Below are 144,179 nucleotides of genomic sequence, written 5' to 3'. Positions count from 1 at the left end.
CCACAGTCTATGAAAAATTTCAACTGTAAAAATATGACAGAAACTATGATGAAAAAATATGCTTAAAATATTACTTACATTTTCTTCTTCTTTGTTTTATTTTTTTCATTGTCACTTAGAAATTTTTAAAAAATCTTTAGAGATCTAGTTCAGTTCAGCAAACTCATACTGAATACCTACTGTGTGCCAAATGCTGAACTAAGGGGTGGGTTACAAAAATGACAACAATACAACTCTCGTCTTCTTTCTTGCAACATTTATTTCTCTTTTATTACCCAGCTCATGAACAGCCTGAACTGTTTCTAGATAACTGGGATATATCATTGTTCACAACCAATACCCTCCATGGCTGGCAAAAAAATAAATATCTGCCCATGTGGAACTTACATTCTAATGATGGGTGGCATAAAGTACACATACTTAAATAATTTATACAATATTGAAATTCTAGAGAGAGATATGCAAAATGGAAAATAAGGAGCCCGGTGGAAGAGATAAAAGTGAAGTGTGTGGGAGTGGGCGTGGTACGGGGATTGCGCATTTACATAGGTTGGTGAAAGCAGCATCTATTCAGAAATTTGCATTCAAGCCAACGCTGGAAAGAGGTGAAAAGGCGTAGCCTGCAGTTCCTGGGGGAAGATTATGCAGGTAGAGGAACAGCCGGTGCACAGGCCCTAACAAGGCAATATAGTTGGTGTGTGCTATAAACTAAATGCTTGTGTTCCCCTAAAATTCATGTGGTACAACCGAGACTTCAAGGCAATGGTATTAACAGATGGGGCCTTGGGGGTCGGAGGAGATCACGAGGGCTCTCTGCCCTCTCGAGTGGAAGTCATGCCTGTTTAAGAGACCCCAGAGAGCTCTCTTGCCCCTTCTGCCACGTGAGGGCCCAGGAGAAGGTCCCTTCTATGAACCAGGAAGCCAGCTCTCACCAGACACCAAATCTGCTAGTGCCTTGATCTTGGACTTCCCAGCCCCAGAGCTATGAGAAATGAAAATTCTCTTTAAGCTTCCCAATCTATTCTTTATAGCTACCCTAATGAACTGAGACAGGATGCTTGATGAGCAGCGACCAGCCCAGTGTGGCCAGAGCAGGTGAGCAAGGGGAGAGTTAGGAGGAGGTAAGTCAGAAAGGAGTGGAGCAGGAGGGCAGCTCACGGGGGTCTGTTCGGAATGGAGCTTTTCCTCTGCGTGGGATACAGAGCCACTGAAGGGTTTGGAACTACAGGGTGACATAGACCTTACATTTTTTTTAATCCTTACCGAAGGATATTTTTCTATTTTATCTTCAGATAGAGTGGGAGAGGGAGAGAGAGGGAGAGAGAGAGAAACATTGACGTGAGAGGGACACATCGACTGGTTGCCTCCCACACAACCCCAACCAGGGCCAGGGACGAACGGCAACCAAGGTACATGCCCTTGGCCAGAATTGAACCTGAGACTCATTGGTCTGTGGGCCGATGCTCTACTGCTAAGCCAAACTGGCCAGGGCTAGACCTTACATTTTTTAAAATATCACTTTAGTTGCTGTGTTGAGAATATGATATATGGAGTCAAAGATAAGAGCAGAGAGACCAGATGGAAAAATATCATGGGAAGAAATAATGGTGGTTTAGGTTAAGGATGTTTAGGCTAAGATGTTGGAATAAAGATGTCTGAATTCTTTCCTACTCCATTGGATTTTAGAACAACATATTGGAAAATCAGCTTGGTCAATGCTTAATGGATCAATGTCAATACTTCAAATTATATTCAGCTTTTGTGAACAGATTTGTATGTGCAAAGGTTCTAGGTTTTTGCCTTCCTTTTGCCCATTACCTATCACAGTAATTATTTTTTCCTTCAGTGCTTAGTTAATACTGTTGTTTCTTTGACATATTACTACCACTTTTTTCTAGTTTGATTCCCAATTTTCCTTCCCTGTGAAGCCTCTCTTATTCCTCTGGATATATAATTCCCTCAGTAATTATATTCCAATTTGTGCCGTGTTATTTCAGTTTGCTGTTGTGCTTCTGTGGTGGTGGTCATTGATTCATTTGATTTCCAGTTTGGTTCTTCATACAATGCAAGCAATCAGGAAACATTTATAGACACAGCAATCCCTTTACCCTCTCAGATCATTAGGATATCAGTAAAGGTGAAAATAGGTATCACCCTAATCATCAACTTTTAAGAGACATGCTTAATCAATGACAGGATGGTCTTCATGCAGAGTTGGTCTCCGAATCTCATGCTACGTGAGCAGAGGAAAAAAATGTCCTGAACCATGAGCTCCGGCAGTAAAGGGATGTGTTCATTTATTTATTTTTTGATATGTGAAAAGCCAGAATCAGGGACTGCAAAAGGGAAAGTTATATGGTTGTAAATCTTTCAAAGATTAGCCTTCTACCTGACAGAGACATTTTCCCCTCTCATCAGGCAATAAACATAAAGATGGTTTAGTTTCTGTTTGTTTTATGGTTTCAAAATCCTGACAAAGAAGTTATAAGGGCAAGTTAACTTATTAAAATGCTTCAAGCCCTTTGAAGAAAAGATATTTTTATTAGAATATGTTCAAGGCATTCTTTCTGTCTGCAGTCTTTTCTCTCATAAAAAATATTCTCTTTCAAATAGACCTAAACTACTGAATGTGTTTTCACTTACAGGACTTCATCTCTTTGTATACGCAAGGGCCCATCTGAAGTAATAACCTCTTTGTTAAAACTTTATCTCTTCAAAAAGTAATAAAACCAAGAAATTTTAACAAGCCAAATGCACAATATGCTATAATATATGAATTAATCTCATTATTGATTCACGATGTCTTGAACCATTCCCCCTTTGCCCTTCATCGTATCTCAGTATGCACAGGATGTAATCACCTTCTCCAAAAGTGTGTGCATGTGTGTTGTAGCCAAAGTCTAAACTGCGGACAATTAGCTGGTCCACTCCTCTGCCAAGACTCGAAATAAATCTTTGTTTCAGATATTGGAAAGACAGAAACACCCCTTGTCCTCAACATGTGATTCCTTAAATAGCACCCCAGTGGCCTGAGAGAGTCAACGAACTTCTTTAAGCCTAATTTAGTCCCAGAATATGACCTAGGTGCTGGAGAGAATAGAACACATTATCTGATGCTCAGATTGCTCAACTGTACTCTAGAGAATCAAAACATTACAAAGCATATGGTATGAATATTGTCCTGGGGAAGGCACATTGTTCCACTTTGGAATTTAAAACAAGCAATGCAGAAATTATTAACTAACTCAGACCCTTACTTCCAAATCATAAGACTTTATAAAATTTTAGAACGCTGTATGGTAGATGACGTATTCTAAGGGTTTGCTGTGTTTCACATCAGGGTCGGTTATTCTACAAAGAAAAATATCTTCGTAATCACTGCCCAGAGAGACCATTAAAAAACACCCACAACTTTTAGCTTTGTCTTTTCCCCGTTCTAACTGTGGCAGTGTTCAGTAACAAAGACTCCGAGCTGCTGGCTGATGCTGAAGTTAAGTGTGTATGACAGAATGGCCAGCACTGATGGATGGCTCTGGACCGGCTGTGCTGACAAAACACTGGAATATTTGCAATGGTTGGTTATCAGTGAAAATGGGCATTACCTGATTTGGCATTTGAACACTTTGCATAACGTGAAGTGATGGTCAGCACTGAACCCTGAAGACACGATGCTAGCAGGGTTAATATTTGGTAGAATCTGTCTGTCTACTGTGGTGACATATTATTTACTGAATCCAAGAAATAGACCTTTTGATAAAAACCTGAGTGGGGAATACTAGCAGTGATCTAGATTCTTATTGGTTTCTAGTACATTTTACGAGATCTTATAGTATGAAAACTTCTCAAAATGTTCTCATATCCATCATTTATTTTTCTGCCAAACCACTATAAATTTATAATTTGAAGTCCATTGGCCCTCTTAGGCATTATTATTTTTCTCAGTCTGTCTATAAATACATTGATGATTTTACATGCTAGTTTTATCTGGTATATTTTTATATATTTATTTATATTCAACATACTTAAACATAAACTAGATTTACAGCTCTTTACATAAAAATCACAAGAATACTTACATAGTGAATAAAGCCAAGCATCAAAGAAACAGGACAAAAAAGTATTTCCAAAATCATGCTGAAGTTATTATAATTAAAAGTAAATATAACTGTGGGGTTCCAAGTGGCCCAAGCAAAAAAAGGAAGATATTATGGAAACCAGACCTCTTTTTATCTTGAAGCAAGCATATCAATTTATCAGAAACCAACCCCCCCCCAAAAAAAACCCCACTTTTTCTTGTTCGACAGTCCTGAAAGTAAAACTTCCAAGTTTCTTTTTCTTTTAAAACAAGAACAATGGAATGAAATGTTTCTCAATGCTCACTATGGAAGTTTTTACAGAAACTACAATGATGTTCATCACCTGATTGTTTCTCTTATTTGACCTTAAGGAGATAAGAACACAATGATAAACCAGAATTCTGTCAAGGAAAAAAAAAAAAAAGACTTAGTTATGCAGCATTTTGGCAACCTGACTGAAAATGAGACTCAAATATCACTGTTATGCTAAGAAAGAAAATAAACCAAAGGACTATTGAAAGGTCATTCATAATTATATTGAAAATATAAGCTATCTTTATTTGCAAGACATTTTTAGCAGCTTCAATGGTTTTTTCTAGTTATTGAAGAAGTATTAAATAATAATAAAATATAATAAATAAATAAATTATATATATAGAAATATTGTATTATGTGAGTCCCTATTAATATATAGAAAAAAATGTATGTTTTCAAAACTCTGATTAAGGTTGTCCACCTAGAGCAACTATGGAGGGGTACAAACTAGAAACCCTGCCACTGGAGTATGACAATGAGTTTCGGGACATCACACTGACATGCTTTCAGGAGCATCATTTCTAAAGTATAGGAAGAGATAACTTTAGTCAGAAGTAGTAAGAATACTCAAGGTCACCTTTATTTTTATAATCTATAATGTGGGGATCGAATATACAAATGAAAAGAAGTTGGATAGACAATTAAATGTCTTAGAATAAGTGTGCATTCTAATATTTATATTGAATAGTAGAAAATTGTCATTTTTTGCAGATCAAAAGAAATAGAATATTAGCAATTACAAGTGGTTCTATGATAGATTTTATTTCCTCAACCATATATACTGGGAACCACACATATATATAAAGTAGAATTATTTTATGTAGTATACTCTTTAAAATATCATATATAGTTATAAGAAAATTAGTTATAATTTTATCAAGTAACTAATTTTTATTTTATTTTATTATTAGTATTTTAAAATATGTTTTATTGACTTTTTCAGAGAAGAAGGAAGGGAGAGAGAGGTGGAATCATCGATGTGAGAGAGAAACATCGATTGGCTGCCTCCTGCACGCCCCCTCCTGGGGACTGAGCCTGCAACCTGGGCAAGTGCTCTGACCGGGAATCAAACCAGGACCTCTCAGTCCATGGGATGACTCTCAATCCACTGAGCACATGGGCTGGGCTCAAGTAATAGATTTTTAGAAACAAAGATTTTTCTTTTGTCCACATAATTTAATAATACACTTCACCACTGCTGGGTTGATACTTTGCTGCTCGAGAAAAAGTAGACAAAAAAAAAAGAAAAATAGATTGCAAAACCCAGGCTGATCGATTACACTTACAAAACCTTTAGGGATAGAGATAAAAAAAAAAAAATCAATCAATCAAATGAACTTGTCTGAAAAAGAGTATTTTTTATCATAGAACTAAACTCTATTTTTGGATCTTATTTTAAAAAGAAAGCTAGTATTGTACAAGTTGCATGCTACAAAGTAACATTTTCCAAATAGGTGCTCTGAATAACAAGGCGTGTTATAAGAAATTGCTCTGTGTTTAAGTGTGAGAAAAGGCAGGTTAAAGAAAGTTAATCAGATGATTTACTGAAGTATTCTTTTATGTCTTTTATATGATAATATACTTTGTAACTATTCTGGAAATGGTCATACTATTCAGAATTTGCCACACATATTTGATTAAGAAATATTTTCTTAATTGAGTACATGTGTTTCTTAGGTTACAGTTAGAGAACGTCTATCATGGAGTCAACACAAGAAACCCAACTTCTCAATGAAAAACAATATCATTGAAATAATATTTAACAGGAAGGGCATTACATAACCTAGGAACAGAATAAAACTTTGTTTTAAGACTTATGTGCTGGTCAAAGATAGCTGTCTGAATAAACCAACTTAAATTCAAAGTTACTGACAGAATGTCCTTTGGTTGTGATATCTGAAACATACAAATCATTTTAGTCTAGATTAACAATCTAACTTTCTGACAAATATACACATATTTGAGAGAAATACATTTCTAAAAAATATTTTATTTCTCTATGAAATTTTAACAAATTACCCCCACATATATTGAAATTTTATAAATAGGCTGTAATTTGGTTCCATTATTTGATTTGAGGGTTTGGATGCAGAGCAAGATACTTACAATTAGTATCTAAGTCCCCATGCTCAATGTCTAAAATGGTATCCCCTGTATTAATTCTGCCTTATAATGAAGATATGAACTTATACAAATTGTTATTGTTATGGGCAAAAATGAAAGAATAACTTTTTTTAAAAATTACATACAGTTTAAACCTAACCCAACTACTTCATCTGAGATTAATATTAGAAAAAAATATGTTTAACTCATTGAAAGGTGGTAAACCAGAAAAATATAGGTTTGTAGGTGGGTAGGTAGGTAGACTAACAGACAAATGTGGAATAAATTAACTAGTCTAAAAAGTCACACATCATTAGATTCTTAGATCCAAGTTACTTTTCAGGCTCTAAAATAAGTGTAATTTTTCTTTACAAACCTTTTTTTTTTTTCTCCCCTAGATAAACATAGGGATGCATTGAAATCCTATCCATATCAGGATTCCTTTGACTTCCATTCTTATCAGATATTTGGAAGTAAAAGGCAGTGAAGAATTAGCAGTCGGTCACCTACCAAAAGTGCTCATTTGAGTCTCAGTGGTTCAGACAATCTTTCCCATCTTTGTCTCCTGATGGCCATCATTTCTTTGTTCTTATCTGGGAGTTCCAGTTTCCATCCTGGGATGCTGGACATGATGATGCCTCACAACAGAGCCTTTAGCATCCTGTTTACTTGCCTTTCAGGTCCCGCTGGCCAGGAAACCTGTTTTCCCACAGCCCGTCAGCCATAGGATCCAATCCATTGCCAGGCCCAGGGTTTTAAAACTCCAGCCTGGGCCCAGGGATGGACTTTAGACTGTGTAAACATAAAGCTGTGTTTACATGGAACTTGGTAATTGCATTAACCTTGCTTATTGTAATATCAGGAATATACACTGAAAAATTGCAGGTAAAACAAGAAAAATAAAAATAAATGAATTTACTTTATGATTCCTCTTTAAAAATAATGACCAATAAAATGTTAGTAGGAGTAGCTTTAGTGGTAGCTATAAGAAGAAACATTTTAAAATAATGAGGTCCTTTATCCCCTTGGACAAACAATTATTCAGGTACCACCTATATCTTAATGCAATGTTTTCCATTTAAAATAACTAATCATTAATAAAGTAAATAAATGAAGCCTTGGCTCCTTGTTTCCCAAACATTCATTTAATATTTAAAATAATGATTTCAATTATTATCTGGTATAAACATTCTTTTAAATGACTTTAAAGATTAATAAAAAAGACGTTTTCACCTTGTTCTTTTCTCATACTGAAGGATAATTCAAGAAGGTAAAAGTTCTGGATTTTATGTTTCAGAACAGTGTTACAAGATGTTGGACATTCAGCCTCAAACTTAATGTTATATCTCATTTAAATAGCCAGCAGGCAATGCGGTTGATGTGTTTCACTGTTTCCTTATGAAATGTTTCAACTCCAGCAATCTGATGAAATGCATCTCAGATTTCTTAGGAAAATAAGACCCGCTTTATATAAGCGCATTTCACGTAATAAATTAAAACAGAAAATATTTATATATAAAAAATAATTCACATTCTTTATATGTGGTAATTGATTAGAAATTAAATGTCTATAATCATTTAAATTCAAAACATACCAGCATTAAGATACAAGGGAAACTATTTTTCAATAAGCTTTCTAAAGAATTTTTCCAGGTGTCCAGAAATCTGAGATAAAATATTTGATAGGAATATATATACATTTGAAAGAAAATACGAAAATCAGTCTTTGCGTTACTGCTTAGTTATAGAAATTTCCAATTAAAATATATAAGTTGCAGCTTTTCCATCTGGCTCTTGGAGGCTTGAAAGAGACCTGCTTTTTTCCTGACTCAGCATGGAATGTCCTCTCTTTCTCTACCCACCAAATTACTACATCTCTTTCAAGGCCCTTTTCAAAAGCTCTTTTCCATGGAGCTTTCCCCACAGAACAAGTCAGAATTAATTACTTCTTCCTATGGGCTCTCAAAGCACTTTGAACCTCTAAATGGCAATTACTTTATTCTGCCTTGCACTATTTACATGTTTAAATATGTCTGCCTCACCAGACTTTAGGCTCCTTGAAGACATCTTAATCAACTCTTTTTTTTTTTCTCATCTCACTGATTTATTCCATCCGAGTGTTTTTCAAACTCGGAAAGTGGTTACCAGTTCCAGAATGGGTGCCCAATAACTTTGGGTTAAAAAGAACTAAATTGAAGCCCTGGCCAGTTTGGCTCAGCGGTTAGAGTATCAGCCTGCAGTCCAGAAAGACCGGGGTTCGGTTCCCACTGAGGGCGAGTACCTGGGTTGCAGTTTGTCCCCGTGCGGGTGGCAGCCACTCAATGTGTCCCTTTCACCTCGATGTTTCTCTCTCTGTCTTTTCCTCCCACTTTATCTGAACAAAAAATGGAAAAATGTCCTCGGGTGAGGATAAAAAATAAATAAAAAAAAAAACAAAAGAACTAGATTGAAATTATTGTCTTCTTATGGTGTCTTCTGGTCAAATTCTGACTATAATCATGGCTTTCCATGTTGAACCTTTTGTACCTATGACTTCATACCTAGGTACGAAGTCGGCAATGTTAAAAATGTATGTATGTGGTATTTTCCAACATTCCTTTGGACTCCTAAATGCACCTTTAATATGTCTTACCTTTAGAATGTCTAAAAATGTCACTTGGATAACTATCTTTCCTCTGTGCTTTGCTAAGATTAACCTTTTGAGTCATATAAATCAAAAATTCAAGGAAAGAGAAAAAGCTGAAATGGATGTTATCTTTGTCCTTTTACTTTGTGAAATTTTAAACTTGAATGCTCTATGTGGTGGTGTTCTAAACTTTTAGCCAAAGTGTTTCTCTCCACAGAGGTAACAGCAAACACTGTCCACTTTCAGTCCTTTAATTAAAGTCCTTTAATTTGGGGACTGGCAATTTTTCAGTTAGAAAAATATGGATATAGAGTTTTAAAAATGCTTCCAAGGAGTACAAATAGTGAGAATCAGTGTTGAAAATGGACACAAAATTTTCACTTCTAATCAATGTCCTGTCACTACACCATGTTATCATACAAATGATTACTTTAAGCATATATGTAAAACACCTAAATTAAACCTCATTGTAGGGCTGGGTAAATAAAGTAGGCATGGTCTCTAGCTTAGCCTATTATTCTTCTTCCACATATTTTAATATTGTATTTGTTTATCTCTTCATAGTGTTTACTTAGTTAATAATCATTGCGAGAGAATGAATATCTCTTTTCAAATTACAGACAGAAGTGTGGGCTCAGAAGCTTAGTGTCAAAAATAATCTTTTTTTCCTTCTATTCCAGGGAACTTTCCTTTTTTGTCAAACTTAGTAACAGGAAAAGAAATGTCAGAGACAGGGATGGGTGCAATTTAGAAGCATATTAGAATAATTTCAAATTGTCTGTGATTGGATTAGGTATAGATTACTTTGGCATGTGCTGTTATTTATTTTTAAATGCTCCTTATTTATGAAAAATTACACAAAACAAACACACAACCTGCTGTGATGCTTAGGTTTTAATATCTTTATCTCTTATATTAAGTGCATACATAGAACTTTTGCCTCCAAACTTTATTTTTTACCATGTACTGAACTGAGTTTAAATAAAATAACAGCATATTTTAAAAACCAAATAGTAATGTTATGCTACTTATTTTATTGTTGTTACTATTTAAAATGAGTGTTCACACTTTGACACATAATCCAAATTTTACTGTGATATTGCAACAGAAGTTACCAATGGAAAGATCTGTAAAATACAACTGTAGTGAAATAAAAGATCTGTAAAATACAACCAGAGTAAAATGCAAGGGGCGCAAAGCAATGTTGTGTAACTATGCACATTCAGGTCTGGACATACACTTCCAAAATATCAGTTGTTGCAATCTGTAGCAACTAAGTAATAATAAATCCAAACAATGATATACTAGTAGGATAAATAGAAGAAATATAAAGTGCTATTTACTTTAAATATTCAGTTTCATCAATCATGTTTAGGAGAAAATCAAAATTTAAAGAAAATGAAAGTTTAGTATACATTTAAATATATATACATATAGATAGCCGCTTACAGGCTAAATGTGACAACTTCTTCATAGCCAAAAATTATACTTGTGTCTAAATCATTAAAATTGTATAAATAAGGAATGAAGGAGGGTCTCTGTTCACTCTAGAGAAGTACTATTACTCATATTTGTAGTTTAGAAACAACTTTGCTGGCAGTATACGATCTCCTGGAATGCTTGTATAGGTTCACCAGTGAAATAAAATGTAAGAGCTACTTCACAAGCTAGTATGGGCAGATGCTCTAAGAACTTGTGTAAATGATTAGAGTGAATTTCCTCTTGCATATACAGGAAACATATGCTTTTGTGAAGTCTCATTTTTAGATCAAAAGGAAAGAGAAAAACCTAGAGAAAATTTGTTGTTTTTTTTAAGTTGTGCTCATCTGATTCCTATCTTTGGTTACCCTTAAATGCCCCTTTCCCAGTACACTTGGAACAACTAAACACCTACACTATAAAATCAGGCACCAGAATATAAGTGTCCTGAAAAAACAAACAAACAATCAAACAAACAAAAAAAAAAACCCAAAGAATAAGAAGGAATAAGAATGGGGTGCTATTTGTCATTGTTGTTTTAAAAAAATAAAAATAAAATGTGTTTATATGTAGTTAAATTAAACTTTTTATAGTAAGACAAAGGTGTATTGAACCAAACTTAATTACTTAAATTATAACAAAAATGAGAGTTCAAAATTGAAATATTAGGGTTGTAATACTCTCTGAATGATTTTAAAAGTAAAAACATTATACACATTTAGTCCATGATACTCATAAATTATGTATAAACATCTTCTTTATAAAAAAAGTCACATTATTATAATTACTAAGAATACAATTTAGTTAACCATCTACAATGTCTGATGATAGGTACAAGGTAAGATACAAAGAGAATTCTTGATACAAAGAGGGTTCAGATATGCACCTTTTCTTCTGAGAGCTTACAGTTAACAGAATTATCCCTTAGTTGTAATAAATTCCACATCCCCAAACAAAACTAAATTCTGTAAATTCAAACAATAAGTCAGATAAAAAGCTCTATATTCACAACAGATTCTTCTTATTAGCAATCAACATAAATATACAAACCTCTGTGAACTGACAGAACACAGTGCTGATAAGTAAAATGTGGGTGAGTGTAAGACACTTGTGAAAAATTACCTGACTGTATTTCAAAGTGGATCAATTGTATGTTTACTGTGGCTGTAAAATTTTCCAAAAGTTGAGCCCTCTCTTTTGTAATCTTCTCCACAGTGAGGTTTTAAACTAAATTTGAGAAGTACATAATACTCAAAATAAAAAATATTCTGCGTCTTGACCAATTCTTATATTTTGGCAAACTTTAGTTGTAGTATAAAATTCAATGGAAATCATGCTGACAAATTATTCAGATACCCTAGAAAGGCAATGTACAGACTGAAACTCAAAGCTTCTATCATCTTCCATAAATTTGTTGTTGTTGTTGTTAATCTTCACCAGAGGATATTTTGTCCATTGGCTTTTAAAGAAAGAGGGAGGGAGGAAGGGAGGGGTGAGGGGTGAAGGAATAGAGGGAGAGAAGCTGATGTGAGAGAGACACATCGATTGGTTGCCTCCCACATGTGCCCCATTCCTCCCTCTTTGCTCCCCTGCACGCAGCCCTGCCCACCCTCAGCATTGACCCACTGTTGTCTGTGTAACAAAAACTTTAGTTAATGTTTATAGAGAAATCCAGATAAGTTGAATAACTAACGGTATTGAAAAGATTTATTCACTTTTCTTTTAAAAGTACTGTATGTTTTGAGACTCCGGTCAAGATGGTGGGTAGGTAACCGTGGTACCGCGTCCTCCCATAACCACATCAGAGTTACAACTAAACTACAGAGCAACCATCATTCAGAACCGCCTGAAATCGAGCTGAATGGCAGTCCTACAACTACGGAATTAAAGCAGCAGCCGCATCCAGATGGTAGGAGGGCGGAGGGGACAGGCTGGGCCCACACCCACGTGTGGCGGATAAAAATCAGGAGGACACCTCAGCTGGGAAAGTCTTTCCTGAGGACTGAGGGGTCCCCGTCCCACACCAGGTGCCCCGCTCAGGGTTCCAGTGCCAGGAAGAGAATCCCCATCACTTCTGGCTGGAAAAACCAGCGAGAACTGAGGCTCAGGGAGGCTGAAGCGGCTGGAGCCCCAGGCAGCTCCTTAAAGGGCCCGCGCACGGACTTATCGGACTCTCTCCCTCTAAGCTTGGAGGGGAGGCAGCTCGAGGGGCACCAGAGACATACAGGGAAGAACTGAGCTGTTTGGCACTGGAGCGAGGGCTGGAGAGGGGGCTTTCTCTGGGACAGACGTGCAGTCAGAGGCCTTTGTTCCTTTGGTGAGCCCTTCCCGGGGGGCGGCAGACAGAAGCCATATCTGGGACTCCAGCAACCTGGCTCACACTGGTAGCCCCGCCCTGCTGACTCCCTGAGGCCCCGCCCCACCCAACTTTCAGGCCCACCCAAGCTGTTGGCAGTTGCTTAACCATAGGATTGGCCTGTCTTGGATCCTGCTTCAGGTTTTCCTAAATTCTTTCAAGCAAGCAGCATCTGGTCTCAGCTAGCCGAATACTGCTCGTTAAGTAATACACAGAAACAAACACAGAGAGGCAGCCAAAATGAGGAGACAAAGAAACAGATCCCAAATGAAAGAACAGAACAAAACCCCAGGAAAAGAACTAAGCGAAATGGAGATAAGCAACCTAACAGATGCTGAGTTCAAAACACTGCTTATAAGGATGCTCAATGGATTTAGTGAGAACCTCAGCAAACTTAGTGAGGGCCTCAAGAGCATAAAATAGGACCAGTCAGAAATGAAGGATGCACAATCAGAAATGAAGGAGGCACTAATTGAAATAAAGAATAATTTACACAGATTCAATAGTACAGTAGGTAAAGCCAAGAAGCAAACCATTGATTTGGAATATAAGGAATGAAAAACACCCAATCAGAAGTGCAGAAAGAAAAAAGAATCCAAAAAAATGAGGATAGTGTAAGGAGCCTGTGGGACGACTTCAAGCGTGCCAACATTTGCACCTTGGGGATGCCAGAAGGAGAAGAGAGAGAACAAGAAATTGAAAACTTATTTGAAACAATAATGGCAGAAAACTTTCCTAACTTGGTGAAGAAAACAGACATACAAGTCCAGGAACCACAGAGAGTCCCAAACAAGATGAACCCCAAGAGGCCCACACCAAGACACATCATCATCAAAATGCAAAAGGTTCAAGACAAAGAGAGAATCATACAAGCAGCGAGAGAAAAGCAGTTAGTTACCTACAAGGGAGTTCCCGTAAGACTGTCAGCTGATTTCTCAAAAGAAATTTTGCAGGCCAGAAGGGAGTGGCAAGAAATATTCAGAGTGATGAAAAGCAAGAACCTACAACCAAGATTACTCTATCCTGCAAAGCTGTCATTTAGAATCGATGGCCATATAAAGACTTTCCCAGACAAGGAAAAGCTAAAGGAGTTCATCGCCACCAAACCATTATTATATGAAAGGTTGAAGGGTCTTCTTGAAGAAAAAGATAAAAAATATGAACAAACAAAATGGCAATGAATATATATCTATCAACAATTGAATCTACAAACAAAATGAACGAGCAGAACAGAAATATTCTCATAGATACAGAAAACATTTTGTTGGTTGCCAGATGGGAGGGGGTTTGGGGGAATGGGTGAAAAAGGTGAAGGGATTAAGAAGTACAAATTCGTTGCTAGATTGACAAACCTCAAAGGGAAGGGGGGTTGGGGGTGGGAAGAAATAAACCAAAAAACTTCTATGCATAACCAATGGACACAGACAACAGTGTGGGAAAAGGCAGGAGGGGGATGGGAGTGGGGAGGAGGGGGTCAATGGGGGAAAAATGAGGAACATCTGTAATACATTCAACAATAAAGATAAAAAATAAAAATACAAAAGAAAAAAGTATAAATGTTTCATATACATATATCTTTATGCAAATACACAGTATACAATCAATACATTTTTGTTGAATTGAAAATTCAGCAAAATTTTCATTTATGTGATTCAGAAATTTTTTATAATAATATCCACTTTAAAAGTTTTTAAAAATCATTGGTAAATTTAATTTGACTTTGTGGGAAGTTTCTTTGTGCAAAGTTCTCTGTTCAAAAAAAAAAAAAAAAAAAAAATTAGCATACTTAGCAGAAGTATAGAGTCCCTAATAGAAATGTTGCTCCTAAGCCATTACCTTTTATCTTGAAGTCTCGATGCCCATCTCCCACTTTCTTTTATGTCTTTGAGAAATAACCAATGTTTTGCAATTGGGTTTTTTTATTGCTAAACCCAAGTTAGTCTCAGCCTGAGGTTCAAGTTCGTAGAGATGGGCAGATTTAATATATTTGTCACCACCTGATATTGCTTAACTTCAGATAAAAGTGATGGTTGGTATGTCTGTGAATTGAGGACAAACCTCGAGTTATTTTGAAACAGCAGTCAAGAACATCGAAGTGTTGTTCATTTTTGGTCTAAGTTGCACTACATCTTGCTAGGTTCATATTAATTAATTTAAACAATTGCCTCTTTATCTACAACTTATCCAGTTATGATTTTAGTCACTGTCCTGGTGTGTTATTTCTTTTATTATGTTTTGTTAAATAAGCAGAATGTGGTAATTTCTGTATCATTCTTTTATTTCTGCTGGATAACTTAGAAAGGTGAATATCTAGAGTTTGTTTTAGGTAAAAGAATCTGCTGCTGCCTCTAAGTAAAAGCATTTTAAAAGTTGTCAAATCCCCTAAATAGATAGTTTTTGAAGATCAAATAAGCCAGGGTTAATTTCGCACGTATTAAGCGAGATGTCCTGGGTTTGCATTTAAAAATGAATTTGCAACTGTCTTTTACCTCTATTTCCTAATTCATTTTTAGGGCTTTAAAGATCTGTTGCAACAGGACTCTTGTTACATTTAATAAGTGCCATGTTGATTGGCGTTCTCTAAGTAGGCTTTTCAGTTTGCCTGTGGGGAAATTTAATATAAAAACATTCAACATTCTTTTATTAGTGTTTTTTACTATTCCCAGTCCCATCAGACCTTTGGTGCAAGCAGTGTATTATTGAAAAGCTTATCTGTAAGAAGTGAGCCAAGGGGAAATTCAGCCTTTATTAATATTGACATCATGTTCCCACACAATGGCTGTCTAAAGAAACTTTTCAATTGGATTTAAACTGCTTTGATGCAATATAAATGGAAACAACTGAATGCATGGTTTAACCTGGAATAGTGAATGATGCTGTATCCTACACTTCCAATCATGAAGTTGGAGTTTAGAAGCATTTCAGGGCCATAATTTAGTATTTTTCGATTTATAATGGTTAGTGGAATGTTAAGTTATGTTAATTTGGTAGGTTCTTGAACACATATCATTTTTGAGGAGTTCTTTTCTCCTTCCCATGATCAGTTTAAAGAAAAAAAGACAACTAATGTATTTTCAAGATCTAAGTGATATTTAAGGACCAGTATAAGACTTATGAAAGGCAATCAGTAAAGCTTAAGAATATAGTATGCTAGGATTATTATTTTTGTATTTATTTATATAGAACAATGACGTCCAGGAAAGCTCAGGGAATTTAAAGGCAATTCAGACCAACATTTTGCAAATAATTAGTCCTGGGTATTCCACTTTATTTTACCTTAACAGGTAAAAGGCCAATAAGGTAGTCTTTGTAGAAATTTATAGTGCTAATCTAAATTATCCAAGTGAAAAAGTATATTTAGGAGAAATACATATTTGCCAGTTCACAGAATTGGGCCATGGTGCAGCAGAACTAGTAGCACAACCAGTAAACCAGGACTTGAATAAAAGGCAACCAGGTCTTCAAAATCAGGAAAAGTTGTTGAAATTGTGCTCAGAACCCTAAATGTAATTTATTGCCGAGTAAATCCTTGACTCACTGAGGACTATCACTTCTCTGGTTAAACAGTCCAAATCTGACATCTAAAACATTTCTGTAAAGTCACCATTTTCCTGGAAATGCTTTAATTTCGAAGAGTCAAGAGCTATATTTATCTTTTGAAGAGTAGTCTTTTTAAAAATATGGTTATAAAACAGATTGATTTAGAGGAGCATTATAATTAGCTGCTGAATGTGTTGGAAGGATAGATTATTCCGCATGAATCACAGAGCTCACTTTAAGTGTCATTCCCCATTCTAAACTGCCAGCTTAATTTCTTCTCATTTTTCACCACAAGGAGCCTTTTTTTTTTCTATTATGCCAATAATAAGGTGTCATTGTCACAAAATAGGCATATCTTTGTGAAATAATAAATGGTAACCTGTTTTATTTTAATTTTTAAAATAGCTGAGTCATGATTACTTGACAATAATTTAGAAAATAATCTCATTTTTAAATGTACGTCCAGATTTAGTTGCTTTAGGAGATTGTGGCAAACATTTTTAAGCTAATGGAGAAAAACCCTTGACAAAGAATAACATAAATGATGATAAGTATGGTTGATCAAATAATGTCTTTGAGAATGTCAGGTTATATAAAGAACAACTGTAAAAATACTGGTGGTCAATATTCAGCAAAAAGTTTAAGATGGTATACATAAGTTAAGATAGGTTAATTTAAAAGATAATTAAATATAACAATATATTTTAAAAATAATTATAGAGCCCGGGTGGTAAGGCTTAGAGGTTGAGCATCCACCCATGCACCAAGAGGTCGCCGGTTTGATTCCCAGTCAGGACACATGCCCAGGTTGTGGGCCAAAACCCCAGTTGGGGGCATACAGGAGGCAGCCAGTCGATGTTCTCTCTCATTGATGTTTCCATCTTTCTCTCCTTCTCTCTTCCTCTCTCTCTAAAATCAATAAAGAAAAAGATATTTAAGAAGTAATAATTACAGAAATTAATGTTTGATAATAAATATTAAAATATTGCCAATCTTTGAAGCCCATTTAAAATCTGTCAGTTAGAAGTAATAGTATCACACCGGGTGAATTTCATTGAAGAACATGCCTTATTACACTGTCTTAGAACAAGTACTAAGGATTGTGTAAGAATGGCAGCACTGTATAACCTTGGTGTCCATCACAAGTATAAGATAAATAATAATAAATTTTGAAAATGTCCTACACTTCTAACATATATCATTGGGCTAGATGCATATAGAATGTTTAGTAAACACAATCAATTTAATACTGAAATATAAATAACACATAAACGTTGTTGTGCTTTAGGAATCCTTACTTTCTTCTCTTTTCTTTTCTAGATTTGAAAAAAAAGTTTCCTGATGTTCATTATATTGAAATAAATAATAGAAAATAAAATGACTTGTTGCTAATATGATGAGATTCTAGAACCTAGACAGGCCTTACTTACTGTTGTCATAGGATCACGCTGGGTTCGACTTTGGTGTTGCTGTCAAAGAACAGGTGAGTTTAAGTAGAGAAGTGAAGGGAGGAAGAGGGCAGAGGGAATTCTGCAAACACAGAAACACAAGCTCCTGTTAAGTTGTTCAAATGCAGGTACGGACTGCTGGAGGAAAAGCCTTAGCTTTCCTTCAAGGGCTCTTTAGGGACTTGGCATGACAGATTGCTGCACCCCACTTGAGAATTTCTGATTCAGTGGGTTGGGTTGCCTCTAAGAATCTTCCTTTCTTGCAAGTCTCTGATACCGCTGATGTTGCTGGTCAAAGAAACACAGTCTGAGAACTACTGAATGAAAGAATGGGTTTGGTATACATGATGCTATTTTCACCCTTGTCCGAAGATGGGGAACATCTTTATCAGTGATTACTAAGAATAATCATGTTACTATAATGCTAATGTTTTTCTTTCCTTGAAGCAATATATCACATTGAAAGAAGAATACAATCACTAGATATAACCTACTACATGCAAATATTCTCAGGATAATATACCTCTAAATGGAAAACCTTACATAAAAATGAAATAGACAGTGTTTACATATAAAGTATATGGGCCGTACAGGTGCGTAGATGTAGGCATATTTTCAGTTCAGCCCTGGAGCTCTACCCTCATTCAATAGTCAAAATGAAAATACTTTGTTCTCCAATTATTTGTAAGACCTTATGCCACCACAGAGAAATATCTCCAATTGTAGTAAAAGCCCGGTTAATTAATCTTCATTGAAACAATTCCTTAAATGAACTGACGTTCAGTCTTCCCCGCACAGAGAAGCTTGGTGCTGCTGGCCCAGGGCACACTCACAACCACAGGTGAGTTCCCAGAGCTCCCAGTCCCTTTCCGCTCCTGCCAGGTGAGCGGGGTGCTCACTCGGGGCCAGTTGTGTGTCCGTGAACATTGTTTGCCAGTTATATTTATTATTGTAATAATGTGATTTAGTAAGATATTGCATGAAGATTTTTTGCATAAGTAAAAAGTTAGATGATAAAAATAAGTCATTAAAATTCTATCAATTTGGCCCAGCCGGTGTGGCTCAGTGGTTGAGCATTGACCCATGCACCAAAAGGTCGCTGGTTCGATTCCCAGTCAGGGCACATGCCCAGGTTGCGGGCCAAATCCCCAGTGAGGGGCATGCAGGAGGCGGCCAATCAATGTTCTCTCTCATTGATGTTTCCATCTCTCTCTCCTTCTCTCTTCCTCTCTCTCTAAAATCAATAAAGAAAAAAAAATTTAATTGCATCAGTTTAGTTGGATATGAGACAGCTACAAAAATTCAGAAAATAATAAATATCTAAAAGGTTTTTGTTTTTGTTTTTGTAATCATACTGCTTTGTAAAGGATTTTAAGTTGTGGCTTCACTATAAGAAAATCAATATATGAAATAATAGAAAATCATGCATTATGAGATAGGTTTATGAAAGAAGAATTATGTTGAATTCTACTGGGATAGATCTATTCTTACACAGTATTTGCCCTACATTAAAAGATTTTAAAAATAAATATACACTTGGATTTAAGTTTTTTTAAAAAAAGATCTACATGCATATTCTTTATCATCATTATTCTTTAATTAAGTTATACTGCAAATATTGCTAATTGTCTAGCTAAGTAAGTTTTCACCTTCTTTCATAGTAATAGAATTGCAACTCTCGTATCTCTGTAGGAACACATTTCTTAGTTTGCCCTAACCCCTTACAGTTAGTTGTGGCCATGTGACTAAATTATGCCATGACACATGAGAAATAATGGTGCCTGCCAATTCCAAACCTGATCCTTAAAACATCACAGTGTCACCCGGGCCAGTATGGTTCAGCGTTTAAAGCGTCGGCCTGTGGTTCGGAGAGACCCGGGTTCGGTTCCCGCTCAGGGCACATACCTTGGTTGCAATTTGTCCCCAGCCCTGGTTGGGTCTTGTGGGAGGCAGCCACTCGATGTGTCTCTTTCACGTCAATGTTTCTCTCTCTCTTTCTCTTCCTCTCTCTCCCTCCCACTCTATCTGAACCAAAAATGTCCTCAGGTGAGAATAAAAAAACAAAACAACAATAACAACAAAAAAATCACATTGTGGTAAGACTGTCAACGGTTTGTGACTATGTCCTTGCTCTCATATTTTTACCTATCACACGAGCAAGGATGCAGATGAGACACAGCTTTCACAGAAATTAAAAATGCACCTTAGGAAACAACAAAAAAACTGAGGAGCATAAGTTTCTGATGCACTTATGAAGCTAGGAAGCCTTGCAAATTATTTTAAAAAATCACACTTCTTAGTTCTTTAAGCAACTGATGTTAGATTTTGTTTTTGTTGTTCCAGGAACTTAACTTGTTACCTGAATAAATATCCCTCCTTTTTTATTATTAAATCATTAAATACTGTTTCTGAGTGCCACAGAGAAGAGAATTTATACTATACAAGTAGAACTCTACAAAGGTGGCCTCTAATTTTTTTTTATCCTCACCCAAGAACATTTTTTCCATTTTTTGTTCAGATAGAGTGGGAGGGAGAGAGAGGAAGAGAGAGAGAGAGAAACATCGATGTGAAAAGGACACATCGAGTGGCTGCCACCTGCACGACCAACCAGGGCTGGGGACAAATTACAATCGAGGTCCGCGCCCTTAGTGGGAACCGAACCCAGGTCTCTCTGGACCGCAGGCCGACGCTCTAACCGCTGAGCCAAACCGGCCAGGGCGGTGGCCTCTAATTTTAACTGTATGAGAATTATATTAGAATTTTTATTTCTTATTTTTATTAAACTTTTACAGAACACAAAGAACCCCTCTCTTAACATAAAATAATTTAAAATATTAAACAGTAACATATATATGTAGAAACTGAAAGAATCAACAAAAAAATTCTGCTGGCACTAATAAGTGATTATAGCAAGATTGCAAGATGCAGAGTTAATAATACAAAAGTCATTTGCTCTCCTCTATACTAACAATGAACAAGTGGAATTTGAAATTTAAAAAAATTACATTACTGATGCCATTTATATCATAATCCCCTATAATTAATAATTCGGGTATAAATGTAAAAAAATATTTAAAAGACCTATATGAGGAAAACTTCAAATCTCAGATGAATAAATTCAAAGAACTAAATAGAGAGATATTTTATGCTCATGTATAGGAAGACTCAATTTGGTCAAGACATTAGTTCTTCCCAACTTGATCTATAGATTCAATGCAATCCCAATAAAAATCTGGGCCTTATTTATGGATATTAACAAACTGATTCTAAAGAGTATATGGAGAGGCAAAAGACTCAGAATAGCCAAAATAAAATCAAAGGAGAAGAACAAAGTTGGAAGACTGATGCTACATGACTTCAAGACTTAGTATAAAACTATAGTGATAAAAACAGTGTGGTATTGATGAAAGAAGAGACAAATAGATCTATGGAACAGAATAGAGATCACAGAAACATACCTATATAATTCTAATCAACTGACTTTTGACAAAGAAGCAAAAAATAAAAAATAAAATGGAGAAAAAATTATCTCTCAACAAATGGTGCTGGGACAATTGGACAGTTGTGTGCAAATACACACACACACACACACATATGCAAATCTTACACCATTCACATAACTAACTCAAAATGGATCACAGACCTAATGTAAAATGCAAACCTATAAAATTACTAGAAGATAACATGGGAGAAAACCTAACTGACTTTGAGTATGGCTATAACTTTTTTAGATACAACACCAAAGGCACAATGCATGAAAGAAATAACTGATAAGCTGAACTTTATTAAAATTGAAAACTTGCCTGGCCGGCATGGTTCAGTGGTTGAGCGTCAGCCCAGGCACTGCGGGAGGTCACTGGTTCAATTCCCAGTTGGGGCACATGCCTGGGTTGTGGGCCTAGTTCCTGGTGGGGGACATGTAGGAGGTGGCCGATCCATGTTCTCTCTCATTGATGTTTCTATCTCTCTCCCTCTCCCTTCACCTCTCTCTCTAACATCAATAAAGAAAAAATAAATTAAAAAAAAAAGAAAGATGTTCCACATCATATGTCATCAGGGAAATGTGAATTAAAATAAGATAACACTGTACACCTATCAGAATGGCCAGTATATGGAACACTGAAAACACCAAATTCTGGCAAAGATGTGTAGTAACAGAAACTCATTTATTGCTGGTGGGAATGCAAAATAGATTCCAGTCACTTTGGAAGACAGTTTGGTGGTTTCTTACAAACTAAACATACTCTTACCATATGATTCAACAATCATTCTCTTTTATATTTACCCAAAGGAGTTGAAAACTTATAACCACACAAACACCTGCATGTGGATGTTTGTATTAATTTACAGAAATTTGTTTATAATTGCTAAAACTTGGAAGACACCAAGACGTCCTTCAGTGGGTAATGGATGAATAAGCTGTGGTGCACCCTGGCAACGGAATATGATTCAGTGTTAAAAAGAAATGAGCTATCGAGCCATAAAAAGACATGGAAGAGCCTTAATTGCATATTATTGTGTGAAACACCAATCTGAAAAGATCACACACTGCATGATTCCAGGTATATGACATTCTCAAAAAGGCAAAACAGTGAAGAGAGCTGAAGAGCAGTGGCCAGTGGTTGGGAGAAGGGATGAATAGGTGGAGCACAGAGCATTTTTAGGGCAGTGAAAATACTCTGTGTGATACTATACTATAGTGAAGCATATATGTTCATATATTTATCCAAACCCATATAATATACAACAACAAGAGTGGACTCTGAGTACTTTGGGTGATTATGATATGCCAATGTAGGTGTATCCTTAGTAAAAAAAAGTACCTTTAAAGAAAATTATATAAATATATATCATCAAAAACAAGTGAAGTGAAAATGGTAGTGTAATATTTGGAAATATATCTATTTTATTTAGGTATAATTATCATCTGTCATAAAATTAATGCAAAAATATATGTTTGTAATTTAAAATAGTAGAGATAGAACCCATTAAAGTTGTTAATTGTTTCCTAGAATTTTAAAATGATGCTTGGACAAAGCTATTTTATGTAGTATTGCATAGTTCAAATGGGTAATACAGAAACTTCTATAGTGTGGTTAACTGCATTTATAGAATTTATGTAGGTGGACTTTTTGCTAGTATTTCTAGTGAGACTCTTATGGTCTGTTCAAGTGGTTGTTAAAAATATAAGAAGAAGAATGGTAGGTGGCTGTTATATATGAAAGACTACAAAATTAACATTGTGAATTTCTCCCCTGATTCCTAAACCCAACGCAACTTCTTTAAACTTATATACTCTCACAAGAACATGTATTTGAGTATCTGTTTACCAGTGTTATTATTTTTATTTTTTATATTGTTGTGTTTGTAGTTTAGGAAGGGCTGAATTTTATAATTGGGTTAACTGGGGTTTGGGATAAAAACCTATAAGGGCCCTGGCTAGTCTGCTAAGTGGTTAGAGCATCAGCCCATGGACCAAAGAGTCATGGGTTCGATTCCCGTCAAGGGCATGTACCTCAATTGTGGTTTGGTCCCCAGCCCTGGTTGAGGCTGTGCATGAGGCAGCCAATCAATGTGTCTCTCCCACATTGATGTTTCTCTCTCTCTCTCCCTTCCTGTCTCTCTAAATAAAATAAAATAAATTTTTTTTTAAAAAAAAGGAAAAAGGCTTCTTATGATTTATGACTTTGGGTGAAAAAATAAAAAGGCAAGCATCACAGAGAGATGGACAGAATGGTCAATTAAGAAAAAAAAATATATTTCTGGAGGCAGGCCAAGTTTACAAAATGTAAAAGTTTCCATCCTACTTAGGCTGCAAAAGCTAAAATTTGATCTACAGAATGGAGAAAAGATGACTCTTTTCCCAAACAACCCCAATTATTATTGATAAAACTGAGGGAAAAAAGTTTAAATGTTTCTAAACTTTTTCTACTAGGTTTCTTTTATATCCTATAACTATCAAGTTGTACCATATATGTATTATTAATATATGTGTGTATATTTAATCAATTAACTATACATAAATATATAGTTTAAGTGTGTGTGTGTGTGTGTGTGTGTGTGTGTGTATGTGTGTATCTCCACATTGGAGTAGATAGCAGTATTTACAAATAATTTTTAAAGGAAGTATAGTATAAAGTTAAGAACATTTATCTAAGTGTCCAGAGACCTGGGTTCCCATTAATATTCCATCACTGAATTCACTTACTGACTTGACAGGTAAAATGCTTCACCTCTTTGGATTCAAATTTCTAGTTCTGTAAAAGACCAGATCTGTATAGATTACTTCCTGATTATTACATTTTGGTTTTGGTAGAATGGTCATAGCACAGGCTATTTTGTTCTCCACTTGAAATTTACTATCACTTGTAGTCTTAAGACAATGTCAGGGGTGTTGAGAAAGTAAAAAAAAAAAAAAAAAAAAAAGTTTCCTTTACTTTACCCAAAAGACAGTATGTTTTCTCTGAATTTAGAAAACAAAGGGATAAACCACAGATAACAGAATGACGTGATAAGAATGCCATGTAAGAATTTTGGTGATCTCTTTTCTGTCTGCCTTTATGGTCTTTTGCTATTTTGTGGGGAGAAGACTGAATGCTTTCTATTCATTGATGACTTGGGTTAGTAACTTTAAAGAGCTGTTTAATTTAATCTTAAAAGAAACTAATGAGCCCTGGTCGGTTTGGCTCAGCGGCTGGAGTGCTGGCCCATAGACCAGAGAGTCTCGGGTTTGGTTCCCGCTAAGATCATGTACCTCAGTTGCAGTTTGTCCCTAGCCCTGGTTGGGGTCGTGTGGGTGGCAGCCACTCGATGTGTCTCTCTCACATTGATGTTTCTCTCTCTTCCTTCCTCTCTCCCTCCCGCTCTATCTGAAGACAAATGCAAAAATGTTTTTGGGAGAGGATAAAAAAAACAAAAAACTAATGAGTGAGGTATTATCCCAAATGAGAAAATTGAGATCAGTGGTTTCGGAATGGATAAAATATTTTAAAACTTTGAATAATAGAAACAATTTATCTGAGCTGCCATGAGATTTTGTTAATTTTTTGTTTTAAGCAATCTAGCAACCAACAGTTCAATATTTGGGGGGAAGGTAAAAACTTCATAATTTTCTTTTGAGCAATGTTATCTCCTTCATTGGACACTTTACAGTGAAGCTTTATTAAAGTGCCCATCTTCAGGTTTGCTTCTTAATAAGGTAGTAACTGCACCTGGACTCTGGAATAGGACCTTATCAGATGAACATTGAAAATGCTTGATGATCCCTCAAGCAAGTGTGATATGCTGTCTTCTGGAATTCCTGCTACCAAGGCTTCTGGGTATTTTCAGCTTTTAAATTTATACTCCCTTTTTATTCTGTGATTTTTCCCTATATCCTTCCCCAAAATTTTAATTTTTGCTTACATTAACCAGAATTGGTTCCTATTGCTTGCAACCAAAGTACCCGAGCAGCAGTCGGGATTGGCCTTGGAGTCAAGGAGCATAACGGAATGGAGTGAGATGGTCCTCGGGGTCAACGGGCCTGTGCTCTGATCCTGGCTGTCACTACCAGCTGTGTGGCCTCAAGGAAGCAACTGGTCTACCTAAGCCTCAATGTCTTCATCTGGAAATGAAAATAAAAACCCGCAACTTTCTAAGATCACATCTCTGCTCAAGTGAAATAACGTATTTAAAGCATCTGTTCTGATATTTGACAGAATGAACTTAAATGTTATTATTAGAAGCACAAGAGAGAGGAAATTCATTTTCCTATTCTGCTTCTCTGTAACTTGATTTCAGACTTGAGCAATTTGCTGTTGCTAAAGAGAATGTGGCTAACCTGGCTGTGTATTTTCCTGCTAACCTGGCTGTGTATTTCTTCAGCCAATCTGGTCTTTCATTGACCTAGATCAGCCCCCCACAAAATCATTTTGTCTTCCAAAGACTGCAGGTTCGTGAAGGAGACTTTACTGCTAATTTTAATTTTTACATTTGATTTTGTTTTTAATGCAATTTTATTTTTTTAAGGCATTGCCAGTAAGTCATATCTTCTAGTTATCCAAAGCCCACTAGCAAATTAGCAAGTGGAAAGAATTTCCAAATCTAAAGATCTCTCAGCTCCCTCCTTATATTAACTCTTTAATTCTAGATATAAAATCAGTTCTTTATCTTATAAAATATCACCTCCTCTGTCCTTTTTCTACATTCTCAGTCATTTTTCTTTCTCCCAAATCTTTATTTATTTATTTTTATCCTCACCCTAGGACATTTTTCTATTTTTTGTTCAGATAGAGTGGGGGGGGGAGGGGGAGAAACGTCAACATGAAAGGGACACATTGAGTGGCTGCCACCCGCATGATCCAACCAGGGCCGGGAACAAACTGCAACTGAGGTACGCACCCTCAGCAGGAACCGAACCTGGGTCTCTCTGGACCTCAGGCTGATGCTCTAACCACTGAGCGAAACCAGCCAGGGCTTTATTTATTTTTTTACATTTTATTTTTTCAGTTACAGTTTATGGTCAGATTGTATTACTTTTAGGTGTACAGCATAGTGGTTAGACAGTCTCATACTTTACAATGTGATCCTCCCAATATTTTCAGTACCCACCTGGCATCATACATAGTTATTGCAATATTATTGGCTGTCTTCCCTGTGCTGTACTTCACATCCCATGACTACTTTGAAACCACCCATCTATACTTCTTAATCCCTTCAGCTCTTTCTCAATGGCCTCAAACTCCCTCCCTTCTGGCAACGATCAGTCTGTTCTCTGTGTCTATGAGTCTGTCTCAATTATTTTGATTTGGGGAATGAATTCGGGAAATTTTCTTTAAGGGACTAAGATACTCTTAATGGATTATGAGATTTTGAATAGTAGATGTTATTCTATGGCAGGAAAAAAAATAAATCCTTAACTTCAGGCCTTTTTGATTATAATTCTAATATTTTCTTTGAATATTGTGGGAGACTGTTTTTGTTCAGAGTTACATATTTTTTATTGTTCCATAAACATATGAAATACTGCGTAGCTGTGTTGGTCTTCCCTATGAGTTTTTATTTATGATGCAACTATATCTGTGTTCGAATGGCCTATGTGAAGGAGAAAAGAAGTCCACAGAAAGGCACGAAAGGAGAGAAATGTGAAGAAGTGGTATCTTCTTGTTTAAGCTTATACTGAAATTTTTATCAGTGCACTGGATGATTGACACTTTCTGTAAGTTATTACATCATACCTTAGCCACTTTTACTCCAGAGTAAACATTCCAATTCTGTTTACCCATTAGTTAACCCTTCAATCATCTGTAATTTTCTTTAAGTTTGTGGATCTCTAAGATCTAAAATGAGTATTCCTTAGTTATCATTACTTTTAATATGTCTTCTGTTTTCTGTTATGAAAGAGCATAATAGAAGTGATGTGAAATTGTGATCACGCATCTCAAAGTTTAATATGTTTATAATAATCAACTCTGTTAAATATCATACTATGTAAAATATTGAATGGTTACTTTACTTGAGTTTATATTAGCATAAAAACAAGAATAAAGGGCATTTGCAAAAAAAAAAGTTTGATTTGAAAATTTTTAGTAATGATTACAATAAGAAAACTGTGAGTTTATAAATCAGATTGGTCAATAAAGCAATGGACACAGTACTGACTGCAAAGGAAATATGTTAAACAATGCAGCCAATGTAGAGAAAAGACACATGAAAAGAAAGGAAAGCACTGAAGCTATTACACATACAACACACCCAGCTGGGAGTCTAGCTGCTCAAGGAAGCTGCTGGTTCTTGGTCTTTGAGAGATCCTAACTAGAATACAAGCTACAAATATAATAGAAAACATTAAAAAAACTAGTATTAGTCCTAGTTCTTATTTATTTATTTATTTATTTATTTATTTATTTATTTATTGTCTCTTTAAATGTTCACAAAGATGGAGTTTCAGAAACGTGGCTAAGTAAGCAATATATATATATATTTTTTATAACTACTAACGTTTGATAGCAATTATATTTTATCAAAATTTCCAATATTCCATCACATATTTATCCCTACTTTCAGAATATGCATACTTACTAATAGCTTATAAACTGTATGCTACATTTTAAAGCTGTTATATGTGAGTCAAATGGTGTGCACTTAAGGATACAGTTATATATTACTTCAAAAGCAGATTTTTCTTCCATTTTGGCTGTCACTACATACTTCTCTAAAGATTTTTGCACTAGATGAGCCTTCACAGGATTAGAAATCATAGCATACTAGAATAAGTGCTATAGAAATTATATCCATGGTATAATATTTTGCATGGTGATAATCACCTATAGCCTGAGAGCATATAAATATGATTAATTTATATACTTATTTTAAAGATCCCAAATAAATATGTGCCCATATATTTTTTTATTTATGGTGTTTCAAATTACTCCTTTACAGGTTTATAGAACTAATGTGACCTTCCCAAGGTTTTTGCTAGCAAAAAAGAAAGATCCAAAAAGATTTAAAATAACACCAAAGAAATTAAAACTAATCCAAAGAAAATTAAAACAAAACCAAAAATGTAATAATTCTTATTTTTATGCAATTGTCTGCCTATTTGAAGTAAATTATGTTTCGCTCCAACTTTAAGTGGATTATTGCTTTCACTCTCCATTTCACTGTTTGTGAACCTTATTTTTCAAGGTTGATCAGTATGCAAGACATTGTGTTCTCTGATTGATCAGTATGCAGGGTTGTATTACTCCAGAGACCATTTGGGCATTTTCACTATTCCTGCGGATTAACCTGCGGAGTATGCATTTTGGAGGGCAGGTACTGAGGGAGGAAACAAAAGTGACTTAATGGTCTGGCACTGTGGAAGTTTGATAAACTCCCTGAGTGGAGGTCAAACCATCTTATGAAATCACTTACCATGTGAAGATGATCCTAAATTCTTTGGAAGATAAATGTACTCCATTGTCAGAGTAGAGCAATAAAACTAATTTTAAAAAGGTAGTGGTGTTCATTTTTCGTTTTTGAATTAGAAGATCATACTAATATTTATTCAGATATATTGATTTTAGAATGGTCATAGCTGTTCAGTGTTTGTGTGGTATATTTAGGACTGGAAGTATATGGGTAGCTACTGTGTTATATTCTAGTTTAGACATTTTGTTTTAAGTAGTGAACATCTTTCTTCAAGAGATCTCTGTCCTGGCACTGCCTACTGGTTTTCTCCCTATGACACGAGATGGCATATGAGGTTTTCTGCAGAATATCCAGGGCTCTTTCAAGCATAGTTTAAATATCCTCTGCTGTAAAAGGAAGAAAAGAAGCAAGGAAGTCTTCTTATTTTTCAAAAACTCAGTGCACCGTCTAAAAATTAAGTGAAAGCTAAGTACTCTAAATTTAAGGTTGAATCTTACTTAAGAATCTTGGAAAATTCTTGAATTTCTACTTATTCTTTGGACTAGTTTGCAACTTTGAAATTGGATTATCTCAAGAAAATAGATGAATCGGGGGGCAAGAGACAGGAAAAAATTTTGAAGTTTACGTTCTATTACATTGTATACGAATGAATTGTAATAAGCTAATACAGAAATTACAACTGTGACCTTGGCCTGCATGACTCAGTTGGCTGAGTACTGTCCCATGTATCAAAAGGTCCCCAATTTGCTTCCCATTTAAGGTACATACTCAGATTTCAGGTTGATCCCCGATGAGGCAACCAATGTGATACATCTCACATCGATGTTTCTTTCTCTCTCTCTCCCCTGCTCTTTCTGTCTCTCTAAAATCAATGAAAGCATATTTTTTAAAAAGTGCAACTGTGGAATCTTACAAAAAAGCAATTGTATTCAAGTTGCTCTATGAAGAAATCTAGAGGAGCATGTAGAAGTGAATATTAAAAGCCTTGTAAGTTGGCATTGTGAAAAAAATATACAAAATAGAGGGACTAACATCAAAATATTGATTTGATTGAAATGTATTTAGTCAACAATTTCCAAGCCCTTGCAGCTGGAGCTCCCAGTTGTAGAACAGCATGGGATAAACATAACATCTTTTTTATCTCCACCACATGAGGTCCAGAGTAGTACCTGTGCAAAAATGAAATCACATTAATTGTAATTATGACAAAAATTATTTATCTTACTCCAGCTTCTATCTCTACTGCGGAAAAATTTCAAAAGCAAATATGTTACATAAGACAGACTAACACATTAACCCACCACTAGCATCCACTGATGCACTAACATTTTGTCTTATTAATAAGCATCACAAATGCTAGATGATGTAAGAGTCTGTGATGAAGCACACTACTATGGAAGACAGGAAAGATGTTGAAAGTGGTTCTAGATAAACACTATAGGAAATTTTCTATTACAGAAAATTTGACATTTTGTCTGACTTTGCCTCCCCTGGATAAACGCTAAGATTAAAATTACTTCTGCTCAGCTGCTGTGGCTCCGTGGTTGAGCATCCACCCATGCACCAAGAGGTAGCTGGTTTGATTCCCAGTCAGGGCACATGCCCAGGCTGTGGGTCAGATCCCCATGGGGGGGCATACAGGAGGCAGCCAATTGATGTTCTCTCTCATTGATGTTTCTACCTCTCCCTCCCTCTCCCTTCCTTTCTCTCTAAATATCAATAAAGAAAAAAAATTACGTCAGGTTCTTTTTGTTTAATAGAAAGAGTTGATCAAGTTATTTTAAATGATAGAGGTGCTTATTGTCTAGATACATTTTGAATAAAGAATTAAGGCTTTTAGCCAAGTAGATCTTGTGGAGGAAAAAAGAAAGGAAAACAAAACCTCCAGGAAAATTAACCAAGCAGACCTCAGTGACAATTGAAACCACAGTCGAGTTGTGTTTTGCTGATAAAAGAGTTGTGTAGTTTTAGGGTATCTTTCTAAAACCCACGGGTCCTTCTGGAATCCTAGCAGCCAGGAGACCACGACCAGCCAGTGCCTGCTGGCAGCGGGATTCGGTGGCCCCTCCTTCCTGCCTTTCTCCCCGCAGTCCCCTCTGCTCTGGCCTCAGTGTCTCTGCCTACTGTCCATTCTGCTTCCCTATGTGTTTGTCTCACCTGTGACTGCCACTCCTCACTGAGGTTCGTTTACGTAATAGTTGCTATTGGTATATCCTTTCAACTCTCCTTCCCATCCCTAGTGCCTTGATTCTTTGCCTTTCCAAAGTCCTATCCCCTAAAGCAGAATATTCATTCCTTTCTGGGTACAGCCATCCATAATAGGTGACCACATAACCAGAGCCATCGCCCTTAGACCACGTTTTGGCCAGGCAGATAACGTAACTAGCAAAATTGTGGTAAAACTGTTGGGAGGCCAAATGTTTAGTTTTTCAAGTACTATTTTGACTTAATTTCTTTAAAGTAGGCATGAATCTTAAATGTTAAAATCATGGTCCCAGAGAGCTGACACGTGTGCCTGACAACACTTAAAATCATAATTGGATTAGCGGGTCCTACAGAGTGGGGGAGTTTACTTTTAATCCCAGATACAATTTTCTTGCCCATTACAAAGCTTAGACTGACTTGCGGCTTCAGCTCCAACATGTAAAAAACTTGGAACTCATCACTTTCATCTTTGCAAGGAGAAACTGGACAAACGGGAACTTAAGAACTGCTTTTTGATCCTTCAAAGTGCTGAGATTGTGGGGAGAACTGCCATATCTAGAGAGACAGGTGTGTCTGGAAAGATAGCAACCGAGATCAGCTGATCTGCAGCAGGAGCTGCAGGGGCCACAGACTGGTGGGAACACCTACGGTGATTTTGACCAAAAATAAATTCAGACTGACTGTACAATTTTTCTCATTGCTGTGGAAAAGAGAGCGGCAGTCCAATGGAATGAAGTTCTTCCAGCAAAGGCTCACGAAGAGAGAATTTCTTCTCGGGGTAACAGGCAGAACAGGTGAGCATTGGAACTGACAGTATTGCCCAAACCTGTACAGTATTATTTTAGTGCTGTAGTAGCTAAAGCTACAGAAATACACCAAATAAATAATAGTCCAACCTAAAATGGAATTTTTGAATAATTGCAGTCAAGGAGAATAAAAGTATTTAAAAATGGATAGAAACAGCAAAAGATGGAAACAAAGATTGTCCAGAAGTCTAAATAAAACCTGGAAGAATGTAAGGTAAAAACATGGAGTTATTGTTTTCATAGGTATAAAACTATGGTAACTTCTTCTTTTTTTTTTTTTTTTTTGTGGTACATGCCCCTAACAGGAACCGAACCCAGAACTCCCTGGTCCACAGGCCAACGCTCAATCACTGAGCCAAACTGGCCAGGGCAACTATGGTAACCTCTTAATGAGACTAGATTAGACTAGATTAGAAGTAAAAATCCTATTGTGCATTATTTAACACAGGTTATGTGAACTAGTTAAATATTGGTGAATTTATATGGCTTTTAATATTTAGTATAAGGTCAGTCACTTTAAATTTGAGTAAACTTAATTGACTTAGCTAGGCATTACATTATAGAATAATTTTTTTAGGCTTTGCTACAAATATATTTGTTAATTCACAAAGTTTACTTTTAGATTTCCTCATGTGTTAGGCACTGCTTGAGACGTTGAAGAAAAAGGAGGAGTAAAGCCCAGTCTTCAAGGATCTCATAGGCTATGGAGGATCGTTAATATTACAGTTGTTTTGGTTATAAGTGAAAAAGCAAAAACAAAACAAAACAAAAACCATAGGCCAAAGCTACTTAAAGAAAAGGAATTCTGGATTAAAGCAATGTCACAAAGACTAAGGAGTTGATGAGTGTTTCTTCAGGTGGGATTCATCCTTGGCCTTCACATGAGGTTTTCCTGGTAGTTCCATGTTCTCTTAGAGGTCATGGTCCTCCTAAACATCACACCCTCTCACCAGCAAGCCACCAGAGAAAGTGAGTTAAAGTCCCATAATTCCCAGGAAAAATTCAAAGGTTTTCTTCATTTAATCAATCCATGAGCCATCATCACTTTCAAGGGCATGCCATGTGCAGGTGCCTTGGATTTGGGTTTCTTGGTCATCTTTGTAGAAGAAGGTGGGATAAGCTTATTCTTATGAGGAAATGGGATAAGTCGATTGTCTCAAGCTGATCAAAACCATTCCCTAGAGTTAGGGTGTGATAAATGCCACTATAAACTTTTGACAAGGAATTCAGGGTCTGGTTAGGAAGGGAAAAGGTAGAAGAATTCTGTTATTCATAAACAGAAGCTCATTCCAGAAATGGCAACAGAAGATTACAAACATAATTTATTCAGTGCTGTGGTAAATATGTGAAGTAGGAATACAGAGATTATACCACAACATAAAGTCCATAAGTGACAAACCACGGCCAACATCATACTCACTAGGAAAAAACTAAAAGCATTAACCTTAAGATCAGGAAAAAGACAGGGATGTCTGCTTTCACCATTCTTATTCAACATAGTGCTGGAAGTCCTATCCACAGCAATGAGACAATAAGAAGAAATAGAAGGCATCCAAACTGGAAATGAAGATGTAAAACATCACTGGGGATTTTTACTGAACATTCAAAGAATAATTAACACCCATTCTCCTCAAACTATTGCAAAAAATTTAAGAATAATGAAGACTTCCAAACTCATTTTATGAGGCCAGCATGATTCTAATTCCAAAAACAGATAAAGACGTTACAAAGAAAGAAAACTACAGGCCAATATACCTAATGAACATAGATCCCAAAATCCTTAACAAAATATTAGCAAATTGGATCCAGCAATATATTAAAAAAAGTATTCTACCCAGCCAGTGTGGCTCAGTGGTTGAGCACTGACCCATGCACCAAGAGGTCACCAGTTCAATTCCCAGTCAGGGAATATGCCCAGGTTGTGGGCCCAATTCAATGCTCTCTTTCATCGATATTTCTATCTCTCTCTCATTCTCCCTTCCTCTCTCTCTAAAACCAATAAAGAAAAAAAATTTTGAAAAAAAAATGATTCACCGTGACCAAGTGGGATTCATCCCAGGAATGCAAGGCTGGTACAATATTCACAAATCAATAAATGTGATACACCACATAAACAAAATGAAATCCAGCACAATTTCTGATAAAAACACTTAGCAATGTGGGAGTAGAGGGACCACATCTCAATATAATAAAGGCCATATATGAAAACCCTACAGCCAACATCACACTCAATGGGCAAAAACTAAAAGTAGTTCCCTTAAGAACAGGAACAAGATAGAGATGCTCACTTTCACCACTCTAATTTAAAATAGTTCTGGAAGTCTTAGCCACAGCAATTAGACACAAAGAAAAAATAAAAGGGATCCAAATTGGAAAGGAGGAAGTTAAACTATCATTATTTGCAGATAACATGATATTGCACATAGAAAAACTCTAAAGACCCATAAAAAATCTACTAGACTTAATAAATGAATTTGGCAAAGTAGCAGGATACAAAATTAACATCAAGAAATAGACAGAATTCTTATACACCAATAATGAACTCACAGAAGGAGAAACTAAAAAAAATAAAAATAAAAAATTCCATTTACCATTGCAGCAAAAATACTAAGATGCATAGGATAAAACTTAACCAAAGAAGTAAAGTGCCTATTCTCAGAAAACTACAGGACACTGAAAAGAAAAAAATATATATATAGAGGAAGATATAAAAACATGGAAGCATATACCTTATTCATAGATTGGAAGAATTAACATCATTAAAATGTCCATACTATGCAAAGCAATCTATAGATTCAATGTAATCCCCATGGAAATATCAATGACATAATTTACAGAACTAGAACAAATACTACTCCAGATATTTACATGGAACCAAAAAAAGACCCTGAATGGCCATAGAAATCTTGAAAAAGAAGGACAAAGTAGAAGAGATCACAATACCAGATATCAGTTTATACTACAAAGCCATTGTAATCAAAATAGCCTAGTGCTGGCATAAGAACAGGAAGATAGAGCAATGGAACAGAACAGAGAACCAAGAAATTGACTGACGTCATTATGCTCAATTAATATTTAACAATGGTGGCAAGAGCATATAATGAAGTAGACAGTCTCTTTAATAAATGATGTTGGGAAAATTGAACAGCTAGACCACCAACTTACGCCATACAAAGGAATAAACTTAAAATAAATAAAATACTTAAATGTGACTTGTGAATTCGTAAAAATCCTAAAAGAAAATGTAGGCAACAAAATTTCAGACATTACACACAGCAAATTTTTTACTAATACAATGCCTAAGGCAAAAGAATCAAAGAAAAAATTAATAAATGGGACTCCATCAAACTAAAAAGCTTCTGCACATCAAAAGAAACAAGCATCAAAATAGAAAGGCAACACACTATATATGGGAGAGCATAATTGCCAATGATACATCAGATAAGGGGTTGATCTCCAATATATGTACAGTACTCATACAACTCAAAAAAAGGAAGACAAAGAATCCAATTTAAAAATGGGCAGAGGATCTAAATAGATACCTCTCCAAATAAGACATACAAATGGCCAAGAGACATATGAAAAAATGCTCAACATCACTAATTATCAGAGAGATGCAAATAAAAACGACTGTGAGGTATCACCTCACACTTATCAGAATGGCTGCCCTCAACAAATTATCACACAACAAGTGCTGGCGAGGGTGTGGAGAAAAGAGGACTCTAGCACACTGCCAGTGGGAATACAGACTGATGCTGCCAGTATGGAAAACAATATGATGTTTCCTAAAAAAATTAAAAATGGATCTGCCATTTGACCCAGTGATCCACTTCAAGGAATATATTCTAAGAAGCCTGAAACACCAATCAGGAAGAATATATGTACCTCTATGTTCACAGAAGCACTATTTATAATTGCTAAGATATGGAAACAGCCCAAGTGTCCTTTAATAGATGAATGGATAAAAAAGCGGTAGTACATATACACAATGGAGTACTATGCAGCTATAAGGAAAAAAGATCTCTTATCCTTTGAGATGACATGGAGGTACCTGGAGAGTATTATGCTAAGCAAAATAAGCCAATCAGAGAAAGACAAATGTCACATGATCTCATTTATTTGTTGAATATAATGAACAAAATATGCTGATGAACAAAATAGACCCAGAGATATAGAAGCAGGGTACAGACTGACAAACTTCAGAAGAGGGGTGGGGGAAAGGAAAGAGATAAACCAAAGAACACATGTGCATATATGTGCAACTAATGGACATAGACAACAATGCCAGCGAGGTGGGGGTGGGGCCAAGATCAGGAGGAGGGTGTCAATGGGGGAAAAAGGAGAAACGTTTGTAAAAAATAAATTAATAATAATAAAAAAATAAATTTCTTTCTTTAAAAAAATATTACATCTTTGCTCATTGCTTTCCTATCAACCCAAATTTATAATTATCATCCTATCCATTTGTATTTTAAGTAGATCTAAGGAAAGAAAGAGTTACACACACACATACACACACACACAAATAAACTCAAAATGGATTACAGACTTAAACATAAGTCATGAAACTATAAAAATCCTAGAAGAAAACATAAGCAGTATAATCTTGGACATTGCATAAAAAAGCTGTGGTACATATACACAATGGAATACTATGCAACTGTATAAAAGAAGGATATTTTACCCTATGAGATGGTATGGAGGGACCTGGAGAGTATTATGCTAAGCAAAATAAGCCACTCAGAGAAAGACAAGTATCACATGATCTCACTTATATGTGGAATCTAATAGACAAAATAGATCCAGAGCCATGGAAGCATGGAACAGACTGAAAACTCTCAGAGGGAAGGGCAGTGGTAGAAAGAGATTAACCAAAGAGCTTATATGTATATATGCATACCCGTGGACACAGGCAGTAGTTCAGTGAAGGTGTTTTGGGGGAGGGGAGAGGAGCAGGGTGGAGGGGACCTGGTGGGAAAGGAGAGACATCTGTAGTACTTTCAACAATAAAGATAATTTTTTTAAAATAAATAAAATAAACATTTTTAAAAAGAAGAAAAATCTTACATTTTGTGTTAGCTCAGTCGACCTGGAAGGTATTGTGCTAAGTGAAATAAGCCAGTGAGATAAAGACAAATACCACATGATCTCACTTATATGTGGAATTTAATGAGCAAAATAAAAATAGAAACAAACTAATAGATACAGAGAACAAACTGTCAGCTGTCAGAGGTGAGGGCTTTGGGGAGCTGGTAAAAGGATTAAGGAAAAAACCAACGAACACAGACAACAGTTTGGTGATTTCCAGAGGGAAAGTGGGGTGGGGCGAGGTGAAAGAGGGAAAAGGGGGAATAAATAGTGACAGAAAGAGACTTGATTTGGGGTGGTGAGCATATGATGCAGTATGCAGATGATGTTTTATTCAGTTATAGACTTGAGCCCTGTATTGTTTTATTAATCAATGTCACCCCAAATAAATTCAAAAAAATAAAAGGTGTGTAGATATTAGGTAAAATGAGCGGGGGACTGGGAAGGCATTCCAAAAAGAGAGAGAAACATAAACTCAAGCGAAGAATAGAAAGTTGTGTGCAGGGGAAGAGTCAATACTTTTATAATGCTAAAGAATAAAATTAGAACAGGGAGTGCTGGGTGATTAAGCTAGAGATTTTAAACATGCCAGATTATCTGTCGGCAATGTCATGGCAATTCCCTAGATCTGGAATTGATAAACTTCTATACAGGGCAATAATAAGTATACTAGGGTTGCAGGTCATAAGATACCAGTTGCAACTACTCAGTTCTGTTTTGTAAGTGCAGAAACAGCCAGAGACAATATGGAAATGGCTGTGTCCCAATACAACTTTATTTTCAAGTCAGCCAAATTCACAGGGAGCCTAATGTTATCGTCTGGTCAAATGTTTGCTGACTCCTGTTCTAGATAAAGATAGTGTCACGACTTGCTTAAAAAAAGAAGAACCAGTAGGAATTTGGGAAAGCTCAGGAGATCGGGAGATCCCTGTTGGAAGCTGAGTTTAAGGATAACTTCAGAAAATGCCGTAGGATCTGTACAGAGACAGGTGGTTGAGTGTGGGAGTGTGGGAGTGTGGGGAGGGGTGTGTATGATAAAGAGATACATACTTTAGATTCTTCAGCATAAAAATGGTTTGAAATCTTGAGAGTGAATAAAATTTCCTAGTGTGATGAGGCGTGAATCTACAACAGAACATTAGAAATGTGTGTATATATACATACATATATATATATTCTTTTAAAGAGAGAGAAACATTGACGTGAGAGAGACACATCGAGTGGTCATCACCCACACAACCCCAAAGGGGGCCAGGGACAAACTGCAACCGAGGTACACGCCCTTAGTGGGAACCGAACCCAGGACTCTCCGGTTTGTGGGCCGATGCTCCAACTGCAGAGCCAGACCAGCCAGGGCAGAAATGTATATATTTTTGCAAAGCTCTGTTCCAGAAGCTGGAGATATAGAAGAGAACAATACCGGTGTGGTCTTTGCTCTCCTAGAGTTTCTAGGGTAGGCAGAGGAGAAATGGTTGAAGGGGTACCTAGGAAAGGCATTCTACCTGAAAATGGGATCACAGTTGTGGTGTTTTGCTGCCCAAACCAAGTAACCAATGTCCTTTTAAAAAGGTGTCTTATTACACATTAGCTCTGTGTACATACAACTTCACTTTACTGTGGCTTCACAAAACCTAGAAAACAGAGTAATAAAAATTAATTGATTAGTTAAATAAATAAATAAATAAATAAATATTTGTACTAGGCATTGTCATATACATGATCCAATTTCATCCTCCATGATCAACTTTATTATAAAGATATTTCTATCCTTATAACTTGTGGTTTAGGTGCTACTAATGTATTTATAAATGGGAAATAGAATCTCAGAGACATTCTGCGATTTTTCTATTATTTATCTAGTATTTAAAGGAGCCAGAAAAAGAACCACTCTTCCAAAATCAAACACTGTGATTTTCTCTTGGGCCACACTACTTCACTATTTAAATTAAGGACGCCAACATTGAAGATATTTATGTTATGTCTTTATTTATCAAATTTTAAAGGAAACAATACAGAAACGTCGATGTTTGCACATTTCCCAGTTAGGAAACATTGTGAAGGAGACTGCTATAGAGCTATTTTTATTAAAACCAGGGAGAATTTAAAAATATCTCTAATTTATTTTATATTTAAGCCCACATTTCTCCTTGCTAAATTGCTTTGAAGAGAGAGAAATCAGTGACCTCATTGTTTGGAGTGTTAATGTGCTATAGATCGACTCCAAAGCTGATTTCTATAGGCTGGCTCCCGCCCTTGTCTTTGTCTCCCTGTAATTAGCTTGCCTCTCTCCACAAAAGAGCAAACAGACCCCAAGTAGACCCTGTATATCTTCTTATATTGCAGGATATAGATTTCTAAATGAGCTCTCTTTTGCAAGGATAATAGATAATGATAGTTTCATTGTTTGAATATGAGTTTCTCTCAATAAAATTTGGGAGTCAATAAAGAAGAGGAAATATTTCTTCTCTATGACACTTTACTATGACATCAAATTTTGAGTAGCACAATCTGTGGGCTGAACCTAGTGGAAACCAGAGCCAGAAAGCTTCTGGAAGTTTGCAGGATTCTGGGGAGCCAAAGTAACAAGTAGGGGCAGTAATGTGTGGAATGGTGTGGAGGGGGTGGCATTGGGGAAGACACTCCTGGAACTGCTCAGATCCAAACAGGGATGCATTTCGGGGTAAATTTTCCTACCAAAAATGACTTCCTGCAAAAACAAACAAACAATGGCTTTTAGTTCCTAAATTAAAACCCCCATACTCTAACATGTCAGAGAAACTATCACATAGCATATTGGATACCTATTTTGAAAGGTTTACTGACTTCACCGAGTATGTTCTGAGTAATCCCTTCCAGTGATTTCTAGAACATAAAGTAAACAGGTTGAAAACATGCACGAACTTTGGAGTCAAACAGACTAGAGTTCTAATTTCAGGTCTACCATCAGAGCTATGGAACCTTGGGCAGCTAACTTAGGCTCTCTGAGCCTCAGTGTCCTCCAGAAAAAAAATGGGAATTACAGTTACTATCCATCTAAGTAGGCTAAATGCTTTACAAACAATTCCCTTCTATTATCTTAGGATAATAAAAGTTTGTTTTTCACTCACGCAAGGATCTAACACGTGTAGCCCTGGCTGGGCAGTCGCCTTGAGCATTTCTTCTCTCAGTGGCCTAGGTTTCTTCCAAACCAGGGCCCTGCCTCCTCAAACCAACACCCGGCCAGTCCTCTCCATTCCACCGGCGTATGGGGAGAGAGCGTGGAGGACAGGGCTTGAGAGGATTTTGTAGGTGGTGGCCAGGAGGGGCAAACACCACTTCCATCTATATTCCATGGGACATTCTCACTCTTAATTTGGGAGGTTGGAAATGTAGTCTAATTGCCCAGCAAGAAAAGCGTTAGAACTAGGGTGAAGTGTAGGTGTTGCCTAGGATAACACTGAAGGAGCCACTCATTCCCAAGGTCAGGCAAGTGCAAGGTCCTGCGAGCAACCTGAGAGCGGACGTACCTCCTTACGTTTTACATCCCTTGCTACCTTTCTTGCCTCACCCTAGACCTACCCCAAAGTAAAGAGTAGAAGAGGAAAGAGCCAATTTCTGCCACATCTATCTACCTATCAGAACGACTGTGAAAATAAATGGAATGTTCAGTATCTGATGCATGTCTTCATCACATATAGAAAAAAAAATTACATCCCTTTCTTTTTCTCTCCAATTAAGTTGCAAAGATTACATGTCTGCATTTTTAAAAATCCTTAGCAAATATCCCTTAACTTCAAGTGTGCCAAGTTTGTTATTCTATATTATTTTAAAGCAAGGATATTTTTAAACTAAATAATTAAAAAAAAATTCTTTACAGCTTTTTTTATTCCCCAGCCACTAAAATATTTAGCGGCCACTAAAATATCAACTAGCCAAAACAGTGTATGCCACCTCCACCACCATGAGACTTTTTGCAACTTAACTTCTCTGAAAATAAGTTTTGGTCTGTACATCCAGGTTTCTTAATGGTTGTTGGACACACAGCATTTCCCTCCACCACGGCTCCCTTAAAATTCAGCGAGGCATTGTTAGGGCGTGCTTTGCCATAATGAACACATTATCGTGATCGTTACAGAGGAGAGGAGACGAGAAGAGCTGCGGTGTAATCTTCGAAATGTTTGCATGGTTCTAATGTTGGTCATTTTAGGGAAACTGCCAACAGGCTCATGAAGCAGTAAACATGCATTCCGTATTTAGAGAAGTAGTTTAACTTTCAAGACAGCCAATTCCAACTCCAGTTTATCTTGCTTTATGTACAAAAGAGCTGTTTGGATTTTGACAGCTTATGAGAAAACCATTCCGCAAAATGTGGCCACGGATCCGCTGTTGAAAGGAAACAATGTCCTGTGGAAAGGCTGCAACGGAAACTAGTTGCTGTTATGAGTTGATGAAGTTTTTATTGTTAATTAAGTCTCGAAGACTCTCCTCATCTAGGAGATTACTTTAGAGAAATCCAAGAGTGATGCTGTCGTTTTGCTTTTCCCCATCTTTGGAAATGTTGGCCCTCATGATACGTGGATTTGTTCATTTGACAGACAATTATTTATTAAGGGTCACCTGGGGCCTCTAATACATACACTGGGTGCTGGTGGATATAAAGACATAGCTGTTCGGAATGGATCCTGTCTTCAGAAAGCTTGTGTTTAAGTAGAAGTTGTAAACAAACCTAGTTACAACATCTTGCAGTGAATGTAAGTGCTGTAGAACAGGTAGCCCTGATTGGGTAGCTCAGCTGGTTAGAGCATTGTCCCAATATGCCTAGGTTGCAGGTTTGATTCCTGGTCAGGACATATACAAGAATCAACCAATGAATACATAAATAAGTGGAACAACAAAGTACTTCTCTGTCCCTCTCTCTCTTTCTAAAAATCAATAATTTTTTAAAAATGAGGTAAAGACACAGTCTCATGTATTTAAGGGAACCGGATGAGGTTTCCTGAAGAGAACATTCAAGCTGGATGAAAACACTCAGATTTTCGTTTGAACATACAGAGATGGTGGTGAGCCCTGGCTGGTTTGGCTCAGCAGTTAGAGCGTCGGCCCGCAGACCAGTGAGTCCCGGGTTCGGTTCCCACTAAGGGCACGTACCTTGGTTGCAGTTTGTCCCTGGCCCCAGTTGGGGTCGTGTGGGTGGCAACCAGTCAATGTGTCTCTTTCACATTAATGTTTCTCTCTCTCTCTTTCTAACTTCTCTCCTTTCCACTCTATCTGAAGATAAATGCAAAAAAAAAAAAAAAAAAAGTCCTTGGGTGAGGATAAAAAATAAAAATAAAAATAAAAGTTAGAGATGATGGTGAAGTGCATGGTGGTGAGGACATGAGGTGTTGAAAAAGAAAAGGAACAAAGATTTATCAGTCAGATTCCATAAGGATTTTTTTCCCTAAGTACACTTAGATAAATTAAAATTAGTAAGTTTAAAATAAATATTTTTTATTAATTTATTTTTATTATAGATGTTTCTCCTCCCCCCCCATTGACACCCTCCTCCCGACCACCTCCTTCGCACCCCACATTGTTGTCTGTGTTCGTTACTTATGCGTACATGCATGTAAGTTCTTTGGTTTATCTCCCTCCCTGTCCTGCCCCTTTCTTCTGAGTTTTGTCAGTCTGAACAATACTCCTTTCTATGTCTCTGGGACTATTTTGTTTATCAGTTTATTTTGTTCATTATATTCCACAAGTAAGTGAGATCATGTGGTATTTGTAGTTCTCTGATTGGGTTATTTTGCTTAACTTAATTCCCGTCATGTCATCTCAAAGGATAAGAGATCTTTCTTTCTTACCGCTGCATAGTACTCCATTGTGTATATGTACCACAGCTTTTTTATCCACTCATCTACTGATGGACACTTGGGCTGTTTCCAGATCTTAGCTCTTGTAAATAGTGCTGCTATGAACATAGGTGTGCATATATTCTTTCTGATTGGTGTTTCAGTCTTCTTAGAAGCCTGAAACACCAATCAGAAAGAATAGAGTGAATATTAATAAAGACCTTTGAAATGTTATAATGTCTCACATGGAATAATATTGATTATCTTCAAAACCACAGAATCAGAACTTCCATGGACCACCTGCTTGGAGATCAAGTTCTCAGCAAACACTCATGTTTTCCTGGGCCCCAAAACATTTAGCATGTACCTGCCAGTAATACCTTTTCACTGTAACATGTTTCTGAAAGATAAGGACTCTTTTTAAAAACATGTCCATAGTACCGTTATCACACCTCAAAAACAAATGGTAATTCCTTAATATCAAAAATACTGAGAAAATCAAATTTCCATGATGGCCTCATACAGTTTTTGTGGTGTCAATTTGTTCAAACTAAGGTGCAAACAAGGTCCGTGTATTACTTTTGGTTTATATCTCTCTTAATGTACATGTTCTCCTTGTAAATTATTTGTTGAAATAAAAGCCATATTCCATGAGTTCCTCACGTTCTATATTTAGGTGATTGCAGAGGCTGTCTGATTTGTCTCCACCTGAGTGATAGGAAACCAGCTAAATGAGTAGTCACAATCCTCCATTAACCTCCTCTGCTACAGAGACCACTCATTCTGTTTGGCACTGTTTCTCTCTCCTCCTAACAATGACTCCGTTCCCCTCGAACTCAGTCTCCAGGGTTATGTTTCCCCAAATGTCTTAGTGCCAGCCTAGACGCACTGACTCCTTCAGCCGAAACCGCTCTCATTTTCTAACTCGAATGTCTTCATCTTTTCCAGACTCGTGGGGTTTTGCTGCTTCTGTCGACGTGACTCGTATGTGTAATTCCAGCTTCTTTACTTGCCTGAGTTGGCTGGTTGAATTCTGTGTTCTTATTTGTGTTTTGACCACGATTCTGTCTGCTCTCTCATTCTACTCAAAATCTTCTTTGCTGCTCTCATGGTCAATTCCGGGCCTTCTTCCCATTTTTAATTAGGGCAGTTCTTCGCCCTGTTTCCACGTTCACAATGAGAAAGAACAAAGCACAAATGGCGTGCACGTTTACATATGCACAGGCATGCGATCTTACAAGTGATACAATTATAAAAATCACTTACCAAAGAGACAAGTTCAGCTTATTTTTTAAGTAAAGAGAGGAAGAAATAATATTAGAGGTCATTAAAACAGGATTACATTTCTTTTATTACCCAGTCAATAGCAAAATTCAACTTCTAGAATTCAAAACCAAACTTTGCAAAGTGTGGGAGTCCCTTCCAGTACCTTTCATAATTACCACAGAAGTTAATATATGGCTAGGTCCTTTTTGCCTGTGTCCCTAGGAGGAGGGAACATTAGCAGCGGCTGTGGCTACATGAAAAGCGCTTTCCTTTGATAATTGTTTCTTGACCAAGTATCATAACCTGTTGACTGTTAAAACAATTTTTTTTTTTAGAAAAAATGTTTGCTCTTTTAGAAAATGTTTTCACTGATTTTTAAAAAATATATGTTTTTATTTATTTTTTTAGAGAGAGAAGAAGGGAGAGAGATAAACATCAATATGAGAGAGATGCATCGATTGGCTACCTACTGCACACCCCCTACTGAGGATCGAGCCTAAAACCCAGGCATGTGCCCTGACTGGGAATTCAACTGGGACCTCTCAGTCCATGGGGCGAGGTTCATCCACTGAACCACACTAGCCGGGAAACATTTTGCTTCCTAAAATGAATAAACAGTGTATTATGTGGCATGTGTGTACAAGTGTGCGTGCATGTGCGTGCACACACACACACACACACACACAAACACACATACACACCTCCCTAAAAAGAGAAAGACCTCTTTTTTACTGTCTTGTGTTTCTGTGAGTGGTTCAGACATGCGGGTTCTCAAGCCTTTTGTCCAGGCAACTCTAGAGCAGAGTTCTTCAAACTGCAAATCACAACTCATTGGTAGCTCATTAAGTGAATTTAGTACATCATGATTAACATTTTTAGGTTGAAATAGAATAGAATAGAAAAGCCTTTATTACATGGAATAAAGTAACATTTTATTTCTAAAATTTTTATTTCAGTTTGTGTGTGTGAGTATGTGTATGGGTGGGTGGGTGTTTTCTGGGGTATGTAGACCAAAAAAGGGGGTTCTATGGAAAGTAACTTTGCAGACTGATCTGATCATAAATTCATAACTGGGAAGGTCACGGTGGATGGTCATGCCTCAGGCCTATAACTTCTTTAGTTAAATGTTTTAAGCCAGCTCTATCCATTTTTCTTGTACATCTAGGTTAACACACCTTTGAAATACTAGAAGTAATACCCCTCAAAGGGGGTATTAACCCTCAAGTGAGCACATAACCTTACTAAGTATCCTGTAATCCAATCTCTACCTTGCTTTTTTCCACCTCCACGTATGTTTGTTCCCGCCTTAATTTCAAATGCATGGAACAAGCTGCAAAACTGTGGTTCTCTGGAGCATTTGAGATCATACTCCCTGCGTATGTTGTCGGTTTGGTTCAAATCAACTTTTATAAAAGTTCTGTACTGTTTGGACACTTCTTATGTTGATAGATAAATAGATGGATAGATAAATACTTTCCTCGGTCTCGGTCCAAGCAGTCTCAGGTCTAGCTTGTTCCTAGGTCTTCCCAGGACTGTTATTTTGTCCTTTAAGTGGTACTGAGTGAAACAGTATTGCTTAGCGGACTTGGAATGGGAGAAGTTTAGAAAATTTCTATTATGGAAAAGATAGAAAATTTAAAAAAGTTCAAAGCAAGTAATTTTTAATATGGCCTTTATTTCTACTTGGATAGCAAAGAAAAGAGGAGGGAGAGTGAAGGAGGGGGGAGTAAAAGAGTGAGTATACAGAGATAGAGATAAAAAGGAAGGATAACAAGATTAAGCAGGAGCTATAAAGTCTAATCACCTAGAATACTTGTATGTACTTATCTCAGCAGTACTGATGACTATCACCCTGCAGTGCAATAATGAATTGGCTAAGTTACCCTGAGAATTTATAGGTAATGGGAGAGGTGCTTAAAGGGTATGAGATACCTCTGTAAAGATTTGTTTAGAAATTTTGTAAATGCTAGAAATTGTAGACCAATCCATGTTACCTTCAGTATATGAAAAAATATTGGAGCTATCATTAGAAAATCAATTTGTAAACACTAAGATCTCAGAGTAATAACACGAGTTAGAAGGTATCAAGGATCAATCTAATAGCCTTTGCTGACAGAGCAAGGCACATTGTAGACAGCAGAAAAGCAATAAATGCAATGCATCTCAACCTCAGAATGGCCTTTGATTTTGTCCTATATGACACACTCATCAACTAGGAGGAAAAATATAGCTTAAACCAATATTTCTCAAACTATGCATTGTGACCCCCAAGGTTATCATGAAAAAGTACCAAAGAGGTCACAGAATTTGCAACTGTATTTCTTCAACATAGTGCCTGAGCCCGAGGAAGTCCCAAGATGTGGAAAAGAAAAACAAGTTCCGAGGAAGGCCTGAGTCCTTCTCACACTCCCAGAGTGCCCCGGTCCCCACCATTCTCCAGCTATTACAGGAACATCCTTCCCTGGCTCAGGCTTGTCGACCTAAGAAACATGCACATTTTTATGACTTTATTAGACCCAAATTGATAACATATGCTGGGGAACAAAATCTCAAATGTTTGAGAGAAAAACATTTTGTCATTCTTTTCTGCACTTGAAATTAAGGAGAGAATGTAGGAAGATTACACGAAGGTGGGGGAAAGCAAAGCGCGAACTGGATGACAGGATAGTTACGATTGTTTGCTCTCTTGAGAGCGGTTATGTCTCAGAGGAGGGGTCTGAGAGGGTGGTTCATGGCTTAGAAGGAGGGATCTGAAAAGAAGTATTTCAAAGGTGTATTAACCTAGATGTGCAGAAATAATGAAAAAGGTTTGCTTAAGGCAAAGAGAAACCCTTTTAGTAAAAAATAATATTCCTGGGGTGTGACTACCCACCGTGACTTGCCCAGTTAGGGCTTTATGACCAGATCACCTTGCGCAGTTACATTCCATAGAACCCCTTTGTTCATCTTGGAAGAAGGAGACATAGGCTAAACCCAACCCCTAGATGCTTAGCTTCACCCTTGTTGTAATCACTCTGTTTCTCTGTTATCAACATGTCAATATCATAAAAATAATATGCCTAAGCACAGACTAATAGTAACTAAATTTTATTAAGTATTCATGGCACTATAAATAACTCATTTAATCCTCAAAACAGCCCTATGAGAGGTCCTGTTACTCACAGACGAGAACGTTGAGGCACCGAGAAGTGAAGTAACTTACCCATGATTACATGCTAATAACAGGCAGAGAATACTTGGTCAAGATTTCAACCAGGGAAGTTTGTATCCAGAGTCCAGAGCTTTAAACTGCAGGTCCCAACAGAAGGGAAAACACAGTGTTCAACGCATGATGCGTTCAAAAAGTGTGAGCTATTGGGATGGCGAATATCAGGTGTCAACTCGGCTGGGCTTAGGGGTGTCCAGATAGCTGGTGAAATAGTATTTCAGCGTGTGTCTGTGAGGGTGTTCCTGGAAGCGGTTACCATTTGAATCGGTAGACTAACTAAGGCAGATTGCTTGTTCCAGTGCAATGCGAATGGGAATCATCAGCTGAGGGCCTGAACAGCGTAAAAAGTCTGAGGAATAGTAAATTCACTCTCTTTCTCTCTGCTTGAGCCGAGACATGCAGCTTCTCCTGCCCTTGGATGCCAGAGCTTCCAGTTCCCTGGCTTTTGAACTCAGACCAGGATGTACACCATCAGCCCTGGTTTGGTCTCAGACTGAGGACACTGTCCACTTTTCTGATTCTCTAGCAACTTGCAGACATCAGACTGTGGTGGTGTGTATATATACATATATACATATATACATATTTATATGTGTGTGTATGTATATATGTGTGTATATATAATATAAATTTATTATAGAATATGTATATAAATTTAATTTACTACAAAAGAATACACACACACATACAGGGTGTGGCAAAAGTAGGTTTACAGTTATGAGTTAGTGAGTTTATTTTTGCATTATTATTTATTAATTATTGTATTATTCTCCATAGGAACAACTGTAGTAAATATATATCCCACTGGTTCCATTTCTCCGGAAATCCCCAACTTACATAACTAGTCTTATTAGTTTAGTCCTTTATCACTCCATTTTACAGGTAAAGAAACTGATGTCTAATAAGCACTAACTTTTGTAAAGAAAATAAGGATGTTTTCAGATGTGCGTAACAAGGCAGAATGGAAAGCCGTGAGCCCCTGATAAATTAAGCCATGGCAATGAGCTGACAGAAGAGGGAGAGCTGCAAATTATTATGCAGTGGTCCCGAGAAGGTTGATAGAGCCATAAAAGCAAAGGGGAATGAAAGAGCTGTCCACAGGCAGATAAACGTCTTGCTGAGTGGAACAAGGGGTTCAGATGAACTAAAGAGACCATGCATTTTTTGATAGCATCAATCCAAACATTTATAGGATTTTCATCAAGAGAGGGTTCTTTCTTATTGAGAAAAAAAATAATTTTACAGAAAGACTAGGTGACTTTGTGTGTTTCTCTGAGAAGAAAGATAATTTGATATTTCAATTGAATTTTAACTTTAAAATGTTTTGAAAAAAAGAAGCTTCTCCAATTGAACTTATTTCAATAGAAGGCTGAAAAGTCTTGTTATCTTAAAGGGACAAAAACATAATGTTAAGCTCTCTAGACACATTTCTGATCTTCTTCTGTGGTAAATTAAATTTGCACATTTGCGCTTGAATTTGCCATGTCTTCATTTTCCTCTCTATTTATGCTTGTATGCTCTGTGCTTTGTAGGTTTACAAAGAACCTGCGGAAGAATAAAAGCACGAGCAGTCGAGGAGAAATTATTGTTTTTTCCATATGTAGAGGGTTTGCTGCAGCAGCTGTCTGTTCATCACAGCCTTGCTGTTCGAGTTTCTTGTGTGACAGATTGTCAAATGAATGTCTATTCTGTCCTTTTTCATTTTCTCTGTTCATTTCTTGTTTTCAAAATAGAACATTTAGCATTTCTCCACTAGAAGAGGTTATTTTTTTTCTATTTTAATGTTAATTGTTTTCCCAAGTGAGCAAATCAAATATGGAAAGATCTAATACTTCAGAAAATCTACAAATATTTTGGGGGATATTTAAGGTAAAGTCAACTCAGAGCAGGATATGTCCAAGTCCAGTGTTATTTCAGAAAACAAGAATAAACACTATTTATTATGTATTTTAAATTCTTGGTCTGTAATATCTAAAATTGTCATAAGAGGAGACATAGTAGTTTCTTAATAAATGTTGAATAAACAAGTGGATAACCCCAACAAATCTGTCGTTTTGTCTGAAGATTTGTGTAGATACTCATTAAAAAAAAAAAAAAAAAAAAAAAAGAGTTCATCCAACCAAAATAAATGGCAAGCAATGTGGTTTGTTACTGACATATATATATATAAGACTATTAACAAAAATAAATAAATTTTAGTATATAGCAAATTTTTAAAAGAGTGTCTCTACACAGCTCAATATTTTATACATAAACAACGAATGCTCCCCTCTCTATTCAAACCTCTCTCTCGATTTTTTCCCAAGTCCAGATTGCCTATTTCTCTATGTCCTATGTCTTTTATTTTCCCTTTTATTCTCCTCATCTTCATTTCAAATAGATATTCTCCTTTGGTTTATTATCATAAAATATACATAATATAAATTTACCACCTTAACCATTCTTTTGTGTACAGCTCTGTGGCACTAAGTATATTCATATGGTTGCACAACCATCATCAGTGTTCACTTCCAGAACCTTTTCTTCTTCCCAAACTAAATCTCTGTGCTCATTAAACACGGACTCATTCCTCCCTTCCCTCAGTGCCTGTCGAGTGGCACCACCATTCAACTTTGTGTCTCTATGAATTTGACTAGTATAGGTATATCATTTAAGCAGAGTTACAAAATGTTTTTTTCATTATTAACTTATTTCACTTAGTGTCTTCAAACTTTATATCCGTCTTGTAGCATTTGTCAGAATTTATTTTCATCTTAAGGCTAAGCAACAGGTATTGCATTATATGGATATACCACATTTCATTTATCCATTCACCTGTCAGTGGAAAATTGGGTTGTTTCTACCTTTTGGCGATTATAAATAATGCCAATATAAATGTGGATGTACACAATCTGTTTGAATTCTTGCTTTGCATTCGTTTGGGTATATACTCAGAAGGGCAATTGCTGTATATTGTGTGAGTGTATGTTTAATTTTTTGAGGAGCTGCCGTACTGTTTTTCATAGCAGCAATACCATTTTACATCATCATCCACAAAGCACAAAGGTCCAGTTTCTTCACAGCCTCAAGCAACTAGTTCTTTTGTGCTGCTGCTGCTGTTGTTGTTTTTAATAATAGTCATCCTAATAGTTGTGAAGTGGTCTCTCATTACAATCTTGATTTTCATTTTCGTAATGACCAGTATGGTTGAGCCCCTTATCATATACTTGTTGCATATTTTCTTTGGAGAAATAATGACTCAAGTCCCTTTCAATTAAAAAAAATTTTTATTGATTTTGAGAGAGAGAGAGGAAGGGATTGAGCACCAACCAGACACGTGTCTTGACTGGGAATCAAACTGGCAACTTTCAGTGCATGGGATGATGCCCAACCAACTAAGCCACAGTGGCCAGGGCCTTTTTAATTTTTTAAATTATTTCTTTGTTCTTGAATTGTATAAGTTCTCTTTATATTCTGGATATTAATTTTATTATATATATGATTTGCAAATCCTATCTTATCTTGCTTTTTTGATTGCCTTTTTATTCTGTTGATAGAAATCTTTGATGCACAAAGATTTACATTTTTATAAAATCCAATTTATTTTTTCCTTTGTTGCTGGTGCTTTGCACTCACATTCAAGAAATTATTGTTAAATTCAATGCCATGAAACTTTCCCTCTATGTTTTCTTTTATTTATTTTTTATTTTTATTAATCCTCACCCAAGGATATTTTTTTATGCATCTTTGTTTAGAGTAGGAGGGAGAGAGAAACATTGATGTGAGAGAGACACATTGATTGAATGTCACCCACACAACCCTGACCAGGGCTGGGGATGAACCACAACCAAGGCACATGCCCTTGACAAGAATTGAACCTGGGACTCCTTGGTCTGCAGGCCAACACTCTAACCGCTGAGCCAAACTGGCCAGGGCTATGTTTTCTTTTAAAAGTTTTATAATTTTACTCTTATGTATAGGTAGGTTTTTTGTTTGTTTGTTTTTTGTTTCTGTTTTTTTATCATTTTGAGTTAATTTTTCTAGATGGTGTAAAGTAAGGATCCATCATTATTTTGAATCTAGACATTCAGTTTTCTCAATACTATTTGTTGAAAAGATGATCCCTTCTCCATTGAATGGTCATGCCAAAAAATTATTTAACCATATATGCAAAGGTTTATTTCTATGCACTCTATTCTATACCACAGGTCTATATTTTGTCTTTATGCTAGTGTCATGTTGGTGTGAGACCAGTAACTTTGTTTTTCCTTCTTTAAGATTGTGATGGCTCTTGAGGGTCTCTTGGGATTTTATATAAATTTTAGGATGAAATTTTCTATTTCTGCAAAAATAATATTGGCATTTCAATAAGAATTGCAATAAATCTTTAGATCACTTTGGTAATATTGACTTCCCAACAAAATTAAGTGTTCTAATTCATGAACATAAGATATCTTTCCTTTTATTGGTTTTTTCTTCAATTTCTTTTAGCAATGCCTTGTAGTTTTCACATACAAGTATTTTGCCCCCTTGGTTAAGTTTATACCTAAGTATTTTGCTCTTTTGATACTAGTATAGGTGGAATTGTTTTGTTAGTACTCTTTTCAGATTGTTCATTGTTAGTGTACAGAAATATAATTGATATGTGTATGTTGAGTTTGTATCCTGCTCTCTCTGTTTAATTTTTTTGTTTATTAGTTATAACAGAGTTTTTGTTTGTGTGATTTTTTTGTAGTTTTCTATATGTAAGGTCATGTCATATGTGAAAAGAAATAATTTTGTTTTTTTTCCTTTATAGTTTGGATGTCTTATAAGTTGTTTTCCTCATCTAGCTGCTCTGGCTAGGACTTACGGTACTATGTTGAACAGAATTAGTAAAAGCAGGCATCCTTGCCTTGGTCCTGATTTTAGAAAAGAAAATGTGTTGAATATAGTGTTGGCTAGATTTTCCACATATGCCTTTATTATATCGATGTGGTTTCCTACGATTCCTAATTTGTTGAGTGTTGTTTGTTTGTTTTTTTTGTTTGTTTATCATAAAAGGTTATTGAATTTTGTTAAATGATTTTTCTTTATCCATTGAGATAATCATGTAAATTTTAAAAATTTTATTAATATGTTGTTACATTGATTGATTTTTGTGTGTTGAACTATCCTTGCATTCCAATAATACATTCCACAAAACACTGGTAAAAAGAAATAGATATTAATTGTAGAGGGATAGGGAGGAAGGTTGAGGAGAACAAACAAACTTAAGGGCCAATGAAGACAGGAAGCTGTGTGTAGGATGCTTCTTGTGTTTCTTCTCTCTAAGGCAATCAGCAAGTTGCCTTGGTGCTAAATTAGAGATGTGATGAGGCATGAGGTTGAGGGACATGATGAAAGGCAGTGTTCAGGAACAAAAAAAGGTAAAGAACGAGAATGATACTCCCAAGAAAGTAGAGTGCTATTCTAAGGGCCTGATGGAGAGGCGAGAATTTGGAAGGGACTGAAAGGACTGTACTTAGAGAGGTCCAGATACGGGAGCAGATTCAGGAAAACCAATGGATGCAGAGTCCAGAGGCTGCAGCCCAGCTAACTGTCTTGTCACTGAATGCCTTCCCGCAGGTGCATCTCCAGAGAAGACAAAGGATGAAAACTGGGAACTATCTTCTGGAGACAGATGACTAGTTTAACAACTTTATTAACATCTAACACTTACCAGAAATAATACACTGAGACAAGTATACAAGAAAACTAGGCCAAAGTAGGACAAGGGTCAAAGTGACCACAAGCAGAATAACAGTATTTTTTCTTTGTCTCTGCCTGTCACTGCGGACTTGTCAAATACTGACAATCCACTCCCTCCCCCAGAAAACCATAAATACTCAAAATTCTCTTGATTGGTTCATCCATTTCTTTATTTACTTAATTATTAAATGCTTTTTATGTAACTGGGGCATTGCTATACTCTAAAGATATAATGGTGAAAAACACATGGATTCTGTCTTTCTGCCTCCTCCTGTCAATGCAGGGATATAGATAAACGTCACACAGTCTAGCATTTGTGCAAGAGCTGTGGAAGGGTGGTGAGTGTTGTGGCAAGAGATTACACTGAAAGAGATTACACTGAATCCTCTGCTAGGATTCTTTAGGAGAATCCTAAAGAGCTATTTCAGAGCCACTAAAGCAGTTTAAACATGGGAATAAAATGATCAGTTGAAACAATCTTAAAAGAATGCATTATGGTGGTGTTCACATGTGACCTTCTCAGCATTCACATAGAATCTAATATTTTATATATTTCCTTATTTACTAGGGGTTTCAAATGCTTGTAATGGACTGGCAGGGAAGTAAGTGCATGACGTGGGCTGGCAAAATACATGAGAGAGTGGTGGTGATTCACGAAGGAACACATCCATGCCCATATCCAGGGCAGCCGTTGCTCAGTGCCAAGTGAACATCACTGTACAGCAACATTGGCAAAAGTGAGTTATATTGTATAGACTCATCTGCAAAAAAAAAAAAAAAAAAAAAAAATCTGAGATCTCGGATCCACTCTCCAACTAATGGTTTGTGACCTCCATCACTATATGCCAGAGTTAGGAAAATCTGTGACACGTTCATTGCCAAATAAAACAACAGAATTATCATTTATTTTCAAAAGATAGCAACTGGTCAAATTTTTCTAATTTCTGTTTTCTTTCAAAATCCTCAATCTAATAATCAGAATGATTTAATTCAGGGTTCAAGTGTACACAGATGTAACTAATTTCACTATGTTGAAAGGTATCTAAGTATCAATCTGAGAATGAAACAGTGGGGAAGGACAATGTAACTTTCCACTTAGCTAGGCAAACACTTCCTTTACTTCCCAAGATAATATTGTGTGTGTTTGTGTGTGTGTGTGTGTGCGTGTGTGCGTGTGTGCGTGTGTGCTAGTGCACTATTCACAAAAAAAGTAAAATGTACCCTGGCTGGTTTGGCTCAGTGGTTAGAGTGCCGGCCGGCCCATGGACCAGAGAGTCCCGGGTTCGGTTCCCACTAAGGGCACGTACATTAGTTGCAGTTTGTCCCCAGCCCCAGTTGGGGTCATGTGGGTGGCAACCAGTCGATGTGTCTCTCTCACATCGATGTTTCTCTCTCTCTCTTCCCCATTACTCTTTTATATAATCTAATATAAAATTATATACTTGAATTGACTTTATAGATTGTTTGAAATCGAAATGCTTTTTGCAAAGCCTATCTGAAAATCAACATTACAATTTCATTTTTGTTACAGCTCAGAATGATACCACTTTGTATCTCCCTGTGTTTTATAACTTATAAAAGCCTTGTTGTTCAACAGAATATGGTCAACAGTGAATTGGAGTTGAAGTCAGATATTGCAGTCGATACCCCTGGGTAATAAAATTTCATTTACATAATATAAATGGCACCTGTGGAATTTTTGTTACCTGGTGCTCCTTCCTACTAATAACTTCTATATGTTGGTCAAGACTCTTCAGTATCTGGGTTGCTCAGTTTCTTATTTGTAGAAAAAAACGTTTGACTTGGTAAAGAAATATTATTTAAAACTTTGAAATAAGACAAAAACTTGGGCACTCTGCCTTTTCCATGTCACATTGGGACAGCATTTAAGAAGCTTTGGCCATTAACTATTTGATTAAACCCCAGTTTAGACTATAGTGGAAATGTAGAATATTTTTTAAAAGCAGAAATATAAAAATCCACTTGGTGCAACTGGGAAATATATTTGACTCTATCTTGATGCATCTACTTTTTTAGTGATTTAACTCTTCATTTTATTTTAAATTATGGCCTAAAATACTTGTGATTATGTTTTTAATTTAACTTATTTTACAAGTTTTGGCAGTATTTTTCTTCCTAAGAAACATGAATTCTTGTGGAAAAGAAACAAAAAAACTATGCTTCAATCAAAATTTAAAAAACCACTAAGGGCATTTGTTTTTTATAAACAACATACACAGCTGTAGCAATATTGGCAAGGACACTTGCCAGAGAGCTACATATTTGCTACTACAAACTGTTCTGTTCACCCTTTATCCAGTAACAGCTGGTAAAATGGTATTTAAGAACAGTTTGCTTTAATCTAATGAGAAACTATGTTGCAATGCATGATACTGCCTGCAGAAAATAATTGGACAAACATTGATTTTTTTATGTTGCTATAATAGTTACATTTTTCAATCAATAGGAATTTATATGCATATATATTTGGCAACATTCCTCTCTACATGAAAGCTAGTGATTAGTTTGTGACAGGCACATACAAACACATATGCACGCATACACCTATACATGCAAAATACACATAAATTAACACCAAGTTCATACAAATATAGTACAAAGGTTTAGTATTATGGCTGCTGGGGGAAGGGTAACTATTTGAAATACAGTTTTAGAATTTACGACTATCTTTGAAACCAGATTTATTCACAGAAAAGACACTGCTTTAGGGAAGACCAGCAACTGGAGAATATAAAGACTTACTGCAGATTGCTGGGGACCGAATGTCAAAGCAGCACAAACTTCAATTTCTTTGGAGTGACTGAAGAGAAGAAGGAGCTTCCTGCCTCTTCCATATCACACCCTGGAGACCTCTGAAAGAGTAAACATAGTGTGTGGTTACTTGCACATGCACACGTGCACACCCCTCTCTGCTTTCATTATATGTTCTCAGTTCTAAATTCTGCAGGCACTAGAACAGGAAAAGCTTCCCTCGTGTTATTTCTGTCATGACTTGCCAGCAGAAAGTACTTCAAACCACAGGCTAGACCATATCTTGCCAAAGTTTGAATCAGCTTTTATTAATATGCAAGGTTCAGATAGTTTGCAGACACACTCAAACTTTTAGATACTATGCAAGATACTCTTTTTCCCCCCAAAAAACATATGTATATTATTAATGTATATTAATATATGTGGGTATTCATAAACTATATTTTATTGTTATCTAATTGATCTTTGTAATTTTAAAGCCATATCTCATTTAGATTGTAGCCATTTTGATGATAGGATATCAAATCTAAATAAGTCTGAATTCATAATAGGTACTATTTTTATAACATTTATTTATATAAAAATGTGATGGAATAAATGTCATTTTATTATCAGCTTATTAGGTTTCAGTCACTCATTATACTAACAGCATACAACAGGGTCTGATATATTTTCAGTGGACTATAAATAATGCTTTAATTAATGAATTACTAAAACATATATAATAGTAAACATTGAGGAATATAAGAGGCAGACTCACAATAAATAAATAAAATATTAAAGAACTATTAGTAAAACCTATAAATTATACCAACCATCATAGTTCTTTAAAAATAGTTACAATGAAAGAAATATTTGCTGAGTTAACGTATAAAAGCACAGTATCCTTTAATATTGAAGGAGGTACAGATCCATGTCAGTAGCTCCCAAATGAAGCATTTGAAGTTTACAAAGATATCAAGTTGACATCTTTATATTTAAATAAACCATGAAGTATCCATTGCATTTTGACAAGATATTTTAAACAAGAAAGTCACTTCCAGGCAAGTTTTCACTTTATACCTAAGAATGATAGAGTCCCAAGGGACTACATTATTAGCACACAAGTGCATTAGCTCGAGTTCTGCTTCTAGCCATGAGTGAGAAACTGGTACTGGACTAACCCTGTACTAGTACACAAATAGCCAAATGGAAAACATACAAAATAAGAGTTTTCAGGTTTGAATCAGAAGCATTACAGAAGTTTGGTCTCTGATAAAAGAAAAGCAAACAAGAAACCTCCCACATCATTTAGTTCTCAGAGAGAAGACAATTATCCAACTACAGAAAGAGAATTGCAGCCAGAGATGGCAGCCCCTCTGAGCTCAGCTGGTTGAGGAGCAGAGGAAGTGACGAGAAACTTCAGGGAAGAGTACCTGTGAAGAGGTAGGTGTGCAGAGTCACAGGAGTTTATATAGGGGTCTCCAGTGACTTTATATCTGAGGGCTGGATTATGTATGAGCAAGGAAAATTTCCTGAAGGTTACTGGATAGAGCCCCTGTGAAGTTGAAAGTGGAGAAAAGAACTACAGATTGAGCAGGGCTAAAATATCAGCAACTCCAGAGCTCGAGTCCTACCAGAGTGGAGAGATAATGTAAACACCTATTAGTAAATCCTGCATCCAACTGAGGTACCAGAAAGATTCTGCCATAGAATGAGCACATTCTAAAGGAAGACCAACCCTGAAACTACAATAGCAAAGCTTAAAACCATGCCCTAACAAGTTTCACAGGGAAACAGTTTAGATACCGAGTTGTACCAAGTTGAAGAGGCTTGCAAAAAAAATTTAGACTTTCTAGAGACTCACACTACCAAGGTTTAAAACCAATCTAACACAAATTCAAGAATATCAGACAACAATTGAACTGTTTCACGAAATAAGAGTCCAAACTCTGTGGTGAAAGATAACAGAATCCTGAATTTCAACAGCATTTTATTCATAGTTTTTATTATTAAATAAAAGTTGCTAGATTTGAAGACATTAGAGCAAGAGCAGAGTTAGGACTTCCACCCAGTCTCATTAGATGCACTCAAGAATGTCTTGAGGTTGTTACTGTTACTTTACTTAGAGAGTAGGTAGGTTCATAACCAACATCTTCCAAACAATTTGGACCAAACAAGAAGAAAACAAAGTCTCTAAGAATGTCAAAAAAGATTCTTGAAGGAGTTTAGGGGTTTTATTTTGAGTACTTGAAGGCTAGAGAAGTGTGCCCCTTTGACTGGGGATACATGTCCTGAGTAACCATATTCAAGCGGTTAGGGTCTTGTACCTTTTACCCATAATAAATGAATGGGCCTAATCTAATCACATGACCCCTTTAAAAGCAGAAGGTTAAGTCAGAGAGAGAGCTTTGGGCCACAAACAATGCTTACTTGCTGACAGGAAGATGGATGAGGACACATGCAAGGGCTGAGAGTCAGTCTAGGAGCAAAGAGTAACCCCTGGACTGTAGCCAGCAGCAAAGCAGTGGTCCTACAGCTACAAGGAGCAGGATTCTGTCAACCACCTGAATGAGCTAGGAAGTGAATTCTTCCCCAGAGCCTCTAGATAAGTGTTCAGTCTGGCGGATACCTTGATTTTGACCTGGTAAGACCCTAAAAAGAACCCACTTGGTCTTCTGATCTGTAGAACAATGAGATGATCTATGGTTTGGTGAAAGCATCCAAGTTTAAGATAATTTGTTACACAGCAAGAGAAAATTAATGCAGTTTAACAGACACAAGTATAGAAGGGTAATGATTATGTTAAGCATCTTTTATTTTTATGTAGCTTTATTGAAATATAATCCACATATTACATTGTGTAAGTTTAAGGTGTACAGCGTGATGATTTGATACATGTATACATTGTGAGATGATTACCACAATAAGACTAGTTAGTACATCCTTCACCTCACATAATTACCCTTTTTGTTGTGGTGGTGGTGGTGAGAAAATTTAAGATTTACTTTCCTGACAACTTCTAAGTACACAGTGCAGTATTGCTAACTATATCAACATGCTATACATTAGATTCTACGAATATTAGGCTTTGATTTTATGTAAACTCTTTGGAACTTTGATACAAGGCTGGAAAAAAAAATTAGGATGTAGAAAATTCTAAAGTTGCAGGTGAAACAAACAAACCTTAACTGAGTTTACTTTGAGTTGATTGAACTAATATTTCCACCATTGAACAGAATGGAGCTTGAAATTGACAATAAATTGAGATGACATAAGTAAACAGTAATACGGAAAAAGAGTCCTCACTCAGTAATGCAAATGACACTCTTCACAATATACTGATAGAATAATGGTTAATATCAACACTAACAGTTAAAATGTAAAATTAATCATTGTACATAAAAAGTAATTTTTAAAATTCTTTCTGTTGGTTGTACATGAGATGTCTCACATTTTTATTTTTGGCTATTTCACTTCAGGAGATAAGGGGGAAAAAAACAGGAATCAATCTGTTTAGAGAAACCTGTCATGATTATCTGACCTACACAGAAGAGAAGTAAAAATCATAATGAGTATGTTTAGGTATAAACATTGACTTTTAAATCTGGCTTAACATGTATAAATCATACCTGTCAGTACAACTTATCCACATACACATGGTTTTTCTTTGTAAACCAGGTTAATGAGTTTGGACAATGTTGCTACTTTAATTAGCACTTGCTAATATAGAAGTATCTTGAAGAAGAAGACATAGTGGTGCTTTTCCTTTGCCACTGACATCACATTGATCAGTTGTTGGATTGGAGAGGTTGTGGAAGAGATGGACATTCCAGGCCTCATGTAGTATCTGAATCAACAGCAGGACAAACTAGTAACAACCATCATTGGCTCCCATGGGAAGTCAGTAAGGGCAAAAGGTCAACCCTTAGGAGCATCACAGGAGCTATGACAGAGCCAGACTCCACCCCTAAGGAATGTGAGACCTTCTATAAGTTACTTAACCCCTTGTTAATTATGAATTTTTTTTTTTTACTGTTTAAAATAAAGCAAATAGGATATAAAAAAGGTGGCAGAGTGAATGGAAACTACACAGATGATCTCCCAGGACCAAACGGGCATTACAACTAAAATAAAGACAAATCGTTGGAAAAAAGCAACAGAAAGCCAGCAGGACAGGATCATATAACCAGGGATACTGGTAAGATCTGCAGAGGCGCAAGAGGGTGGCAGGCTGGGAGCCCACAGATAGCAGCGGTCATAGCTGTGAGCATTGCACTCGAGGACAAAATACTAAGCTTGCTCCATAGCACAGAGAGCCGGATCAGAGTACTGGATTGGCTACAACCACTCACTTGGGGATCCAGCAGAGGGAAGGCAGATTGGACTGGATCTCTGAGGGGACACTTGGAATTTGGAGGGCACTCAGAGTTTTTCCTGAGTCGTGGCCATAAAGAACAGTGGTCAGCATGATCCTTCCCAGAGCTGTGGGGAAAAGCAGCAGCCCCTCCCTTGGAGATTCAGCCCTTTCCAGGTGAGTTAAGAAATGCAAATTGAGGCTCATTAACAACCAGCATCTGTCCCACCCTCTGGAAATCCTCTTATGCAGAACACCAGGGCTACATTCCAAGGCCTGAGTAACTCAGATTAATAGCATCCAGGCAAAAAGTTAAAGGATAACTGAACCATTCCTGGGCTTGCAAATCTACCCAGGAAAGTAAGACTTGACAGTGGTGTTTAAAGTGGGCCCACCGAGGCTCACCCAAAGCCAGTAGAGTGAGCCACAAACAGCAGAACACCAACATCCACAGGGAAAATTTGGCAGGCTCCAAAACCCACTAAGATAGCCAAAATGGTGAAACAAAAAAAAAAACAAATCCCAAATGAAAGAAGAAGAGAACTCTATCCAAGATGAGATAAATGAAATGCAGTTAAGCAAATTATCAGAGGTAGAGTTAAGAGCCATGATCATGAGGAAGCTCTACATCATGAGTAAAGACCTCAACACCATGAGCAAAGATAGTGGAAATGAAGAATGACATAGCAGAAATAAAGAACACATTGGAAGGACTAAACAGCACAATAGCAAAGCTGAGGACTGAATCAGTGAATTAGAAAGCAAGGTAGAAAAAAATCAACCAAGCAGACAACCAAAAGGAAAAAACAATTAAAAAATAGGAAGACAGCTTAAGAGAACTGTGGGACAACTGGAAACGTAATAATATTCACATCATAGGAGTCTCCGAAGAAGAAGACACTGAGCAAAAGTTAGAGGATGTATTTGAAAAAATAGTGACAGAAAACTTTTCTAACTTGGTGAAGGAAGAAGGCATTCAAGTTCAAGAAGCACAGAGAGCCCCAAGTAAAAAGAACCCAAACAGGCCCACACCAAGACACATAATAATTAAAATGCCAAAAATGAAAGACAAAGAGAGAATCCTAAAAGCAGCAAGAGATAAGCAACAGCTTACCCAAAAATGAACGCCCATAAGGCTCTCAGCTGACTGCTCAACAGAAACACTATAGGCCAGAAGGAAATGGCATAAAGTAATCAAGGTCATCACAACAAGAATCTGATTCCAAGACTTCTCTATCCAGTAAGGCAATCATTCAAAATAGAAGGTCAAATAAAGAGCTTTTCAGACAAAAAAAAAAAGGCTAGGGGAACACATTAGTACCAAACCAGCACTGCAAGAAATGTTAAGAGGACTGCTGTAATTAGTAGAAGAAATAGAAAATAATATATAACCACACTAAACAAAAATGGCAATAAATAGGTATATATCAATAATCACCTTAAATGTAAATGGACTGAATGCTCCAATAAAAAGACAGAGTAGCTGATTGGATAACAAAGCATGACTCATATATATGTTGTTCACAAGAAACCCACCTCACAACAAAAGACTCACATAGGTTGAAAGTGAAGGGATGGAAAACATCTTCCAAGCAAACAAAGAAAAAAAAAGCTGGGGTAGTTATATTCATACCTGATAAAGTAGATTTCAAAATGAAGGCCATAACTAGAGACAAAGAAAGCCACTACATAATATTGAAATGATCGATTCAACGGAAAGATATAACTTGGTAAACATATATGCACCCAACATAGGAGCACCAAAATTTATTTAAAATCTTCTGGAGGACTTCAAAGGAGAAATTGACAGCAATACAATCATAGCAGGGGAATTCAACACCCTGCTGACATCACTGGATAGATGCTCTAGACAAAAAATTAACAAGGAAGCAGACTCTAAATGAAGCGCTAGATCAAATGGATTTAATAAATACAGAGAATTATACCCCAGAACTGCAGAATTCACATTCTTCTCAAGTGCATATGGGACATTCTCAAAGATAGACCATATATTAGGGCACCAACTAAGTCTCTAAATGTTCAAGAAGATTGAAATAATTTCAAGCATCTTCTCAGATCACAATGGCATGAAACTAGAAATTAATTGCAAAAAGAACATTCAAAGACATTTGAAAACATAGAGGCTAAATAGCATGTTACTGAACAATGAATGGGTTACTGAGGAGATCAAGGAAGAAATTAAAAAATTCCTGGAAACCAATGAAAATAAACACAGATCAACAAAAAATCTATGGGATGCGGCAAAAGCAGTTCTGAGAGGGAAGTTCATAGCAATACAAGCCCACCTCAAGAAACAAGAAAAATGTCTAATTGACTATCTAACTTCACAACTTAAAGAACTAAAAAGCAAACAAAAAGAAAACCCCAGAGCAAGTAGAAGGAAGAAAATAGTAAAGATCAGAGCAGAAATAAATGACATAGAGACCAAAAAAACAATTCAAAAGATCAATGAAACAAAGAGTTGATTCTTTGAAAAGATAAACAAGATTGATGGACCCTTAGCTGGACTCACCAAGAAACAAAGAGAGAGAACCCAAATACACAGAATAAGAAAGAAAGAGGAGAAATAATAACTGACACCACATAAATACAAAGGATTGTTAACAAATATTATGAATAATTATATGGCAACAAATTCAACAATCTAAGCAAAATGGACAAATTTCTAGAAACACATAGTCTCCCAAAACTGAACCAGGAAGAGATAGAAAACTTGAACAGACCAATAACAACTAAGGAAATTGAAGAGGTAATCAAGACTCTCCCAGCAAACAAAAGCCCAGTCCCCAACGGCTTCATGGGGGAGTTTTACCGAACATTCAAAGAACTAATAGCCATTCTGCTCAAACTATTTCAAAAAATTCCAGAAGAAGAAAGACTTCCAAACTTGTTTTATATGGCCAGCATAATTTGAATTCCAAAACCAGAAAAAGACACTACAAAGAAAGAAAACTACAGGCCAATATCCCAGATGAACATAGATGATAAAATTCTGAACAAAATACTAGCAAATTGGATCCAGCAATACATCAAGAAAATTATTCACCATGACCAAGTGGGATTCATCCCAGGGATGCAAGGCTGGTACAATATTCACAAATCAACAAATGTGATACACTACATAAACACAATGAAAGATAAAAACCATATGAGCATATTAATAGAAGCTGAAAAGGCATTCGACAAAATCAAGCACCCATTTCTGATAAAATTGCTCAGCAATTGGGGAATAGAGGAATCATATCTCAACATAATAAAGGCCATATATGAAAGCCCTACAGCCAACATTATACTCAATGGACAAAAACTAAAAGCATTTCCCTTAAGAACAGGAATAAGACAAGGATGCCCACTTTCATGACTCTTATTTCACATAGTACTGGAAGTCTTCGCCACAGCAATTAGACATGAAGAAAAAATAAAATGGATCCAAATTGAAAAGGAGGAACTGAAACTGTCATTATTCGCAGATGACATGATATTATACATAGAAAACCCTAAAGACTCCATCAAAAATCTACTACACTTAATAAATGAATTTGGCAAAGTAGTAGGATACAAAATTAACGTCAAGAAATTGATGACATTCTTATATACCAATGATGAACTCACAGAAAGAGAAACTAAAATACAATCCCATTTACCATTGCAGCAAAAAAAAAATTTTAAGATATCTAGGAATAAACTTAACCAAAGAAATAACAAACCTATTTGCAGAAAACTACAAGACATTGAAAAAAGAAATAGAGGAAGATATAAAAAAGTGGAAGCACGTACCTTGTTCATAAATTAAAAGAATTATCATCATTAAAATGTCTGTACTACCAAAAGCAATCTATAGATTCAATGCAATCCCCATCAAAATACCAATGACATACTTTACAGAACTAGAACAAATACTTCAAAAGTTCATATGGAAACAAAACAGACCCTGAGTAGCCACAGCAATCTTGAAAAAGAAGGAATCACATTATCAGATATCAGGTTATACTGCAAAGCTACTGTAATCAAAACAGACTGGTAGTAACACAAGAATAGGCACATAGGTCAATGGAATAGAACAGAAAACCCAGAAATGGACCCAAACCATTTTACTCAATTAATATTCGACAAAGGTGGCAAGAGAATACAATGGAATAAAGACAGCCTCTTTAATAAATGGTGTTGGGAAAATTGGACAGCTAGATGCAAAAAAATGAAACTAGACCATCAACTTACAACATACACAAGAGTAAACTCAAAATGGATAAAAGACTTAAATGTAACTCATGAATCCATAAAAATCCTAGAAGAAAATGTAGGCAACAAAATTTCACACATCATACGCAGCAGAATTGTCACTGATACATCACCTAAGGCAACAGAAACAAAGGAAAAAATGAACACATGGGAATATATCAAACTCAAAAGCTTCTGCACAGCAAAAGAAACAACCACCAAAATGGAAAGGAAACCCACTCTATGGGAGAGCATAATTGCCAATGACACATTAGATAGGGGTTAATTTCCAATATATATATAGAGTACTCATACAACTCAACAAAAGGAAGAAAAGAACCCAATTAAAAAATGGGCAGAGGAACTAAATAGACACCTCTCCAAACAAGACATGCAAATGGCTAAGAGACATATGAAGAAATGCTTAACATCACTAATCATCAGAGAGATACAAAGTAAAACAACAATGAGGTATCACCTCACACCTGTCAGAATGGCCGCCATCAACAAATCATCAAACAATAAGTGTTGGTGAGGGTGTAGAGAAAAGGGACTCTAGTACACTGCTGGTGGGAATGCAGACTGGTGTAACCACTATGGAAAACACTATGGTGTTACCCCCCAAAATTAAAAATTGAATTGCCATTTGACCCAGTGATCCCACTTCTAGGAATATACTCTAAGAAACCTGAAACACCCATCAGAAAGAATATATGTATGCCCATGTTCGTAACTATTTACAATAGCTAAGATCTAGAAAGAGCCCAAATTTCCATCAGTAGACAAATGGATATAAAAGCAATGGTACATATACACAATGGAGTACTATGCAGCTGTAAGAAAGAAAGAGCTCTTATCCTTTGCGATGACATGGAGGGACCTGGAAAGTACCATCCTAAGTGAAACAAGCCAGAGAAAGACAAGTATCATATGATCTCACTTACTTGTGGAATATAATGAACATAACAGTCTGAAGAACAGGGTAGTTTCAGAGATGTGGAAGTAGGGTACAAATTGACAATTCCCAGCAGAAGGGTTTGGGGGGTGGAGAGATAAACCACAGAACTTACATGCATGTATGCATGAACAATGGACATGGACAACAAAGCTGGGGACAGGGTGGGGATGGGGTGTCAATGGGGGAAAAAGGAAAAACATCTGTAACAAAAATAAATAAAGTAAAATAAAGCAAATATATTTAGTTATCTCTACTATCCATATCAGTTATAACAATCTACAAGGCAATGTTTGAGGGCCAGTTTGGTTCTCTGCAGGACATTTTTGCCAAGGTAGAGTTTACCTCATTCACCACATTCAAATTTCAAAATGAGTATCTTCAGGTTTTTTTTAAATCAACTAAGACCCTGAAGACACAGCATTGAACAAAACTGTACTCTGCCCCTTGGAGGATACCTTTAAGCATGTTGGTTCCATTTTTTTTTTTATCCTCACTCGAGAACATTTTTTCGATATTTTGTTCAGATAGAGTGGGAGGGGGAGAGAGAGAAAAACATCTACGAGAAAGAGACACATCGACACATCGATTGGTTGCCACACACACGACCCAACCAGGGCCAGGGACAAACTGCAACCGAGGTATGTGCCCTTAGCAGGAACTGAACCCGGTCTCTTGGGACCACAGGCCGACGCTCTAACCGCTGAGCCAAACTGGCCAGGGCTCCATTTTTTCTTTACTATCACCAAAACAATGAGAATTTATTGAATGGGTTCACTGTTGGAAGGGTTTTCAAAAAATAGCTTTAATTTAGTAAAGTGGATATTTAATAAGGTGCTTGAATTGTTAGTTATGTTATCTGAGTCTTCACTTAAGATTTAAACTTCAAAATTACCCATGTTTATTTGACACAAAGAAACCTTCTGTTCAATGACCAGCATGCTTCTTTTTTGCTCTTTTATTGTCGTAAATATATCAGTAAATACTTTTATCTTGGAAAGGCCAGAAGCAAAATGGGTGAAGATTATTTGTTTCTTTGCATCATTAGGTCAATTCTGTAATTCTGTGAATCAGTGAGCAACTAAGCCATCCACATTCAAAGAATAGGTTATACAATTTAGATCATGAGTTGTCACATTGATAATTATATTAGTGTTTTTTGTTGTTGTTGTTGTTAGTAGCACTGAGCTTAATTCTACAATAATTCCATATCAAAGGCCCCTACTGAAGTCAATGGGTGTCTTAGAATAGATTTGATTACAAGATTTGGTCCATTGAGTAAATGAATGAAATTTGGCTTTTATTAATTTGGAATTTCTCAATTAAGAGCTTAACTTCCCAAGCAATTTGTAGATATGTTTCTAATGATGTTTATTTGTACTCAAAGTGACAAGAAAAAAAGATTTATTTTTTTCCTATGGAATGTACCTTGCTTTCTGAGATTAAAAAAAAATTTCTTTTGAAATGTTAATTGGAACTAAATTCTTAGACAAGAAAAAAAAATGAAATGACACTATTTTTTCCACTTTACATTGGTGAAATATAAAACACTGCATGCCTGCAAAGATTGTCCTCTGTTTTTGATGAAGCTTATGATTATATTTTTCAAGTTTGGTTTGAAAAACTAAGACATCTGTTTATCCAGTGCATACAGAATAACTCTCATGTCTCCTTATCTCTGAAGATTTCAAAGGCTTTCATTCTGATTTAAATCCTTTGAAGAATCAGTAATCAAAGACAAAAATTATCAGAGGTACATTTTTGTTTCCCAAACAATGAAAATAACACTCACTCTCTTTGGATTTCAGGAACTAGTATAAAACTTCAAAATTGGAGATTTGCCATTGAATCAAAAAGCAATATGGATAGATAGGGGGGGGGGTAAAAAAGCATACTAAGAAAACATTTTGTCTACTTCATATTGGTGCATAAATTTAAATTCAATATGTGAATAATTTAGAAAAGACTATGATGCACAACATCAAACAGCATATACTAGCACCAGCTGACAGAACGAATGTGGCTGGTATGTGAGTTCAGGTCAGAAATTAGTTTGAACACAAAGTTTTATTTTGGTGTATTTTGCAATTTGCAAAGGTTAAATTAAACCTAAGGATATTAAGCCTAATAAAATTAACTGTACCACACAAATAAAGCAAGAAGACTCCTAATAAAACTGTGCACAGGGTACTCAGGTAACTGAGGTAGGAGCCGTCTTTCGGCCCCTCATAGCTCCAGCATACGTGTGTGACTCTCAGCATGCGTAAGTCTCTGCATGAAGAAGCTGCATTGTACTCAGCAGGCGTGGCTCTGCTTCTCTAACTGTAAGACCGAACTAATACTGTCTTACTTCAGTATAGCACGTTCTCTCTCTTTTCATTTAAGAATAGGTCAGCTCTTCTTGTCCCTTACAATTTTTATATACTTTTTAGAATAAATTCATCAACTGTTATATACATATACACACAATGTTCACACTTGCACGCACGTCTATGGAATTTTGATTGAGATTGCATGAATCCATATATCAATATAGAAAGCAGTGAGATCTTTTCATATTGAGTTTTGTAGATCTGTGTTTGTGAGGTTTTCATATATGCATACAACTCACTAGGAGATCTTGTTAGAATACAATTCATGATTCAGTAAGTCTGGGATGGAGCCCAAGATTCTCGTTTTCTTATAAGCTCCCAGATAATGCTGATGCTGCTGGTCAGTGGACCACACGTTGAGTAGCAAGGGTCTGAACAAGGCATTTCTTTCCATTTAATTTCTCTAATAATATTTATGGTTTCCTGTATAAAGGTCTTGCACATATTTTGTTCCTAGGTGTTTGAAAGTTTATAAATTATATCTGTATTTAAAATTTTTATATTCCATTTGTTGTTGATTTATAGCAATGCGATTGATTTTTATATGACTTTGTCTTACTAAACTCACTTATTAATTCTAATAATTTATCTCTATAATCTTTTGGATTTTCTACAAATATAATCATCATATTAAAATGACAATTTTATGTCTTCCTCTCTACACCATTTATGTTTTATTACTTTTTCTGGCTTGACATGCCTGATGGAAATATCTAGGACAATATTGAATATCACTGAATGGTAATAGTGGGCTTTTTTATTTGTCCCCAATGTCCCGATTTTAAAGGGGAACTTTGCCATGTTTGATTATTAAGTGTTTTTATAGTTATATTAGGGTTATATTATAGTTATATTAGGGTGTTTATAGTTAAATCTTCTATCATGAATGATTTTTAAAATTTTGTGAAGTGTATTTCTGCATTTATCACAACAATCTAATAATTTTCTCCATTCTGTTAATGCAATGAATTAAATTAATTGACTTTCAAATGTTACATCAACATTACATTTCAGGTAAAAACACAACTTGGTCATAATACAGTATATTATCTTGTCTGCTTATTTCTGAATTGTTTTTAACAGTTTTGCTTTTATGTTATTAAGTAAAATTTTCCTGTAATTTTCTCTACTGTTATTGTCCTCATGATTACAATCAAAATTATACTAGCGTAGTATAAATTTAGGGAATACCTGTTCTGCAGACGTCTTTCTATCTGTGGAAAATGTTTCATATGATTGACATCATTTCTTCATAAAATATCTCAGTGTTCAACATGAAGCCATCTGGACTTAGAATTTCTTGATAAACAATGTTTATGTACAGATGGCCTATGTCTTATCATTAAGATATTTTTGCTACTTTCAATAAATTGTGTTTTTCTAAGAATATGTATGCTTAAGTCATATTTCAACTTTACTAGCATTCTTTTTTAAGCTTTTGTTGCCCGAATTATTTACTCATTTCTACCCTTAGAGCTGTCTCTGTCCCTCTATACTTTGCTGCATTATCCAAGATTTGATATGATACTTTTATTTTCTAATATACATTATGATTTCCTTATTGAATTCACAGAATTTATTATAAGAATATTTCTTAATATTTAAACACAAAATATATTTGAGTTGCTTTTTATTTAAAAAATGATTTGTAGATTAAGTCCACTCTGTCCATCAAAGAACAAATTGAATATTTGTTGAGATTTCCTTTATTGCCAAATTATGATCAATTTTTTAAAATGCTTGAAAAGAATGTATTTTATAGAGATGTTAGATGCAAGGTTCTAGAGATATCCTTTAGGTCAAATTTGCTTATCCCATTGTTTAAATTGTTTAAACTTTCTAGACCTTACTGATATGTGCCCACTTATTAAATTAGTTACTGAGAGAATTTTGTGAAAATTTCTCATAATTTTGGATTTTTCTGGTTTTCATTGTATATTATTAATTTTGTCATTCAGATTATGTTACTAGATTTATTTTAAAAACACATATTATCCTAATGACTTTTATATTTTGTTGTTACAAAGTGCCTCTGTCTTTATCAATTTTTTTTTAATTCTCTTTGTCTGATCGTAATATAGCTACTCCAGCTTTCGTTTATTCATGTATCTTTTACATGTGTTGTTTTTGAACATTTTTTTGTTCTTTTATTTCAGATTTGTCTCCGTAAGTAGCACAAGGTTGGAATTTGTTTTGCATCCACTATGTCTCTCTTTATCTCTAATTAGAGGATTTAGAACCATATGTATTTAATATAATCACTGATATAACTGAGTTTAAATAACCATACTCAATGAATATTATTTTTTCACCCATGCTATATATTTCTTCTTACTTGCTTCCTTTTGGACTAATTTTGCCTTATTACTTCATTCACTACTCTTTTCTCCTTTACTTGGAAATTATATATTCTTTTATGATTATTATGATAGTTTTCTTAGAACTTATAGCATATGATTTTTGGGTTGTAAAGCCTAAAATTATTTGTACTTTTCTACTGTCCTCAGATAATGTAAGAACTTCAAAACAATTTAGGTTTATTTATCCACCCCTAACTTATATGCTATTGTTACATTTATTAAACACTTTACATTTTAAATTCCACAAGACATTATTTTTTTAAATTTATATTTATGATGTTTATTATTTTTTTCTAATTTAATTTTTGAATTAATTTTTTATTTTTATTTTTGTTACGGATGTTTCTCCTTTTTTACCCCACTGACACCCTCCTTCCCATCCCCCCACCGCCCCATCCATGGCTTTGTTGTCCATGTCCATTGGTTATGCATACATGCATACAAGTTCTGTGGTTTATCTCTACCCACCCCCAACCCCTCTTCTGACGGATGTCAGTCTGGCCATACTTCCATGATTCTGGGTCTACCATATTCCTCAGACTGTTATGTTCACTTATATTCCATGTATAAGTGAGATCATGTGGTATTTCTCTTTTTCTGCTTGGCTTATTTCACTTAGGATAATACTTTCCAGGTCCCTCATTATCGTCTCAAATGATAAGAGGTCTTTCTTTCTTACAGCTGCATAGTACTCCATTGTGTATATGTACCATGGCTTTTTTATCCATTCGTCTACTGATGGACACTTGGGCTGTTTCCAGATATTAGCTATTGTAAATAATGCTGCCATAAACATGGGGGTACATATATTCTTCCCGATTGGTGTTTCAGGCTTCTTAGGGTATATTCCTAGAAGCAGGATCACAGGGTCAAATGGTAATTCAATTTTTAATTTTTTGAGGTAACACCATATTGTTTTCCATAGTGGCTGCACCAGTCTGCATTCCCACCAGCAGTGTACTAGAGTCCCCTTTTCTCCACACCCTGGCCAACACTTGTTGTTTGATGATTTGTTGATGGCGGCCATTGTTGTTTTAATTTGCATCTCTCTGATGATTAGTGATGTTGAGCATTTCTTCATATGTCTCTTGGCCATTTGTATGTCCTGTTTGGAGAGGTGTCTATTCAGCTCCTCTGCCCATTTTTTAATTGGGTTCTTTGTCTTCCTTTTCTTGAGCTGTATGAACACTCTCTATATATTGGAAATTAACCCCTTATCTGATATATCATTGGCAATGATGTTTTCCCATACAGTGGGTTGCCTTTCCATTTTGATGATTGTTTCTTTTGCTGTGCAGAAGATTTTGAGTTTGATATAGTCCTATGTGTTCATTTTTTCCTTTGTTTCTGTTGCCTTAGGTGATGTATCAGTGAAAATTCTACTGCGTATGATGTCTGAAATTTTGTTGCCTACATTTTCTTCTAGGATTTTTATGGATTCATGAGTTACATTTAAGTCTTTTATCCATTTTGAGTTTATTTTTGTGTATGGTGTGAGTTGATGGTCTAGTTTCATTTTTTTGCATGTAGCTTTCTAATTTTTCCAACACCATTAATTCAAGAGGCTGTGTTTACTCCACAGTGTATGCTCTTGCCACCTTTGTCAAATATTAATTGAGCATATTGCCTTGGGTCAATTTCTGGGTTCTCAGTTCTGTTCCACTGTTTTTGTGCCAGTACCAGGCTGTTTTGATTACAGTCGCTTTGTAATATAACCTGATATCTGGTATTGTGATCCCACCTACCTTGTCCTGCTTTTTCAAGATTGCTGTGGCTATTCGAGGTCTTTTTTGGTTCCACGTGAACTTTTGAAGTATTTGTTCTAATTCTGTGAAATATGTCGTTGGTATTTTGATGAGGATTGCATTGAATCTAAAGCTTGCTTCTGGTAGTATAGACATTTTAATGATGTTAATTCTTCCAATCCATTAACAAGGTATGTGCTTCCACTTTTTTATATCTTCCTCTATTTCTTTTTTCAATAACCTGTAGTTTTCTGTAAAGAGGTCCTTTACTTCTTTGGTTAAGTTTATTCCTAGGTATCTTAGTTTTTATGTCACAATGGTAAATGGGATTGTTTTTTCAGTTTTTCTTTCTGTGAATTCATCATTGCTGTATACGAATGCCATTGATTTCTTGATATTAATTTTGTATCCTGCTACTTTTCCAAATTCATTTATTAAGTATAGTAGATTTTTGATGGAGTCTTTAGGGTTTTCTATGTGTAATATCATCTCATCTGCAAATAATGACAGTTTCACTTCCTCTTTTCCAATTTGGATCCCTTTTATTGTTTCCTCATGTCTGATTGCTGTGGCCAAGTCTTCCAGTACTATGTTAAATAAGAGTGGCGAAGTGGACATCCCTGTCTTGTTCCTGTTCTTAATGGAAATGTTTTTAGTTTCTGCCCATTGAGTATGATGTTGGCTATAGGTCTTTCATATATGGGCTTTATTATGTTGAGATATGATCCCTCTATTCCCACATTGCTGAGCGTTTTTATCAGAAATGGATGCTGGATTTTGTCGAAGGCTTTTTCGTCATCTATTGATGTGATCATGTGGTTTTTATTCTTCATTTTGTTTATGTGGTATATCACATTTATTGATTTGCAAATATTGTACCAGGCTTGCATCCCTGGAATGAATCCCACTTGGTCATGGTGAATAATTTTTTTGATGTATTGCTGGATCCGATTTGCTAGTATTTTGTTCAGGATTTTGGCATCTATAATCATCAGGGATATTGGCCTGTAGTTTTCTTTCTTTGTAGTGTCTTTTTCTGGTTTTGCAATTAGAATTATGCTGGCCTCATAGAAAAAGTTTGGAAGTCTTCCTTCTTGAATTTTTTGAAATAGTTTGAGGAGAATGGGTATTAGTTCTTCTTTGAATGTTCGGTAAAACTCCCCCATGAAGCCGTTGGGGACTGGGCTTTTGTTTGCTGGGAGAGTCTTGATTACCTCTTCAATTTTCTTAGTTGTTATTGGTCTGTTCAAGTTTCCTATCTCTTCCTGGTCAAGTTTTGGGAGACTGTGTGCTTCTAGAAATTTGTCCGTTTTGCTTAGATTGTCGGATTTGTTGCCATATAATTGTTCATAGTAGCTGTTAATGATCTTTTGGATTTCTGTGATGTCAGTTGTTACTTCTCCTCTTTCATTTCTGATTTGTGTACTTTGGCTCTCTCTCTTTGTTTCTTGGTGAGTCTAGCTAAGAGTTCATCAATCTTGTTTATCTTTTTGAAAAACCAGTTCTTTGTTTCATAGATCCTTTGAATCGTTTTTTTGGTCTCTATGTCATTTATTTCTGCTCTGATCTTTACTATTTTCTTCCTTCTACTTGCTCTGGGGTTTTCTTTTTGTTTGCTTTCTAATTCTTAAGTTGTGAGGTTAGACAGTCAATTAAAAATTTTTCTTGTTTTTTGAGGTAGGCCTGTAGTGCTATGAACTTCCCTCTCAGAACTGCTTTTGCTGCATCCCATAGATTTTGTGTTGTGTGTTCACTTTCATTGGTTTCCAGGAAGTTTTTAATTTCTTCCTTGATTTCCTTGGTAACCCATTCATTATTTAATAACATGCTATTTAGCCTCCATGTGTTGAAATGTCTTTGCATGTTCTTGTTGCAATTGATTTCTAGTTTCATGCCATTGTGATCTGAGAAGATGCTTGATATGATTTCAATCTTCTTGAACTTGTAAACACTTAATTTGTACCCTAACATGAGGTCTATCTTTAAGAATGTCCCATGTGCACTTGAGAAGAATGTGAATTCTGCAGTTTTGTGGTGTAGTTCTTTGTAGATATCTATTAAATCCATTTGGTCTAGTGCTTCATTTAAAGTCTCTGTTTCTTTTTTTCTTTTTTTTTTTTATCATCCTCACCCAAGGACATTTTTCCATTTTTTGTTCAGGTAGAGTGGGAGGGAGAGAGAGGAACAGAGAGAGAGAGAAACAACGATGTGAAAGGGACACATCGAGTGGTTTCCACCCGCACGACCAACCAGGGCCAGGGACAAACTGCAACCGATGTACATGCCCTTAGTGGGAACTGAACCCGGGTCTCTCCGGACCGCAGATGGATGCACTAACCACTGAGCAAACCTGCCAGGGCTAGAGTCTGTTTCCTTGCTAATTTTTTGTCTAGAGGATCTATCCAGTGCTGTCAATGGGGTGTTGTCCCCTGCTATGATGGTATTGCTGTCGATTTCTCCTTGGACGTCCTACAGAAGATTTTTAGTATATTTTGGTGCTCCTATATTGGGTACACATATGTTTATCAAAGTTATATCTTCCTGTTGCATAGATCCTTTCAATATTATGTAGTGGCCTTCTTTGTCTCTAGTTATGGCCTTCATTTTGAAATCTATTTTATCAGATATGAGTATTGCTACCCCAGCTTTCTTTTTGCTTTCCATTTGCTTTGAAAAAATTTTTTTCATCCCTTCACTTTCAACCTATGTGAGTCTTTTATTGTGAGGTATGTCTCTCATAAACAACTTATAGATGAGTCATGCTTTCTTATCCAATCAGCTACTCTGTGTCTTTTTATTGAAGCATTCAGCCCATTTACATTTAAGGTGATTATTATTATTTTTTTATCCTCACCCGAGGACATTTTTCCGTTTTTTTGTTCAGATAGAGTGGGAGGGAGAGAGAGAGAGAGAGAAACATCAATGCAAAGGGACACATTGAGTGGCTGCCACCTGCACGACCAACCAGGGCCGGGGACAAACTGCAACCGAGGTACATGCCCTTAGCGGGAACCTAACCCGGGTCTCTCTGTACCTCAGCCCGACGCTCCAACCACTGATCCAAACCGGCCAGGGCTAAGGTGATTATTGATATGTTCTTGTTTGTTGCCATTTTTGTTAGTGTGGTTATATTTTTCTTCCTATTTCTTCTACTAATTACTGTAGTCCTTTTAAATTTTCTTTCAGTGCTGGTTTGGTGCTAATGTATTCCCTTAGCCTTTTTTTGTCTGGGAATCTCTTTATATGACCTTCTATTTTGAATGATAGCCTTGCTGGGTAGAGTAGTATTGGATTCAGATCCTTGTTTTTCATGACCTTGATTACTTCATGCCATTCCCTTCTGGCCTGTAGTGTTTCTTGTGGGAAGTCAGCTGACAGCCTTATGGGGATTCCTTTGTACGTAGCCTGTTGCTTATCTCTTGCTGCTTTTCGGATTCTCTCTTTGTCTTTCATTTTTGGCATTTTAATTACTATGTGTCTTGGTGTGGGCCTGTTTGGATTCTTCTTACTTAGGGCTCTCTGTGCTTCCTGAACTTGAATGCCTTCTTCCTTCACCAAATTAGAGAAGTTTTCTGCCACTATTTCTTTGAATATATTCTCTAACCTTTGCCCATTTTCTTCTTCTTCGGGGACTCCTATGATGCAAATATTATTAGGTTTCCAGTTGTCCCACAGTTCTCCTAAGCTGTCTTCCTGTTTTTTAATAGTTCTTTTACTTTTGGTTTTCTGATTGGTTGATTTTTTCTATTCTGTCTTCTAATTCACTGATCCGGTCCTCAGCTTCCTCTATTCTGCTTTTTAGACCTTCCAATGTGATTTTCATTTCTGATATGTCATTTTTTATCTCTTCTTGGTGGTTTTTAATTTCCAATTGGTTTATTTTCAGCATCTCTATGTCCTTACCCATGCTGTTGAGCTTCCTCAAGATCGTGGCTCTGAATTCTAGCTCTGTAAATTTGCCTAACTGCTCCACATTGATCTCATCTTCAGTGGAGGTCTCTTGTTCTTTCATTTGGCTTCTGTTTCTGTGTTTCACCATTTTGGCTATCACAGTGGGCTTTGAAGCTTGTCAAGTTTTCAATGTGGGTGTTGGTGTTCTGCTGTTTGTGGCTCCCTCTCCTGGGTTTAAATGAGCGAGGGGGAACCCACGTTAAACACCACTGTCAAGTCTTACTTTCTTGGTTAAAGTTGCTAGCCCAGCAAAGGTACTGTTATCCTCTAGCTTTTTGCCTGGAGGCTAGCAGTCGAAGTTACTTGAAGAGTTTTGGGTTGTAAATTGACTGAAAAACTCCCTCAGGTGCTCAGCATAAGGGGATTTCCAGAGGGTGGGGCAGATGCTGGTTGTTAGTGAGCCTCAATTAGCATTTCAATGGCCCACAGGGTAGGGTTGGATCTTCGAGGGAGAGGCTGCTGCCTCTCTCCCAAGACCTGGGAAAGAGCAATATTGCCACTGTTCTGCATGGCAGCAACTCAGCAAAAGCTCTGAGCACACTCCAAATCCCGAGTGTCCCAACACAGTTCCAGTCCAGTCTGCCCTCCCTCTGCCGGAGCCCAAGGTGAGTGGATGTGGCTGTTTTAGTCTCTGTCCGGCTCTGCACTGTGGAGCCGCCTGGGAGTGTGACCCGAGGGCGCCACTCCCAGCTAAGGTAGCTGCCGAGCTGCCCATGGGCTCCCAGCCCCCGTCTGGCGCCTTCGCAATCCCACCAGGATCGAGTCAGTGTCCCTGGTTATATGGTCCTCACCAGCTGCTTTTCTGTTGTTTTTTCCCCATCGATTTGTCTGTGTTATCGTTGTAATTCCAGTTTGGTTCTGGGAGACCGTCTGTGTAGCTTCCGTTCACTCCGCCTCCATTTTGGATCTCCTCTATTTATGAGGTTTAAAGTAATGTATGTGTGCAAGTTCACTGGATGGAAGCAGGAAGCCGGTGACACAAGACATTATTAATTAATATCATCAATCAAGTTAGATTTACCCACATATTCCAGTTTTATACCATTTAAGATGCATCTTCAAAACTTTTCTTTTGTTAGTTTAAATATATCTCATTTTTTGAGAAACCAATTGACTATCAAATTGTGGCCTATTTTCATATTTGTTTATAAGGTTTTTTTTGGAGGGGGGGCATTAGATTTTGGAAGCCTTAGTACGACGTGTAATAGGGGTGGATTTATTATGTTGCATTCTAATTTGTGCTTGAGTCTGTGGCTTGAAATCCCTCGTTATTTTTTGAAAGTTCTTATCCATTAGCTCATCAAATATTGCTTCCGTCTCATTCTCTCTCCCCTTTTCTTTTTGTGCTTCATGAACATGTATGTTGGACCTTCTCAGTTTATATTCTTGGTCTTACTCTCTTGTGTATTTTCTTTCTTTCTCTCTCTGTCCTATCTGCTATTACTTTTTACCTAACTTCAATTTATTAGTTTTCTTTTCATTGTTGTCTAATAATGTTCTTAAACTCATTAATCAAGTTTTTATTTTAGTTTTTTAAAGTTAAGTCCTAGAATTTCTTTTCTTTTTTTTCTTTTTTATAGTTTCCATTACTCTGTTGAAACTCTTAATCTTGTTCTTTACTTCTTTGTTCATAAATGGTGATTTTAAAGACTATGCCTGATTCAACATTTGGAGGCCATAGAGGTATACTTTTACTATTTCTTGTTTCTACTAGTTTTTTTCTCTTTTTCTATGTTGTATTTATTTATTTTTTTAAATTATTTTTATTAATTTGTTTTTCTTAAAGTTGTTTCTCCTTTTTCCCCCATTGACACCCTTCTCCCCATCCCCCTCATCCCCAGCTTTGTTGTCTATGTCCATTGGTTAGACATACATGAATATAAGTTCTGTGATTTATCTCTTCCCCACAACACCCTGTCTTCTGGGGTTTGTCAGTCTGTACTCTACCTCTATGTCTCTGGGTCAATTTTGTTCATCAGTTTGTTTAGTTCATATATTCCACAAATAAGTGAGATCATGTGATATTTGTCTTTTTCGGCTTGTCTTGTTTCGCTTAGCATAATATTTTTCAGGTCCCTCCATGTTATCTCAAATGATAAGAGATCTTTCTTTCTTATAGCTGCATAGTATTCCATTGTGTACATGTACCACAGCTTTTTAATCCAGTCATCTACTGATGTACATTTGGGTTGTTTCCAGATTTTAGCTATTATAAATAGTGCTGCTATGAACATAGGGGTACATATATTCTTTCTGATTGGTGTTTCAGGCTTCTTAAGGTATATTCCTAGAAGTGGAATCACTGGATTAAATGGCAGTTCAATTTTTAACTTTTTGAGGCAACACCATATTGTTTTCCACAGTGTCTGCACCAGTCTGCATTCTCACCAGCAGTGTACTAGAGTCACCTTTTCTCCACACCCTTGCCAACACTTGTTGTTTGATGATTTGTTGATGGCAGCCATTCTGACAGATGTGAGGTGATACCTCATTGTTGTTTTAATTTGCATCTCTCTGATGATTAGTGATGTTGAGAGTTTTTTCATATGTCTCTTGGCCATTTGAATGTCCTTTTTGGAGAGATGTCTATTTAGGTCCTCTGCCCATTTTTCAATCGGGTTCTTTGTCTTCCTTTTGTTGAGTTGTATGAGTATTCTATATATTTTGGAATTTAATCCCATATCTGATGCATCATTGGCAATGATGTTCTCCCATAGGGTGGGTTGCCTTTCCATTTTAGTGGGTGTTTCTTTTGCTGTACAGAAGCTTTTGAGTTTGATGTAGTACCATGTGTTCATTTTTTCCTTTGTTTCTGTTGCCTTAGGTGATGTATCAGTGAAAATTCTGCAAATAATGTCTGAAATTTTGTTGCTTACATTTTCTTCTAGGATTTTTATGGATTTGTGAGTCACATTTAAGTCTTTTATCCATTTTGAGTTTACTCTTGTGTATGTTGTAAGTTGATGGTCTAGTTTCATTTTTTTTGCATGTAGCTGTCCAATTTTCCCAACACCATTTATTAAAGAGGCTGTCTTTATTCCATTGTATTATCTTGCCACCTCTGTCAAATATTAATTGAGTAAAATGGTTTGGGTCCATTTCTGGGTTCTCTGTTCTATTCCATTGAGCTATGTTCCTATTCTTGTTTTAGTACGAGGCTGTTTTGATTACAGTAGCTTTGTAGTATAACCTGATATCTGGTAATGTGATCCCGCCTTCTTTGTCCTTCTTTTTCAAGATTGCTGTGGCTACTCAGGGTTTTTTTTTGTTCCATATAAACATTTGAAGTATTTGTTCTAGTTCTATGAAATATGTCATTGGTATTTTGATGGGGATTGCATTGAATCTATAGATTGCTTTGGATAGTATGGACATTTTAATGATGTTAATTCTTCTAATCCATGAACAAGGTATGTGCTTCCACTTTTTTTATATCTCCCTCTATTTTTTTTTTTTTCCAATGACCTGCAGTTTTCTGTGAAGAGGTTCTTTACTCTTTTGGTTTATTTCTAGGTATCTTAATTTTTTTTTTTTTTTGCTGCGATGGTAAATAGAATGGTTTCTACTTGTTTTAATTTAAAATGTTGTGTCTTGTTACATTTTTATTCTCTAAAAAAATGATTTGTTGGCAATATTTATCTGTAGAAATACTCTGAGATCTACAAGAATCCTCTAGAGATCATTCATGTTTGATTTGGTGAAGGTGTGATAACTAGCTATCTGGATCACTCTATGCACATTTCTTGTATTAAAATAATTTGAAGCCTATAAAAGCCTATCTTTTTGGTTTATATTTGCAAGAGGAGTCTCTTGAAGTTCTCAACTCAGTATGGTTGGGGTTTATCCGGACTTTGTTTTTTCAAGGTCTGGACTCCAACTTCTTCTTCTCTGCTCCACAAGCTTTCAAAATTATTGCTCATCTTCTCAGTCTCAGATAAGCCTCTCTGACTTACCAAATACCATCTATGTATATGTGACACCAAATGTCAGTATTATCCCCCTCTCTTGGACTGCTGTCCTCCCATTGGCTCTCATATGCTTTTTTCTTCACGGGTTCATGACTTGTTTAATGCTTTCAAGTAAATTTTTTAAAAATTACTTTTCTAGATGAATTCATGAAACTTCTTCTGAATTGTCTAATAGCTTTAATAGAAGCAGAATTTCTCCTATATTCTTTTTACATTGTCCTAGAGATGAATTTCCAAGCTTATTTCTACTATAAATTTCTTTTTCAGTCTGGATATATGTAAAGCCCTTCCTACTCTATCTAGAGAACTATTATAGACATATAAAAGTTATAATTATGATTTAAAAATAAAATCCCTTGGGTATAAAGTGGGAAGGTTTAATTTGAAGGAAAACAAAATGAAGTGAGTATGATTATTTAGATCAGTGATTTTCAACCAGTGTGCCACAAGAATCTTTCCAACATGCAGTACCTATTTAGTCAGGTGCATTGACCTCTTTTCTCTTAGATTACCAAATAAAAAAAATGGCAGCCCACACAATAGCCGTCTAGTGTGAACGAATCAAAATTATGTTAATTTTCTGTCAGATCAACAAAAAGTATATTTTTTGGTGTGCTGCAGAATTTTAGTAATTAGTTTATGTGTGCCATGAGATGATAAAGGTTGGAAATCCCTGATTTAGATCAACATCTGCTTTTTTTTTCTGGCTCAATATGCAAATGATTTTCTTAGTTAAAGGAACCTCCTTTGTGTGAATCTTGTTGAAAAGATCAGTCCCTCCTCCAACTCTCCCTATGAAAGCCCAAGAGGAAGGCACAGCCTCTCCTCTCCTGGGAGCCAGCACAAAAGTGACTCAGGATCAGATAATCAATCTCTCTTCTTTAGGACTTTGGTTTTTAAGAGAATGATAATAGGACTGAGGGTAAAAGTAATTATTCACAGTGAAGACTGCAGTGTAGAGCCTGGAGATAGACGCTACATGCGTTGAGCATCAGTGTCTGCGTGAATGTCCAGCAACAGAGTGCCCAGCCTTTCAAATGTCTGAAATGTTACTCTAGTTTGGTTGATTGGCTTTCAAGCTTCCTTTTATTGCATATTTGTGGAGCCTGGCTATTCAAGCTCTTACATGATATGCTTCCAATAAATTGCTTTGCTCTTTAAATTAGCCAGCATTAAGTCTGTTGTTTGGGAATGGGTTAAATAGAGATCTATTAACAAATTTCTACTGAAGGATATAAAATAATTCAATATTTCTTGTAATGAGTATATTTAATTTGTTAAAATGTCTGTGCTCTAAATTACGTGTGCATATTTCAATAATTCTATTTTTTTTATTTAAAAGGAATGCATAACTACTTCAGAAGCTGTTATCTGTATGTTTTATAAAGATTCTTATTTATGGATTTCAACAAATTAAAATTGAATTAGAAGACACATATTAATCTATGAAATAATTTTCTAAGTGATGTGGCATATTAACAGTTGAAGGTATGATATTAAGAAAAGCTATTAAGATATATTTAGTTCCATTTCTTTAAATTTATTGCAAAATTCAGTTTTGCATATGCCATTGTATTAAACTCAGGCTTCAGGATTTAAAGTTGAGCTGGTTTTAGATTGCTGAAGAAGACCTAGGGTGCTTCCCTAGATCGGCTTGGAAAGACTGCCCTAAATTAGGGGCAAAAGAATGAAGTCCTATTTAGCGTAAAAGCAAAGTGTTCCATGGGAATAGTATTGTCCAGACATTTTTTTATACAAAAAAAAAACAAAAACTGAAATGATAAAAGAAGATTGAAGAAAAGGGATCAGTGAGCCAATGATATTAACAGGAATCTAGAAAAGTAGCTGTTTACTTTGGTTTATATTTAGGAAATGCCGATCAACAGGACAGGAATGGGATTCTGCGGGGAAGGGAAAGATCTCTTACAGAAAAGGAGTGAGTTACTATCAGGGGGAAGAAAACAAAAAGAGCAGGAACATAATCCTAGGAATATAACAAACACTAGCTCTCTTCAGGAATTCCTACCCCCAGGAGGTGACTGGGCTATTGGACAGATTCACAGAAGTTGTTTTATTATTATTATTATTGAGGTATAATTCACACAGAAGTGGTTTTTGAAGTAGGAACAAAAAGAGAAAAATCCAACTGCATGGTTTGACACGTGCAGAAAAAGGGAGGTTGACGTGAGGTAAGGATCCCGGGTTTCAGCGCATGTCATCAGAATGGAGTACAAGATGCATTTGAGTGACATGTTTCTCCTTATGTGCAGGTTTTTTTTTCAATAAGCACCTGTATTATTTTCAATCCAAGGTTGGAGGTTGTGGATGCAGAGATCCAACTGTATGCACTGATGTATGCCATTTTATACAGGGGACTTGAGCATCAGCAGATTTGGGCATCTGCTGGGGTCCTGGAAGCAATTATTCATGGATACTGAAGGTAGTTAAATTTGGGGGAGTCAAAATTATACACCGATTTGGGACTGTCCAGGGATCTGCGCCCCTAACCCATGTTGTTCAGGATCAGCTCTACTGTGCTATCCTGTCCTGCAGAGGAACACACCACCAGCTGGTGGTCAGCAGTGTCTCCTCCCAGGCACGTCTCCAACAGCCGCTGCAGTTTATGGGAACCTCTGCCCCTGAGCCGGGGTCGCCAGGATTCCCACCCCCGGAGCTTCATCTCTTATCATCAATATTTCTGTGTGGAAATAAGTAGCACGAAGGAGCAAACAAACTGAAAAAAGCACCAACTGTGCCTTTCTCCTTGTGGCAAACTGTCTGAAACAAAGTGTATTAGTAAAGCCTTATTGGAGGTTTTAACTTCAAGCCGGTACACTAGGTAGATAATGAACACCTTACCTTCTCAGCACTCCGTGAGCGGTCATTATTTTTATTAGCTAAAGTGTGTAGGGCTTTCTCCTCCTACAGCCCATCCTGAGCCATCTCAATTAGTCTGCATCTAACCCTCCAACCATCTCAGAGCGATAAGACTGACAAGCTTAGATGAGTTTATCTACATAAATTCCTGAAACAACAGAAATTAATGCAGAACCCATTATCAGAAATCATAGTGTAGCTGGTACACAGCTCTGATCATTGCAAATGAGGTTTCAACCAGCCCCGAAAGCACTTTAAGTTCTTTTGAAGTGTTTTCCAAATCGGAAAATCTTTCTCTTAAAAGCTTCTCTGAAAATTAGCATGGATCTTGACCAAGGATGATTGGTCTTTTCCCAAAGAAGTGTTATCAGTGTTAAATTATGCTGAGCAGCCTGGCATGTACTACACTCCTTCAACATATTTTCAGTATTAAAATTAACTTAAAGTTATAAAATGTTGATGTTAACCAGTGCCTGTATGTGAAAATATGAACTGAGCACAACATGGACAAAAAGACATAATTACTCTGGGGGAAAAAAAATTAAAATGTGATTTGCACATAAAGAACTTTTTTTCTAGAAAGAGGAGTCATTTTGACAGATTAGGAATGGCTTGAATTCTAAGTTTCTCTGATTGACACCTTCTTAACTCCCAATGAAGTTACAAGAACATATATGTAATTTTGTACAGTTAATCAGATTATTTGACTAGTATAAAAGTGACACAAGGGAGCCTTACTTTTGAAGGATTACTTTTCATTAAAAATGTCTTTTTAAAAAATAATCATGTTGGAAAAACATCAGCTACAATTCCACTTTTGCATGAAACAGATGTTAAACCTTACTCTCTCCAGAGTTTTATATTTATTCTATTTCTTGTTTAAACAAAGTTATGATTATACAGCATGCATAATTTTGTGTCCTCCTTAATACTTTTGCCAGGTACCATTTTAAAGTTCTTATGAACAGTAATATTCAAATTTCATAACAGAATATTCTATACATTATAGCTAATTACATTTTACAAATGAAAGCCCGGAGGCACAGATTGGTCAAGTAACTTGTCTAAGGTCTTTCAAAAAGGTGATGGGTTAGAATGTTAACTCTGGCTGCCTTCTGAATCTTTATGGCAGAATATCAGCCTTCTGCGTGGTTGTACAATATTTTATTGAATGACTACACCACTCTCCTTATTGTTGAATAATTAGGTTGTTTGCAAACTCTGCCTAAAATTTGAAAATATGACCAGAGACACAATTTCTAAGAAAGAAAATACCACATCAAAAAATTTAAATATTTTTTTGTTATTCAGAATTTTAAATATTTTAAAGTAATTAATTTGATCATCTTTTCCATTATGATTACTTCTATTGTTTCTATGCTTATGGAGAATAAATAATATAATTTGTCATATTGTTGGTAGTACAGGACTTTCAAAAGTGTAGAAACAAATCTTTCACTGTAGCCTGAGCAATTTATTAATAAATCCATCTTTGCATGCTTGATTATATAAATATAAATACAACATTATCTATAGAGAAGGATCCCCAAAGAGACTTTTGCTTGCTGTCTCTGAATACATGACATAGACAAAGTACAGAAGTGATCTTGAAACATCTTGACTCCTGAGATAACTACAAAGTCTCCTTTGTCAATATATGTATTGACCTGTTCTGAATGTGACACTATTCTCAATGCTCATTGGCATTTGCAGATTAAGCAGAGCTCTGACATTGGAAGAAGAGATGTCAATGGTAAAAATTAATTAAAAACTTTTTGTTTAAGTTAGAATTCTTTGGTTGCATGCAACAGAAAGAAAAAAGGAAGGGACTTTATTGAAAGGATACTGGGTAACTCCTATATGAAGAGGGAAAAAAAGCTTAACAACTGATTACTGAATTAGACAAGCAGCCTTGGGGATCCCAGTCAGCAAGCAGGCATAGTTTCTTTTATAAACTGATAATGGAATTCATTTGATCACTGGCAGCTTTATTAGAAATTCATATTCCCGGGAAAGAGTTTGATTGGCTTATTCCTTAACTAAGGCTGGGAGGAGCTGAGCAAGACTGAATTTGACAGTCCCAGGGCTAACTCCAGAATTTGTAGAGAGCTGAGTAAGCGAGAACAACAGATGCCTAATCCAATTTTCATCTTAATGTGGGGACAGATGCTTAGAAGTCAATAAGTTCTTAAACATCCAGGAAGTATCTTCCTGTTGGCAAGCCGAGGCCACAAAATCTCTTAATCAGTAGCCTATCACAATGTATTAACCTCACAAAGACAATCTTTGATTTGTTGTAGATTTTCAAATTTAGCCAAACAAAAGAATATTGTTGCTATCAGCTCTTAGTTCTAAAATGGAAGCGGGAAACACAAAAATCAAAGAAAGGTTGGCTGTTAGTGTGAGAAAGAAAATCTAGCACTTGAAAATCCAGGACATGGCTGAAATCAAAATACTGGAAAGCAGTATTAAAAAAGGTCAAGTAGCCCTGGCCAGTGTGGCTCAGTTGATTGGGTGTCATCTCATGCACTGAGAGGTTGCTGGTTTGTTTCCCCATCAGGGCACATGCCTGGGTTGTGGGCTTGGTCCCCAGTAGGGGGCATGCAAAAGGCAACCGACTGATATTTCTCTCTCATTAATGTTTCTCTCTCTCTCTCTCTCTCTCTCTCTCTCTCTCTCTCTCTCTCTTTCTTCTTCTTCTTCTTCTTCTTCTTCTTCTTCTTCTTCTTCTTCTCTTTCTAAAATTAATGCAAACTATCTTTAAATATCAAATATTTGTGGGATACATGAAAGAATCCAACTATAATAGTGGTAAAGCCTAGGTCAAAGTTGGTGAGGGGAAAAAAGGGTATAGAACATAAAAATAAGTAGGATATGAAAAAATTATCTTGGTAAGTGGTTTTTATATGTAGGACTTCATTTGGAAGCCTCAGACCCAGAGGGCCAAATGAGTACATGCTTATATCACACTCTATAGAAACCAGTACAAGGACAAATTATCGGAAACAAGTTGAACTTTTTTTTTTTCTTTAAATGTGTTGGAGTCATCTTTGGGGCTACTTTAATGGTTTAGAATTTTTTTTTATTTTAAATCCAAGTAGAAGAGGGTGCACATTTTTTTCCAGTGTTTAGGTCTTTAAATATCTTAATCTAGTCATGTTTGGACATTTCTCTCAAAATTATTTCCTCACAAGAAAGCTACATTGTTTGCCCTGGCCAGGTTTGCTCAATGATTAGAGCATTGGCCCACAGACCAATGAGTCTCAGATTTGATTCCAGTCAAGGGCAAACACCTCAGTTGTAGTTCGTCCCTGGCTGTGGTCAGGTTGTACAGGAGGCAACCAGTAGATGTGGTTCTATCATGTCAATGTTTCTCTCTGTCTCCCTCTCTCCCTCCCTCCCACCCTACCTGATAATAAGTAGAAAAATGTTCTTGGGTGAGGAATAAAATTTTTTAAAAAAAGCTATATTGTTTGACTTCCAATGAGTATATAAATCAGTAAACAATTTTAGTTAATAGATATTTGTTAATGCTTACAATAGGCTGGGCTCTGCTGAAATTAAAATGGGATGACAAATGTGTCCTATAATTTGATAATTCTCCAACCTGGGTGATAATCATCCTCCTTCCAGGTGAAAAAATAAAAGCCTGAATAACATATATTTTTAAAACTTATTTTAATCATTGAAAAGATGACAAAATTATAAGATAGTATCAGGTCAAAAAAAGCAAATGAAGGATCCCAGGTAGGTAGCCAGACCCTTCCCCTTTGCACCCCAGCCCCCAACTCTATTGTCACTCATCTCTTCTTCCGCTGCTGGCATTCGCCCAAGCAGACCTTTGATCTGTGATTTTCAGTTTCTTGCATGTGGGGTCAAAAATCAAAGCCCAGGGCCCTCCCAAGGTAGTGGTGTAATGGGAGACTTTCACCTGGCAAAGTTGGGACCCTAACAGACAATATCCGCAGAAGGTAAGTCAAACCGGAAATCAACCCCTCTTCCCAAGGACATCGAGGAAGTTCCCTTGCGGGTGAGCTGAGCAAAGCAAGAGGGGGAGTGAGATTATGTCTCATCACACCCCAACCCTCAAAGGGGTTTGAAGCCTCAAGTCATCACACATCTAGATCAAAAAGCAAACCAACAAGACTTCCGGTCAAGATGGGGGTGTAGGTAAACGTGGTATCACCTCCTCCCACAACCACATCAAAATGACAACTAAACTACAGAACAACCATCCTTCAGAACCACCTGACATTGAGCTGAATGGACGTCCTACAACTACGAAATTAAAGCAGCAACCACACAGACACTGGTAGGAGGGGCGGAGTCGGACGGGCTGGTCCCACACCCACATGTGGCGGATATAAATCTGGAGGGACACCTAGACTGGGAAGGTCCTCCCTGAGGACTGAGAGGTCCCTGTCCCACACCAGGCACCCAGCTCAGGGTTCCAGTGCCAGAAAGAGAAGTCCCCATAACTTTTGGCTGGAAAAACCAGTGGGAACTGAGGCTGAGGGAGGCTGAAGCTGCAAGAACCCCAGGCAGCTCCTCTTAAAGGGGTAGAGCAGGGACTTACTCAGATTTGCTCCCTCCAGGCTCTAGTGTGGGGGATGCAGCATGAAAGACACCAGAGACACATGGGGAAACTGAGTTTTTGGCATCAGGGAGAGGCAGCTTTCTCCCGGACAGAAGTGCTAGTGGAGGTAGTTGTTCCTTTGGTGAGCCCTTTCCCCTTGGCCTGGCAGACGGGTGCCATATCTAGGACTCCAGCAACCTGGCTCATACTGTTTATTCTGCCCTGGTGATTCCCTGAGGCCCCACCCCTCCCAGATTTCAGGCCCACCCAAGCTGTTTCCCTTGGCTTTTCCATAGGAAAGGCCTGTCTGAGCTCCTGCTTCAGATATTTCTAAAATCTCTCTAACAAGGAGCATCTGGTCTCAGTGAGCCCAAAATCTCTCGCTTAGTGGCCCCAGGCCTGGCACTAGCAGCAGCCAGCCTTGGTTTACAGCTTGGCTTTGCCTGGACACCTTCACACTCAGCAGAACAAACAACCATCTGCAGACTACTTTGTAGCTTATGCCTGGTGCCCCCAGGTAGAACACAGGCAGTGGCTGACCTTGCCCCAGAGCCAGCACACCCAATGGACAGCTTCAGACCATGTCATAGCACCATCATCCAACCACCTCCACAAGCCACACACTCAAGAGGCAGACTCAGTGGGTACCAGAGCCCTGATAAAGTAAGTGTTGCTCTGTGTGGTGGGCCCAGACACAGCTGATCCTCAAAGGGAGTCAGAGGTCAGTGGTTAGTGGGCATGGCCAGCCCTTGCAGCTGATCAGCCTGAGTAAATCCCTCCCATTGATGTGCCAACAGCAATCAAGATGCAATTACAACAGAATGGTGTACAGTCCACATGAGGGGTGCACCCTGAGGGCACAGCTGAGTGACCAAAGAGGCTGTGCCACTAGACCTTATAGGACACCTACAACAATAAGCCACCCTATCAATCCTAGGAAATGTAACAATTCTACCTAATACATAGAAACAAACACAGGGAGGCAGCCAAAATGAAGAGACAGAGAAACATGTTCCAAATGTAAGAACAGAACAAAACACCAGGAAAAGAACAAAAGGAAATGGAAATAAGAAATCAATCACATGCAGAATTTAAAACGCTGGTTAAAAGGATGCTCAAGGAAATTAGTGAGAACTTCAGAGAACTTACTAAGGACCTCAAGAACATAAAAAGGACCAGTCAGAAAAGAAGAATGCACTAACTGAAATAAAGAATAATTTACAGGGAATCAATAGTAGAGTAGATGAAGCTGAAAAGTAAAACATTGATTTGGAATATAAGGAAACAAACAAAAAAAAATCCAATCAGAACAACAACAAAAAGAATTAAAAAAAAATGAAGATAGTGCAAAGAGCCTCTGGGACAACTTCAGGTGTGCCAACATTCACATCATGGGGGTGCCCAAGGAGAGAAAAAAAAGAAATTGAAAAACTATTTGGGGGTAAAAAGCGAGGTCATATCACAAACCACTGGAGGACAGAGTTTCAGTTTTGATCTCCTGTCCCAGTCATTCTTTAGCACAAAGGGGAAGTTGCCCTACTTTGAGAAATATTCACCCTACTCAATAAAAATCTAGAAACAGGAGGAATTCCAAAATGGCAGCAGAGTGAATGGAAGCTACACAGACGATCTCCCAGGACCAAACTGGAATTACAACTAAATTAAAGAAAAATTGTTGGGAAAAATAAACAGAAAAGAAGCTTGTGAGGACCACATAACCAGGGACACTTAATAGATCTCGGGAGGATTGTGGAGACGTGAAGGGGGCCTGGGAGCCCATAGACAGCAGTAGCGTTAGCTGTGAGCTGCGCTCTCAGTGTTAAAATCTCAAGCCAGCTCCACAGTGCAGAGGGCTGGGACAGAGCACTGAATTGGCTACAGCCACTCACCTTGGGCTCTGGCAGAGGGAGGGCAGACTGGACTAAAACTGTGTGGGGGACACTCAGGATTTGGAGGACACTCTGAACTTTTGCTGAGTGGTGGCCACGCACGACGGTGGCCATAATACTCCTTCCCAGGGCTCTGGGGAGAGGTGGAGGTCCCTTCCTTGGAGAGTCAACACCACCCAGTTGGACCAAAGAAATGCAAATTGAGGCTCATTAACAACCAGCATCTGCCCCACCCTTAGGAAATTCTCGTACGTTGAATACCTGAGGTAGTTTTTCATTCAACTAAGAACCCAAGGCTCTAGAAGGAACCAAGACTAATAGATCCAGGCAAAAAGCTAGAGGATAACTGAACCATTCCTGGGCTTGCAAATCTACCCAGGAAAGTAAAAGTTGACAGTGGTGTTTAACATGGGTCCTCCCATGCTCATTCAAACCCAGTATAGGGAGCCACAAACAGCAGAACACCAACACCCACAGGGAAAATATGGCAGGCTCCAAAACCCACTAAGATAGCCAAAATGGTGAAACAAAAAAACAAATACCAAATGAAAGAAGAAGCAAACTCTATCCAAGATGAGATAAATGAAATGTAGTTAAGCAAATTATTAGAGGTAGAGTTCAAAGCCATGATCTTGAGGAAGCTCAACAGCATGAGTAAAGACCTCAAAACCATGAGTAAAGATACAGAAGCATTGGAAACCAACCAAGTGGAAATGAAGAATGACATAGCAGAAATAAAGAACACATTGGAAGGACTAAACAGCACAATAGCGAAGCTGAGGACTGGATCAGTGAATTAGAAGGCAGGGTAGAAAAAAATCAACCAAGCAGACAACCAAAAGGAAAAAAAAAAACAATTAAAAAACAGGAAGACAGCTTAAGAGAACTGTGGGACAACTGGAAACGTAATAATATTCACATCATAGGAGTCCCCGAAGAAGAAGAAACTGAGCAAAAGTTAGAGAATATATTTGAAGAAATAGTGACAGAAAAATTTCCTAACTTGGTGAAGGAAGAAGGCATTCAAGTTCAAGAAGCACAGAGAGCCCCAAGTAAAAAGAACCCAAACAGGCCCACACCAAGACACATAGTAATTAAAATGCCAAAAATGAAAGACAAAGAGAGAATCCTAAAGGCAGCAAGAGATAAGCAACAGGGTACCTACAAAGGAACCCTCATAAGGTTCTCAGCTGACTTCTCCACAGAAACACTATAGGCCAGAAGGAAATGGCATAAAGTAATCAAGATTATGAACAACAAGGATCTGAATCCAGGACTTCTCTGTCCAGCAAGGCTATCATTCAAAATAGAAGGTCAAATAAAGAGCTTCCCACACACAAAAAAAAGGCTAAGGGAACAGATTAGCACCAAACCAGCACTGCAAGAAATGCTAAGAGGACTGCTGTAATTAGTAGAAGAAATAGAAAATAATATATAACCACACTAAACAAAAATGGCAATAAATAAGTACATATCAATAATCACTTTAAATGTAAATGGGCTGAATGCTCCGATAAAAAGACAGAGTAGCTGATTGAATAAGAAAGTATGACATATATATGTTGTTCACAAGAGACACACCTCACAACAAAAGACTCACATGGGTTGAAAGTGAAGGAGTGGAAAACATCTTCCAAGCAAACAGAAAGAAAAAAAAGCTGAGGTAGTTATACTCATATCTGATTAAACAGATTTCAAAATGAAGGCCATAACTAGAGACAAAGAAGGACACTACATAATATTGAAAGGATCTATCCAACAGAAAGATATAAACTTGGTAAACATATATGCACCCAATATAGGAGCACCAAATTAATTAAAAATCTTTTGGAGGACTTCAAAGAAGAAATCGAAAGCAATACAATCATAGCAGGGGACTTTAACACCCTGCTGACATCACTGGATAGATCCTCTAGACAAAATATCAAAAAGGAAACAGAAACTCTAAATGAAGCACTAGACCAAATGGATTTAATAGATATCTATAGAGAACTACACCCCAAAACTGCAGAATTCACATTCTTCTCAAGTGCACATGGGATATTCTCAAAGATAGACCACATGTTAGGGCAAAAACTTAGTCTCTACAACTTCAAGAAGATTGAAATCATATCAAGCATCTTCTCAGATCACAGTGGCATGAAACTAGAAATCAATTGCAATAAGAACACGTAAAGATATTTGAACACATGGAGTAGTATTGTTTAATAACATGCTATTGTTTAATAGCATGTTATTAAACAATAAATGAGTTACCGAGGAGATCAAGGAAAAAACTTAAAAACTTCCTGGAAACCAATGAAAATGAAGACACAACAACACAAAATCTATGAGATGCAGTGAAAGCAGGTCTTAGAGGGAATTTCATAGCACTACAGGCCTACCTCAAGAAACAAGAAAAATTTCTAATAGATTATGGAACCTCACAACTTGAAGAACTAAAAACAAACAAAAAGAAAACCCAAGAGCAAGTAGAAGGAAGGAAATAGTAAAGATCAGAGTAGAAATACATGACATAGAGACCAAAAAACAATTCAAAGGATCAATGAAACAAAGAGCTGATTTTTCGAAAAGATAAACAAGACTGATGGACCCTTAGCTAGAAACACAAAGAAACAAAGAGAGAGAACCCAAATACACAAAATTAGAAATGAAAGAGGAGAAGTAACAACTGACACCACAGAAACACAAAGGATCCTTAACAAATACTATGAACAATCTAAGCAAAATGGACAAATTTCTAGAAGCACATAGTTCCCCAAACTGGACTGGGAAGAAATAGAAAACTTGAACAGACCAATAACAACTAAGGAAATTGAAGATGTAATCAAGACTCTCCCAGCAAACAAAAGCCCAGGCCCAGGCAGCTTCACGGGGGTTTTACTTTACATTCAAAGAAAAACTAACATCCATTCTCCTCAAACTATTTCAAAAATTCAAGAAGAAGGAAGACTCCCAAATTTGTTTTATGAGGTCAGCATAATTCTCATTCCAAAATCAGGAAAGACACTACAAAGAAAGAAAACTACAAGCCAATAATCCTGATGAACAAGGATGCCATAATCTTTAACAAAATACTAGAAAATCAGATCCAGCAATACATCAAAAAAATTATTTACCATGACCAAGTGCAATTCAATCCAAAGATGCAAGGCTGGTACAACATTCGCAAATCAATAAATGTGAAACAGCACATGAACAAAATGAAGAATAAAAACCACATGATCAAATCAATAGACACTGAAAAAAGATTACACAAAATCTAGCACCCATTTCTCATAAAAACGCTCAACTAATTGGTATTAGAGGGCTCATATCCCAACATAATAAAGGCCATATATAAAAGACCTACAGCCAACATCATATTCAATGGACAAAAACTAAAAGCATTTCCCTTAAGTACAGGAACAAGACAGGGATGTCCACTTTCGCCACCTTTATTTAACATTGTACTGGAAGTCTTAGCCACAGCAATCAGACATGAACAAAAAATAAAAGGGATCCAAATTGGAAAGGAGGAAGTAAAACTGTCATTATTTGCAGATAACATGATATTATACATAGAAAACCCTAAAGACTCCATCAAAAATCTACTAGACTTAATAAAGGAATTTACCAGGATACAAAATTAATGTCAAGAAATTGATGGCATTCTTATATACCAATGATGAACTCACAGAAAGAGAAACTGAAAAAACAATCCCATTTACCATTGTGGCAAAAAAATTAAGATACCTAGGAAAAACTTAACCAAAGAAGTAAAGGACCTATTTGCAGAAAACTACAGGACATTGAAAAAAGAAATAGAGGAAGATATAAAAAAGTGGAAGCATATACCTTGTTCATAGATTGGAATAATTAACATCATTAAAATGTCCATATTACCCAAAGCAATCTATAGTTCAGTGCAATCCCCATCAAAATACCAATGACATATTTTGCAGAACTAGAACAAATATTTCAGAAGTTCATATGGAACCAAGAAAGACCCCAAATAGCCACAGCAATCTTGAAAAAGGAGGACAAAGTAGGTGGGATCACAATACTGGATATCAGGTTATACTGCAAAGCTACTGGCACAAGAACATGCATATAGACCAGTGGAACAGAGCAGAGATCCCGGAAATTGACCCAAGACATTATGGTCAATTAATATTTGACAAAGGTGGCAAGAGCATACAGTGGAGTAAAGACAGCCTCTTCAATAAATGGTGTTGGGAAAATTGGACAGCTACATGCAAAAAATAAAACTAGACCCCAAAATTAAAACTTACACCATACCCAAGAATAAACTGAAAATGGATCAAAGACTTACGTGATTCTTGAATCTATGAAAATCTTAGAAGAAAATGTAAGCAACAAAATTTCAGACATCATACGCAGCAGAATTTTCACTGATTCATCACCTAAGGCAACAGAAAGAAAAGAAAAAATGAACACGTGGGACTACATCAAACTCAAAAGTTTTTGCACCGCAAAAGCAACAAGCATCAAAATGGAAAGTCAACCCACTGTATGGGAGAGCAATGATAAATCAAATAAGGGGTTAATTTTCAAAATTATATAGGAAGACAAAGAACCCAATTAAAACATCGACAGAGGAACTAAATAGACACCTCTCCAAAAAGAACATACAAATGACCAAGAGATATATGAAGAAATGCTCAACATCACTAATCATCACAGAGATGCAAATTAAAACAACAGTGAGGTATCACCTCACACCTGTCTTAATGGCCGACATCAATAAATCATCAAACAACAAGTGTTGGCGAGAGTGTGGAGAAAAGGGGATTCTAGTACACTGCTGGTGGGAATACAGACTGGTGCAACCACTTGGAAAACACTGTGGTATTACCTCAAAAAATTAAAAATTGAATTGCCATTTGACCCAGTGATCCCACTTCTAGGAACATACCCTAAGAAGCTTGAAATACCAATCAGAAAGAATAATATATGTATCCTGATGTTCATAGCAGTATTATTTACAATAGCTAAGATCTGAAAACAACTCAAGTGTCCATCAGTAGATGAGTGGATTAAAAAGCAATGGTACATATACTCAAGGGAGTACTATGCAGCTATAAGAAAGAAAGATCTCTTATCCTTTGAGAAGACATGGAAGGACCTGGAGAGAATTATCCTAAGCAAAACAAGCCAAGCAGAGAAAGACAAATATCACATGATCTCACTTATTTGTGGAATATAATGAACATACCAGTCTTAGGAACAGGGTAAACCCAGAGATGTGGAAGTAGGGTGTAGTCTGACAACCCTTAGAAGAGTGGGTAGGAGGAGAGGAAAGATATGAACCACAGAACTATATGTATGTATGCATAACCGATGGACAAAGCTGGGGACTTGGATGAAGGGCATGGGGAGGAGGATGTCAATGGGGAAAAAATGAGAAGCATCTGTAACAAAAATAAATTTAAAAAAAAAAAAGGAGGGGACATAATTTCAACAATAAAGATACAACTAAAAAACAAACAAAAACCCTCAAGCTATGAATTTTTCTTAAATAAACATGATTGGTAGTATCCATAGCTGTCAGAGAAAGAAAAGAAAATCTTCTATGAAGAAATAAATCTTCATTTAAAATTTCAAAGACTTCTCACAATGATTTTTTAAGAAAACAACCTTCCTATGAAAGAGAATCTAAGACAGGAGGCATGACACTGAGATTAAGAATCAACAGAGAGAAATAAAGACAACAGAATGAATCTCACAAAGACCTTACATTGCAATAATATGCTTATCAGACTTGAAAATAAAAGATTAAAATATCTACAGAGAACAGTAAACTAAAAAATATATAATCTCTGAACTAAGGCTATATAAGCGCCAAACAGAATGTCCAGAAATAGAAAATGTGATCTTTGAAATGAAAAACTCCATGGTTAAGTTTCATATCAGATTACACACAGAAGAAGAGATAGATGGTAGAAAGGAAGATAAGTAAAAGATTTTTCAGAATACAGTGCAGAGACAAAAAGAGGAAAATAGGAAAAAGTTTAAAAGACATAAATGACCCAGTTCAAGCATTTACAATACATCTAATCATATTTCATCAGGTAAGAGAAAGACTAGAACATAAGTAATGAAGAGATGATGAATGAGATCTCGTCATAAGTAATGAATATTCAAGAAGTTCAACCAATCCCAGAGTAGGGAAAAAGAGCTACACACCCAGGTCTACCCCAGTGATGCCGCATACTCCAAGAACAAAGAGACAACTTAAACGTGAAAAATATGAACTTTGAAAGCAGGAACTTCTCAACAGCATCAAGTCAGGAAACTGAAATAGTATTTTCAATATGATAAAAGAATATAAGTGTCAAATTAGAAATTGATTTCAAACGAAAATATCAGTAAAATGTGACAAAATAAAGATAGTTTCAGACTAATAAAAAATGAGATGGTGTACCACAACCAAGCCCTCTAAAGAAAATTCTTAGTAATGTTTTTTAGGAAAAAGGAGGCACAGATGGCAATTTTGAGCTGTAAGAAGGAATGAAGACCAATAGATTAGTAATAATAGCAATAATAATCATAAACATTAAGTGTTTATAAATGATATTTATTGAATATCAGGCAATGTTTTAAATAATTTTTATATGTTAACCCATGTCATCCTCAAAATGCTGTAAGCTAAGTGCTACTATTTTTGTCATCTCCATTTTATAGAAGAGGCCATTGACGTTTTAAGAACCTGCCCAAGGCTGATAATTGGTGGAACCCACATTTGAAACCCGGCTGCCTTGGCTAGCTGGTTCTACTCGTAACACTGACCCCAAATGTGTTGATTTTTTTTTTTACATCAACCGCTTCTTCAACTCTGTGAATGTCAGCCGGGTATCCTACAATTCAATTCAATTCTGATGCTACCCAGTTGACCTCGGGCTCCATAGGTTTAAAGGCTCAGTCCCATAAGACTACCCTCACTTCAGATTGCAGTTGCTGGTACTAAGCCCCAGGTTACCCACATTTCTGTCTGAGTTCACTAGAAACGGAGGGTTTCTATAACAACCCCCCGGATTTATCACTAACTAGAATGGCTCACATAATGCAGGAAGGATACAAGCCAAGAACAGCCAAATAAAAGGGATGCACGGGGCAAGAAATGGGTGAAGAGGTTGGAGCATCCATGCCTTCTCCTGGTGTGCCACCATCCCAGAACCTCAATGTGGTCACCAACACAGAGCTCTCTGAACGCCAGTTGTTTAGGGTTTTCGTGGAGGTTTCATTGTGTAAGTGCAAGTTATGAAATCACTGGCTGTTGGTGATGAACTCAGTCTCCAGGCCCTCTCCCCTCCCTGGAGGTCAGCAGTGAGCCTGGGAGTTCAGATTCTGCAATAATGTCTTGTTCTTTCTGGTGATCAAGGCCTACCTTAAAGCTGTCAGGGGCCCCCAGCCACCAGTCATCTTATTCACATGCAAAAGACACTCACCACTTAAATATTCCAGGGTTTTTAGGAACCTTGTGCTGGGAACCAGGGCTAAAAACCAAATATATATTTCCCATTGTATCACACTGAGCCTGTGTTCTTAATTGCTCTTCAATACCCACTCTCTTTAGATGAAGGACAACAGCATATAGTTAAGCTAACAGACATTACAGTTTTATTCTGTGTATCTTAAGTTCTTTTTCCCTTCACCATTAGTCAATGCAAACATGAAGATATTTAATTTTGAAGTTAGATTAGGAAGACACAGGATTGCTAGAAGGAGTATGTCGTAGGAGCACTTGACTTGGATAGTAGTTCAGTTTGACACAATGACAGGATCTGGATGTAGGGCAGTGGCCAGAGACCAGGACAAAAATTACAACTAAATAAAAGTAAAAGGTTCATGTTAGAGAAGTAGGTCCAAGAAGTAAAGGATGATCCAGAAATAGAGGCAAAAGACATAATAATATGTTAAGAGATAGGACTCTAATGATAGAGAAGATAAAAGAAAAGTAGTTGAAAGAGCCTACGAGAGAAGATACCAGCAGATCTAGGTTGCTCACACCCTCTCTTACGTATGCTAAAGACATGGTCCAGGTAGTAAGGGAAGGGAATCCCGGGGTGGAGCGAACTAGCTCAACATCTTGGATTTGAGAATTCTTATTTTTATATCAAGTATATTGAACCAACTGATTTTAAAGGTTGCTTTCAACTGTAACATATACTTTGCTACAGAATGATTTCATGGAAATGATCCAACTGCAGATCTTAGGTATGTTTGCAAAGATACAATATCAGTATTATTCTAATTAATTAATTTATTTTCTGGTTTAAATTGTTTCTATGAATATTACAACATTAAGTCTATGTTATGTTCAGATTTCAAAACAAGGAAATTTGAAGAGGATCCATATGGTATAAAGGGTACAGGGCCCCAAGTGAAAGGGAGATTCAACATTCTTCTTGGAAATAGCAGCCTCATTTATGGTATGAGTCATAAGGATCCTGCTAATTGTCTCTGGAAGAGTCAGTTTCTATGGATCAAGAACTTGAAAGGAAGGGAGAGACCCAGAATAATCTCCCTAGAATTTGTATTTTGCCTTAAATCAGAAAACAACAACAGCAAACAAACAAGGATTCAATTTTTCTGGGCAACTGATCCTAGGCAAGTGAAGAGTAAGATTGTATCTCTCAAGAGAAGACAGGCTGAGGTTAAGAGAGAAGGCAAGCTATACCGGTATTTTGAGTCCTAAATTTACTAATTGAAGCATCAAAACCCTATAATTTAAAAAAAATAATTGCAAAGAAGATGTTTGCATTTTCTCTAATCATTTTCCTTTTGTTTCTATTCAGCATGTGGGAAGTTCTTCATGAAATTACAATGTTTCAGCGATGTGAATATGAATGAGAACCAAGGGAGATTTCATTTGTTTCCTTTTGCTACAGTTGATCCAGCAATTAAACAGAGGTAGCATAATTCTTTGGATTAGTTATGATAGTGTTTATGAAACTACGATGAAAAGAGTAACAACAAAATGAAACTAAGATTCCCAAAGCCAGGACCTGGTCTTTAAGGCATCACATTATTTGTCAGTACTCCTCCCTTTCTCCCCCCATCACCATACTCAAGGCTGATATTCAGTTGCTTAATGTTCTTCATGGGCACCCAGTGCTTGATTCATCTTGTCCTGGCTGGCGTGGCTCACTTGGTTTAGCATAGTCCTGTGCACTGAAGGGTCAATTTCCGGTCAGGGCACATGTCCAGATTGCAGATTTAGTTCCCAGTCAGGATGGGTAAGGGAGACAACCGACTGATGTTTCTCTCTCTTTCTCTCCCTCTCCCTTTCTCTCTCTCTAAAAAAAAACAAAAAGATCAATAAAAAAAAATACAAAGTTGTGCTCATCTAGCCTCCACATGGAGAACCAGTTTCAATTACTGCCTACCCAACAGACCTACCGCCCTGGTTCTGCCTGCCACACTTTTTCACCCACTCTTTTTCACCTCTGCTCTCCTCGCCTCTGCTCTCAATAGAACTGGGGATGCTACTGGTTGTTTTTCGTTTGCTTGTTTTCCAAGAAATGTTTATTTTCCCTCTGTACTTTTAGAACAGCAAAGACGGCGATGGCTAGGAACGCGAATATTGATGAAGTACTTGGTAGACACAAATGGCAGTTTCTGTGGGATGGCAGAAAGAGGAATCAGCATGAGTCCCAAGTTTCTGGTGTGGGCAACTGGGTGAATGGTAGTTAGTTAGTTACTCAAGATGGCAGGACTAGAGAAACAGTTTTGGTAGAGAGGGGATGCTAAACTTCATTACAGAAAAAATAAAAATAAAAACTTTCTTTTACTTAGCATCTTCTTCATTCCAGGCAATGTTGTGAATGCTTTAAATGGATCAATGCTAATTTTTGGAGTAACTTAAAAATTTTTTTTAAATTTATTTTAGAGAGAGAGAAAGGAAGAGGGAGAGAGACAGACACATCAATGAGAGACAGACACATCAACATCAATTGGCTGCCTCCTGCATGCCCCCCACTGGGGATCAGGCCCACAACCTGGGCATGTGCCCTGACTGGGAATTGAACCAGTGACCTCTTGGTGCATGCGTTGATACTCAACCACTGAGCCACACTAGGCATTGGATAATTTTTTAACATAAGTACATGTTCAGTTTGATGTGATTTCTGGGACATCCTAATGACTCCATACAACAGGTAATTAGATTTTCAAGTTTAAGATTCAGGAAAGAGGTCAGTGTTGACAATGTAGAACTGGTATAAGTGGTAGTTAATAACCATGACAGCAGACGCAATTAACTAAAATATACATGTCAAATAAAAAAAACAATCAGCTAAGAACAATCATTAGGATATAATTGAGAGAACATGGAATTCAGGGCCAGTTGGGCATTGGTTTGAATCCCAGTTGAAGTATTTGCTTTTCTTTTTATTTATCCTAGTAAGAGATTCTGCTTTAAAATCCTCCCCTATTTTCTAGTTTTAACAGAATGATCTTGTCTTATCTTTCCCTAGCATAATTCACTGGATCTGGGATTACAAACCTGGCTTAAGAAATTTAATCTAAAGTTTGAGCTGAGCTAATCAGATTTTCTTAGGGCATTTGGACTAAGTGACCCAGAAATTGTGGCCCTCAGCAGTCACCCTCTCCTCCCCTGCTTTTATAACCAGAACATTTTATAATGGCTCCAAACCAGAATTGCTGTGAAAATAGTGTTTACAAGTGTAGATTATTGAGTGTGAAATACTAGCAAGTCATCTGAATTATCCAGAAATTTCCATTTGATAAACTGACTCAGAAGATGCCTATGAAGAATAGAAGATAAAACCGTAAACAGTGGGGCTGAGACAGTCTGCCACGAAAAGGATCTTTGTACAAAATAAACTCCAGTAGAGAGGGGGCCTTGAGTACACAGGGTGTGGCAGCAATCATCAGAGACGGGAGAGGACTCGGCTTCACGATAGGGTCCAAAAAATGAGAGAGGTTATCCAGGTCGTGGCTATGATGTATTCCCCAACGAAATGTGGTAGCATCCTTTAACAGCTGTCCCACGTGGATCAACTCAAAGCTCCATTCTTTCCTTGGCCTTCACTCTAGGTTTCAGCAAATTTGCCTAATGAGCCCAGAAACGTTGCAGTGACACTAATGTTGGGGGAGGAGGAGGCGAGGACGTGTACCTCCGTGGCTTTAGCCAGAAGTCAGAAGAAGGCTCCAACGCCCTCCTCTTTCTTCAAACCTCAGTATTTCAGACCTCCCTCAGGAAGTCTGTGTCTGCGGTTTCCTTCGGCTTATGCAGAATATCATTCATTGCTCAGTGCCTCACAACTTGCTCCTTCCATTAGCTGAGTACGTGTGGAACATTACTCCTTTGTAATACTCCCAAGGACTCAATCAGCTTTCTAGGTCAGTCTGCTTTCTTTCAGTCATCAGCAATATATTTTCAGTTTCTTAAATTAAGCATCACTTGTAAACCAAATGAATGATAAACAATATTTCTTATTTTTTAAAGGATTATCAAAATTTCCATTTTCTTTGTATCCATATTATTATTATTATTATTATTATTATTACATTATGTCATATAGTGTGAGTTCCAGAAGCCTTGTTTCTGGCATAGGGTAGGCAATTGTAGCCTGCATTTTTATATTCAGATGTATCGGTAATTTATAGAATTTCTGAAGTACTTTTACCAGTTAGCATGTTTTTTGCCTGCATGTCATAGACGACATTTCTAAATGCCAGCTCCCACAGTTTTCAGCCTTTTCTTAAGTGTAATAACAAGCGATGAGAAATACAATTTTTGTTAGGAGGTGCTAGAGTGCTTTAGCATAAACTCTTCATGGAAAGCAATCTTGAGATGTGTCATCTCAGAAACCTTCAGAACTGGAATATTAAGACAGATCGCATATAGCTCTTCAAGGTGAGTGCTAACGCCTTCACAAGTTTGGTTCTTCCATTTGTGAGATTGGACCATGACTGATGGAGCTGAGAGTAAAGAGCTCTCAATAACCCTAGAAGCTGGGCTCCTTTCTTAATCCTAACTGATGTGCATGGAGTGAAATACCCTATTATAATATTTAGTGTGTGTGTGTGTGTGTGTGTGTTGCCCCAAAGGGCAAGACAATTTGCACCTGCATGCAAGTTATTGTTATTTTGGTGTGCTTACGTGATTGTTGCTCCAAAATGAACTGATGTCCATTTAGTATAGAAATATTGAAAGCAGATGGATAGTGTCAGTATGGCCCATGCCCACTATTGCCAAATGCAAAGAGACATTAGAAATAGAGGCTTTGTTTGGTTCCGGGGCAGAGTCGATCATCAGTTATTTACCTTGTGCTTGAGAGTAGATTGGTGGTTTTCTGTTTCAAATGTTCGTTTAACCTAATTGCTATTCTTCTACACAGAAGACAATGTTCTGGAATTTGAGATATTTGTGTTAGCTTGTTAAATCTTAACATTTTTTAACTAAAATAACTGTGCAAAAGATCAGGGTCAGACAGGTCATATAATCTATAGAATCTGCAATAAGTGACAACTTCAGAAAAGCCAGGTTATCTCCTTTGTCTAAAACAATGCATCCTGCATTTTCAACTGAGATGTGAAATTCTACAGCTAGACATTTATTCTTTAGTTTAAGGCTTTTTTTTTTTTTTTTTTTTGCAGATAAAATACGTATTTTGTTTAAGGGATATGTTCTCCCGCATATACTTCTGCTTAAACAATCCTGAAGTACAATTTTAAGAGTGATCATTAATAGGTATTAATCTAGTGTCTGTGGATTACTAAGGCAGAGAGATAACACCCACCATATGGATGGGGATGGGTTGGGATAGAGCCAGGATCTCATGCAGCAGGAATGAGGGGAAGACATAGCTGACCTGCCTTTCCTCACCCATTCTCTAAATATTTATGAAAGCCTATTATGTGTCAGGCATTATGCTAAGCTCTTGGGATACAAAAATAAACAAAATAAATGTCTCTTCTGTCCCTGAAAGAGCATATTGTCAAGTATATTAGTTTCCTGATGCTGCCATAAAAAAATTACTCCAACCGTGGTCACTTAAAACAACAGACATTTATTTTCTCACACTTCTGGAGGCCAGAAACCTGAAATCAAGGTGTCTGCAGGGCCATCCTGTCTTTGAAATCTCTAGGGAAGGATTCTTTCTTGTCTTTTCCAGTGTCTAGTAGCCTGAGGCATCCTTAGCTCCTGGCAGCATACACCCAATCTCTGCCTCCATCGGCACCTGGCCTTCGTTTTTCTCTTTAACTGTCTCTCCTCCGTCTTTGTGACCTCTCATCTTATAAGGCAGTGGCTGTCAACCTTCCTAATGCTGCGACCCTTTAATACAGTTCCTCATGTCGTGGTGACCACCAGCCATAAAATTATTTTTGTTGCTACTTCATAACTGTAATTTTGCAACTGTTATGAATTATAATGTAAATATCTGATAAGCAGGATGTATTTTCCTTGTTCCAAATTGAACAGAATTAAAATATAGTGATTAATTACAAAAACAATATGTAAATTGTACATTGTAAAATATTTATTTCTAATTACAAATGAATGAAATTTTGTCTTGAAACCTGGTATAGCATGGGTAATAGTCTTAATATAGCAATAGTAAACTACATTGTTACATTTTGCGACAGTATTCGTAAAAAGCCAAAGTCAGTGCGAAAGTTGAGATTGCTTCTTTCTCACCAGATCAGAAATTCTCAGGGCAGTCTTTGCAAGAGCACAATGAAGATCATCTTCCACAACAACTCTACTTCTGTATTTAGACTTGATAACCAACAAGCTGGAAAACACTGTTTCACAAAGATATGTTGTTGGAAATGGAAGAAGGCGCAACACCGTCTCAGACAGAACAGGATATGACTGCAAACACTTGATCCAGAATTTTGTAACTGGCATTGTAGAGAAATCTGCATCGCTGTTAATAAGTTCAATGAACTCCTCTTGTGCTGTCTCAGGAACATCTTCGACTTTGACTGTGAATGGGCTTCTGGAAGTGCAAATGGGGTGTCAGGTAGATTGGGGACGTATGATGAAATTTCATCTGCAAGCATGTGCAAGTATTCTTTCACAGAAATTATCATTGTAATCCTGGTTCAATGTCATGTTCCTCAAAGAAAGCAGATAAGGTAGGCAACATGGTAATTTTATTTTCATACAATTTTTTTTTTTTTTTTGCCAAAGCTGAAGTTTCATTTGGAATGATCAGATCTTTACAGACAAATCAAGGCATGTTGCATTTGGTCCTTGCAGTGAAATATTTAACTCATTCAAGATGGCAAAGATGTCAACCAAGTAAGCTATTTTCTGCAGTTCAGTTTTATCTCTGAAAAGTGCTTCAAACTGTGGTCTTGCTTTCTAATTAAAAATGTTTCGAGTTCACCACGAAGTTCAAAAACACATCTTAAAATTTTCCTGTCAACAACTATCTCACTTTAGTGTGAAATAGCAGAGCATTGTTCGACACATCCAACTCGTTGCACAGTTGGGAAAGCAGTAAACTGTTTAAAGTGCTCACCTTTACAAAATTGACAGAACTTATGATGCTTTTCATTACTTCTCGTAACTCTTGTGGCAGCGTCTTTGTTGCTAATATTTGCTGATGAATCATACAGTGAGTTCCGACAACTTTTGGTGACTCATTCAGTACCAAACATTGAAATCCAGATCAACATCCTGGCATAGCAGGAGCACCATCTGTGCAAACACCACAAACCTTTTCCCAAGAGATCTTACGCTCTTTCAGAAATGAAACAACTGTGTCAAATGAATCACGTGCAGTAGTTGTTGTTTCAAGAAGTTTGCAAAAAAAAAACCTCATCTTTGAAGTCACCATCATTAATATACCTCACATAAACCAGGAACCGTGAACATTTTGCAATGTCTGTAGATTCATCAAGCTGGATGCTAAACATTGGAAGTGGAGAGATTTAATTTCCTGGATTACCTGATCAAGAATATCAGCAGACATGTCATCTATTCTTCTGTGGACAGTGTTGTTAGATAAGGAAATTGCACTCAATTTTGTAACAAATTCGTCTCCAATCATAACTCGAACAATGTCTTTGGCCACTGGCAACAGTAAATCCTCAGCAATGGTGTGAGGTTTCATAGCTCTGGTAATTCTGAGTGCCACCAAATGTGAAGCTTCAATGGCTACTACGTTTTGATGGTGGTACTTGCCACCAGTGTCAAGTCTGGCTTTCTTGAGTCCATCAGCTTTGCTTCTAACTAGTTGGTATCCTTGCTGGCAAAGATTGGATGCTTGCTATCAAAATGGTCTTTTAGTTTGTTCAACTTCATAGATTCGGCTGATAGAACTTCACAACAAATAACACATTGTGGTTTTTCAATTCCTGCTGTAATTATTGAGGTAAAACCATATTATAAAAAATCCTCACTATATTTTTTTTTCTTAACGTTTTTCTCTACATGATCCATTGTCACGGAATGGTTTGCTAATGAAAATAATATATAACAATAGCTTTAATAATACAAAAGATGATACATGGCATAGTTTAGTCAATACAGTTCATTTAAGTTTTCTATGATTTACCATTCTGTGTTGTTGTTTTTTACATATCTGTTACTATCACAAGGGGGCAGTATTTACATCAACCACATCTGAATATTAAAAGACCAATCAGCATCCAGATTAAGTTCCCATGGTACAGATATATATTTTTTTGCAGTAGTTGATGATTTTACAGTATGTGATTTTACATTTACCCAGTAATTATAATTTATGAAGTGTCGTTTTACCTCCAACACTGCTACTTTCTACACAGTAGCTGCTCTCTACACATGTGTGACTGGTCTGCATAAGTACCTTATGGCACCAACCCTGTCACATATACCTGTATTTGTACAGGGTGTAAGTGATGGGGTTGGCACGATGATGTCATCACGCTGGGTACTCATATGTGGGTGTATCTGTATGTGGGCATATCTGCATGTGGGCCGAACTGCCTGGAGATGGATAGAGGAACGATGTCTCGGTTCCTAAGACCATTGGAAATATGCGTTTTCCAATGGTTTTAGGCGACCCCTGTGAAAGAGTTGCGACCCACAGGTTGAGAACCGCTGTATAAGGACACTAGTCATTGGATCTAGGGCTCATTGTTAATCTAGCCTGAGTTTCTCTCTAGATTCTTAACTAATTACATATACAAACACCCTATTTCAAAAAAGGATCACATTCTGAGGTCCTGAGTAGAGATAAATTTTTGGAGGGCGCTGATCAACCCACCAGCTGAAGGACGCAATCCAGAGGAGGACACCAACAGTTTTAATGCAGGGTAATGCTGGGGAGGTGCAGGGAGTCTCAGCAGTGGGCTGAGGAGGAGAGGAAAGAGTATTCTAGGCAGACAGCTTTTTGAAAGACTGAGACAAAAGAATGTGGAGTGGTTCTCAAGACTTTCAGTGTGGTGGGAACTCATGAGGGTGTGTAGGGAGGGAGATATTAGAATGGCAAAAAGTGAAGTTGTTTTGTAAGGAAGGAGCCGTTCATGAATCTGTGGAGACTTTTTCCTGAGATAAATAGGCAGCCATGCAGGGCTTGAGGTGGGATAGCATTGCATTTTAGGCAGGTCACTCTGGCTGTGTGCAGAGTGGGAGGGAGGGAGAGGTAAACTTGGAAACAAAGGAATTTAGAAGAGAGAGTATATCACATCTTATAGTGACTTCCTGCTCAGCATCTAATCTACCCTCAAAGTGTTGCACACAGACCTGGCCTAGGGTTAGGCAAAAGGCTCAAGTTAAAACAATAACTTCAGGTAGTTCTACCCTTGAGATAAATGACAAAATATTTCAAAATATTGCTGTTCATTCAAATTAACAGAGGTACCACTCATTCCTCCAACCTCTACCCACCTGCTATTCTTTCTCAAGCCAAATTATTTCCCCAGCCCTGTGAGTCTGAGAGCTACCTCAGATCTTCTCCATAAACTCACAGTCTCTGCTTAAGAAAGTTCAAGTCCTTTCTATTGTTCTTGATAAAGACACCCAAGTGAAATACCCTCCGTTAGCCAAAGTATGACAGTGACATACACTGGAGTGGGGGACTGAAGTAATATGGACAAATTTGAGTAACATTCGGGAAGTAGCACGGTATGCCTGGTGGTAGATTAGATGTGGGCTGTGAGGGAGTGGAGTCAGTGTTGGAGCCCAGGGTTCTAATGCAGAAACCCAGGTGACGAGCAGAACCATTCACTGTGTAAGACACAGCATGAGAGAGTCAGACAGGGGTTTCTTGCATTCAGTTTCAGACAAATGAATCTGCAGTGCCTGCAGGCCATCCATGTGAAGGTCACCCATAAACATTTGAATATAGGTCTGAAATTCAGGACAGGAGCCTGGGTGGGAGAATGTATATGTGGGAGGAGTTGATCTACAGAAAATGATACTCAGGCTGCTAGTATCAAAATCACAGCACACAAACCCTACTGACCTGGTGATGGGGAACTCAAGAAATTAAAATTGTTAGCTTTAGTTATATAGTTAATAAGCTTGGTGATTAATGCACATAGAAAGCTATTGTTCCAGGGACTAGAATGTAGGACTGGATCTAACTGGACTCCAGGAACCCCACAAGCAATTTGAACTTGGTGCTCCAGGAGGACTGCAAGCGACCGCAAAGGTATCTGAGCCACTGTGCTCCGGAAAGAGCACACCTGCCGCCCTGGATGCAGATGAAGCATCACTGGTCAGCAGATGGAGGGATGCTTGAAAAATCATCGAACTGCTTTCATCTGATCCACCTTTTCCCTTAATATCCAAATCCCTTTCTCCTGAATTCCAAACTCTTTACCTACACTTTTCTTCTCCTTATGAGAAAGTTCAGTTTGAGATGAGCTAGAAGATGGTCTTTAGGGTGTATAACCCGTGGTCTTCTCAGATTACTGAGCATCTGAATAAAGCGCCCATAAGGACTCAACCCTCCTCCATGCTCGTTGGTTCTGGTAGTGACGGGCAGCCCAGAGGCTGGCCATTCCGGTTTCACAGGCACGTTCCGTTCTTAATAGTCCTTTCTTCATCTACTGGGCTTTTAATTACTTGTTTCTCTTCCGTAGTTTCTTTTTCATGGATGCTTAAAAACATATCAACACTTAGAGTTTCATATGTATATAATCTCCATAGGATAAATAATACAAATGCAGATTGGAAAAATTAATTTTCTTTCCCCCTCTCCTGGCCAATATCATTTTTCTCTGAGATTATGTCTATTATTTTCCATATTTGGCAAGGTTGAACATTCTTTACTGCTTTACATTCTTTCTTAATTAAATTTGAGGTCCATGAAAGTTGGGAATTTTCTTTTCTTATCTAGTTCCAAATAGGATCTATTAAAGTTTAAAGCATTTAATGGGCATTCACATGTTTATTGATGACAATTTTAATGTAGAGGTGCCTGCAAGCTGAAATAGACACCAGAAGAAACACAGTATGACTTAAATTTTCTAAGATTGTAATTATATACCATAAAAAGGAAGTGAAATAAGACACCAACCACAAATATGATTAGTGGATCATTTTGCTTTCTTTGTAAATAATTTTTCATGCACAATTACACTTACACCTGCATGTGCTAAATTAATTTTCCGTGTTGATGAGTAAGGAATGATGAATACCATCTCAAGAATACTCTTCTGATTCAAGCTCAGATTGCTTTATGCTATCCAGTTCAGAATCAGAAGGGGTATGAGATAAACCAGCATAAGTTTTCTCTTTATAATTTTGCCTTAAATCTCTAATTTTGTGAAATCTGAGGTAGTGTCAGAAATATAAAACTACCGACATCAAGAATAAGTTTTCTCTTCATTCAAAGCTAGCTTTAATTTTTCTGATATTTCTGAGGCTGGGCTTAGGTTGTGATTATAACACTTAGCACATGAATCATTTTCTTAATCTTCAAAGAGCATTATAAACATTAAATAATTATTCCTCACAATGTTCTGCAAGGTGGGTGTTTTATTCCCATCCCATTTTACAGACCTGAAAACTGAGGGATAGAAGCCAATTAAGTATCTTATGATCGCAAAGATTAAAATATAATAACAGCTTTTTGAATCTTAACCACTTTTTCTCTTTCTCTTTTGGTTCCTTTTAGGGCATTAAGATATAAGCAAGACACTGGGGAAAATGTAAATTCTGTGATGTTTTCAAAGGAAAGAAAAAATTTCACACCTTTTCAACTGCCTTGAGCTGCAGGTGAAGAATTTAACAGCCAGCGGAGTGCTAATTAGAGCCCATTATAACTTGATTGACCTGCATTGGCAGTAGCCCCCTCCTTGTCTCCTCCAGAGATGGAGAATTTGCTTCTTTGCACAGTTCTGATTCACGGAACTCGGTTTCCTGACTATGGAGGCAGTGATAATTCAGAGGCAGCAATCAGAACTGGGCTGCAGAAATCAATATTTAAAATGGAATTTTCCCTGGGTGAATAATAAGCAAGAGATCCTGTTCAATACTTCCAGTGGCCCAAATGTTTTCACACTTACCTGCATGGGGATAGAGAAAATTGAGGTTCATTATCTGTCTTAACTTCTTAATTAACAAAGTCAAAGAATCTAGAAGAAACAAGATTTCTGTATTTGGCCTTGCTGGCTTTTGCTATTTACTATTTGCTAAAGAAATCAAGTATGTATATTTACAAGGTAAATGCTTGGTACTCAAGTGGCAAAATTAGCTTTTCTGAATAAGCACATATTTCAGTGAAAAGTATTTCTTTTTGTTTCATTTGCTCATTTTCTTGATGATCTAAGGGGATTTTCTTCTGTCTGTGGTAATTAAATTTAATACTCTTTTATATACTTGTTCTCTAACCTTTCCTCTACACACACGTCTCTGTTTGCTATGGCACAGAAACTTGTGTGAAAAGGCACTTCTATTTCATCCACTCTCTTTCTTCCCACAAATAATTCTCCCATTTCCTCCACTTTTTCTTGGTTGTTGTTGTTGTTAAAAGATTTCTTAACTCGGCCCATGTGGCTCAGTGGTTGAATATCAACCCATGCACCAAGAGGTTGCCGGTTCGATTTCTGGTCAGGGCACGTGCCCAGATTGTGGGCCTGCTCCCCAGTGGGGGGTATGCAGGAGGCGGTCAATCGATGTTCTCTCTCATTGATGTTTCTATCTCTCTTTCCCTCTTCCTTCCTCTCTCTCCAAAATCAATAAAGAAAAAAAAAAGATTTCTTAAATTGAGATATAATTGACATGCAACATTAGTTTCAGGGGTACAACATAATGATTTGATATTTGCATATATTGTAAGTGATCACTACAATGAATCTAATTGATATCCATTATATTCATGCTAACTTACTAATAACTCCTACGACTTTGGGCTAAATATTTGAGTAAACATTCAGAAATTAACACTAGAAAAGGGAATCCACTCCCTAGGAGAACACATTTGCCAATGATACATCGGATAAGGGGTTAATATCCAAAATACATAGAGTACTCATGCATCTCAACAAAAAAAAAAGACAAACAATCCAATTAAAACATGCACCTGAATAGACACTTCTCCAAACAGGCCATATAAATGGCCAAGAGACATATGAAAAAATGCTCAACATCTCTAATCATCAGAGAGATGCAAATCAAACAACTATGAGGTATCACCTCACACCTGTCAGAATGGCCGCCATTAACAAATCCTCAAACAAGTGTTGGCGAGGGTGTGGAGAAAAGGGGACTCTAGTACACTGCTGGTGGGAATGCAGACTGGTGTGGCCACTATGGAAAACAATATGGTGTTACCTCAAAAAATTAAAAATGGGACTGTCATTTGACCCACTTCCTGGAATATATTCTAAGAAGCCTGAAACACCAATCAGAAAGAATATATGTACCCCTATATTCATAGCAGCACTAAGATCTGGAAACAGCCTAAGTGTCCATCAGTAGATGAGTGGATAAAAAAACTGTGGTACATGTACACATGTACTCAATGGAATACTGTGCAGTTATAAGGAGGAAAGATCTCTTATCCTTTGCGAAGGCATGGAGGGACCTGGAGAGCATTGTGCTAAGCAAATAAGCCAGTCAGAGAAAGACAAGTATCACATGATCTCATTTATATATGGAATCTAATGAATAAGATCCACTGGCAAATAAAGTAGATCTATAGACGTGGAAGTAAGGAACAGACTGACAAACCTCAGAGGGAAGAGGGGACGGAAAAGACAAACCAAAGAACTTATATGCATATATGCACAACCAATGGACACAGACAACAGTGTGCTGAAGGCAGAGGGTGACGGGAAGGAAGAGGGTGTCAATGGAGGGAAAAAAAAAAGGAAAATCTGTAATACTTTCAACAATAAACATACATTTAAAAAAATATATAAAATAAATAAATAAAAATAAATAAATAAAAAATATATATACATATGTTATACATATATATATATACACACACACATATACATAAATCGAAGCCCTTTGTGAATGCACAAACCATATACCCAAGAAGCCACCTTAAATGTAAAACAGTGTTCTATGAAAAATTATAAACTAATAAACTATGCTGCTAGGAGGAAAAATAAAGGCAAGTTACAAAGTATTTTTAAAATATTTGTAAAACCAAAGCAGAATGATTAGAGTAGATAACATTTAATTTTTATTGACCTTAACAAGAAAGAAAATATTAACACATCTGGATATTTTTCTTTGGGGGAAGCTTGTGGAAATGTACGGTGCGTATATCCGTACCTATGTCCATCTCCGTTTCTATCTGTTTAAACAAACAAACAAAATAAAGTGAGTCCAGGAAATGCGGGAATCGCGTGCAGCTGGCGGAGCAATTGCACGCCGTTCTCCTGGGGCTGCTGTAGCGGCCCCTGTGGACACGCCAACTGCACCCCTGAGCTCGGGCAATGTGCGCGCTCCCGGCCCCTCTTCCCACTGCCAGCAGCTGTGTCTTTCCCACGGGCTTCATCTGGCCGCTTGGAACCTACTCTGCAGGCCAGAGGTGCCCTGAGCTCAGCCCTCAACCAATGGGAATGCTAAGCAATCTCCAGCTCCCCCTACCTTGAGTGAGGTGGCTCCGAGGTGCCTGTTCTAAGCTGCCTCCTGGCGTCTCCAGCAGGATTAAACTGCATTTCTCCACCACGGAAACGTGCGTGTTATCACACACCCTGCGTTGCCTTCCCCTCTCCCTCCCAGCTCTCTACAGGGGCTTCTGTGCCATCGCCTCCCCAATAAACTATTTGCCCTGTAAGAAAATTATAATGAGAGAAGGCCAGAATGAAGAGACCCCCAAATTAAGTCAGGCCCAACCTTGCAATCAACTTGAAATCCATTGGTTAGGAGCTTTTCATTACACCTGCAAAAATCCCTCATGGCAGCGCCTAGGTTAGCATGGAACTGGATAAGCTGGGTGTGCCCGCTGCAACGTGGCTGCTGCTTCCCAGTTCTTCAGCTCTCCTGAGAGAGTACCCTTCTCAGTCCCCCCGCACTGGAAACATACCAGAAAGCAGATTCTGGGGACCTAGTGCAGCCAAGCCAAGAAGACGTATCACAAAGCCATCACAGTCTATAGGAACAAGGTTTGACAGGTGATGCTTCATAGCTTACTGGGAGTATTGGGTGCTCTGTGATGTATCCTTAACCATCGTGTTCATAAAAGTGATGGAAAAAAGGGTGATGTGTTTACTATAGCTAAGATTTATTGATTAAGTACTTAGTGTACAAGGCATTGTTTTCACACATTAATTGTATTAGTTCAATCTTCATGGTAACCTTATGAAATAAAATACTATTATTATCTCCATTTTCATATGGGGAAACTGAGGCACAGGTAGGTTAGGTAATTTGCCCAAGGTCACACAGCTTGTAAGTGACAGAACCAGTTTTTCAACAGAGAATCTGGCTTCCAGAAACCATAAGCTAATGCACCAAACATCCTGAATTTTTAAATTTTGTCACTTAATATTTTAAATGTTCAAACTCAGCTCAAATTCTTGGGACTGTCGTACTTATTCAGCATATTGGTTACATAACAAGATGTCCAGTTAGGATAAGAACTCATTTTTACTTTTCTATTAACCCCTCTACTTTTTTTTTTTCTTTTTCCAAACTATGGACTATCATTTTGTCACCTAGCTGGGCACAGTGTGCCTACTCGGTCGGGGAACTGCTTCCTCAAAGACCAGGACACGCCTGTCACATCCCCAGTCTCCAAGGACGTGCACAGCTCGCACTCCCTGGAATCAGACCTGCTTCCCTGCAGGGTATAGAGCAGTTCGTAGGACACAAAGTCCATCATGACAGAGCTCGATGCAAACTTGCAATGAAGGATGACGGAGGCATCAATAAACTAAAGGATTTTAGTGAAACCACTTACTGTAAGTGCGACGGACTCGGATGGGGTGGGTGACAGTGTAAAATACTTTGAAAAATCACTGGTTCCCACTGTTTTATCTCACTCACACTGGAGTTACTCTTGAAAATAAAAGTACTTGATGAGGCCAAGGATTTTCTTCCATAAAGCTTGCAGCTATTAAAGAATTGAAAAATGGGGATGTCATTAGCCAGAAACTTAAATTAGAGGGATCAGTCCAATCACTGTATATCATATTACCAGGATATACAACAATTACTCTAATCCTTAGCACATCAATTAACAACCAACCTGTCTTTTCTTTTTCTTTTTTTTTTTTTTTTTTCATGGAAACTATATTCACAGTTGATGTCTTAGTTCCCAGACAGTAAAAAGCTTGCCATAAAATAGGAGTTGTTAGGGGCTTCTTATGGAATGATGGAAAAATGGAAATTAGTGTCAAAATGATGTCATGGATTCAAAACATTGTTGGTACAAGTGCCTGACAGGCATCCTTGACACACTCTATAATGACATGGTAAGAAAGCAAAAATAATGTGACAATGACTTTCCATAGGACGTTTGAAGAATTACTGGATGGTGCTACACTCCACATGCTGATCTCCAGTAGAAGATGCATTTCCTCTGTGAGACATACATATTTATGAGATTTATTGATTATCTTGTCATGTTTAAAATATGTGCTTAACAGTATATTTAAGGGTCAATTGAAGTCACAGGGACACACGAGAGTGCAGCAGCATCTACAAGCAGAAGAGGAGAGAGATTGTGACATTCTTTGTCAGTTCTTATTAGTTCAAGAAAATTGTCTCTTTCTCTGAGAAAATAAGTCATCACAGATTTAGAATAATTCTCTCAAAAAAACAGCAGGTCAAGAGGTTTTTTTTACAAGCAAAATTAACTAAGAATATTTTTAGAAACAACAATACTAATGATCTCATATGAACTCTTCTAGTAAACCTCTGCTTTACGATTATTAATATTATATTATTTAGGAATATGGCTGACTTAGTCATTGTCTGGAGCATCAAATCCTATCATTTTAGAGCCAGAAAAAACTTCAGGGTCATCTAGCTCAGCTCCTCAGGATGAAGGGCTTGCTCAATATCATAGAACTGGTTAGAAATGGTACTGGTACTTTGAACAACAAGGGTGGAGTCATTTTTTTTATGCCACGTTAAATCAATTTGGACCACATTTGATGCAAGTATTGAGTTATGTACCAAGAAGTCCAGAAATAGGCTGTTCTCTCTGAATGCAGATCATGACCACCCTTGAGGATCCAGGCCCCTTCCAGCTTTCCATCGTTAACATGAAACTCGGGCCTGACAATAGGAATAAGGCTGTGGCCCCTTTAGTTTTCATGTCTCTGTCCTATAGGCAGCAAGAAGGACAACGGGCTGAACTAACGATATCAACTTCTTGTCATATCTTAGTCATATGGTCTCCTCTAGTTTCAATGGAGAAACTTGAACTTTTGATGCTTTATGATAGAGACAACAGGGCTGAGGGGATTTAAAATGAAGGTTGGGGCAACCAACCAATAATGTCTGCCCTACTAAATTGTGTCCCCCCCAAAATTCAGGTGTTGAGACCCTAAACCCCACATGACCGTGTTGAAGATTGTGCCTTTAAGAAGAGGTTTAAGGTTCAGTGAGGCCATGAGACTGAGCCCTGGACCGATAGAACTGTGTCCTATAAGAAAAGGAGGAGACACTAGAACTGTTTCTGCCACGTAAGGACACGGTGGGAAGGAAGCCAGGGATCAAAGCGCATCAGCACCGGGGCTTCGACTTTGTAGCCTCCAGAACTTTGGGAGATAAACTTTCTCATAAAATAAACAGCCAATCTCTGGTGTTTCTTTATGGCAGCCCAAGTGGATTGATTCACCAGCATACACAGATCTGGTCATTCATGTATTCAGTTAACAAGAATTTAGGACACCTATCACGTTGAAATCATTGCAATACATGCAGTGACTGAGATGAACATGACGCAGGCCTGTCTTGTGGGCAGGTAGCAGGACAAACAATCAACAATCGTGACTGTGTGATAATTGTCCTCATAGGTAATTGCAGATTGTTGTTGACCCTCAAGAGCAGTAAATGGAATCTTTACCTAAGAGCCCAGCAGCACAGCCTCAAAAAAGGTTTCTAAGAGTGGTTGACCTCTGAACAACAGGCTAGTTACTTAACCTCTCTAAACTTCAACTGAGAAAATGAAGCTAAAATTGAAATCAACTGCATATATTTGTTTCCAATTTAATGAGATATACCACATAAATAATGAGATACACTACAATACTGATATTTGATTATAGTCACATCACCTAAATCAGAGGTCGCCAGACTTTTTATGTAAATACGATAGACATTGCAGATCATATGTCTTTGTGGTAACTATCACCTCTGCCATTGTAGTGTCAGTCAGCCACAGACAATATATAAATAAATTAGTATGCTGTAGTTTAAAAGTCTTTATTTACAAAAACAGATGATGGGCCAGATTTGACATGTATCACAGAGACATAGATGTAAGTAATTGTATGCATTTATTTTGAGAGACTTCTTTGTCTTACACATGTCTTAGAAATGCATCATCAACAAAATAAAAGGCAACCTACTGAATGAGAAAACATATTTGCAAATCATATATCTGATAAGAGGTTAATATGCAAAATATATAAAGAACTCATAAAATTCAACAACAAAAATCCAATTAGAAAATGGTCAGTGGGTCTGAATAGACTCTTTTCCAGAAGGTATACAGATGTCCAACAGGAACATGAAAAGATGCTCAACATCACCCATCATCAGGGAATTTCAAATCCAAACAATAATGAGATATTGCCTCACACTTTTTAGAATGGCTATTATAAAACAGACAAGAAACAACAAGTGTTGGTGAGTTGTGAAAAGGGAACCCTCGGGCACTGTTGGTAGGAGTGTAAATTGGTGCAGTCACTATGGAAAACGGTTTGGAGTTCCTAAAAAAAAAATAATTAAAACTAGAGCTATCATGACACATCAATTATAATTCTCAGTATTTATCGGAAAAAAGAACATGAAAACACTAATTTGAAAACATATATGCATACCCTCCTGTTCATGGCAGCATCATTTACAATAGCTAAGATAGGGAAGCAATCTAAATACCCATCAATGGATGAATAGATTAAGAAAATGTGTCCTATATATAAAAGGGAATATTATTAACATTAAAAAAAAAAGAATTAAAAATTGCCATTTGTGACAACATGGTTGGACCTTCAGGGCATTTTGTCAAATAAAATAGGTCAGAAAGAAAAAAGATAAGTGCTCGGCCAGTGTGGCTCAGTGGTTGAGCATTGACCATGCACCAAGAGGTCACGCTTTGAGTCCCAGTCAGGGCACATGCCCAGGTCGTAGGCCCGATCCCCAGTGCGGGGCACACAGGAGGCGGCCAATCAATGTTCTCTCTCATCAATGTTTTTCTCTCTCTCCTCCTTTCCTCTCTCTCTAAAATCAATAAAGAAAAAAAATGTTTAAAAAGATAAGTACCATATGATCTCATTTATATGTGTAATCCACAAAATAAAAACATGAAAAAAAGAAGAAATAAAATAATGAGCTTACGGATATAGAGAACTGATTGGTGGTTGCCTGAGGCAGGAGTCGGGATGGGTGAAATGGGGAGAGGGGACCAAAGGTACAGCAAAAGAAAGAGAGAGAGAGAAAGAATTGTACCTTTGCTTTTGCTTTAAAGTTCGGAAAGCTACACAGTCCTGTGAGTATTTTTGGCACACACATGGACCACACCTGTGAACGGTCAACCCCTCGAATGCTTTCTCCCCTAGATTTATGTCTCAGGACAGCAAACCACTAGTTAAGTGAGCCTGGTTTTCCTCCAGTCAAATTGTTGTGTTTTTACTCACAAAATAAATCCTAGTTCCTGCCTCAAAAGTTCAAGAACTAGAAGGGTGAGGGTGAAGTAGGGGATTTTTTAAAAATGTAATTTTCTTTTAAGTTTGTTTTATCTGAGTGCTGGGCCCTCTTGTAGGCCCCGAGAAACCAAGACTCAGACACTAAGCGAGCCCCAAGGTCCCAGCCCTCCGTGGCTTCAGGGGGCTGGAGAGGTTGTTCTCCAGTAACAGTGCAAAATCTTTTGTCTGGTTTCTTGAGAAATCGTTGAAACTTTCCTCAAGAGCACCTGGATAAAAGCAGTGACAATTTCACTGTCCTCTTTGATGACAGAGGCTGAAGGAGGCTTTTAGTGGTGGGCTATAATTTCATCATAATTCAAATGTTGCCTGTTCAATTTTCAATCTCATAACTCCATAGTCTTTTCCCTTCAATTAGCAAAATAAATCACTGGAGAACCAGAGCTGACAACTGAAAATTTCCAACTTGCATAATCCATCTTTTCCCAGAGGGAACCTTGACAGAGTCTTTGCATGCATTTTCATCCTGCCTCCCCCAGCCCTTTGCCCAAGTTGTGTGTTTTTTGTTTGTTTTCCTTTTTGTTGTTGAAAGACTAAAGAACCGTGGACAAAGTGAAGTGGTGGGGAGAGACCTTGAGGTAGAATATTATCTTGGGAGACAAGTAGCCTGGGGATTCATCTTGCTTTCTTTTATATAGAAATAAAACCCCAGCGCTGAGCTCCTGTTCGAAGGCAGCGCAGATGCTCAGACTCCTCTTCCTTTTGATGTGTATTTGTGTATGAGCGCTTCGTTTGCTTTGTTCCAGCGACTGAGGGAGTTTGGTCCGTTCAGTAGAAAGCATTTACTTTCATTTCCCTTATTGAAACGGATATTTATCCCGGAGAGAATGGTCCATATTTGTCTGTGGGTTCTCCTTTCTCTGTTCACACACCTCCTGGTTGTATCTTTTTTTCTCTCCTTCACCAGAAGTCCGCGTGGCTCGCTTCCAATTCTGTTTATCCACTCCAGCTAATTGCCAGTCACCGAAGTGCGAGCAATGTGAGGTATTATTGTGAGAGATTTCTGTTTGCCTCTTTAATTAAGCAGTTGTTCACAGGTGCACACAGTTACAACAAAATTAATTGATAGCTTTATATCACACTTCTTGAGCCTACTGCTATTTGGTGTTTGCAAACACAGCTATTAGATTTGTCTTATCTTGTACACGGGGAGGATTTCTCCTTTCCTTCTGGCAGAGGTTAGGGTAGCTGGCCCTAAAGGGTAGACAATCTATCGAAGCAGCGAAGATGATTTTACTAAGAAGGAAACAAAGTGAAATAGTTATTTATGGGACGTTTTATCACCGCTGAGAAGCACGACGGGAGCACTTTGTGTTTCTCTGTGCACTGCAAGTTTCCTGGATGCCAGAAATCACTGCTGCCCAAACCAAAGAGCTTCCTGTGAAGGCTGCGTGTTTCTCTGTCCGTGATACCGAGCAGCTCCACACACTCACGGAGGCAGCGGGCATTTCCTGGGGCTCAATTTTAGTAGTAGTCATTTGTCACTCTTTTCTGCATTTTATCTGAGAACCAACAAGACACCTTTCCTTTCTTAGTTCATAGTGGGGCTTCCCCCCAAGGAGAAAGATAAAGCTATTGTGTCTCCCTCTTGCTAGAAGGAGCAGGAGGTTGGCATTGGAGAGCGTCCCGTTCCCATGGCCCTTAGTGAAAAGATTTCAATGCAGCCTCAACACGTCCTGAATTGGAGCTCTGCCCCACTGTCTGTTACCTGTTTGTCACGGGCAAGTTATTTTTAAATTTTTTTTCTTTATTGATTTTAGAGAGAAAGGAAGGGAGAGGGAGAGAGAGATAGAAACATGGATGAGAGAGAACATGGATTGGCCGCCTCCTGCATGCCCCCCACTGGGGATTTGACCCACAACCTGGGCATGTGCCCTGACCGGGAATCAAACCGGGACTTCTCAGTCCGTGGGACGATGCTCAGTCCACTGAGCCCCAGCAGCCGGACGACGGGCAAGTTATTTAAGTTATTTAACTTCTCTCTTCTTTCATGTACTGATGGGTGAAAGAGAAGAACTAAGTAAGTACCTACTAGAAATGTAACCATTGCATGGGTTAAAGCAGTCGCGTCCTGGAACAGTAGCTGTGGAATAAATGACAGCCAGTCTTACTAGATAATGTGATGTGAACAGCTTATTTAAGCGTTTGCTGTCTCAGTTTTCTTACTGAAATTTCTGGATATAAATTCTAACTACTTTTTTAATTGTATAAAATATAAAGGCATACTATTCATTTAATTTTTATCTAAAGGTTCCCCAACTTTCAGACTCGTGTACATGATATTTGCAAGAATACAGCAGCGATTTTAACAGTGTAGTTGCTTTCTAGTCATGTGTCTCATTTTATTATTTCTGCTCCCCATCTGCTTTCCTGCCTGCGGATTTCTTCAGTCCTCTAGGATGGCAGGTGGCAAAGCAGGTTACAAACAAAGGACTCACCAAGTGCGCAGAGTGGGTGACTCTCTATCCTCAATGGTTAATAGCCCCAAAGGCCCTGTTTGCTACCAAAGCACTTGCCCTGTTGCCATTTGATATACATTTTAACACTTTATGACCAAATCCAGAGAAAACAAAATTAGAGTGTGTATTTAACCCTTAGGAGAAATTCTATTAGCGCACTTGAACTGCTGTCATGACACGTTGGGGTAGACCGCAATGTTAGATTAGCAGATCCTCAAAGGAGAGCAGAGTGTTGAGGAAATATGATGTCAAATACAAAGGATTCGATGAGGGATGGAGAGGACTTGTTTGTTAAGCCTTCAGGATGGTGAAGTGTTTAACCTTGACCATAGTGACTGAACAAGCACCCAGTAACTGATTCGATCTGAAAGATGGCTACTTGGTGTGTGTGTCTAGAAGCACATGTAGGCAAAGATCAGCATAAAACTCTATTTGAGACGGAAACACAAAAGAGCATACTAAAAATACTAAATCTGTCATCTGCTCAAAGGAATAAATTTAGAGGCTGGAGTGGAAGATGAAATCTAAAAGGTCAGGAGCTAGACAAACTCAGGAGTGGACTAGAGTAAGGAATAGGGCAAAAGTTAAGTGACCGAGCAGAGCTGGCTGAGAACAAACCAGGACGATGCCCAGAGCTCCCTCTTGTTGGTGTCTGCAGGATGGATGAATGGGCCTGACTGGGTAATGACAGAATGGGTGCACCCAAAAGTGACGTCATAAATATTATACTTTTGTAATTTTGCATTCAGCACAAGTTGAAATTTTCTCCTTGATTTTTGACTCTAGATTTGTGAATTTATGGGAGAGAAAGAGAGGTTTAAGGGAGTTGATTAATGTAGCAAATATGCTACTGTTTTTGCAAACACAGATTAAGTAGGAAATAGCACTGCGAATATGCCAAATTTGAAGCTGATCAAGACTTAAAATAGTGGCCTAGAAGTGTCAGGATCTGATACACTTGGATTAGTGCCATTTGGACACCTGTTAGTTCTCTCCATACCTTCTACCTTTATCATCTAAGTCCTGCCAAGTGTTGGACCTTCATCTCCTCCACACACAAGCAAGACCTTCTGTTCAACTCCCATCCCCTTTCTGATAGGCTCTGCCTCGCCTGTTCTTAGTACCTAAGTCAATTCTCTTACCATTACCTCTGGAAAACCCCTATAGCTTAAACATTTATTTTCAAAATAGTTTTTCATCTTCCTGCATATAAAACTTGCCCATCTCATGGGCCACTCTTTGCATTTACAACACTTTCATTTTCCTTGTATGGCGCTCCCAGGAACACAGTGATCAGCAGTGGTCTCCCACTCTACCTGTCACGCTCTCGCCCTAAGGAATTTCAGTACCCCGCATACCAAAGCCAAGGCCATAGCCTCGGTATTTTTTGACCCTCTAAAGGCCTTCAGTTCTACTCCTTGTCAATCATCCAATCCTAGGATCACAATTAGGAATTTGACCACAGAGGAAATAGCTCCATTGATGAAGTCTTGAACTCTTCTGTTTATTTTGTTGACTTTAGACAAATAAGCAGGCAGATATTTCTACAGAAAAAAATGAGTTTGTTCAAGAACAACAGAGAATTGCAACTTGGAACATACGGTCTAATGAATCACGTGCAAGTCCAGACAACAAAGGGGAAAATGTTCTTTTATAGAGGAAAGGAGGGTTTCGTAAGGGCTAGTGTGAACACTGGAAGAAATTGGGAGTTTGAAGCGCAGTGGCTTTTCACTCGCCGAGTTGTAACAGTCTTTCATTGGTTGAGGACAAGATCTTCATTCTTACTGCTGGAATAGCAGAGTATAAAACGTCTTTCTGCCCTGGCCAGTTTGGCTCAGTGGTTAGAGCGTCGGCCTGCGGTCCGGAGACACCCGGGATCGGTTCCCGCTAAGGGCACGTACTTCGGTTGCAGTTTGTCCCCGGCCTTGGTTGGTCGTGCGGGTGGCAGCCACTCGATGTGTCCCTTCACGTCGATGTTTCTCCCTCTCTCTCCCTCCCACTCTATCTGTACAAAAAAAATGGAAAAAATATCCTCGGGTGAGGATTAAAAAAAATAAAAAAAATAAAAAAAAATAAAACGTCTTTCTGTTGGAGATGGAAAGTCCATCTTTTCCTGTTTAAGGGAACTAACCAATGACTGGTAGGGCGTGAGAACTCTACCTGCAGACACTTCCAACTCATTTCAATGAGATTTCTGTTTAGCAATCCTCACAATTTCATATACAGTTATGAACGTATTTTTACTTAACATTTACTTACTTAAAATATCATCAGATTACTATAGCATGTGAAACAGAATAGGATTAAAAAAAAAGACAAGAAATGCACTCAAAAAATAATGAGAAGAAAATAAAATGAAGTCAGTAGCAAGGTAAGTATACAGGAATACATGCCGCAAATTCTACTTGCTAGAGGTGAACTGACTCCCAAAACAAAGAGAGAAATTTGAGCACAGTTCCTGTAAGGGAAACACAATTCCTCTAAGAGAAACACAACGTTATTTGATCTCCTTGATGTGTGATAAAAGTGAAAATGTTCTCACAATCCCTAGGGTTAGCCCTGCTGATGATTGTTGTTTCTTATTATGTTTTTTATTAGGTCCCCTAATGATGTCAGTGCCATTCTCTTGAGAACATGCAGTAAAAGCAATCATTATCCCAAAACAATGTGTTACAAATATGCAGCTGGACTGACCCCAGAATAAAGTTGAGAAAACCTAGAATAATCTGTGGATCATATATCTTTTGTGAATATTATTTATTGAAATGACTCCTTGGGAAGATTGGGACACTAGAGAGTTCAAGGTTAATATTGTTTGACAAAAAAAAAAAAAGAGAGAGAGAGAGAGAGAGAAATATGAGAATTCTTTGTTGCAATTTTGAAGTGGAGTTATATGCTTGACACTTGACTAACAGAAAATAGGTTTGAAATATGGTTTTTGGAAACTAGCCATGCCACCGTTGCTTGGAGGTGGCAAAAGAGTGACTATGAGAAGGGTTGAGATTTTCTCCAAAAAAATGTCTACCTTTGCTTCAATAAATAGACATGCAGCTTAGATGATTGCCCAGGCCATAGCTACTAATTCCCCACTCCCACCCTCTCCCACCATGGCCATAAAACATCTCACACAAAGTATCTATAAAACATATCACATTTTAAACAATGTAACTCCTAGTGAACCTCAAGATAGATTAATTGGCAAAATGTACCCACAGATAACTGAATGATTTGACCTGTTACATAGAAGTACTGGATACCAGCCAATAACTGTTGGAGGACATCAGCCAAAACTTATGATTTGAGTTTTGAATAGTTGATCCTATGCCACCAGTTCTGACAATAATTAAAAGGCAGGATCAATTATGTGTTGAGGTCACTTCTAGTACATGACAATCAGACCGTTTCATCAATGTAGAAAAGACCATTCCCCCCGACCCTCATTCTTAATATTAGGATGGCTTGTAGATATTTCAACCAGAAACAGATTCAAGTCACTAAAATACAAAGGAAAAAATCTAAAACATGTTGTTTTTTAATCTCATTTTAAATCTTTCGCCTTCTTTCTCGAGAGACCATGCCTAAAGACTTTGTCATGTGAGGGATATTAAGATGGAAAATCTGTATTAGCAACAACAACAACAAAAACCTGTTCCTGTACCACACGCTTCCGTAGTTTAACTTGTTCACTGACTCAGAGAACAAAGAATGGTCTATAAAAGCTGCACACATTCTTAGGTCTTCCCAGCTCTCGACATTCCAGGCTACAGAGCTCATCAGTGTTCCCAACGCAGTATGACAATACCAGTGCCTTGCAGGGCACCTGGCACATGGTAGGTGTCAATCTTACCTGGTCGGTTAAAACGTGAGCTCTGCGATGCATCGCGGATCACTGAGTCTGAAGCTCATTTATTGTTATGTACAATTCTATCTGGGGAAATTTAGATTTGTAGTTTATCACCAAGGAGAACATTGGAACACAATTTAGAAGGAATTTAACGTAAGTTTTTTATTTAATTTCAGAAGAATAATAAATAACAGTCCTGTAAAGGATAAGACAGATTTGTACATTAGGTCCAGTTGTGTGGGATCTTGGCATCCAAGGCAGGGTGGAGTGGGGGCAGACAAGACGTTAAGAATGATTATCAGTGAGTATTTATCTTTAATACTTCTACAGCACAATTTTAACCAGAAACTTTTCTAATTTACATTTTTCAAATAGATGGTTTATATATAAAGAATGTACTTAATTAACAAACAACCTAAGTCTAAAAGATAAAGGAATCACATTTATACCAATAAGAAAAAAAAAAGATTTTGTTTCTGAGAATTTAATACATATTTAACTTCCTCAACTAGAATTGTGTTTTAGGCAACACAATGCTAGAATCTGTTTCATTTCTAATCTAAATGAAAAAATCTAGCTCCTCTAGCAAGGACTTATTGTCCTTAAAATGGATAAAATCTGAAGCTTTTGGTAAAACTTAAATTTTGTTAAAAATCTATGCCTTTGCCCTGGCCAGTTTGGCTCAGCGGTTAAAGAGTTGGCCTGCGGTCTGGAGAGACCCTGGTTCGGTTCCCGCTAAGGGCACGTACCTCGGTTGCAGTTTGTCCCCGGCCTTGGTTGGGTCATGTGGGTGGCACCCACTCGATGTGTCAGTTTCACTGGATGTTTCTCTCTCTCTCTCTCTCTCTCTCTCTCTCTCTCTCTCTCCCCCCCCCCCTCCCTCCCTCCCTCCCACTCTATCTGAATAAAATAACAAAAAATGTCCTTGGATGAGGATAAAAAAATAAATAAAGATCTGTGCCTTTTTATAAAACGAATAAGAAATTTGTTTTCACAACCTTAACTAAACTTCTAACTGAGGAGCTGCATTATACTGGGATCACATAGACTTCTTAGGAGTGAAGGTATAGATAATCTTTTTTTTTTTAATCCTCAGCCAAGGACATTTTTGCACTTATCTTCAGATAGAGCAGGAGGAAGAGAGGGAGGAAGAGAGAGAGAGAAACATTGATGTGAGAGAGACACGTTGAGTGGTTGCCACCCACACAACCCCAACCGGGCCGGGGACAAACTGCAACCAAATTGTGTGCACTTAGCGGCAACCTAACTCCAGACCTCTGCTCTGCGGGGCCGATGCTCTAACCACTAAGCCAAACTGGCCAGGGCAGTATAGATAATCTTAAGGGAATTAATGTTCAAATCCCCAGCTTCCTCTCATATTCCTTTCTACAATGGGCTTGCTTGAAAAATGCCTATAGAAGAGGGCCGGTTTCTCCTTTCCACCCCTCCTTTGACTGCTACCCTCAGCTGGCTTCGTAAATGTGGGTCACAATTCTCACTGAGATGCATTGTCCCAGGTGTAAAACCCTCAGGGAGTCTAGCAGATGGATAACTGGAAGAATTGTATTGGTGTGTGTGCTTCTAGAAATAAAAAGGCTTTAATGACTGTTGTGGCAAAGACTTTGCAAGCCAGGTAGATTCAAATTATTTGCTTTGCACAAAATCTAAGGGAGATTTTACACTGCAGTTGGTTGAAAAATCATCTGAAATATTAACGGATAGCTACTATGTAGGTTTTTTTTTTTTCTTTGCAATATACCTCAAGAGGATTTCAAAGCATTGAATAATGTTACCAAGGTCAGTTCCACGGGTGTAAAATGCATGCAGTTACACCCTGTGCTCAGAAGCTCCCCATGCTTGGTTTACTGCTTCTGCTGTTAATGTCGTGAAAATATTAATAATTTTATTTTTGAACTTGTGTTCTGTAAGCAAAGTCTGACATGACACGGAAGCAGGTAAGTGAGCACAGGCGATCGGGCGCAGTCCGCGTGTCTGCTGTTGCTGTCTGCTTTTCCATGCAGGGTCTGCAGTGCCCGGAGAGCACTGACTTCTGGTGGAGCCTGACGGCTGGGGGTTCTCAGAGGAAGAGTGTGCGGTCTACAACGGTGCTAACGGGGCATTGCTGGCTCCAGCAGGCCACGGGGTCCATTTGAACCCTAACTTCCTTCAAAGGCAGAACGAAGGCGATGAAGGGACATTCTAACCAATGCCAGTGACTCAGGGAACCTATCATATCCATTCCTATGCGGCCACCTTTCCATTTTCACTTATGCTGAAGTGGTGACGTGGAAGGAAAAGGAGGGTGGGCGACCCATAGTGCCTTTTCCTTCGGCTCTTTCCCTTCTCTGGTAAGCCAAAGGCAGAAAATATGTACATAGCAAAACAAAACAGTGTGACAAAAACAGTTGAGTTCATTCTGCAGTTTTCCTATATTCTGGTAAGAACAAAATTTCTATGTCTGTGTGAGCCACAAAATACAAATTGTATCATTTCAATGATTCAGCATAAAGTTAAATGCTTTTATTTATGTATTTATTTTTTAATTTTAAAACTCTGACAGAAGACAATGTATTAACAATTTATTTATTTTTGGTACGTGTCCCTAGCGGGAACCAAACCCCGGACTCTCTGGTCCGCAGGCCGATGCTCCAACTGCTGAGCCAAACCGGCCAGGGCTAAATGCTTTTTTTATATTTGCATATAAAATTGTCATGGTCCAATATAAACTTGAATAGTAAAACGCATGCTAATAATTTAAAATTTTAATTTCTTTACTTAGAATGACATTAATTGGGAAATAGAAACATAATAAGTCAAGAAGTAGACTGGAATAAATGAAAAAGCTTGATATTTTAATAACTTCAGTATCACTTTTTTTTTTTTTTTTGCTTTCGGAACAATGGGTCTACATTTTATTTCTCACTGGGCCCAACAAATTATGTGGCTGCTCCTGAACATTAGTACAACAAAACACCCTTTTCCATCTACTTCTTTATGTAGATAAGTAAGCAAAGTTCACCATGTTTTTACTTATAAAAATGAGAGACTGGAATGAAATTAATTCTAAACATTATCACAGTGTAAAAATAAAAGTTATTGCCCGGCCAGTGTGGCTCAGTGGTTGAGCATCGACCCATGCACCAAGAGGTTGCCAGTCTGATTCCCGGTCAGGACACATGCCCAGGTTGTGGGCCCGATCCCCAGTGAGGGGCATGCAGGAGGCAGCCAGTCAATGTTCTCTCTCATCGATGTTTCTATCACTCTCTTTTTCCTTTCCCCTCTCTCTAAAATTAATAAAGAAAAAAAATTTTTTTTAATAATAAAATAAAAGTTATGCATGAATATGAACACTACAACCTCTCTTCTCTTTATGAGTTGCATTTTCAGTTAAAAATTTGCCTTGTATGTAATAATTCCCTAGAAAATAGGTAACTAATTTATAATGTTTAAAGGCTATACAAAAGGTAATGATACTTCCATTCAGAAGACATTTAAGCACAGAGTGCTATGGTCACAGAAATTAAAAAGTGATATTTATTTCCATTTATAAACAATTTATAGTAGAGAAGTACAGGAGAGTGATCAAATGACTTTCAGTATTAAAACATTCAAAATACTTCACAGGAGCACAAGACCTAAATAGACACCTCTCCAAACAGGACATACAAATGGCCAAGAGACATATGAAGAAATGCTCAACATCACTAATCATCAGAGAGATGCAAATGAAAACAACAATGAGGTATCACCGCACATCTGTCAGAATGGCCGCCATCAACAAATCATCAAACAACAAGTTGTGGTGAGGGTGTGGAGAAAAGGGGACTCTAGTGCACTGCTGGTGGGAATGCAGACTGGTGCAGCCACTATGGAAAACAATATGATGTTACCTCAAAAAGTTAAAAATTGAACTTCCATTTGACCCAGTGATCCCACTTCTAGGAATATACCCTAAGAAGCCTGAAACACCAATCAGAAAGAATATGTGTACCCCTATATTCATTTCAGTACTATTTACAATAGTTAAGATCTGGAAACAACCCAAATGTACATCAGTAGATGAGTGGATTAAAAAGCTGTGGTACATGTACACAATGGAATACTATGCAGCTGTAAGAAAGATCTCTTATCCTTTGAGATGGCATGGAAGGACCTGGAGAGTATTATGCTAAATGAAACAAGCCAAGCAGAGAAAGACAAATATTACATGATCTCACTTATTTGTGGAATATAATGAACTAAACAAACTGCTGAAAAAATTAACCCAGAGACATAGAGGTGGGGTACAGGCTGACAAGCCTCAGAGGAGGGGAGGTTGGGGAAGGAAGAGAGAAACCACAGAACTTACATGCATGTATGCATGACCAATGAACATAGACAACAAAGCTGGGGATGGGACGGGTCGGGGGTGTCAATGGGGGAAAAATGAAAAACATCTCTAACAAAATCCAAATTAATAAAAAAAAATAAAAAGAGCTCTGGCCAGTTTGGTTCAGCGATCAGAGTATCAGCCTGTGGTCCAGAGAGACTGGGGTTCAGTTCTTGCTAAGGGCATGTACCTTGGTTGCAGTTTGTCACTGGCCCTGGTTGGGTTGTGTGGGTGGCAACCACTTGATGTGTCCCTTTCACGTCGATGTTTCTCTCTCTCTCTCTTCCTCCTAGTTCATTTGAAAATGAAAAAATGTCCTCAGGTGAGGATAAAAAATAAATAAATAAATAAATAAAATGTTTAAAATCAAAATAAGAAATAAATAAAATACTTCACAGTATGGGACAGTTAATGTTATAAAAATTTAGCTCACAACTGCAAACATCTATCATTTCACAGTTTCTGTGGGGCAGATATTGGGGCTGGGTGGTTCAGCCTCTGTCACAGCTGCAATCAATGTGTCAGCCACATCATGATCTGCTTAAAAGGTCTCCTTGGGGAAACTCCATGTCTAAGCTCACTTGTGGAACATGGCGGGACTGGGTCCCCTGGGCTGTGGGACCGAGGGCCTCGGTACCAGTGGCTGTTGGAAGCGACCTTCCTCGGCCCCTTGCTAACTGCAGCTCTCTGAAGAGCCCATTCCTTCATCAGAACGGGTGAGCAAGAGGCAACGGAGCCTGCAGGGCAGAAACAACGGTCTTTTTGAAGCCTAATCTCAGAAGTGAGATTAAACAAGAAAACCTCAAGTTCAAATGTTTCTATTTCCGTTTCATTTTTCCCTGTCTCTCATTTTGCCAAGTAAAAGTTACTCCAGCCCTGGCTGGTGTGGCTCAGTTGGTTGAGCCACGTTCTCGGCATGGGAAAGTTGCTGGTTCCATTCCCTGTCAGGGCACAACCTAGGCTGTGGGTTCGATCCCTGGTTAGGATGCCTGTGAGGGGCAACTGATTGATGTTTCTCTCTAACATCACTGTTTCTCTCCCTCTCTCTCTTTCTCTCTCTCTCTCCTTCCCCCTTCCTCTCTCTCTAAATACCAATAAAACATATTTTTAAAAATAGAGTCTTATTAAAAAGAAAAAGTTATTTAAATGGGTCTAAGCAACAACAAAATCTATAAAACTCCTCAAGTAATGTAGACTTTCTCATTTGTAAAGCAACTTTTTAAATAAATATAGGCATAAAATATTATGATATGACATAAAATTTGTAACTGTTCTAAGAATAAATCAAACAATAATAATACTTCTTTATAAAAAAGATATCCTATTTTTGGCACATATAAGTTTATGTGCATATATATTTGTGTGTGTGTATATATATGTATATATACATATATATATAGTACTGTATACTAGTAATATGTATACTATTCTGTGTGTGTGTGTGTGGGGGGGGGTGGTTGAATTGTGGTTCTTGACTCAGAAACTGTGAATGTGACCTTATTTGAGAAAAGGGTCTTTGATGATATAATTAAGTTAAAAATCTTGAGATGATGAGATCATCCAGAATTTAGGGTGAGCCCTAAATCCAATGACATATGTCCTTATAAGATCAAGGAAGAGGGAAATTTGACACAAAAAGAAGCCTGGAGAGACTGACTCAGATATTAGAGTGATATGTCTACAGGTCAAAGATCCCCAGGATGCTGGCAGCCCCCAGGAGCCAGGAGAGGCAGGGAGCGGTTCTCCCTCAGGGCCTCCGGGAGGTACCAACCCTTCTGTACTTCGGTTTGGGATTTCTGGTCTCCAAAACTGTGAGCCTATGAGAGAATAAATACCTTTCTATTGTTTTTCGCTACCCAGTTTGTGGTCATTTGTTATAGCAGCCCTGATACATTTATGAGAGAGAGAGAGAGAGAGAGAGAGAGAGAGAGAGAGAGAGAGAGAGAGAGAGAACGCACTATAGATAGATATTTGGAAGCTAAATTTGTATAGATGATCTTTCATAAAACTAAGAAACAGAATTGCCAATACTATATACTAATTATTTCACTGTGACTGTCATATCATAACGTGTAGCTGAACTGAAGATCTATTCCTCCATCCCATTGGCTTTTTCCCCCCTAACTCCCTTCTCCGTTTCTCTCCTGGGCCTCCTGACATTGCCTGGCTCCCTGGCTGGCACACGTCTCTGCCCTACCAGCTCTGCACTGTTCTGGGTGGCATTTTAATGCTGAATCCCTGAGTGACAAAGGCAGAGTTCACAGGTCTAGGGGCTCTGCATTCCAGCAGGGTTCTGTGCACTGGGGATTTGCTTTCCCCCTTTCCTCACGGACTTTTACCATATCTGCCATCAAGTGGTAGGATCTGAAACTACAACATGACATGGAGAAGTCACATTGGGCATGTGGGTGGCACACATATGTAGAGTCCGTGTTCGACATGGTCAGTTATGAGTGATCCATGGAATGCAAGCTGGAACGCTGAAAGAATGGTGACCAAATACCAAATTTTGATTGTTACTTAAAAATAAGAATATTGTACTATGTTTATGTTAACAACTCTAATCTAAGAAGGGTGTATAACAAAGATTTCTGTTATTTCATTTCAATTTCATGGTTCTAGTATACCTTAGCTAGTGTTTAGTCCCAACTGGGATTTTAATTTTTATAAGCTGAAATTCTAGTATAAAATATTAACAGGAATTTATCTTTGTGGATAGAAGTGCAAATATAAGTATAATTCATATATATAGTTTTCATTCTTCTTCTTTCTTTTAGTACATGCTAGATTTTTATCCTTAGATAAAATATAAAATTATAAACATATTTTAAAATAATTCAAAGAATAGTACAAAATCATAGTGTACTTTTATCTAAAAAAGATATAACTGTTCTGTGAGATTAAAATAGTGGCAATTTTACTTATTGAAAGTTTTGAAAGAGTCCTTTGCATTATGTCAACTGTATACTAAGACGGATTTCATAAAGCATCATAGCTACACACATGATTTCCAAAAGGAATAAATCATCTAAAACGTGCTTTAATATACACATTTATTTTACTAGTACAATGTCTATTTAATTACATTTCAAGAAGTCTAACAGGGAGTACAGTCATTTCATGTATAGTATGCTACCACAATCTAGCACACATGATTATTTATAATTACAATTTCAACCAAACCTGTCTCGTTCACACATTGCTTTCTTACAGACTCTCAGTCTTTGGCAGAAAGAGCGAGGCTCGGTTGGTGCAGAGATTCAGCACACATGAAAACAACACTGAGTTAAGAATCACAGGGCCTGACTTCAAACTGCCACTTACCAGCTCTAAATCCTTCGGAGAGCTGTAGTTTTGTCCTCTGTGAAATGGGAATGACGTTGGGCTGAGTGCTGAACCCTGGTTGGGTGAATCTCTGGTCTGCGCCAGGCTCTGTGACAGCAGTGCACTGATGAGCAGGACAGTCGTGGTGCCTTGGGGCTGCCAATCACCTTCACAAGGACCCGGCCAGTTCAACTGGTGGCTACTGTGCCGTGGGGGGAATGAACTGAGCAAATGGGCCTGAGCGCACTTGACAACCTGCCGGGCATTTCTCTAACGGAATTGTTTGGTGTTTAGGATGGACTGTAGAAAAGAACAACTTAGCCCGGTACAAGGAAGGGTACCAGTTCCTACGAGGAAAGAAATGTCTTAATTTTCTAACTAAACTTACTGAATCATTTCCTGTGCTGAGGATTGTTATCAATGTCAACACCATAGATGGTTGTTGCTATCTCTCCCTACCTTAACTAGGATCTTCGAGAATGGGACAAAGCAAAAAGACAAACCAGAAGAAAAACTGGAAAATGGTCTGCTTCATCCTCACGAGGGAATTCAAAAGAGAGTCCGAAGAGAGTCCGAAGAAACACGAGTCACATCACTGCTGCTTTCTCCGCTTTCTTTCTTTATTTTGTCTTGGCCCTTCATCAGCCGCCCCTCGGTCCTCGGAGCTGGTGCTTAGGAGGTGAACTGCTCCATGGCGTCTCCTGGAGAAGCCTTTAGAATGTCTCCCCGTGGTCATTTTTTCCTTTATCATTTCTCTTGCTGAGAAACAAAATTCCCAGGAGCTATCAGAGTGTATCGGCTAAGAAAATCATTATCAGGAAAACAGTAATGATTAATAATAATAACTACTCTCCCATTTGTAATACTCTTTTTGTATTTATTATAATAGTGACTCCTGTTTGGTGAACTCTACTAGTTTGGTCCACATCTTACGAAACGTAAACATATTAATAGATCTTGTAGAAAGAATTTCCCCTGGAAGTTCAGATTCTAGCTGCTTATTTATTGGCAAATGATTTTTTTTTTTTTCTGAGGTCCAGTGTTCTCTTTTGGGAAATGGGGGCTGTGGTAACTTTTTCAAAAGGCTGTTGTGCAAAACAAATGACAAAATGGGTGTAAAAGCATTTTGTGAATCATAAAGTGCTGTGCAAATATGCCCTCCTCTGCCTGTATCTCCGCTGACCCTCTCCCGTCCATTCTCTCCTGACCCGCACCAGCGACTGCCCTAAACCCGAGAGCCGGTGCCCTGGAAAGCATCCATCGTGAGCGCTAGAATTTATGCCCATTGTTTCCTCCTTTGCTGAGAAAATCGAAGCCATCGGAAGGAAACTTTCTTAGGCTTTACCACATTGACCACCAACTGGCATCTGTACCCACACACCCTGCTTCCTGCTGTTACCACAGACTGAGCTCTCTCTGCTTTTGCCTATACATGCCCCCCCGCTGTGCCTAGATCCGACCCCGCTCGTGTTGAGTGCGACACTCTAGGAACCCTCCCTCTTTCCTTCATCAGTGTTTCATTTTCTACTCAGGTATCCCCACCAGCAAGCAAGCATCCTCATGTAATCCCTCTTATTCTAATAGTATACTGTTCTCTTGATCTTCCCTGCCTATAGCAGTCACCCCATTTCTCTGCTCTGCTTGAGGCAAAACTCTTTGGAACGAGTCTGTTTTTACTTTCTCCGGTCACCTTCCTCCCATTCTCTGTTGCATTCACTCCAATCTGACTTTTTTCCTGGTGAAACTGCTCTGGTTAAAGGCCATGTTGCTCATCTGGCAATCAATCGGTCCTCAGCTCCCATCTCCCCGAACTGTTGGCGGCATTTGATACAATTGAGCACTCCCTCATCCTTTACATACGTCCTTCCTTTGGCTTTCTGTACGTTGAACTGGTTTTCCTTCTCCTCTGCTGGTCTCTGGCCTTCTTACTTGCCTTTGCTGGTTCTTTTTCCCAGACCTCTTAAGGCTGGACCACTGGTATTTGGCTCCTCTGTTTCCCATCTACGCAGACTTTTTTTGGTATTTCCTATTTCATGGCTTTAAATACCACCAAATTTCTATTTCCATTCCTCACCCCTCTCCAGACTGACAAATCCAACTGCCTCCTTGACATTTCCACTAGGCCTTATAAGAGAAGTCTCAAACACCACAGGTCCAGTTCAGAACTCTTGACTATATCCTGCTCCAAATCTGTTCCTTCAGCAGCTTAAATCTCAAGGAATGGCACCTCCATTCTACTGGTTGTTCAGGCCCCAATCCTTAAAGTTCTCCTTCCTTCCCTTCTCTTACTCATGCCTTACTTCTGACCAAACAACACATCTTTTCAGATCTATCTTCAGTGTATTTCTGTCATTATTCACAGATGACATGAGATTGCACATGGAAACCCCCACAGAACCCTCCAAAAAACTACTACAGTTGATAAATGAATTCAGAAAAGTAGTAGGATAAAAAATTAATATCCAGAAATCGATGGCATTTGCATATACAAATAATGAACTCTCAGAAAAAGAAACTTAAAAAAACTCTTTTACCACTGCAACAACAACAATAAAAAGATACCTAGGAATAAACTTAACCAAGGAGGTAAAAGACCTGTACTTGGAAAACTACAAGACATTGGAAAAAGAGATAGAGGAAGATAAAAACAAGTGAAAAAAACACTGTGTTCATGGATTGAAAGAATCATTATAATGTCCATACTACCCAAAGCAATACATAGATTCAATGCAATCCCTATTAAAATACCAATGGATTATTTCACAGATCTAGAACAAATACTCCAAAAATTCATATGGAACCAAAAGATCCTAAATAGCTGCAGCAATCTTGAGAAGGAAAAACAACTTTGGAGGGATCACAATACCAGATATCAAGTTATACTACAAAGCCACTGTAATCAAAACAGCCTGGTACTGGCATATAGATCAATGGAAGAGAATAGAAAAGTGAGAAATTGACCCAAGGTATTATGGTCAATTAATATTTGACAAGGAGGCAAGAGCATACAATGGAGTTAAGACAGTCTTTTCAATAAATGTTGTTAGAAAAATTAGACAGGTACATGCAAAAAAATAAAACTAGACCACCAACTTATACTATACATAAGAATAAACTCAAAATAGATAAAAGGTTTAATGTAAATTGTGAAACCATAAAAATCCTAGAAGAGCCCTGGCCAGTTTGGCTCAGTAGTTAGAGCATCGGCCTGTGGACCAGAGAGACCGTGTTTGGTTCCCGCTAAGGGCATGTACCTCGGTTGCAGTTTGTCCCTGGCCCTGGTTGGGGTTGTTTGGGTGGCAGCCACTCGATGTGTCTCTCTCACATCGATGTTTCTCTCTTTCTTCCTCTCTCTCTCCCTCCCACTCTATCTGAAGATAAATGCAAAAAAAAAAAAAAAAAAAAAATCCTAAAAGAAAATGTAGGCAGAAAAATCTGACATCTCACATAGCAGAGTTTTCACTGATACATCGCCTAGGGCAAGAGAAACAAAGAAAAGAATAAGTAAATGGGACTACATCAAACTAAAAAGCTTCTGCACAGCAAAAGAAACCAGCATCAAAATAAAAAGAGAACCCACTGTATGGGAGAACATATTTCTCAATAATACATCTGATAGGGGGTTGATTTCCAAAATATATAAAGTACTCATACAACTCAAAAAAAGTAAAACGAACAATGCAATTAAAAAATGGGCAGAAGACCTGAACAGACACTTCAAACAGGACATACAAACGGCCAAGAGACATATGAAAAAATGCTTAACGTCACTAATCATCAGAGAGATGCAAATTAAAACAACAAGATATCACTTCACACCTGCCAGAATGGCCGCCATCAACAAATCAACGAATGACAACTGCTGGTGAGGATATAGGGAAAAGGGGACTCTAGTACACTTCTGGTGGGAATGCAGACTGGTGCGGCCACTATGAAAAACATTATGGAATTTCCTCAAAATCTTAAAAATGAAACTGCCATTTGACTCAGTGATCCCACTGCTGGGAATATATCCTAAGAAGCCTGAAACACCAATCAGAAAGAATATATGCACCCTATTTCATAGCAGCACTATTTGCAATCACTAAGATCTGGAAATAGCACAAATGCCTATCAGTAAATAAGTGGATAAAAAAGCTGTAGTACATTTGCACAATGGAACACTACGCAGCTGCAAGAAAAAAAGATCTCTTACCCTTTGAGACAGCATGGAGGGACATGGAGAGTATTATGCTAAGCAAAATAATCCAGTCAGACAAAGACAAGTATCACATGATCTCATTTATATGTGGAATCTAATGAACAAAATAAACTGACAAAAAAAATAGGTCCAGAGACATGGAAGGAGAGAACAGACTGGCAAACCTCAGAAGGAAGGGGGGAGGGGGTATAAAACAAAGAACTCATATGCATATGTGCATAACCAATGGACACAGACACTAATGTAGTGAAGGCCAGGGAGGGGCAGGAGAGGGGAGGATGGGGTAAACGGGGGGAAATAGGGACCATCTATAATACTTTCGACTGTAAAAATAATTTTTTTAAAAAAGAAACCATAAATTCACACAGTGGAATATTACTCAGCAATAAAAAGGAATAAACTATTGATACATGCAAAAAAATTCTAGAATTTAGTCACTTTTCACCCTTGCTCTACTACCATCCTGATTTGAACACCATTATTTCTTGCCTGATTTGCTATAATAATATTCTACACGGTCACCTTTTTTTACCCTTGATCTCCTACAGTGAATTCCAAACACAGAAGACAGCTCATGTCAATCTCATGCTGACAACCCTGCACTTTTTACAAATGCCAAGCTCCTTACAGAGGTCCATGAGAATCCTGTAAGCTGCATCGTAGTTCCTCCGAACCCTCCTCCGACCTTCTTACTCTGTTCCCTTCACACTGACTTCCTTGCAATTTTCGGTTATGCCAGCATCACAACGTGGAAGCTGGTTGTTCCCTCCACCTGGTTTACTTTTTCCCCAGATGAGATTAACTTCACATCTCCTTCAAACTTTGCTCACTATCCCCTTGCTAATGATGCTTATTGTGGCACCATTCTTATCACTACCCACTCTATCCTCTTTATCTTCATCTATTTCCTTTTCCTTTTTAATAGCACTTTGCATTTTATAACATTCGATGTTAGTCTTGTATTTATTATGTTTATTGTTTATGTGCACATCCCCCATTTAATATAAACATAATGCAGGGGAATCTTTGTCTATTTTATTAACTACTGTGCACTAAAGATCCTAGAACAGTGCCTGACACATGGTAAGCATACAATAATTATTTTTGAATAAAGAGAGCGAAAGAAAGATTTGTTATAACAATCCACTCTGTATATTAAATGGACTCTAACAGTTGTTCTCAATTACTCAATTGTTAATTCCTTTAAGGACATGGGATTTCATCTCTGTATCCCCATGGTAAATGATGGAGTAAAACAAGAAAGGAGGCAAGATGGATGTTTTTTGTTAATTACATAATTGTTCTCAGCTTTATTCATTATTTGGGTGCTTCTAAAAGAGTTAAGGCATTATATTAACACAGGAATAGAATTCACACATAGTTAAATAACACTACAACACAACTTTGTTAAGGCAAAACTAATACAACATTAAAAATACTAAGACATTTTTATAAAACACCAGAGTTACATTTATAATTTTTCATCACTATTAATAAAACAATTTAGTAGCTATGGATAAAACTTTATACAGATAGTCATTAATTTTCACACCTATCATCTCATAATGACCTTGGAAAATTTGGTTTCCATTGTTAGTGGACAAACTTTTACAATGCAGAAGTATTATGCTATATGTCAAGTTAACTTTCGATTAAGGTTAATATTACTGAAATAACTACATCTGCTTTCCTCTCTCTGTGATGTTTATCACCTAATAAAAATGCTAAAGTTACCAAGGAAGATGTTTAATTTGTTCTCACTGCTCAGTTGTATGTTGCATCCTATTTTGTAGTAAATGGCATAATGTCCCAAGTGGGCTGCCATACTGTCAGATACATTATTTATACATAACATTACTGGTTAATCAATGAACAGAAAATGCAATAGCCACTTCTTTTCTTTTTTAGTTTTAAAGTGATAGCAAAATGAAATACACAGAAAAATGTTCATTTTCTGACATTAAACAATCTTTGATGATTAAAGTGGCGAAGTCCACACATATGAACGTCATAATTAAACCATACTTCCTAAGGCATTCCAATGACTAGTCAAATCTAAATATGGTTGCTTCTTTTTTTAGCAAAGCATAGAGAAAGCACCTTTTACTATAGGTTGTAAATAACTAAATAAAGTAATATTTATATTACTGTATAAAATTCATTTTAGAAAAAAGATGAATTAAAAAGGCATTGATAGCCCATTTAGAACCAGAAATTGTTTGACAAACTGTGTGTGAAATGATGGCAAACAAAGGAGTAGTAGGCATACATGGATAAAACAACCTTTATAATTTAAGCGATAGTGGCAATGAATCAAAATGTATTAAACTAGCCCTGGCCGGTTTGGCTCAGCGGTTAGAGAGTCGGCCTGCGGTCCGGAGAGACACGGGTTCGGTTCCCGCTAAGGGCATGTACTTCGGTTGCAGTTTGTCCCCGGCCCTGGTTGGTCGTGCGGGTGGCAGCCACTCGATGTGTCCCTTCACATCGATGTTTCTGTCTCTCTCCCTTTCTCTCTCTCCCTCCCACTCTATCTGTACAAAAAATGGAAAAATATCCTCAGGTGAGGATAAAAAAAAAAAAGAAAAATGTATTAAACTATATTTCTATATGGACAAAACTTTCACTCCTCTAGTATTTTTTTGCACACTTACCTTTTGTGATAAATAAGGCAGCACAATTGGGATAAATGTGCCTTGTGTTCAGGAATTCTCTTCTACCAGAAATTGTACTAGAAAGCGAGAAGTTTTTAGTGTGCGAGGTCATCATAGATTGGTTAGTTTTTGTTTTTGTTTTTTTAATCTGCTTACTTGAAAAAGGATACATATAAAAGGAATAGTAAAAACTTAATTACATAATATAAAAAAATAACAGTTAGTTAAGTAGAAAAAATGATGTTGTTTTTTGAGCTATATACAAACAAACATATAAATAGATACCCGGCTGGATTCTCATAGAGTAGGTGGTTACCTCCAGGATGGATAAAAGTCTTGAAATGTCCAATTTCCCAGAGAAATATATAAGCCACACCAACACATTTAGCAAAAAATAAAAAAGAACAAAGAAATATATATATATATTATCACCGATGAGCAGCATTTATTGAGCTGCCTTATATGCAGTGTATTGAAGTCATATATGAACATCCTCTTAAAACTGAATTCAAGTCTCCTGATTTAATTAGATATAATTCCCAAATATATAAACATTTTTTTCTGTGAAAATTATAAAAGCATTTAGAAGCTCATACTAAAGACATAAAAAAGAATGGAAGAAAAAAAGAAAGATGATTTGTTTTTACTTTAGTTCATTCTGTCGTTTTTATTAATAGAGGTTTGAGATCAATACCAAATATTCTTCTCTGTTCCATTGATTGAATGAAAATACATTATGTGCATACAAAAATAGTGATAATCTAAGTTGATACAATAGTTCATTTGGCTTAGTGTCCTAGATGGGACAATGTTAAGAAGCAATTTAAATGAAATTCATTTAAATGTCAGCTCTCATGCTTGCGATTTTTCTATAATTGGTTATTTAATTAAAATAATTCTCATAGTCATTAATTTAGACTAAAACTTGCTGTGCACTGACATGTTTTAATTACATGGTATTAACAAAATTGATATGCTTTAAAAAAGCATGGTTAAATTTTAAACAAGAATAAATTAGAAATCTCATAGATCATCCTACTTAGTGTATTTATGAGAAAGTCGGTCATTTTAAATGTTTACTGCAAACAAAGTCACACCATCATTGTGCACACATTGCAGTTCATACTCCGTATCCTTTAGGAAGATTTTCTGCACATACAGGGCTCCCATTTGTGAATGTTTGTACCAATGCATGGAGCAAACTAAATATTAACAGAAAACCACTAAACGACCCACAGATAAATGAAGAGTTAATGCTTATTTGATACAGAAGCTTATGAAGACTTGAGATATATAATTTCATACATAAGAAGTTAACTCCAAATTTACATTAAAAGATTAAAAAAGAAATCATTTTGTTACAACCATTTTTGTATTCTTCCTCACAGAGACAAAAGGAAATAGGTATATTGATTCAGCCTTATTTTTTTTAATTAGCGTCATATTACATTTCTGAGGTTACATCTGTGACCAGTTTCATTCTCATTTCAATCTTTGTCAAAGGACTAGATAAATATTTTACCCTTTTCAAATCACAATTACAATCTTTGTCAGAAGTATGAGAAATCAGAATTTTAGTGTTTTCGATGAATTAGAGGACGTCTATATTGCTTTGACCTTTTTAATATTCTGTAATTTAATTGGATGGACAGTCTACTTTTACCCAGATTGCCAGTCTTCCTATTTAATAAACTTAATGACACAAAGCACCATTTTCAGTGGCTGCTCCTTCTTTGTTCCATGCATAGGAGCTTTTGGATTGGCTCAAACATTGTTTTTGCCAATCATATTTTTCCATTTTCTTTCTTTCTTTCTTTCTTTCTTTCTTTCTTTCTTTCTTTCTTTCTTTCTTTCTTTCTTTCTTTCTTTCTTCCTTCTTTCTTTCTTTCTTTCTTTCTTTCTTTCTTTCTTTCTTTCTTTCTTTCTTTCTTTCTTTCTTTCTTTCTTTCTTTCTTTCTTTTTTTTGTGTGTGTGTGTGGTACATGCCCCTAGCGGGAACCGAACCCGGACTCTCTGGTCCACAGGCCGACGTTCAACCGCTGAGCCAAACTGGCCAGGGCTTTCCACTTTCTTTTGGTCAGTTGAGATTTAAAAAGTTTGTGTGGCCAGCGAGGTTCCATTATTTCATTCGTGTTTTTGATGCATGCCAGTTGCAGAATCACGCTTCCAATGCTATTTCTTCACCCCTACTCGGCTTTAGTCTAGGACCATGAACAGAAAAATCCACAATCTGACACCGAGTGTGCAACATAAAAGAAGGAGGGAGGCGTTTACTTATACCTTATTTCAGCCTACCTTTATGTATATTTGATTTTTAAATTCAATGTATTGGCGTGACATTGGTTAGTAACATTATATAACTTCCAAGTATACCATTCTATAATACATCATCTGTATATAGCCTTGTGTGCTCACTACCTAAAACCTAGTTTCCCTTCATCACCATATATTTGACCCCCTTTATCCTTTTAATCCCCTCCCTTCCCCTCTCATGACCACCATACTTTCGTCTGTGTCTAGAAGTTTGTTTGCCGCTTTCTGTTTTATATCCCACATATGAATGAACTTGTATGGCTCTTGTCCTTTTTCATCTGACTTGTTTTGCTTAGAATAACACTCTCAAGACTCATCCATGTGGTCACAAATGGCAATATTTTATGTTTTCTTATTGTTGAGTAGTATTCCATTGTGTATATATATATATACCACCTCTTCTTTATCCAATCATCTATTGAAGGATACTTAGGTAGCTTCCATACCTTGGCCACTGTGAATAATGCCGCAATAAACATAGGAGTACATATATCTTTACAAATAAATGTTTTCAATTTTTTCAGCTAGATACCCAGAGGAGGAATTGCTAGATCATATGGTAGATCTATTCTTAATTTATTTTTTAATGATCCTCCATACAGTTTTCCATAACGGCTGTGCAAATTTACATTCCCACCAGCAGAGTATGAGGTTTCCTTTCTTGCCACATCCTCTCCAACACTTGCTATTTCTTACCTTATTGAATATATGTTTTTAAATACTGGTTCCAACTGAGCTACCTCTGTGATATTTTGGATCATCCTTACTGGTTAGACATAGTATTGGTGGTCCTGAAGACAGGGGAGGAAAAGAAAATATTAATTACTCACCACTTGTTTTTTGTAACATAAGTTTAATTTGGATTCATCTAAGGAGGTAGAAACTAATTTATAGAACTCACTCTAATTCCCCTCTTCATTTTTACTTTATCATTCTAAAAATATAAAAAGAAAATAATTTCTCATTCTCATTTCTCACTTTATATTATAAATGGCTTGGTAACACCAGAAAAAAATCATCTTGGTTTTCATTACAGACAGCTTTAGGGTTCCAGAAATAAAAATAGGTTTACTTTTCTCATATTTCTCTATTTTTATTGTAAATTGAATTGATTCAGTTTTTAATATGATGAAAAACACCTATAATGATAAGAAGAAGCTATTAATTCATTGATGTATATTTGAAAAGTGCCTGACTTTGAGTACCAGTTGCTCAATAAATAAATATTGCTTTAAGGAAAGAGTCAATAACTGAATATAATGATAATGAACACAAAATTCCAAATAGGTCTTTCAACACAGATGGAAGAATACAATTATCTTGAAAGTGTGCAATTAGCAGATGTAGGGAGAAGCCCACAAGAACTTGATCTCTGTAGGTTCATTCCCCCTGACTCACAGTGGAGATGCTATGATTCAAGACTGCTGGCTCACTACTCAAACCTCTTCCTCCCCAGATCTTTTCTGCTTCCTTCACACTGCTGTTAAAATGTAAAAAACAAAAACAAACAAACCCCAATAAATCTGTTTTGTAATTTCATCTTTTACCATAACTGGATGTCTTAAAGTTTGGCATACAGATCATTTTAGTAGTTCCTTACCCTAAAATTTGCAATATGTTCATTTGAGTGAGGATCAGGAATGAGATAAATTTTTATCTTGCCAAACTCTCTTGAGAACTAGAATTCATGAGAAGTAGCAAAATGGCAGATATTTGAATCCTCCCTGTGACAACTCTGAGTTTCATGGCCTTTAGCAAATTATTCCTTTGGAAGCTTCTTCCTGTTAAAAATTATTTCTCTATTAAAACCTACCTTGTAGGGTCAATAATTGGTTACTATTATTATCCTGATATTTTCCATCTTCATTAAAATTCTTTCTGCAATCTTAATGCTTTTTCTATCTGCCTTCTCTTTGGCTCCCTATAAAGAGTAAAAGACCTCCGTGGAGCTGGCTGCCCAGTGGACATGGGCAATGTTCCAAGACAAGTCCAGACATTACTGATGGTACTGCCATGGTTGATATGAGACTCACCCACGTGAACCATGATTAAACACATCATCTAGAAACCAACCTCAGGCATAAGAGACAATATATATATATATATGTGTGTGTGTGTGTGTGTATATATATATATATATATATATATATATTTCCTTTATTAAGTTTTAGAGAGAATGGAAAGGAGAGGGAGAGAGAGATAGAAACATTAATGAAAGAGAACATCGATTGGCTGCCTGCTGCATGCCCCCCACTGGGTACCGGGCCCACAACCTGGGCATGTGCCCTGATCAGGAATTGAACTGGCGACCTCTTGGTGCATGGATCAACACTCAATCACTGAGTCACACCATTCGGACAAGACAATATATTTTTTACAGTAGCACACTTCCTTTAAATTGGGAGTCCATGGTTTTGATGGTTGGTGGTGGTGAACAGACACGAGAATGACTCAGAGCACTGGAAATCATTGAGAAGATCATGCCATCACTGTAGAATCTGAATACCATGATCGTGCCAGCTGGCACTGAAATGTTAGGAGGAAATAAAAGACTACATGAAAACAACAGAGAATTTGCTTGAATGTTTTAGAGGAACAAAATAAAACATTGTTCTCAAGTACAGAAATTCACACAGAAAAGACCCACATAATTAGGCAGATATTTCAAAGTATTGTTGAAAGGATAGCAGAATACATACCCATCTTTATCCAATATTTTGTGCTAAAAATATACACCAAATTTAAAATAAAAGTAATGTATAATCCAGTTCCATATCACTTTATACAATAGGTGTGCCTCTGTTGATTATTGATAGATTAACTCTTTAGTACATGGAGTCCTACTGTAACAAAGTCATAATCATCTGTACATGTGGTACAATGGGAATAATTTCCCCCAACTTGTGTTTTGTAATAAAATATTTTAATATGCTTGAGTTTCATAAAGTTCATCAGATGATTAGATTGAGTGCTAGTTTACACGGGATAGAGCTGAGTGGTAATATCACTCCATTTGTTGTTCTTTTACCTATTTTCCTTTTTCATCTCATAAATGATGGGCCACACAGATGTAGAGAGATGGATTTGGATGGTATGATATAATTAACTCTAGTATCTTCTTGTAACAAGTTCTTGATATTCTCACCATATTTAAGGGATGTCAAAGTCAGGACCACTATATGTACAAGATTCAGGGATGCCTGTTAAATAGTTTCCGTTCAACATCCTGCATAACTGACTTTTAAAAATAATCATGGATAACTATAAAACAGACAGCTTCTGGAAGTATACCTATGTGATAAAAAAAAAAAAAACTAATGGAAAAATGAGCAAGGACTAAGAACAGATCATTCATTCACAAATGATCTGAGAAGTTAAAATCAAAATACTGCAGTGACAGTTTCTGATTCATCAAGCAGCAAAAATTAAAAACATAAAAAATACCCAGTTTTGATGAGGCTATGGTGAAACAGGCTCTCTCGTATATTTTATCAGCATTATGGATCAAAATGTTTAATGTGGATGAACTTTAATCTAACAATTTGGCTTTTAGAAATCTATTCAACAGAACAGTATTCAGCTGTGTGCACAAGCATTCATGTACAAGGCTGGACATTGCAGCATTTTTAGCAACGTTATAGTCTCACAAATAAACACAAGAAATCACTTTTGGAAGCCTATTACATTTATATAACATTATGAAAAAAGAATTGAGAAGGTTAAAAATTAAATCTCCATTCTTGATTTGAAAGTTGAGATATATTGGGAACTGTTATACAGAGAATTTTTAAATTGCATTTAAAAATTCTTTGCTCATTAATGTTTTATTTGCTGACTTCCAGGAGGCAAAAATTATGGTGTTCAAACGTATTTCTGGGACGTGGGGAATTTTTTCCTGTTAGATCTATAAATGTAGTTTTACTTGTGTAAGGACTTTCTGCATTCCTCAGATGTGACTAGTAAAAACATTTGCCTATTTCATCAAGCAAACTTCTCCATTAAGTCAGAAGATGACATTTCCTTCCCTTCTGCTGGGAGGACAGAAAGGAACTAGTCAGAAACGAATGTATGTTTTTATTCAAGAAAGATTTGTTACACATGGACACTGTGTGGATGCTCAGGTATTTGGGTTACACAGATGAAGACATAGTCCTGTCTTTACCACATTCACAGTAAAGACACATAAATAGTTGTACGTATAACTGGCATAACCAGTACCAATGCTTAGGCATAAAAAGGATCCCATTTTTTTGTTTTCATAATAGATTTTTGTTAAAATCTAGTCTTACCACTATTTGTACAAAATATTCAAAATGTTCATATCTCCAATCCTTTCCATAAACAGTCGGAGACAGGAGAGGGTTTCCTCCGTCAGAAGGTCCTGGTCCCGTCTCTGATTGCCTTTTGGAGAACCTTCTCAGTTTCCTGGTAGGTCCCCTATTTTTTTATTTTTATTATTGTCGAAAGTGTTACAAATGTGCCCTTATTTTCGCTATTTCTGACTGCTGTTACTTCCTGCTCCAACACACTGGACACAGTGGCTCTGCCCAGCGGGGAGGCATCTCCGGCAGCGGTCGTGGGGTAAGGTGGCACTACCAGCTCCTCTATAAATCAAGGGAGAGCTTTTCTTCTTCTTTTTTTAATTTTAATTTTTTTTTCTTTATTGATTTTACAGAGAGAGGAAGGGAGAAGGAAAGAGATAGAAACATCGATGAGAGAGAACATCAACTGACCACCT

Source organism: Molossus molossus, unplaced genomic scaffold, assembly GCF_014108415.1.
Source record: "Molossus molossus isolate mMolMol1 unplaced genomic scaffold, mMolMol1.p scaffold_m16_p_9, whole genome shotgun sequence".
NCBI classification, from domain to species: domain Eukaryota; kingdom Metazoa; phylum Chordata; class Mammalia; order Chiroptera; family Molossidae; genus Molossus; species Molossus molossus.
Note: the sequence above shows the minus strand (reverse complement) of the source record.